Below are 144,179 nucleotides of genomic sequence, written 5' to 3'. Positions count from 1 at the left end.
ATATTGAGTAAATAAGACAAACTTACATTTAGATACACGTTTTTGCGTTTTAAATTTCATTAAAACTAAGTTAAAGTTGTGTTTTCCTCAAGCACTTGAAAAAAAACATTCCTAATCCACGTATCTTTATTTACCTTATTGTTATCTTGACTTCCCGTTCACCACCAGGGATCATTTAGTTCTTAGTGTTCCAGGAAAACTCTAGAATGTAAACAATTATTTTCAATTAGTCGAAGTACCTTTGCATTTATAGAGTTTATGTAAGTTCCTCTTCATGTACGGAGAAAGATATGTGCCATGATCCAATATAGCTACACATGCTCATGTGTTTTTTCAATGATTTTCATGCTCATTTTGATTTTAATAACATGTCAAACAAACTGAAACATATCATACAACAATTTGCTGTTACACTATCATTTTGTTTGATTTTTTTTTGTGTCGCTTTCATATTTTCCCTGATGCTTTTAAAACTTCTAAAATATGTTAGTTAGTCTAAGATTTGTACGTAAAAAGACACATTTTTTTTGACATATTAATTATTATACCCTATTACCTGTACCGCCCCTATAGTCCTAAAGAAATGATAAATTTATTAGATTCATACCCCTTGAGACAATATTTTCGCTGCAAAAATATCTGAATAAATAAGACACACTTACATTAAGAAACTAAGTATTTTGCATTTTAATCTTATTAAAACTCAGTAAAAGCAACGCTGTAGAAGGCATGCTTTCCATATGCACTTGAAGAAAAATTTACTTTAGTTTATTTTTCTAATTGTTGTTGTCTTTCTGTTTACGTACCGAGTTCATGCAGTTCGAATTCTTAATATTCTAGGAAAACTCTTTAATGTAAATAACTACTTTCCATTAGCTGAAGTACCTTTATGTTTAAAAAGAACTTATATAAGTTACTCTTCATGTACTGAAAAATATGTTTGCCATGCTTCCATCCTGTTGCAATTATACATGTGATTTTTTTAATGTTTAAAAACAACTTTTAAAATATCAAGTTAGCCTATAAGAGTTGCTGGACGAACATATTAATTATAATTTAATTAGATTGATATCCATGGAGTCCCCAGGAGAGGTCTTTGACATGTATATGTGTTACAGAACAGTCAATCAAACAGTAATGTTCAATCGAATTTATTTTACAAAATTGTACAATTTCTTTATAATGCATGTTTTAACAGACAAATGTTTTCACTACGATATATAGCACCTTTTTCTTTCGTTTTAGTTTCCCTTGCATTCAACATGACAGTATCAGCTTAATCTTGTATCAGTTTGAAGAATTTTTTTGATTATTGGAAAAGTACATCATGAAGGTAAATGTAAATCTACAATAATAATAATAAAACAGAAAAACATATATAGTTGGATTTTGAGGTCAGCAATGTTTTTGTACTTTTGATAATGGAACGGTCCGGTATTTAGGTAATTTTATTCAGTATGATAATGGTTCTAACCTTCAAAAGGCAAAGTAAATCATGCAGACGAGTCTATAAATGAACTCTCAAATGTTAGAATCAAACTATATAGACAGCAGCAACAAAACAAAACAAATGGAAGGAACACAATGGAATACCTCCTCCTTAAAACGGTCAATGGCAAAAAAATCCCATTTGTGTCATAAACGTGTGAATAGTGCAACAAACCTTAAATCCAAAGACCGGTTCGGTTTCAATGACTGGTCTGTTCATGGAAATACTTGTTAAGTGTTAAAGAAAAAATTCATTTAAATGTCTCGAAAAAAAACCCACATACTTTGTCTTGTAGTTTAAGTGTCAAAGGGTATAATTTCTTAGAAAAAGAATAATAATGTACGAGCTGACATCGTCTATGGTTGGCCATCCTCCCAAAAATATCATTTTTACTGCATTGAAAATATTTTCACAGCAGAATATTTGAATAAATAAGACAAATATGTATTAAGAAACTTTTTTTTATTTTCAATGTTATTAAAACTAGACAAAACCACGCTGAGAAATTATGTTTTCCTCAAGCCCGTGAAAAAAAAAAAACACTTTAACTACGCATCTTCTTTTACCTTATTGTTATTTTGTAACAATCACCATCAGAGTTCAAGCAGTTCTTAATGTTCCAGGAAAACACTAATGTAAAAAAATACTTTCAATTAGTTGAAGTACCTTTACGTTTTTAAAAGAGCTTATATAAGTTCCTCTTCATGTACGGAGAAAGATGTTTGCCATGCTCCCATATAGTTACAAATATATATCAGATTGTCCGACTACATGATGTGCGGTTTCCAGTGATTTTCATGCTCATTGTTTAATTACAACAACTTGTTGTTACATTACAATTTCGTTTAATGACACTCTTGTATCATTTTAATTAGCTCCTTATATAAACGCATTGTTTTGTAAAATAATTAATGTCATGAACCGGTCAGAAAATGACTAATGGGAAGAAAGAACTTCAAATGAGCCGCATCATGAGAAAACAAACATAGTGCATTTGCTACCAGCATGGATCCCGACCAGCCTGCGCATCCGCGCAGTCTGTTGAGGATCCATGCTGCCCGCTAACGGTTTCTCTAATTGCAGTAGGGTTTGAAAGCAAACAGTATGGATCCTGACCAGAGATGCGCAGGCTGGTCTGGATCCATGCTGATCGCAAATGCACTATGTTGGTTTTCTCATGGTGCGGCTCAAATAATCTTTACAGTATCATATCACCTTGATTCTTTCAAACATCTGTGTTGTCTTATATTGATAAACGGCCGATTTCGATGAAGTAGTTTTCATTTTGATTTTAGGCATTATACTATTTTGGACAAGAAATTGCATATTTTTTCCGAATGTTTATAAAACTTTTGAGAAGAACTTAGTTAGGTTAAGAGGTGTTCGTGAAAAGCATTTTTGACGTATCAACTATAATAGCTCTTACAAACACCGCCCCTAAAGTCCTAAATAAATGATAACTTACTTAGATTCATGTCCTTGGAGTCTCCAAGAGAGGTGTCAAAAGTAAAAATGTGCTTGCAAAATGTTTAGATTAACACAAAACTGTTCCTGACACTGTAAATTCGCACCATGTATTCGTGCGTAATGCATGTTTAAACAATTATTATGATATTTGACAAATGATTCTATTATGGTTTAACACTTTTTTTTTTTTCTTTTTTTTTTTTTTTTTTTTTGTTCCTTTTGTATTCTATTCTTTTTGCAACATGGCAATAGTCATGTACACGGAAACCAAAGGGAACGATTATGTTACATGGCGCGTTTCAGCCTCCGTAGAATATAATTATACAGAACATCCTTCTGTGAATCATGCATAAAGTAAACAAAAACAAGACCCCATTCATTTACAGCTAGGTAGAGCTGGTACCATTTTGTTATATAACACGCTTCATGGTGCTTTGCTCTATCTACACTTGTGCTGAACGTTACACTTCTGAACAAGTGGTTTAGTCCACTCAACATATTAGCACGTGAGACTGAAATGCGCATTCCCGTTTGTGCCTTGGTACTGTTCACATCATGGGAAAATATATTATCATACTGATAGTGTTGGCTGTGCTATTAGATGTCTGTCTGTCAGGACCCCGCTGGTCTAGGGGTCGGGGACGGGGCCGAGGTAGGGATCGTGAAGAAAGGCGCAGGATGAGGAATGGCAGACGGGGAGGCGGCTGGGGTATGGGAGACCATGGGATGTTCAGGTAAGATTTTTTCCACGTATTTACTAATAAATAAGGATCTTTTCTTAACCTAACATATTTTCAGTTACCTCAGATTTATTAATGTGAAAAAAACTGTATTAAATTTGAGATATTTGCATACAAATAACAGATATATTTTAATCTTTTTCTAAGGAAAAAAGTCACGCTTGTAGTTCATGTCAAAATGCTAATTTCAAAGAAAATGTGATTTCTTGAAGATTTATTTGCCTAAATAAAAGTACTTGATCCCTGGTTTGAACCCCACTGCGTACGCAACTTAATACAGTATGTTTTTTTCCTGCAGTTAGCTTTGGGTCCGAGATTGATTCAGTTAATTTCTAAACTTTTATGACAACCGACTTACAATAAATTTGTATTAATTGAAATAAACTTTATTGTACTAAATGGTTAAAATTAAAAATGTCTGTGAATGAAGTCATTAAGTTCAGATAGTTGAACAAACAAAAAACTACACTTACAATTCATGTTTTCGAAAGAAATAACAAATAGGGAACAGTTATTACAGATATTACAATATCGCTAAATGAAAATATATGTAACTCTAGTTAATAACAGTTTTAAACGAGACATGTAAAAAGACGTTACAAGAAGTTGTCATTATGTATACCGTTTAATCTTCAAACAATCATCTGATTGATTATTTATTTATTTATTTATTTAGATGTAGGGGAAATATTGTGGAGCACTATAGTTTTATATGTTTGATAACTGATTTAAAACTCACAAAACGCTAATAAACGTGTATAAAACTGAGTTTAGAAGTCAATATGGAGAAAATGGTAGGTATAATTATTGTGATAAAGCCATTGTTTTGCCAATTAAAACAGCTGTGAAAATAAAACATCTTTGATGAATTGGTCCATATTCTACTGAAGTGGAGAAAATTAAATTGTAAAATGTGTACATTAATTGCACGAAAGAGTTTGTAAGCATATAGAACAGAAGTACAGGTCGGTCTGGAGAAAACGAGAACTTACGATTATTTGTGATATAAAAAGAAGTTTAATATGAAAATATTTTAATGTTTATCAATGTAGATAATGCAAAAATGTAAAATTTAGGAAACAAAATAGTTTTGTTTTTCTTTTTTGGCAGGAATAGTTACTTTACTCTGGAATTACATTTACTTTCGTGAGGTTATTGTTTTACGCTGCGTGTTGTGTACATAATCTGGATTGTAAAAAAGACAAAAACTTTCCGGTTTCCTAGAAACAGTAATCCGTTTATCAATTTACTCCAGTTCCTGTCATAAACAAATAGTATGCACTTGTTGCCGCTTCTTCAACGTGCATTCTTAATTCAGGTAGTTCAACCCCTTGCTTTTGTAGAACGTAAAACCACAATTTTCGTATTTCTTAAAAGGGTGAGGCAAGAACCAGACCCTAAGAGGAAAGACCTTCTAACTTAAATAATTTGAAATTTTAACGACGACTACGTTTGGGGTAATTTTTAATAAATCTATGCTTTTTTTTTGTGAATACCATTTACGTAAAGAATGTAAAATATTACACGCACATATACTTTAAAGACATATGTGACACGCTATGTTATTATTTGCAGGGGATTCGAAGGATTTCATGGAGGCCGATTTAATTTTGGTTTAGGACCTAGGCGAGACCCCTGGTTTGGAATGGACTTTAGTTGGGGCGGCGAACCGAGAGATGAACCTTGGTGGAAAGGGTAGGTATAGTGACGCTAAATTGTCCATATTCCCCTGACTACTCAGAGTATTTAGAGTATTTAGAGTATTCATCTAAATGTTTTAGAAAGAAACAAAATAGTGCATTGTTCTGCTGTGGTGCCCAGCACTATTGAATGCATCCTTAGTTGATTGGAACAAAGGCCTGCTTTCCATAGTCGTAAAATTTATCACGTGACTTTTCTATCTTGAGCAGTTTTTATTTAGAACAGCCTGTACCTGTTTAAACATTCCGGAATACTATCCTTTTTAGCTCGACTATTCATAGAATAGTGAGCTATTGCACTCGCCCATGCGTCGGCGTCGGCGTCGGCGTCCGCGTCCGCGTCCCGATTTTGGTTAAGGTTTTGTATGTAAGCTGGTATCTCAGTAACCACTTGTGGGAATGGATTGAAACTTCACACACTTATTCACTGTGACAAACTGACTTACATTGCACAGGTTCCATAACTCTATTTTGCTTTTTTACAAAATTATGCCCCTTTTTCGACTTAGAAATTTTTGGTTAAGGTTTTGTATGTAAGCTGGTAACTGAGTAACCACTTGTGGGAATGGATTGAAACTTCACACACTTATTCACTGTGATGAACTGATCTACATTGCACAGGTTCCATAACTCTATTTTGCTTTTTTACAAAATTATGCCCCTTTTTCGACTTAGAAATTTTTGGTTAAGGTTTTGTATGTAAGCTGGTATCTCAGTACTTACTAATGGGAATGGATTGAAACTTCACATACTTGTTCACTATCATGATCTGACATGCACTAAGCAAGTCCCATAACTCTACTCTCTTTTTTTTCAAAATTATGCCCCTTTTCCGACTTAGCAGTTTTTGGTTAAATTTTTGTATGTAATCTGATATCTCAGTATCCATTAATTGGAATGGATTGAAACTTCACACACTTGTTCACTGTCATGATCTAACATGCACTGTGAAGGTCCCATAACTCTACTTGGCATTTTTACAAAATTATGCCCCTTTGACTTAGCAGTTTTTTGTTAAGTTTTTGTATGTAAGCTGGTATCTCAGTATCCACAAATTGGAAAGGATTGAAACTTCACACACTTGTTCACTGTCATGATATGACATGCAGTACAGAGGTTCAATACCTCTACTTTGCATTTTACAAAATTATGCCCCTTTTTCAACTTTTGTATTCATTCAATTGACAAGGCTGTTGAATAGTCGAGCGTTGCTGTCCTCCGACAGCTCTTGTTTTCTCTCCATTGACTTAGAGTGTGTTCAGATTGTTCGGAATAGTCAAAGGACTATGGTCTCACATAACATAATTTAGGTATCTACGTTGGTATATAACCGTTGCAACAATACTCATTCTAAGAATACGTTTGTGCTGAAATGGGGGTTACTGTAGTTATATCTTGAAACAAATCTTGACCTGCAATGGCTTTTGTAAACATTTTCAGGTTTTTCATTTATCTTTTAAGATTTTGTTTTATGCAAAACTCATAGCTTTTGGTTTGATATAAGCTTTTATTACACGATTCTGTCTGACGTGAGGATAGAAATAGCTCAAAACGTGAGAAAAAATCAGGTGAAACGATTGCTTATTTATTTAAATAGGTATCCTGCTTTCTTACTAAGATCGTATGTGAAATTATATAAAACCAATCTCACGAACTTCTTTATGGCATCGTTCTTAAACAAAAGGAGATAACAACCTTTTTGTTCCCTTTGAATTCTTTATATAAGAAGGAAATTAAAGCAATAACAATAGTTTAAGAAGAACAAAGATGTGACCTACTCATTATTTCTGTATGATAAGTGTACCAATTGGCTTTAACCTCATCGTCTGATTCAGATAAGAATCCCGTCTGTTTGCTGATATACACGGTTGGTCCGAAAAGGTGTAAAGAGTCATGTTTTCCCACAAGTTAGTTGATTTTTTCTTTGCTAATGCAAACAATCGGTCATAAAAACAGTTCAGGATCCTCGTGCAATTCCTAAACAAGCTTATGCTATTCCCTAGATTCGACTCTCCGTTTTATATGGATCATTTCTGCCATCGACTTCGGCAACCCTATATGAGCCGTGCCATGAGAAAACCAACATAGTGGGTTTGCGACCAGCATGGATCCAGACCAGCCTGCGCATCTGCGCAGTCTGGTCAGGCTCCATGCTGTTCGCTTTTAAAGCCTATTGGAATTGGAGAAACTGTTAGCGAACAGCATGGATCCTGACCAGACTGCGCGGATGGTCTGGATCCATGCTGGTCGCAAACCCACTATGTTGATTTTCTCATGGCACGGCTCACATATTGTTAATATCAAAGCAGTACTAACATACCATAATCACGCGTATTAAGGTCACTTCAAAGGAGTTTCTTTGCATTTTGCTATGCTTCTACGTGTATATTTTGCCCCAGACATTCGGATAACATTTCGGCGTATATATGGAAGCCATAGCCGATTCCGAAACGGAAAGGAAAGGTTAAGGAAAGGTTTTCGGTTCTAGTTCGTCGTACTGGTGAAATTGCATTTACACCGCGAATATTGATTTTGAGTTTCCGTCAGCTTGTGAATAACTTGTTATATGGAGCACTCCCTATATTAGCAGATTCTGGAAGAGTCTGAGAGAATTGATCATAATTTAAGTCATATATCCTGGTAATCGTACGATATATACTGCAATATCTATGAGATATAATATGTATTCTAATATTCAGACCAAACGTGTGTTTCTCGATGACGGAAGGTGTTGTAAATGATACAGATGAGATACGCACCCACTTCAGCTACGAGTCTGTGATCTGTGATGGTTCTGACTCCACCTTCAAGTGTACGAAAACGTAAGTTGTATTTGTATATGTCCTAGTTTGTACCAACATTGATAACAGGGCTGACGAACAAATTTGTTATGCAAATGAATTTGAATAACGACAGTAAAAACACATTAAACACCTACATTTTGTTGGTTAATGTTGCCATAGCACGTAGGTAAAAATACACATATACAAACAAACACGCGTGCGCGCGCACAAACGCACACACGCACGCCCACACACGCGCGCACTTCAATAGCTCAATGATAATGTCCACTTTAATTGCGCAAGGTCGGGGGTTCGATCACTGGCTGCGTCATATCAGTGATTTGAAAAATGATACTGCCTCCCTTGCTTGACACTTTAAAGGTTTGTACCAGAAGGTAAAATAATTCCAGGTAAGTATTTGTCATTGGATACCAAGTTTGATGCACAAGAGATGTGACGTTAAATAAACATTACCTTTACCTTTACTCTTTCACGCACATATGCACACGCACGCAGGCGAACCTGGTATGTGCTGGAAACGCTTGAATGCTTATTCATCCTTTGACATATGCCTGAAAATAGTTTGTTCTTTAATTAAACAGTTTTCATTAATTTCTGTTGTCACGCAGTTTCTGTTTTGTTGCCAGGGAGACGACACCACGTGGACAGGAGACCACGGTTGAACTGTATGAATGTTGCCCTGGCTTCACCCGGGCACAGGACGACTTTGGCTGTATGCAAGGTAATGATGAGTCGTTGTTTTACCGTAGAACAAGCATTAATAATTCTTTGTAGAAATATACAGACACAGCGAAAACGTGCACTCGGCTTGGGAGAAATATAGAGAAGCTGTCCCGAATGCCAACATTTATTTCAGTTAAAATAAATTTTACTCTTCACGTTGATTTATGTTTTTATGGTCAATTAAAGAAGAAACAGCGACAATATCGCACATACTGTTTCGATTTGCATGCTTCTTACATACTGAAGACGTTAACGATATATATATGTAAGAACTCTCTCAATCTATCTTTTTGCCATAGACAGTTTGATTCCTCAAGATCATTTGACTTTGAAATGAAAATGTCTTAGTTTAGTTTCAAGAAAAAATGGTACCACTGGTAAATGATTAATGTAAATTATGTTTTTGCGGCTGCAAAATACTAAAGTTGATAAAGTTAGGGTCGTTTATAGGTACCACTTAAAGAACGCACTTACACCACAGTCACACATACGGCGCAAATAGCTACGTCGAGCTACGGATAGAAACGTAGTAACCCGTATCGATCCGTACCTGAGCCGTACGAATTGGTACGAACTGATACGGCTTACTACATTAAGGTACGTCTCAGGTACGTTTCAATACGGGTCGAAACGGATTACTACGTTTTTATCCGTGGCTAGACGTAGCTTTCCGCGCCGTATGTGTGACTGGGGTATTAAATACGAGTAATGCCACAAATGAAATACTAACAATGCCCTATGCAATTTGATGTTGTACTTATTTAACAAAGTAACGATCATTAGAGGGTGTGTATTTGACTTGCCTGATCTCTTAACTGATTTTAATTTGGATTCTGATTCCACAGAGGTGCCTTTATACGACATCCCAACATTATTGGAGAGTTTGAATCTTGGTGAACTAATCAAGGTCCTGGAAAGTTCGGGCCTCACTTCAGAAATTCTCTCCTCAAACACCAACAACTTTACAATATTTGCACCAACTGACGAGGCTGTGAAGTTGTTCTTGCCCCTCGTGTCTGAGATGGAGCCCAGTATTAACCTCACGGTAAAGTTTATACCATTCGTCATTAGATGTTTTATGTACGGCTAATTACAAGACTTATATACAAAATATTAGATACAGGATTACACATAGAAACAGTTTCTGAGTTAAAGAAGTTACTTACAAAGAAATTGCAGAAGGGGCATTAATTAGTTGTTTGTTTGCATGGTAGTATCTTTTAAACTTATCCTCTGACAAATTAATATCAAGAGATAATCATGGTCACAGAAAGGCCCGATGATTTTGCAACGTCACTATGCAAAATCCGCATTGCATTGAACAAAACAAACTGTAAATATACGAGATGTTGAACGCACCAGAGGTTACCGATGCAGAAATTATTGTGTTAGGGGAGACGCGTGTGAATATCTAAAAACACATGTTTTTTTATTATAAAGGTTATATGCTTAATGTTATTGCTTTATTTTCAATTTTCTCATCAGGATTTAGGCTATGTCGTCATGGTTTCTGAGCGGATTAAGGATTCTGTTGTCGACAACACGAGAAATCTTCTCCTTGGTCACGTGGCAGTAGGAAGTCTGACGTCATCACACATTTCAGACAACCAGATTATCGAGACTGCTAGTCCATTAAAGTCGACAATTAGGATGAACGTGTACCAGCGCCCAGTTGAAGTAAATAAAGTTTCATCTGTATCGCGTATCATGTTGAAATGCAAAAATAACCACTTTATCAAGCTAAGATATGCAGTGTATTTTGTCCATCGGAAAAACTAACCTATTCGTCTATTTAGAATATGTCGTTAATGCTGTTTTCATGCTCTGAAATTTAAACAGAACAGAACGAAATTGTTCTGGTCTAATTTGTTATGTTCTGTTCTGAAATTTAAAATTACTACGAAGTCATTAGTTTTCATCCCATTGTATTCCATTTAAATGTATCAACCGATATTTGTGTCGGAAATATACACACAACAGCTTCTGTCTTCAGTATAGCACATACAGTACGGGAATACGTGTAAAAATATATGCACATGCACACCAGCTTAGCACATGTATACATTAACACAAATAAATGAAATAATAGAAGCATTAAACTTAGTGAATATACATATTTATCTATTTATGTTAAAATTTATAACTTTTTGTTGCCAGTTGTTGACTGCCAACTGTAAAAAGGTGACAAAAGCTGACAACCTCGCCAGTAATGGTGTAGTTCACGTGTTGGACGATGTCCTAAAACCTGTATCTGAAACGTTACTCGATCTTGTACAGAAAAATCCAGAGCTTAGTACACTTAAAACGGGCAAGTTCATATATTCTTTGTTTTCCTTTTTATGAACCTAAGTTAGTACATTGTTGAATTGCAATGTACTTTTTTTATAAGGATGAATCAGTGTCTTTGTTACTTTCAAGTTCATTCTTAAATGTAAAGTGTTTCAAAGTGTTTCCGCAACGATTTTTTAATACTCTCTACCAATGGTTATACGGCGCAAAGTGGAGTGGTATCTTATGCCTTCTTCCTGAATACTTGTGAATCACTTTCTTAAGCATGATTATTATGCAAAATATAGACAAATGATAACACTTTCAAATATGAACTTATGACTAAGCTTTGGGGTCATGAAATTTATTCAATGTACTTGTATCTGTATAAAATAATTCCAGTTAAACCGATGGTGTTGCAGCGCATTGGGTGTTGAATATAACATTACCTCTCATGAAAGGACTCGACCGAAGCCTGCTAATAATTGCTTCGTTACTGAATTTGTTATACATTTGTATATGGTATTTAAAGTAATACAACCAAACAGACTTCTGTCATTTTATAATAGTAATAACATAATCGGCATTATATCTTAACAGCTTTGGGCTCCTCAGCACTGGCAGCCTCGCTTAGAGAGGACGGACAGTTTACATTATTCGCACCAACAGATACTGCTTTCAAAAATCACAAGGACCTCTTGTTGAAGATTATGACAAACCCGGATTGTATGGAAAGTAGGTTATATATATTTATGAACATAAGATGATAATTTAATGACTCTTTTCAGTTTTTCATACTTCCTTATTAATCATAATAATTGAGCCGTGCCATGAGAAAACCAACATAATGGTTTTGCGACCAGCATGGATCCAGACCAGCCTGCGCATCCGCGCAGTCTGGTCAGGATCCATGCTGTTCGCTTTCAAAGCCTATTGGAAATAGAGAAACTGTTAAACCCACTATGTTGGTTTTCTCATGGCGCGGCTCATATGATGTTATATAGTATTAACAATGAGACAAAAACCTAAGGAAGAGAAATTATTGGAATTACATCTTGTTCAGCGCCATGGCTTTAAATTTTCTTTAAAAAGTCCGTGAGGACTTCAACTTCACCAGTATTATGGTCAAATTACTGGTCCCTACACGCCGAAAAATTCAAGAAAAGATTTTAATTCTACAGAAAAGCCCAACTACTAGGAAATTTACACCGTGTCGCAATGCTTGAATGTTACATCACCAGTTATATAATGTATGTAGAAAGGAATATATTTGTATTTCAGACGTGTTGAAGAACCATTTGTTGCCAAATGTGATATGCTCAGCTATAATCCAAGGCGAAACTCGAACGTCTAACGTTCTCAAGAAACGCACTAACTTGTCGAGAGACGCAGACGACAAATTGTATGTAGATGGCGCTCAAATTGTTACATCCGATATCATGGCCACAAATGGTGTACTATACATCATAGATGATGTACTTATACCAGAAGAAGGTAACGAAACAGTCATAGCAGTAGTACACCCTCCAAACATGTCTTACAGTTCATAAATATTTCGGATCATAAAGCAAAATGGCGTATGTTTCTTGTACAACAGTAGCACAGTTATGAAAAAAATGTTCTAACATCTACACTACTTTAAGTACATCTAGTATTATAATTTTTTTTAGTATACGCTAAAACAATGAATACGTTCTATATAAAACTTAGTACAAAGATCTAATAAACTTCTAAGAGTCTCTTGTGTATTACCCAATACGTGGTTTGCTTTGTATCCTGTATTACAGCATTAAACATGCTTCAACTGGCTGAGAAGAAAGACCTTGTAGAGTTCGGAAAACTTGTCGACCTTGCTGGTCTAAAGAAAGAACTAAGACACACAGAGAATGTAACAATCTTTGTACCAAGCAACGAGGCTATAAAAGTACGTCAAACATAAGTTCTGTTAAACAGAAAACCTTATCAATTTTGCAAATATTTCTAGTACATGTATATTGTATACTTGCCTTCTTGAAAAATATATAATTTACTCGTTTATTAGAGCAATAAAGCCGTAATCAAACTCAAATTTTGTTAAAGACAAGAGAGGTATAGACTTCACTTCACACCATTTTATTTTACACCGGTAATAAAGCTGTATTTTTAGGGATAATTGACACTACCCATCTGACAAATTTCAGGCATTACCAGCAAGCGTTGTGGCTAACCTTGGAAAGGACCAGCAAGCACTCCAAGAACTGCTCCAGTATCACATAGTCCCAGACGTTCTCTCGTGCAGCAAGTTCTATAATAATCTTCAGCTTGATACACTTCAAGGGACACAACTCAGAATCAACGAATACTCTTCAGTAAGTGAAGGTTCCTTTTTAATTTATACTGATTTGTTTTAGCTCGATTGTGATGAAAGCTTCAAGCTTATTGGAACCACTCTCGAGTCCGCTTCCTGGAAAAACCAGTACTGGTGTCACATGAGAAGTTATGGTCTTAACCCAAGTGGGGCTCGAACCTACCACCCCTGGATTGAGCGGCTGATACCTTATCCACTAGGCCACCGCTCCTTTAAGACAAGTGACGTAGCATAAACAGTTTACATGTAAAAAAAACACCCTATTTTCGAAATATATTATCAAAAACTTGTTTAACGTACGTCTTATTGACCAACAACATTTAATTAACAATTGTCAAATGTATGTTTTAATACAATCTTGTTTTTGTTCAAAGTTTCCATTCGGTCGTCACTGGACACAGACAGTTCAATGCGCGAATATAGACAGTTCTTCCATCAAAGGTTGTAATGGTGCTGTATACGTTATCGACAAGGTAAAATGTTTCGTGCTCTATAGATGTATATTAGTACAACAAGATAATATTATGTGTCAGACAGTATTTTTTTTTCAATTCAACCATGACAAAGACTGGTGCGTCATTGTTCTTACGTTATCCACGACATTTTGACGTGTCTTTATTAAATACTTACTGATAAACCATTGTAAATATAAGCCATTTGAGTCAACTTTGTCTGGGTTTCTTGATTGATTCTATTAAACGTTTAAATTATATTCATTTGCTTAAACTCATTTATGAATGATTTAGTGGATCATATAGTGAAAGTACATACAGCTTAGATAATAAAAGACATCCTCTCAAAATTCGCTCAATTGTAAGGTGTTATCTTGTATTTGGTGCTTGACAAATTTCGAAAATAGACACAAACACAAGCTACCGTTTAATCAAATTGACGTTTTATACGTTTCTTTAGGTTCTGTTGCCACCCTCTGGTAACGTGTTGGATGTGTTAGCTCAGAATAAAAAGTTTTCCACGCTGACAGAGCTTGTCAAAATAGCCGGAATTGCAGACGTACTCCAAGAGGATGGCCCCTACACAATGTTTGCTCCAACAGATGAGGTAAGTACTCAAAAGGTTTGCTAAATTCAGGTTAATTTTTATATCATGTCTAAAATGGTATATTCCAAGACCAATCTGTTACTGGTTATTCATGTAATGTATTTGAAGACTCACATCCTTTCATATTTCTACAAACTCTTAATATTTCTTCACTTCCAATATACTGATAAAGATAGACTGTTTGTGCATAAAACAAAAATCATCTACCTGTTAAAGTCGGCTTTCAATTTTAGTTTCGTGTGTTTTTATTTTGTGCTACAAGTCCTTGTGAATAACTTTTGAGCAAAGTGTGTTTGGTTTAAATTTGATATTTAAGCTATACATGTTAAGTGTATATATATACGTACATGTACGTTTTTATGATGACACAAATTCACACATTCCTCAAATGACTTCAGATTAACTGTGCTCCCGATGTGCTTTTAGAATTTAAATGTTAAACTTTAATGATATGTTTTGTGATGTTTAAACGTAAGCTGAAAACCACTAGTGGGCAGTAGAGGAACACTTAATTGAAGGAAAACAATAGAATGTAGATCTAGTATCTTTTTTCCGTACCGATTGTTTGTAAATATAATTGCATTCTTTTAATAAAGGCATTTAAAGCCCTTGGTAGTGACGCCGTGGAAGAACTCAAACAGAATCCAGAAACTCTCAAGTCTGTGCTTCTGAATCACGTGACCAGAGGTAAAACATTAGTGAACCAACACATGCATGTATTACAAAATATTTTGTAAGAAAAACGGTGTTTAAATAATATTTAACCGTAGGCCTATTACCTGGTAATTCAGATTAAAGAGAAACTATAGGTCAGCACTTTACAACATATTTCTTCTAAGATCTGTAGCTAGTATGTATAAGAAAAATACAACAACAACAATAACTACAACAAAATTTACTAAAATCGACTATCTTAAAGTAATCGAAATTCTGGTCTTTTTTCAGATACAATTTGTTGTGCTGGTGTGATCCGTGCTAACTGGTTCGATTCCCAAAAGGTCCGAACCCTATCCGGAGAGGTGTTTCGTATTGGCAAGACACGAGGTGGTGAAACCTACATTGACAACTCAGATGTTATTCAGTGCGATCTGACTGCAACTAATGGCGTTGTACATGTCATTGATGACGTCATCACCACTCCTAGACGCAGACGCCCATGGGAGTGGATTTGGGAGTTCAAATAATCGAGAGAATTTTGAGAACGTTTTTGATAAGAACGGTCTCTCAAATAAGCATGATGATCATTCATAACATGATCTGATCTAAGCCTTTGTATTTTAAAATTTAAAGCAAAACCTAGACTTTTCTTAATTGTCTCTGTACACCTAGATCTATGTTCAAATCAAATTCAGCAAACAAGATCAAGTTCTGTAAAGAAATATGTGACATATTGTTTTATTTATGGTGGATACTTTTTATCCCCGGTGAGCTTCACTTAAATAAACCTAGCAATTCTGTCACAACTTCGTCATTTTTTTATTTAGGCCTACACTTCGTCATTTTTTTATTTACATCTTTATAAATAACAGTTTCATTCATACCAAACTATATCACAAGAGGAATGATTTTAATTTTGCATTGTAAATTTACGATTTAAATGGAAATGTATTCCGAGCGACATATTATGGGATATATATTTCTCAGTTCATTCGGTTTACAAGAGCCGGTAGTCATGTTGAACGTAATCAATATAATTTATAACAAATAAACTTCTTCAGCAGGTCTACCGTTCTTTTAAATGTGTAAAATGTTTGCTACATTTTGCCTGTAATCCAGATTTGATCTAGACATCAAATAGTAATGTAGAGGCACTTCTGTGAGAAGGTATGTGAGACCTGAACTTTACTGCAATTTTCCAACTCTATTTGTGTGAAGTTATACAACGTTTTATCAAAATCAATTATGACATGGCTGTTTTAAGACATACAGCATGTTTAGTGTTCAACTCGCTACGGATTCCTCTTTGAGTGTGTCTGAGGAACAAGTAGAGGACGCCATGATCTGCAGTTTATAAATCCCACTTGGATTGAACTGTCTACGCTCTGTATCCTATAAATACATTGCATGATTATACATGCGTTTTTGTTCTTACGGTTTGCTTTTTATAAATTTACAAGAGCATTGTTTTGCACTTTATATGTCATTTCTTCTATGTTGCCATTACCGGACGTAGGGACTTAACTGGTAATTATTTTTATTTACACTATTCTGTGACGTCAGAACATGGTGGGGGTTAAGAATGGGGATAGCTGTGCAACTTAAAGCGGTTTAAGCTACCGAGTCGTGTTTTTGCCACTGGTCTGTCCAAGGCGGTGCCCTAATGGCGGTTCTTGTTTGTTCGTTTCCTCCTCATTATCTGTATATCTTGTGTTCTTGCATGCGTGCGTGCGTATGTGTGTTGGTTGTAAGTCCAAACGTCAACTGCTTTAAAGATGTGGCATTGATTTCCGTGTCTTTTTGAAGTATTCGACTTTCAGTTATGCTTTGTCTGCTTCTGTGAACCCAGTAAACCATATGCATACCTTATCAAAACACATTTGTACTTAATTTTATGAAACACAAAAAGCCACTTTCTTTGACATTTGAAGATCATGTGGAAAGTAAGATGGTCATCATTGCCCCTTATCATTTACCTTAACACAGTAGAATTTATCTTACAAAAGTTTACAATGTATGAAAAAGAAAGCTCTTAGGTATTAGGGTAAACTGTTAATGTCCAATGTAAAATAATGTCAAGCCCGTTATTTGTTGACAACCAACTTAGATATTGCCCGTTTGAGCTACAGCCACGGCCAATGTAGTGTGAAAATTGCTATTAATACTCTCCAGTTTAGATGCCTTGTCACTCCGGTACCTCAGTCTATAGTTAAATCTGTTTATCTAACGTTATTATAGCTTACAGATTCAGAGAAAATACTGTATACCTTTAAAATGCAATGAAACGTTAATCATTAACTGTCGTTAATTCAGGTGGCACTTTTTACAAATGACACAATTTATCATGTGCTATTTTTTATATAATTTATGATTACAAATCAAATAATATCCAGCAAAACCAGTTAGATTTTGTCAACTTTTAAACATATATATCAAAGTGACCCGGAACAGGAAAAAAAGCTTTCAAAATCGCCTACACTGGAACAGATAATTGAGCCGTGCCATGAGAAAACCAACATAGTGGGTTTGCGACCAGCATGGATCCAGACAAGCCTGCGGATCCGCGCAGTCTGATCAGGATCCATGCTGTTCGGTTTTAAAGCCTATTGGAATTGGAGAAACTGTTAGCGAACAGCATGGATCCTGACCAGACTGCGCGGATGCGCAGGCTGGTCTGGATCCATGCTAGTCGCAAACCCACTATGTTGGTTTTCTCATGGCACGGCTCATATATTTATAAAAGTCCTTATGTATTTTTCTGTGCATATCAATCTCCAAACAATATCTGACCAAACTTTTGATCCCCTGATTTGACCTTGTCCCAAAATAATGACCGCGGTCTTGGTCGCGACACAATCTTGTTCGGACATGACTCTCTTGTAATTAAAGGAAGGTTCTCCATATATGTCCAAGTTCTTGTCCGGACAAGATCCTATGGACACACTAAGGAGCAAACAATATTATATATGCTGAACAGCCATTTTGACAACTATGACGAGTTCACCGCAAGTTGGCTGGACAAGAACTCGGCAAAAACTGTGTATATTGTACGTTTGTATTTCCGAAGCTTTAAACCAGGGCCAAGATACCAAGACCAAGTTCAAAAAAGGTTGACACTTAAAAGCAGTCACAACATTTGTAGATTAAGTTGGAAAAAGTAAAATTCTTTTCAAAAGGTACTTTAAACTCTGCCTTTTTACTTCTTAAGGTCAATAGCTTGTCAACTGTGAGCAGTTACCAAACAGGTTTTAAGTTTCATCATGTTGACATAAATATTCTATTGAACTTTTATTAACATTGCTTCTACATGTCACACATGGCCATTCTGGCTAATATATAAATACCTTCTAACATAATACCTTGTGCAAGTATATAACATATATACTGCGTCAGTTTCATGATGATTGGTTAAGTATTTTGCTTGAGTTAAACGATAAGAAAATGGCAATGAAGTCTCATGAAAGAATCAAAATATACTGTTAATTATTTTCCTATTTAGATCCTTTCCATCTAAATGAGTTTTTTTATGCCCGTCCGCTTAGCCCAGTAGGGGGAGCGCCGAACGTGAGCCACCAGTTCGATCCCTGGGCGGGGCGTAAGCTCTCCGTGACAAATTGACAAAAGACAATGTGTCTGAAATCATTCGTCCTCCACCTCTGCTTCATGTGGGGAAGTTGGCGGTTAATTGTGGCGAACAGGTTTGTACTGGTACAGAATCCAGGAATGCTGGTTAGATCAACATAACGGACATACTGTTGAAAAACGGCGTTAAACCCAAAACAAACAAAACAAATACGTTTTAGACATAAATTTGAGAAACAGTTTTTTTGTTTACATTTTTCTCTATCCAACTAGTTTCAAGAGAATCTTTGAAATTCATTTCTGATGTCATGGTATGAAACACTTTTTTAATTACTTTCTTGTTAAAAGTCTGAACACCTATTCATCTTTTCTTTGGACAAGTAGTCTTGAATTATTCAATAAATACGGTGATGAAAGACGAACTTTTGATGGTGAAAACTTGAAAATACGACGATGAAAGTCGAAATTACGAAACTGCGATGATGAAAACGCACAAAATATAAATACATATATATATTATCAATCATGAGAAGACAATTAATTAAACGGTTAATTGATAAAGTCTATCCAGCATAATATCAAAATAAATACTTAAATGGACTATCGGGTATTTCAATGAAACAGTCCTGGTCATATGACGAAAAAAGTCATTTTATTGAATAAAGTTGTTTGTAAAACCGCTGACTGACAATATGTGAAGTTGCAACACTACGTGACAAATCGTCGTTCAATAAAACACCTCAATTATTACCTATTTGGCGGCGAAAATAAGTAATACAGTAGGATATCAAATAGATGGTGGATTTTTATACTTTTACTAGTCTTTACCTTCATAGCTTGTGTTATTTGTATTTATTTTATTCCCTTCAGTTAAATACTGAAATTTATCTCATTTTTATTTTTCACTAGTACGGAACTACACTTGAATGCGAAAAAATATGAATTATAAATAATAGAAAATTCTTTGCAAAATATACTTCAGTAACGATATAAGATGTACAGAAATACTAACAGGATTATAAATATATACATTCTATCATAATAAAATGTAACAGAAATCAGGAAACGTAAAAGAACTATTTACAGTTTTTCTACAAAGACATCCTGACGTCACGACAAAATGACGTCATGATGCCATGCATGTGACGTTGCGCGGACAAACTTGATATAATTTGGTTATTAAAACCATTAGAGGAAATTTATATAAACGCATTTAAAATAAATAGATTTTTTTTTATTTCAGTGTAAGATCGAAATAGAATCTATATTTCACTCGTGAACACCACAATTTTCATTTTTACTCGTGGCTGCGCCACTCATGAAAATATTGCATTATAGTGTTCACTCAGCAAAATATATTTCGATCTTGCACTGAAACAATTATCCTCTATATGTCATGCCGACACACAAAAAATCTTTTGTATTCTTAAACGTCACATACTGACGTCATCACAGTTAAATACTATAGCATCCATTCTAACACGACCAGTAAATAACCTACATACATGTAGAGCAAAATCTACCACTCGCGTGCAACATTTGACGTCATCCGATCCAGGCGCGTAGCACGGTCGTAAAAAGTAATTACCATTTTTCTAACACTTTTGATAATAGTTTGTCGTGTTAGAATCGAAATAATAAGTTCCCAAGTGTGATTTATTGTAGAATAACCCGAATTTTTCGTTTTTATGCGAAACAATATATCACTCAGGCCTACGGCCTTCGTGATATATTCTTACGCATAAGAACTCAAAACTCGGGTTATTCTACGATAAACCATGTTTGGGAACTAATTATTTCTTAAATAACTGTGGAAATAAGATTACCATGATTGTTTAAAAGTAGTTTGTAATGAAACAGAATCAAAATTTATTATATTATTTTTCACAGTCAATTAAAAGCAACAGAAAGAGTTCGTTTTAACATATTGAATCTTGCTATAATCACTGGCTTATGACTATATGTGAAGTCGCGAAATAATGTGACGTATCGCTAAATTAATAAATGACGCTTTTATTTTGTTAATGGTAAAAATAGGTCATCTGAAAAAAATGTAGAGGATTGCTCTTTTATAGCAATGCTCAAGTGTTATTCAAACCTGTCATACATAGGTCAGAATTAGCAAACACACGTTCGAGGTCAACACAACGGAAGAACCAATAGTTCTTTTTTAACTACTTATATCAATGCCATTCATCTTTCTATCACTTGAAGGATTCTATTTTTCGTCCAGTGTTTTGCATGTGCATCCCTTTAAATGAGTTTAATTTTCGACCACTACAAGAATGATGATGATGATGATAGTTATAACAATTACTGAAATAAAAGTATCAAAAATACATATAAAAAGGGCTTGATTATAGAAAGTTAATATCATTTCAGAGATTTCGAAAATTTGCAATACATGCATCACCTGAAGTTTTTCTCATGTCTTGAAACAAGATGTATCCTGTAGACTCTATATGTAAAACTCACAAGCAAAGTACATTTTTGCTTTTTTGCACTTTTTCCCTGTATGTATTTACTGAAAAGTATGTAATATAAATCCTGCTATGGACTGAATTTATCCTGTTATGTAGTTGTCGTCTACGAGCGTTTAGGCCTAGAGCTGGAAGGTGAAACCCTCCCCCCTCTTGGGATTTTTGTAGACCCCATTATTTTTGAAGCCCCTTGTATGTAGATCATATTTCTGAATTCTGCCATCTGGCAAGCGGGTTCTGTATGAGTTACAGCCTGTTATTGACGTTACCTTAAAAATTAATTTATAAATGATAAAACTGGAATGTGGTGATTTATATGGTAGAAACAACCAAAATCATTAGCAAGTGGGTTCAGTGATATGCAGAATATGCTGTTGTCAATGTTCACGCTTAGTGTTGTTCTCTAAATCGATCAATTCATTTTGTAATTTACGTTACCATTATAGTTTGTAAAAATACTCGTATCAATTAATTCAATAGGTTTAATTGTCAGAAAATATCAGATATGTCTAAAGTATAGTATTTTCAGATACACAATACATTTGCATTGAAGAATTTATTGTTAAACAGTTTTAAGAACAAGTACGTTACCATTATTATATGCGTTACTAAAATTTACGATATAATATTTTCATTTCTCAGTCAATAGATTGTTTATGTAATCCTTATAATTATGTTCAAGCTTAGATAATGCAAGTGTCTTATCAAGTTCGAACTATTTTGATATAAAAATGCTTATAGCACAGCACTGACATTGTTACCTACGTTATGATACGTTACTAAATTGTACCAACATTGAGAAACAACTAAGTTGCGGGGTTTAGTCATCTAAGTCGTCCTAACCACTGTCTGTTATATTGGTCATCTCTACTTCTTCATAGTCATCATCAGAAGCATCAGTCACATATGCCGATGTGTCACAATTTCAGCTAGACTCATGTCCATACCATTATATGAACTCGGGACATTGCCAGCACGTACTTGATACTTTGCAAGAAACATTTCATATATAAGTTTGTTGATGCTATTGTATTCTTCAATCCATCTGATCAGTGATGTGTATGAACTACTTCTGCTAATGTTGCAACATACACCTGTTGTTTTTTTCTAATAATTTGATGGGGTGTTACTTTCCCTGTGCGAACAAAAGCACAAAAGCACAAAAGCACTGGTTGTGTCAACCAGTCAGACAAGAGTATTGCAGGCAAAATTGAGCGGATTCTTTCTCCTTTGCTTATAAAGATGTTGTGAGCATTTAAATGGCGTCTCTCTTATTGCCTGTTTCAGTGTAAAATAAAACAGTCTCTCGTGTTTTTGAAGATATTGTTTTCACTATTTGACATGAATGCTTTTCAGTCACATGGTACTTTGGTTTTCACTCCTGACAAGTAAGAATTTTGGAGCAGATCCACGTCTTCCACGCTGATATGATTTGATCGACTGAGGGCTGTGAGTGTCAGTTACAAAATCGACACGAGCGGTCTTAGGTAGTTGAATGAACACAGCTTCGGCTACGTCTTGGAATGTTGCAGGGATGGTTACTAAGCTTTGAAGCAGGGCGTTACTGTCAATCAAAAAACAATGCCATCTTCTTTTGTTTTGATGGCTGCAGCCTCTACAGAGTGAAGTAGTTTTGACTTTTCTGTTTTCATTGGCATTCCAGTGGCAGTAGCTATAACGGTCAGGTGACAGGTCCTAGAGGAAAAGAAAGTGTCAATTCTAGATCTATGTTGTACTGAACAGATAAAAGTACCAACTGTCATACACGTTACCTTCTGCTCTTATCTGTAGTATTTTGTTTTGGGAATTGGTTACTTTCCTTTTAACTTCAGCTGTTTCAAATATATTAAGTTTTCTTCTCTTAATGGGGTCTTGGAAAGGAACTGGTTTTTCAATCAATCTTCTTTTGATAATCCATCCGTTGTCTCTTCACCTATTTCAGTTGCCTTAAGGTCATGAGCGATTTCTGCTTTCGCATGAATACCAGACGACACAGAGTAAATTTTATCTTTGTTGTTTTATTTTTTAGCCTGGAATAGGTTCGTGAAGGATTCTATGCCATCATAAACCATGTTAACTTCTTCTTCACTCAAGCCTATCTGAGCAGGTTATACTTCGGACAGGTTTTCTCTATGTATGTCTGCATTCTGAAGTGTTGCTTCAACATACCTGGCTCTGTAATGACGGGTCATGCACCAATGGAAATATGCAGCATAGTTTCTACTGAAACCAAGTATGCCAACCTCAGACTTTGCATATCTGTTAATTGTCTGCTCTGTAGTAATATCTACAGCATTTCTCAATGCCGGTACAGAAGACCTAGAAACACTAAAATCATTACTTCAGAGTAGCTCTTCTGCTCCTGGATCAATATTTATCAATGTTAACAGGTAAACGAGGAGGTAGCGGGCATAATTATTGCGGTCAAATGCGAAGAACAAAGAGCACAGTTTGAAAGACATGCAGCTTGTAAAGTAGATAAAACGTTTTTATAGTGTTAGTCCACAATAATAGAATTAAGATGTAAAATAGAACGGATTATGATATACCGACTTATGTTATATTTGAATTTGATGTACGTTACCATGTTTTCGATGCATATATATAAAAATGGTTTAATTTTACTCTACTGTTCACTGTTTTCGCTTGCCGCGACGGAAAAGAAAACGAATCAGCTAACACATTTCCCCTTGAAATGTACAGAGATGACATATGTAAATCAAAAGCATAAAACTGTGTTGCTTTGATGAGCAACAGTATCATATGAATTATGTCTACATACACTAACCAAAATTGAGCAGTTTTGCCACTTTCACCCTTTCTGATTTCTGATTTGAACTGCTCATGTGTTTTGAAATACTCTCAGGAGAGTTATTATTTCAAAGACCTTTTCTTTGCATGGGCTTTCAGTCCGTTTCTGTAATATTACTGTCTTCTTAAATGCTTTCCTTGATGGGGGGTTCTGTCTCTTCAAACTTGCATAGAAGCAAACGCTCAAGAACTTCCATTGCAGTCCTGTTTACATTTAGGGTATGATTGTAACGTTTACGTGGTAATTCTTCATCAAGTGAACCACTAGAACAAATTCATTATTCTGTTGCAAGTTCTGCAAGACCATTGCCCTTCTTTAATTTTCCTAAAGGCCCAAATATAGAGTAGATTATGTGAAACACACCCATTCTAACAATAATGTTACCAAGTCCATCTCTAGACTGCAGAAATAAAGAATATGCCTTCTTAGCAACAGCCGAGTCACATGTCACTATAGTATATTTCTGGCTAACTTGATTACTTGCATCTACTGACGTTTTTATCATCTGCTGGACTGTAACATTATCATTGATTGAATAATTCGAAGGTGCCATATATATGAAGCAAGTTTGAGCACGCACTCTCTGCAAATCATTTCAAACATTTGTAATTTATTTACTTATTTATTTCATTTTATTTCAATTCATTTCATTTTCCACTCAATGAAATCAGTTTCATTTCACATGAAAATTTATTTTTTGTTAATCTTGTTAGAAAACTGTATATAATTTATATAATTAGTAATTTTCGTTACATAGATTTACAATTTGTTCATGTTACATATCTGTTTAAACAAAATAGTTAACCATATCCCAAATATTTCTCGACTTTTTAAAACAACAAAAAACAATTGTTATAAATTTGAAACTCATATTGTCAACAGTATATTATTTTATCTTCTTTACTATACATTATCGCTTATTTTTTCGTAATAATCAGAAATATTTCACAATCGATAAAATTATGTCAAGCTCTTATCTGTTATAACCACAACCTCTTTTTAAAACACTTTTGACATAGACACTTCTAATAAAATATAAAATCACATAGTTATATTTTCCATTTTCGTTACAATTTTTGGTAACGTACATTTGATAACGTAAAGCGCATGCCTATAAGTGTCAATTTTATCTGCAAAATATAAATCTGTATATTCTATCTTCATATATTGACATATGGTGTAGCTAGTAAACCATTTATGGGTAACTGTAGTGCCAGTCAGTATTTTCTAGAAATTATTAATGGTAACGTATACAGTAGGCTGCAACGTAAAAAGAACCCGACTGCCAGATGGCAGAATTTCTTGAATGATAGCTCATATTATATTCTTTAAGAAAATCATAGCGTAGAAATATCACTAGACGGAAGGATAGATGGTTGTTGTCAGCTCAAGGTCTAGTTCTGCTTGTCTATTAGTGCTTGTGGCGCTGCAACAGAAATAACATATTATAAATATATTCTGGCAACGTATAACTGATTTTGAGTGTATTAATTTAAGTTATGCACGTGCTATGTTCTATCTAATAATTATGTTTTTTTACAAATATAAGTACTAAAAAGTGTATTGAAAACATGAAGTTGATTCAACTGAAAAAAATCCTTTATTTTGTGGCTATTTCTAGAAAATATTTTGCTAGCAAGCATTTCGTTAGTTTCTTTCTTTTCTTTAAGGTAATGGGCCTATATGACGATCGGCAATTTCCGTGAGATTTCGTATCTTCCGAATGCGATTTCGGCATCCTTCGGCCAGAGCAGAAAATTATTTTTCCGGGTATGCCGAAATCGCATACATAGAATGCATAAACGGTCCATTACCTTAATTCACAATCAGCTTAAACCAAAGTTTACTAGGTCTTACCTTATAATTTTCTAAAATGTTCTAGTAACAAATATCATAGCGCGAACAGTTCATGGTTACGCAGCACTTAAGAGAAACTTTCCTGACTTGTTTTGACAATGTGTTCATAACCAGTAAATATGGTCTGTTTCAAACTTAATGGTACTGGTAACTTTTTTTATATTTTGATGTGTTTTAAGTCGTTATTTATAGGAAACTTTCAATTGATTATGGTGGAGGAAAAATCTGTGATCACGTGTTACTTACTAGCAACTGGAAACTAGTCTGTAAACGTATAACTCAGTGGCCATACTCTCAGTACAGGCTCAAATTACTTTAGCGTGTATCGTCAAATCTGTGAACTGTGCAGTTTTACTGTTCACAGATTTTACAATGCACGCTGAAAATTTTATATTTCAAAGATTATTTGACGATGCAAGCTAGTAATTGTACAGTTCGCAGATTTGTCAATACCGTATACGTGCTGGTAATTTCACAGTTCACAGATTTGACGATGCAAGCTAGTAATTGTACAATTTAAAGATTTGAATATACAAACTGGTAATTTTACAGTTAACAGTTTTTACGATGCAAGCTTGTAATTGCTCAGTTTACAGATTTGACGATGCAAACTAGTAATGTTAAAGTCTACATATTTGACGATACAAGTTGCACTGAAATTTTCGCAATGAAACCTGGCTTTAAGAACTATAATCGAGACATGAGCCGTGCCATGGGAAAACCAACATAGTGGCTTTGCGACCAGCATGCTGTTCGCTAACAGTTTCTCTAATAGCAACTGGTTATGAAAGCAAACAGCATGGATCCTGACCAGACTGCGCGGATGCGCAGGCTGGTCTGGATCCGTGCTGGTCGCAAAGCCACTATGTTGGTTTTCTCATGGCGCGGCTCACATGTAACTTATTTATTCAAAGATTAATCTATGCAATTAACTTTGTTCACAGACGGATTTACTGAGATTCATAACTTACATTTGATATCAAAAAATAGAAAAAGTGGAAACTTCTTCTTCAGTACAACTTACATGAAAATGCCGCAGGCTCAGTTTGACTAATCCTGTTCAATGACAAAAGTGCAAAATTAACTGACCACGCCCTCATTTTCAGAGCATTTTCAGAGATTGAAATATACAGATACAGTAAATTACGACATTAAGGTAGTGGAGCCGTAATTACACTCGGCAATTTCCGTGTGATTACGTATTCTCGTTAGGCATTCGGCATTCTTCGGACATATAGTAGGTCAACACGCACGTGGCTTTCCGCAACAACCGGAAAATGCCGAAATTGCATATAGATAATACGTAATTTGCCACTAGTCATTATGAAACCTCTGCCTTATATTCATTATACAGTCTGTTATAAACTTACTCCTGTTCACAAATTGGATGAAACAGAGAGGTACACCATTCATCAACCCATTTATAATCGAACATCCTCCAAATTGCTCCGCAATTCGAAATAACACCATTATTTGGTTGTGTTGGTTCCCAGCCAAGATAAGAAGCTTGTATACCAGTGCTGGTCCATACCCACACCCCCTCCGTGTCAAGATCATTCAGACCAATCCAGTACTTTGAATCTAAATACAATACTGATATATTAAGACGAGGGTGAAGTATATGCAGTAAAATAAAATTTCATATTTATAGTCCTGTTCAGGAAACATCGAACGATTTGTAAACCCTGTTAAGAGCCACTCGTGTTCGTTTAATTACATACTACATTTTAATTTTTCATCAAACTAAATGACTATTTACAAATGAGTACAATTTGGCTACGCAGTATTACATGTTCACATTGTGTTCAAATAATTTCTCACAAATGTTGGAGACCTAATACCAAGAACGTTAAAAAAAGTCCAATTTTTAGAATAAACGTGGCCACCAGAGCTTCGACAGGTGGTCGGAAAGTATCCCGCCTTTTCATACTCCTGCCTTTCCACGTGCAGCTACCTACACATACTGTACATGCGCGAAAACTTTTTTCGCCTATAAATCGGCCAGTCTATTTTTATTGAGAAGTGTGTTGGACGTTTTGAGCATTTAAACGAGGTAGGTGTTAGGGTTACCATCGATTCTTAGCTCAAGGAACAGAGATCTGTAATAAAATTCTTGCTTTCAGAGGATAAAAAACCTTGCTACGTTTTTCAATAGTTGCAGAAAAGTTTTTTTTAAGTTTGTGTATCCCGTTCAACCTTTTATAGCTGAGTATCACAGTTGAGGGAGGAGGACAGGACAAGCGTGGGGGACAAGCCTAGGCCAGTGAGGCACGCTGAGGCTGTGACACCTATAATGGCATGAATGGTGGCGAATGTTTGGGTGTTTGTCGACAAAGAGCGCAGAGTGAATTGCAGGAGGTAGCTTATCCTGTATGGCTTTATGGAGATGTGGAGAACTTCAAATATCTCCTTTGAAAATATATGCCATCCCATGTTCAGTTCTTGTGTGTGTGTGAAAATAAGTGGAATAACTAACTTACCACTGCATGAACGTAAGAGGGATCACAAGGGTCTAGAATCTCTTTGATTCTAGTAGGTAAAAAAGTTTTATTTCCATACCTCATTTTGTGTTAAGTAAAACTAAGTTTTGTAGTCTTGTTTGGCGCCATTTAACCTGTACCGTTTTGGTGCGCCGTAAAACCAAGATCAACTAGAACTGTCACAGGAGTGACTCATACCCCCACCATACGGTCTTGTCACAGAAGAATGGCAACCATAAGGAATCTTAAAAATACTTTAGAGTACTTCATCCTGGGCTTCCACATATAAGTAATACTAGTATAATACTAGTATAGTTATACTAGTAAATATATTAAATCTCTAATATTAGAGATACACTAAAAGTGAATACAAAAAAGTGTCTTACCGACCCATGTTACCACGGAAAAATGTTTTTACTTTTTACATAGGACTTATAATAAAAAAGGTAGAAAAATACCTAAAATATTGAAAATCTAAAAATAGGATTTCTAAAAATAGACTAATTCCTGGAATTTAAGGGGAAGAAACTCAGTACAAAGGTTAAAAAAAGGTTACTTCCCTTTGGCTCTAAGCCAATCAGAATGAGATATAGTGAAAATACATCAAAATTAACCTTAAATTCTAGGTAAAAGGGGACACAATTCAAGAAAAATAGTGTCAGAGTTATGCACCTTGTGTCACATGATGTGGGTGATGAGGTGGAACATCTATTTTAAGTCTGAATCAAATCCATTCAGTAGTAATTGAGATATAGTGAAAATACATCAAAATTAACCTTAAATTCTAAGTAAAAAGGGGCATAATTCATGAAAAATTGGTGTCAGTGTTATGCACCTTGTGTCACATGATGTGGGTGATGAGGTGGAACATCTATTTTAAGTTTGAATCAAATCAATTTTGTAATAATTGAGATATAGTGAAAATACATCAAAATCAACCTTAAATTTAAAGTAAAAGTGCACATAATTCATAAAAAATTTATGTCAGAGTTAAGCATCTTATGTCACATCATCTGGGTGATGAGGTGGAACAACTATTTTAAGTTTGAATCAAATCCATTTAGTAATAACTGAGATATAGTGAAAATACAACAAAATTAACCTTAAATTCTAAGTAAAAAGGGGACATAATTCATGAAAACTTGGTGTCAGAGTTATGCACCTTGTGTCACATGATGTGGGCACATGATGTGGGTGATGAGGTGGAACATCTATTTTAAGTTTGAATCAAATCCATTCAGTAGTAACTGAGATAAAGTGAAAATACATCAAAATCAACCTTAAATTCTAAGTAAAAAGGGGCATAATTCATAAAAAAATGGTGTCAGAGTTATGCACCTTATGTCACATGATGTGGGTGATGAGGTGGAACATCTATTTTAAGTTTGAATCAAATTCATTTAGTAATAACCGAGATATAGTGAAAATATAACAAAATTAACCTTAAATTCTAAGTAAAAGGGGACATAATTCATGAAAACTTGGTGTCAAGAGTTATGCACCTTGTGTCACATGATGTGGGTGATAAGGTGGAACATGTATTTTAAGTTTGAATCAAATCCATTTGGTAATAACTGAGATAATAGATTTCGGGACGCAACGGGACGGGACGGGACGCGACGGGACGCGACAAAACTGACTCCTATATACCCCCCTCAAACATGTTTGGTGGGGGTATATTCAATTCGTTTGCCAGTTTTCAAAGTAATTTGGTAAAGGTATTTCGTGGATGCCTCTCTACTAAAACTATACTTAGGATAAGCGGCATTTTTTATCCAAAAAAAATCTTGAATGTAATATAAAACAGTAATTTAAGTCAACAGCATGAAAAAATAAAATCCGCACAGCTTCAACAGCGTCAAATCAAAGGCAACTCTCCATTATCTAAAGATTGCAAAAATAATTCATTATTGAGCGAACTTTATTTTGTTGGGTTTAACGTCGCACCGACACAATTACAGGTTATATGGCGACTTTCCAGCTTTGATGGTGGAGGTAAACCCCAGGTGCCCCTCTGCATTATTTCATCACGAGGGGATACCCTGGGTAGAACCGCCGAATTTCCGTAAGCCAGCTGGATGACTTCCTCACATGAAGAATTCAACGCTTCGGGTGAGGCTCGAACCCACGTCGGTGAGGTTCAAATGACCTTTACCACTCGGCCACGGTGGCCCCTGAGCGAACTTCATATGCAAAATGTTTCTGAGTTAGGTAAATATGAGATTTTAAGTGATCAAGAATTATTATTTCATTCGGTGAATATGTAACTCGCCGATGATAAACATGTACATTACATACGTCCAATGGATTCCAATGTCTCTCGCACGAACACATTTTCTGATGACGTCTCGATCTCAACGAGTTCAGCCCCGAAATTATTACAGTACACCTGAAAATATAGACAAAACCGTTCTGAAGCGAATTGTTTTAGGACTCAAAATAATTTAACAGTGGTTTAGAATTAAAATTAAGAAACGTTTATTTATTTATTTATTATTTTATTCTTTTTGTCTCAATAATATGTTAACTTGCTGTTGCAACATAAATCAGTATATACTTAGGAAAATTCTGTTCATACTATCGCATATGATCATGATCAAATTGTGGGTTTTGAATGATACCAAGGAGTTCAAAGTCCAAAGTTTATTATGTTATCATGTGTGGCATGAAAGATTAATATCTAGCAGACAGTCTTTTACGTAACGTAATAGTAACATATTTGTTCAAGTATTGAGTACAGTCATTGGTGCAGTGTGCCGAAAATAGTACATGCAGTTGAGATTTCGCTGAATTATCAGGGTATGCGGATTCTACGCTATACAGTTCCAGTACTGTGTACAATCATTATTTGGCGCAGTGTGCCGAAAGTGGTACATGCAGTTCAGATTTGGCTAAATTATCCAGGTATGCGGATTCTACACTATAGTTCTTAATTTTCATAAATATGAGCAGTGCCAACAGATTTAACACGATTTTAATTAACAATACAGAAAAAAGGCCTTACTCTTGCATCAGTCCATGAATATGTGTCATAACTAAATAGATAACAAGAGCCTCCATATTCTACCCAACCATCCATGCATCCACCTGTAATGAAAAATGCATTGTTACACGATTTATGATAATAATGATGATGATGATGATGATGATGATGATGATGATGATAATAATAATTATTATAATAATAAAAAGAATAGTAGTATGAAAAAAACTCGTTTGAAAAACACGTCAATCTTTCATGCGGCCCTAAACAACAACAACAACAGAAAGATAATTAAAGCAATAGACAAACAATTAGAAATGCCAAAAACGAAATGAAAGTCCCTGCTGGACTAAACGAAGTATATGGACAGCTATCCTACTCACTCTAGCGTCAGCGTCGGCGTCGGAGTCCACGTCCGTATGCAAAGCTTAGTTAAAGATTTGATGCACTAGGTCCTTGGACACGTTTTGCAATTGATTAATTCAAAGTCCATTTGTCAATGGTAACTGATCCAAATGTATGGACAAACAAATGTTGGGTCAGCAATTTGGCGAGACTACAGAATTATACTCTCAGCAGATTTATAAAATGAGATTGTAATGTTAACACGGAAAAGAGAACAGTGTTTTCTTCATATCTTCATTTCTTCCGATGGTCCTTGATATTGGCAGCATTCCGGAGAAAGTCATTCGGAATTATGGATAGAAATTCCTGTCTTCGAGAATTAGATTATGTTTAGAATGTAGACCTATAGAGTTAATTATTTGGTTCGCAAAAGTAAATACAACATAAAGAGAAGTAGTCGCCATAGATACAAGCTGTTACGTGACTCTACCTATCGCTACGAAAAAGCATTTGCGCACAGGATACACACATTTTCATGAATAGTGACTTTAAAAAAAATCTCAAGACACTTCTACGACAAGATATATCATGACCTCATCTTTACTGAAATTTATATTTAATCTTCGAAAAAAAAAAACCCGCGGGCATAGCCATTTTCGACCGTTATTTATTAAAATCGTTAAGCGTTCTGTCGGAAGAGCTCGAGGCTATAGGACAGTCACTACGTTTTCCTGTTCGATTGTGCGATACTGGGCCAGATGGTGGACATTGTGACAATAAAGCCCATCTTTGATAATTGCTCTCTGTCCTAGTGTTTCACCAAGACTAATATTTTATTTTTAAATGCTTTATGACATGAAATAAAATGCTTTACGAAGAAAAAAAATACATAATACCTCCAACATATATATATGTGCATCCTAGATCGTTTGTTTGTACCAGAGATCCAGTTGAGCTCAGTAAGTAACAGTTTTGACTGGTACTGTGATGAACAACTGCTATACATGTCTTCTCTTGTAGGCATTGTGATATACACTGTGCTGTAGTGACTGCTCCTGACTGTGGTGCCATTCCATTGACAGTTTTGCCAGGAACGATTTTGAAATGTTTAGAAAACATTTCCGAAAAACCTGGTCTAATAAATATAAATAAGCACATAACATAAACAAAACGTGACATTTTTTTGAAGCTGAAGACAGAAACTGTTCGATAGGAATATTATGACGGGCACCTGTAAAGACAAACTACCATTAGTTATACAATTAAGGGTCGATAAATATGTTCACACAGCCCAATATCAAGACATATCTAGTGATAGAATTATTGATAGTTTAATATCCGTAGTGCTTACTGATTTGCCAAAGCTGCGATGTGCGGGATAGAAATGGGCTAGGATATAGTTATCATGATATAAATAGGGGTAAAGAATGACATGAATCGTGACATTTTTATTCTGGTCTGGTGCTAGTGGTATATCCCGTAGTTTGTCACAAATAAACATTATAACAGTTGTATCTGGCCGACTTTTAGATGATCTGACGACAGTCATTTCGTTTAAATATTACGGATGTTTACTAACCCAGAATGAATATTTCGAATCAGCACGTGACGTCTCTTGACCAACAGAAATACCGGAAACGTGTAGATGGTCAAACATGATGATTTATAGAGTTGGCATTTTCATTTGTTTTTGAATACGCTTAACCACAAATGTTATGTCTAAATAATTTTCAAACATCATTTATATATTCAACTTTTTTTTTTTAATGAAAACAGTTATTTCTATCCCAAACAAATCGATATTACCCGTCGTATGTCATGTATTTTGTAATATTTTTACCATCCCTCTTTTGTGCAAGTGTTCCATTAAAACTTAAACATTACTTGATTCAATGGCGATATATTTGCTTTTCATTAAGAATAAATATCATCAGTAGTAATTGTATGTTTTTATGGTCAATTTTTAAGTCTGTTTGCCCTCAAATCAAGAAGGTATTTGTTTTGCTTAATGGACGGATAGAAAGCATGGTTTTATCAGTATGGTACGTATTTCCTCTCCTTTATGAATATGTATACATGAACGATAGCTTTCACTATTATCAGAACTTCCGTGAAAGCAGGTCCAATGTACGCCATTTTACGCCTGACAACAAGACGGAACTGGACAACATTATCTGTCTTTCGAACATTGTTAACAGTATTATTTGCTGAAATAGGTCAGTGAGAATATGATATATGTACGAGCAGTTTAAAGTTGGTTCTGTTCACGTCAGCTCAGTATTAGTGAGTCCATTCTATAACATTATTTTAAATGAAAAGGAAAGTTTGCATTCATCCATAAAATCCAACTTGATAACTGCCATATTCTAACAGGACTGTTTATCTAATTGTTTACATAGCAGATATGTTCAAAAACCTTTTTCCTAACAACCCGAATTCGAAAGACAGAAAACAAAGAGGCGCAAAAATAAATATTCGGTCCTGACACAGACTTTCAAAAATAAAAAAATATCATGTATTAACAACAGGTAAAGTGCCATGTTAATACGCAGTTTTTCTCTTGTTAAAACATGCCAGGAAAAAAAAGTGAAAAAAAATCGAAAGAAAATACTGGTTATTGACTTTTCTTTGTACTGTTTGAAATTTTTGTTGAGGATTTGTCACCAATAGCTTGTTCAAGTTGAAAAAAATCTGTGAATAAACACTGCACGATGGAAAATCACGTTTTTATTTATTTTTTCCTGAAAATAAAATGACATGCTGTATTGCATGTATTGATTTGCCGGAAAGATTTTAAATTTCATCTTCACGTACCCGTTATTATTCACAATTATAAGATTTAACTATGTCCATCTAATGCGTGAAAACTGAGCTCATCAAACCGCTTTTCCATATAAGTTCATTTTGAAATCTACGATATTAAAGTTTCAAACATTCTTTGGTTTCAGCTTTCAACAATCATCTGAAGCAGGAATAAATGGATCCCATTACGTGTTTTATTTTTTATTTCAGTTATTCTAGTTCACTAGCTCAAATGTTCTGTTTTAGCTTTCGAAACCATGGTAAAGGTAGAGTTTCTTGTTTAACGTGATTAGTCCCCACATGGAATGGATGGAGCAATCTATTTCCAGCCAAGCCCACGGCTGGTGTCATATTTACCTCCCCAGCATCCAGTCTTTGCCGATACCCCTGGAAACAGTTCCAATTTAGGTAAAACACCCAGTACGGAACACTTGTCAGGATATACGATGCGACTGGGAATCGAACCCGGATCGCTGGCCTTGTAGTTCGAATTGTTAACCACTGTCTGCGCCACTGACCCGATGTCTATAACACTTTGTATTCATCCCCAAAGTCTATCTTGATTTATGACCAATTCGCATCAAATGCTAGGAATTACTACCTGCTACCTTAGCAGTAATCGAAAACCATTTAAGAATACTTTTGATTGAACTTGTTATATGTCCATTATTTTAGTAATACGATTCGCTTGTAAAATAATATTTTCATCGTTTAAACTTAAATGATTACGTGACAAAGCGGAAAGACTTGAACGAGGGCAAGAGGTTAACAATCGAGGTTATTATCTCCCTTTGTAGAGATAATTATTGTTTACAAATGGCCGAAACGTTTCCATGTTGAAAGATATTAAGAGGATTCATTAACTGTTTAGGCTTAAACAAGGTATTAAGGTAAGACCTTCATTTTGCATTCATTTTACTGCAAGTATTAATTTCAAAAGTTTTACAATATATGGACGTAACAATTTAAACTAAAATATGCTTTTAAAATCAAATTTGTGAAATTCGTTTATTAATCATTTCTATATTTCTCTGACAGTATACGCGGAACAAAAGTTAAATATGTTTGACTGATGACGAAATTAACAAATGATCTTTTGCCGAAAAAAAATGAAAAAAAAATATTATGCTTTATGTTTGAAATTTATTGATCATACAGATAGTAGTGGTTGTGTATTGTGATTTATCAATATGATCCTTGATGTATACAACCATTAAATCTATTGACAAAGGTATTACTTTGCTATCAAATTGAATAGAGTTTAAATCAACCGAACTCAAAATTTTAAATGACTTTAAATATTTCAATTCAACTTTTACAAACAGGAAAATAACATAGTATAAAGTGACAGGACACACATTTTACAGAGGTTTGTTTAGATCAATTTATTGTTTCATCTCATATTTTAGTTTACCAGTGTTTGTTGCTGTTATCTGTTTGAATCATCAGTACGTATATTTAGATTATTGTTCATCGTTAAACATGTTTTTTCTTAATAAGCAAACCTCATTTATTTAGTAGGAAATAAAGTTTTTGCTAGATATGTCTTTTCATCCAATCCACCAATAGATTATAATAAAGTTTCTGCTAGGGTCCGGCGTACCTAAGGTAAAGGTTCCTAAGAAAACTGTAAAACTTTCTGTTGCAGATGTCATACCATACCTCGTATCAGCTGGTACGTCAGCCATTGTCTCGTTTCCGGTCTTTTGACTTTAAACCTGACCGGATGTCGGTAATCACCACTCTACACAGAATAGCTTCTGTAGCGATCGAGAGGATCATGCTGATGATGAACAATACAGAGCTATGTAAAATACGTCGTCTGGAAAATATTGATCAGGCGCTTGTTTTTCTGGCAGGAAAACATGACGATGATGGAATGTCGGGAGATCGTGGCGACTTCTATCGGAGAAAACTGGCAGATCAAATGCACGTTACATTCGCGGTGGAAGGAGTTACTCACAACAATGTGCAGTCGGTAGTTGAAGCTGCTATTGTTTTGGAAAGGGAAACAAGAAAAGCATTAGGTGATAGTGCCAAGTCACGTGATTTTGCCCCTTCTGTGGAAATCGACGAGACAATATTAGACATCCTGGCGAGATTGGCAGACATTTTCTAGAGAGTGTAAGATACAGTATTAAACCAGTATCTGTGATATATTTGTTTGGAGTTGTGTGACACTTTGTACTTCTGGAATGGAATTATTTCCTTGTCGGATGGTCTGTAACTACAGCAAAAATGATTCTTGAATTTTTATGCATTTAAACAAAATATGTCAGTAAAATTTATTTTACCAACACTTTTTATGTTTTAGTTTATATGATTTTTCGTTCAGTATTAAAAATTTAGTATTAAAACAAGAATATAAATAAAAAGAAAAAATGGGGGGAAAATTGACTTTGAACAACTCAAGTTTTCATGACAGGTTTTCAAGTGTGAACTTAATTGTTTTCCGTTTGAGATCAATACACTCTAGACAAGGAAGACAGCGCGAGTATGTATGACTTCAAATTAGTGGTTATAAAGTCCAGTTTAAATAATCAGCGGTTGTGTTGTCCGGCTATTTATTACGAATTAATGACTAATTTCCTACTCGGTTATAGTTTTAATGTATATGTAATATTAGCTGAGATCATTATGATAACGTGCACTTGGATAAATATCAATATGTCAGTCCCTCTGAACCAGGAAATGGTTACACGTTCAAAGTCCCAGAAATTCACTGGGAATGCTGCTTGTTCGCAGTTCAAAACATTTTTTGAACATAAGTTTAAACAGAACAAAACAGAACAGATATTTTATTATAGACTTGTACGAAGTACATCGTCTCAACCCATAAATACAAGTATATAACATCACGTACGTTTTTTGTTTGTTTTGGGTTTAACGCCGTTTTTCAACAGTATTTCAGTCTATCACGTACGTGAAATACATACAATAAATAGACAATAAGACAAAAAGAGAAAAATAACTGAACTAAGGGTGCTGAAACAGAGAGTATTAATCAAATATGTAAAGGCCAAACACATTTAGAATTCAGCCATGTCAATTTAAGGAACACTACAGACATATACTTAACATAACATAATCTTAACATGTTAATACCAAAACGTTAATACATAATAATCAGGAAATAATAAATCATCTACTTTGAAGTGAGAAAAAAAGAAACAATCTAATAACAAATGATAGGATCGATCAAGAGTAATCAAAAACATATATCACTCTTTAAGACTATTGGCGATTACACTCTTTAACCCAGATCTTTTAATTACCCGCACAGAAGCTATGAGTAAATCTATGATTATCAAATTTCATTTATCTGGCCTACTGATATGGTGAAAACGTAAAACGCAGGATAAATATTGTGTGAAGGTGGCAACGAATATAGCGGAGTAATAGTCAGCATTTGAAAAGTCCTCGTCTCTGAATAAGGCGTATGTACTTGATCAAGTTGATGTGTGGTCTACAATGCGAGTAAAAATCGAATTCAAATCTTTCGATAATGTCAAATTATATATATATATATATATCGATGTCAGTATATATATATCTGTCAACGATTCTATTTTGAACGTGATAGGCAAGAAAAATGATCTAACATGTCTACCTGTGTAAGACAGCTTTTTTCCCAACCCCCGGGACAGCTTGGTTTTTCGTTCCACACTGTCCCTCGGGTAAGGAAAACCTGTCTTACACAGGCAGGCATGTAAGATACTTATAGTCTTGGAAATTGTCAGCATATATTACGCCATAAAGTTAATTCTTATAATCAAATTTATCGGTAAAATTTGAAAAAGAACTAGCCAAAGCACTTGTGGTCAACTTTTGTTTCTCTATACTTCTTTGCGTACTAAAACCAACATATTCAATATGAAATACCGTCAATCAGAACGTGTAAAATCATTAAAGACCCACCACAACCTATAGTGACCTACTTTTTCCTCCCACCTTCGTGCAAATCATTAAAGACCCACCACAACCTTTTCCCTCCCACCTTCGTGCAAATCATTCTGATGATACACTATACATGATGTATAATGTAGCTATTCTACAAGATGACAGGTGGACAATTTAGGCCCTCACTGAATAAACGTGTCATCTGCAAACTTATTCAGTCATTTTCTTTTCAGTAAAACTTTAAAAAGGTATAAACTCATCTTAATCCTTCAAGAAATATTCATACTACTACATTAATTAAGTAATATGTTTAGACGTTAAATACATTGTCTTGGCATTATATACATATGTCACTGTCAGTTTGCAACTAGATACTTGTTATTTCTCATTTTCTTCGTGCAAAGCATGTATAATTACCATCATGGAAATACAAAAGAATACCTCGAACCACTGAACTGAACAAAACACGGAATTTACATGCAAAATTAAACTATAACAGCAGTAAATAGCAAGAACAATATGCAGATACTTTCAATAGATATTAAACATTAAACTATGTATTCTAAACCCTATACTCTGTTCAACTTCTATTCGAACACACTACAAGCATTCTATATGCATGTTCAATGACCTGATCTATATTTATTTAGACTAAAGTTCAGTCTGGTATCTGTCACGTTAATAAATCTTAGTCAGCAGCGATAAAATCAAGACGGAAAAGTTGTATTAATAGTTCTTCAATAGATCAATTTCATGTCATTTTAGGGAACTTTTAGAGCGCTTCTGCTGTCATCTTTTCCGAATTTCCCATTTATCATAGGCTGTTGGGGCTTCGCACGGAAATTTTGCAATCCGTTCCATGGGAGTTCAGAAATCGACTTTCCTATTTTTAAAGACACACCTGACAGTTTCCTATATGCATATAGGCAAAAATTTTCCTAAGGACAGAAATTCTTTAAACTTTGTGTACTGACTGAAATTCAAGTTTAAAACGGAAATATGTATTAATCAAAGCACTGAGAGGACTGATGTGGGCAGCGATTGACAGCTTCTGGTAATGGGCATGAACAGTTTGCTTAAGTTTGGTGATTCTAGTTAAACTACTTTTGATTAATAAGCATTTTCAACCTTTCTTTTACCAAATCAAGGGATAAAACTCTGCTTTTACTCTGTAAAAGGGGATAAGATAATATATGAGCAAAGCTCCCGTGCTTAATGAAAATTTTGTGAGTATTGGTTAATTTTGCTCAAAACCTTTTTTGAATTATATGCATTTTTTCAACAAATCAATGGGAAACACCCTGCTTTTACTGGAACAAGGGGAATAACAGTAAATGTGAGCAAAGGTCAAGGACTAACTGATAATTATGTGTTGTTTGGAGATTCTAGTTATAACAAGAGCTTGTAGAACACTTGCATGAATTAACTGACAAGGAACAGAAATTATTTGGTCAATGCCTTCTGGACATTTAACGTATTGATCTTAAATCAATAATCATGGGTGGGTCATTTACCAGTCTTATATGACCTCTGTATCAAATGTGATCTTAGACCAAAGCATAATCTAGTTTTCTGGCAAAAAAGATTCATTTGTCAATGTGACATTGATCTTTGACGTACTGAACTCAAAACCAATAAGGGTCATTTGCTGGTCATGACAAATCTCCCGGTCTCATGATCCTAGGCCCAAGCGTTCTCCAGTTATCATTCGGAAACTGATTTGTCTACAGACCGACCAAAATCCATCATCAAACATTAATATCTAAAATATACCCGGGCCCCTTTCTTCGAATGAGGGCAATTAAATTGCCCATGTCTCCCTAGTACCCAATGCATAGTCGTAATAGGCAAGAAGTCAACAGAGGATAGGAGCGAAAGACAAGGAGACACTAATATATGAAATAGATATCATCTACTTGGCATGTCCAGTTCAAAATTCTGGGTCAGATGGTTCTCAAGTAAACCGTGTTCCATGTTCAGGTCTCTGTGACCTTGATCTTTGATCGGGTGAGTCCAGAATCAATAGGGGTCATCTACTCTGCATGTCCAATCATCCTATGAAGTTTCAACATTCTGGGTCAAGTGATTCTCAAGTTATTGATCCAAAAAGAGTTTTCCCATCTTCATGCCTCTATGACTTTTTCCTTAAGCCAAGTGACCCCAGAACATTAAGGATCATCGACTTTGTAACTCCTATCATCGTGATTGAAGGTTCTGGGTCAAATGATTCTAAAGTTACTGGTTGGAAACTGTTTTTAAAGTTCTGGTTCCTGTGACCTTAACTTTTGAACAAGTGATTCAAAAATCAATAGGGGTCATCTACTCAACATGTCCAATCATCCTATGAAATTTCTGGTCAAGTGGTTCTCATGTTATTGATCAGAAACGGGTTTCCATGTTCAGGCCCCTGTGACATTGACAGGTGATTATTTTTTTTTTCAAATGAGATCTCATCTCGGTAATACCAGGCTATGAATATATTATACATAAATTACATAGATAAAAGCCCCTTCAAAATAGTTCTTAAACTAAAAGCAACCATAAAAGAATATTTACAATGACATTAAATGTTTCATTCAATTTTAAAACAACCAAAACAACGACTACTATCTCCAATATCAGCACACATCATGATCTTTGGGTCGCATTCAGTCATTTTTTCAGCTGTAGATTAATATAATACGCTTCATAATCATGACAATATGCATCTTTTAGTGTTGTTAAATTTCTGGTCCTTCGGGTTCATGGAGTCCATTCAACATATGTCTAATAGAGTTCTGCTTAAGCCGGCCCACTATTGTATAATTATCCGAGAAGAAATCGTACGCAAGAACGTGAAATATTTGGGGACGAAAACACCGCAAATCTACCGGCGTTTGAAAGGCGAATTTGTTAAAAATAATGTTTCTTTCGAATTAATTATACCCTTTAATGATATATCAATCAAAAACACCAGCTGGAACGTATTTTTTTTATTTATTAAATCTAATTGAAGTGTAAACGTTCGTATTTTTGGGAAACAGGTACGAATTTTCCGCCCCCTCCGTTACGGCTGCAATTATTTTCCTTTTTAAGTCGTACAAATTAAAGATTATTTACGTAAATATTATGAAATGATCGTATCTTTCTCTTTAGAAAATAAATAGGATAATACCTCATCTGTTGATTTCATGTAATATATCTTTCCATAAACCTATTTCTATGCTACGCAGTTCAGCGGATACATGGGCGCAATTTCATTGATCGCGGCCGATGATATTGGATAGGACAAGTATTTGCACGCTGGGGAAAATATTTCATGATGGACCTGTCATTTCTTTACTTATGGGTGAAACAGGTCTCATAAGCGTAAATACGGCCAGCTTCTACTGATTATAAAAACATACCGTACGATTTGTTGTGAATTAACTGTTGTACTTTTAGTAGTTCAACCGCCACCCTTGTTTAAGAGCAACATTTAAAAAAAGCACGTTTTTTTCATCCTCAAGTAATAAGTAAGTAGATTCGCCCAGTTTAATCAATCTAGACGCATAATCTAACTATACGAGCGTCTATTTCACCCGATTTACATTCGACTGTGACTCAATGCAGACTTGGAGCGCCGGTATAAATTACAGACTCCGGTACATACCGGATTAACTAAATTTGAACGAAAATATCTTAAATGTATATATTTTGTAACCATGGTGATACTAACCCTAACCTTAGTCAGTATTTTATGCATATTGTACACTAAATGCATGCGGACATGCAAAAATATGCGTATTTTTGCCGTGCGCTACAATTGATAATCACTTTCGGGCATGCGCAGAAGACCGCTCCAAGTCTGCAATGAGTTACATCGTTTACATTCGGAACATTTTCACGCGTTTCGGGCTTTGTCGTATGTTTAACATGGGATTTTTGAACCGTCCAAAGATGTTGGAAATGTTTGTCTCATTGTTTATTCTTTTTAATAAAACTGTTACTGCTTTCATTGTTTACCACTTTTTTTCCACCCTTGACCGAAAAAAACAGTAATGAGTTTGTACACTGTTCAGACAACTGTGCTCTGTTGAAATTTAACCAAACACAAGTTTACCTGCATAAACAGAAAGCATGATATGTCGCCATGCGCGGCTCCAGATGGGGGGTGGGGGGGGGGTACCGGGGGTCCGGAACCACGCTGGAAAATCTTTAAAAAAGGAAAGAAGACAAGAAGGAAAGAAAATATTTTTCGAAAAAGGCAACATTAGGACTGCATGTAAAGTATATGCGGCTGCTGCTACATACGACCCCGACATAATTCATATTATTTATCTAAAAGAAACTAAGAATTTTACCTTCAAGAAAGCTAGATTTTATCATTTTCCCAAATTTAACAAGTTAGTCCATAAAACTGTCCCAGAATGCAAAAAATGAAGTGCTAAATTTCAAAATGTCCAGGGTGTGGGGGGTGGGGGGCAGGGGATCGGCCCCCCTCTGGGAAAATTGGCTGTGTCCGTGCATGGTCACTATACCTGTCCAGTACTGGACATTACGGTAAACGCTTCTTTCCTGCACAAATGACAATTTTGCAACTTCTGTCCGGTTTGTACAAATTTCTGGCCGCGATAAACTATTTGACTTGTTCGAAAATAGAACGCACGCCGCGCTAGTTAGATGTTTTCTGATCATGTGACCAAAACAAGCTCTTTGGTGTTGTTATAATAATAAAATTTCGATTAATGTTTCTAGCAGGAACTGTTTTAATCTAAAACGTTTACAAAAGACGCAACTTGATTTTAATACCAATTATAGATCAACGTGGATAGTGCTGAAAAGAAGTATTATACTATACTATTTTTGTAGATTATTTATAGTTTATTTTGGTCACGTGATAAAAAATTGTTTTGGTCATGTGATCAAAGCAAGCATGCTCATTTTCATGCGCGTTGTTTTTGTTATAAAATATAGATTTCGACAAATTTGTACTTAAGCAGTGCATTTTTCGATAAAGTTGAATCTCAGAAGCTTTCTGAAAGTTAAACAGACTTGAATTACGTAAAATATATGGAGGACATGGAACTACTTGTTCTTCGGTTTCGGATAAGAATTTTGACCGTAAATTTGTGGTATGGTAAATCTGTGGTCACGCTTCGCTGCCCACAAAAATCATAGGCACCGGCACTGGCACCAGATCAGAAAGAAAATGCCTCCGTACGTGTTATACCCTACCCCTAGGTATTCTATAAGAACCATGGTCATGAACGGTAAAATATACTAACCCGTTTCAATCGCGCATTTCATACCTAAAACACGCAGTGCGGTAAATGTGCACTATGGATACCAAACAAGTGGTAATTTATCTTCCATTGTGTACCGGTCACATTTTTTCAATAGAAAAACAACGCGTAGTTTATAGTTGTTTCAACGTTACACAAAAAACTTGCTTGAACTTCCAAGGTTAAGTTCCGTTCTAGATTACAAAACCATTCTGATTGGCTGTTGTAAAAATGTATGTCAATCGTCATTTTACTACACGTGTTCGCTAAAATGTGAAAATGCAGCATAAATGTGCAAAATGAATAAAATAAACAGAACAGATGCAGACCAATGTACGATTTCAAATTAAAGATCATATACAAGTTAAAGCATAGCAAAAGTTCCTTCTAGGGCACATCTATATAAATATAAAATGATCGTCTTGTAAAATTTTGGTTGCAATGTCTGTTTTATACTGCCAAAAAAATAGCAGGTAAGTATTTACGCTAGTTATTTAACATAAATTGTTAAATCCAACACAAATTAAATTTGTTACCACTTTCAGTAGAGTAAATACGGCAATAAGACATTGACCCGGTCAGTCTATTATGATTCGATGAGTGAATTCTTTGCGCATAATTAGAGGGTCACAGTGGGGTTTGTTTTCACATATTAACCATGCATTTGAAGGTAACGATAATATTTGGTTGTTTACATTTAAATTTGCTGAAATATGTCTATCTGGTCGACTAAATGTACATATGATAAATGTTCTTCAAGAATGGAGGAAATAAAAGAATCAATCAATCATCCTCGGGTTTAGTATTGTGTTATCCATGGAACGGTACAGTCAGAGTCGCCTCAATTGAGAAAGAATAGTTTAACATCAAAGGTTATTTCTAAGGTCACGGAGTTTAATTGGCCAGCTTGTAATTAAGATATTCCTAGAAGGAGTGATCGCCGTGACGTCACGCGCTAACATCATTCTGTTTATCTGGTGGTTGGCAAAACAAATGTTTTTATACCGTTTGCGTATGGAATCAGAATTTTTAATTTTTAATAACTTTTTGCTCATTTATGGATTTTCAAAATTCAAAAAGATTTGAAATACTTACCATTTTTCATATTTTTGTAACCAAATATCTTTTTTCAATGAACAACCGTTTTAAATGACATACAATTTTTAAAGCGGCGTAGTGATGTTCAAAACTTTTAGAAAAACAGTGTAAGTTAAGCGTTCATAATTAATCCATTTTATTTCGAAATAACAATTAAAAGTAATCAATAAATTGCTTGTTTTATAACCTTTGCATTGATCAAAAAATTATTGATGTAATTTGTGTTTTAATAAAGTGTAGACCGTTAGAAAAACATCACCGTTTACAAAAAACATGGACGATCGGCTTCTGCCCACCCGATCGCTGTCTTATTAGTTCTAAAAGTAGCAAATACACCGGATTTGTATACAAACACGATCTCTCCTTATCAATCTGACTAAAGTACTTGATCTTCTAAACGAAGATCTGAGAACGGCCTATTCACATTCGTCTTCTGTATATTTTGGATTTCCATTATTGCTATTTTTATGTTATCCAATCAGACGACTTGTTCGATTGTCAAAGGATAAGAAAAATATGCGGTTATTCCAGGACTCGAACCCGGGACCCCTCGCTTACATAGCAAGTGGCCTACCGACTGAGCTAACCGGCTATCTGAAACATTACGACATAAGAATTGTAAATATCAAAAGTCAATGCTACATGTAGATTTGCAAGATGTTGTAAGCTAGGCTCTGATTGGCTAGAGAAAGAGCCGTCAGAACGAGGCAATGAATAGGTCGTTTTCAGATCCTATGCGTAGCGTAATAGGATATGTACTTTAGTCAGATTGTCTCCTTATAGATCTCCATTATTTCGAGTTTTATGTAAAATTGTGATTTTTATTAATTCTGTTTTTGTTCGTTTACGTTTCGCCAAACATGTGCACACTACCGTGATCTCTAGACCGGATGTTCATTAGGGAAGGTCAAGCAATATACTAGATACCCATTCACCGAAGGCTGTGCATTAAAGTTGAGAAATGTACGATTGAAACGGGTTAGTACACTTTCCCGTTCATGACCATGGTTCTTACAGAATACCTAGGGGTAGGGTATAACACGTACGGAGGCATTTTTTTCTGATCTGGTGCCAGTGGGCACCTGTGCTTGATCTTGTATTATCTGCCCTTGAAAATTGGCAATTCATGACCAAGGCTGGGTACCTATGATTTCCTTTATTTTATATTTCTGTTTTTGATTTGATTCCCTGTCAGTAAACACAGTTTAAAGAAGAAATTCTATCCGTAAGAAAAGTTTGTCCCATGTCAATATAGACACTGTGGCAACTGTCCTTGACTATGAACATGACAAAATGATACCACAAAGTCCTGGTCTTTCCTATGGACCGAATTTCTTTAAACTTTGTAAAATATGACTAAAACAGAAATATAAATTAAAATGCACAGCTTCCTTGCCTTAATTTTGAATTATCTGCCCTTGAAAATTGGATTTTTAGTATTTTCTGATTTTCAAGGGCAGATAATCAAGATCAAGCACCAGTACCTATGATATTTAATACATATTTGAGCCGCGCCATGAGAAAACCAAAATAATGCGTTTACGACCAGCATGAATCCAGAACAACCTGCGCATCCGCGCACTCTGGTCAGGATCCATGCTGTTCGCTAACGGTTTCTCTAATTGCAATAGGCTTTGAAAGTGAACAGCATGGATCCTGACTAGACTGCGCGGATGCGCAGGCTGGTCTGGATCCATGCTGGTCTCAAACGCACTATGTTGGTTTTCTCATGGCGCGGCTCATTTCTGTTTTAAACTTGATTCTCAGTCAGTACACATAGTTTAAAGAAATTCTGTCCGTAGGAAAATGTTTGCCTATATACATATAGGAAACTGTCAGATGTGTCTTTAAGATTAAAGATGGTACATTGTCCGTTTAGATGTATGGCCAGATGCACTTTTACTTGAACGCGTACCAATTACTATAGCGAACTATATAATGGAAACAAATTATGTGTCATTTTGGTCCACAACTTGTCTAAGGTGCATAAAACCTTTTCTTATATGAAAATTGAAAATTTATTTGTGGAGAGAATTGCTGTAAGCTCTAGCAGCTTTCAATTCAATCCACTTATCTTGATATTTGTATTGTATGGATATTATATGTATGTATGTTATATGTAATGTATCTCTTGATAAATAAGTATGTTTAAATCAAACTTCACTTCAGTATAATTGTTAAGTCTGTTGAAACAAGACTACTTCACTAGTAACAAATTCTGCAGCAAAGGAACCTTAGCAATCTGCTGTTACTCATGATCACAATTTCTTACGTTGCACAACCGCCTATACCTATTAGAACATAGTAATATAAGAAGTAACATTTTTTTTCCAAATCTGATTGAACAATTTCTTATACAACCCGCAGAAACCTGCGCTGTGTTGAACTGATGAACCTTGTATTTTCCGTAATATTTCTTCCAAATTTTAGAAAAAAGAACACAGTTAAAGGTTCCGAGAGAACCTCCTACTTTTAAGTATATTATTAAAAAAATCATATGGATTTATTCCTGGAATTTGTTGATTTCGGTTCTACAAAATGGTTTACATTGTTACAAACGGTCATGAGCATTCACAAGGTCGTATGTAATGAGTTTAATAGTTTTAGCTCTTTTCAAAATGGCCGGCATATTAAAAAAGTCGAAATATATGGCATAGTCTGGCTTGCCGACTACGCGAATAATACCTAAACCTTTTTACTTTAAATGTACTTATTGAATAAACTGATAAAAAAATCAAGGAAAGGGTATAGAACATAGTTATGGAAAATTATGTTACTACATTGAATTTATCTAAACATGGCCGCCATAAAATTCATGAGATAGCATTATATGCGTAATCCATTAGGTTACAACAATCTCAAATGTTTAAATCAGTAAAAAAGAGAAACATTTGCTATTTCGTATTAAACATTTAATTGATTAAGTAGTGTGAAACAGATATATTCAAGTATTAACCCTAATATAACAATTAGTACATGTACAAGCTTTGGCAGCCTCAGCACCAATTTGCGAACATGTTTATTTATGTTCACGACGGGTAAAGATAACTAAATAGAAGACGAATTGTGCCTTTCTTCCAACATTTTACCGTGCATCCTCTAGCCTCGGAATCCAGTCTGACAATTTCAAACCTTTTTCTACCTGCAATTTACACTAATTAGCGCAAATTAAGTGGGATCTTTAATGCATAGATATTAGGTATGGTTGCTTCTGGCAAAGTACAAATATTGTCAACGGCTATGCATCTTCATACATTCTAGAAATACAAATGGTAACAACCATAGATAACCAACTAAGAATGACCCTTAAACGGAGTGAACACAGTATATTACTGCATGACAATAATGAACCTCCATCTATTTATCAAAAGGTCAAAATTCAAACCCAAGATAAAAGCACGTTAAGAACGCGGCCATTTCGATATAAATCTAAATTCTGGCCAACACTTGTTTCCATAAAGCGGTGGAGAGGGGCCAAGGGGCTTTAGCGTGCAATAACTGTATAGGGCAGTGCAATATATCTTCCATGGCTATATCAACAGCAGATTATAACTTAATCTCAAACATACAATATTTGTAGCACACTGAACCCCATACAATTTTTGACCCAGTGTCTGCATTATCGTCTTACTTCATAAAATCCATCTAAGCTTGCAGTCCTAGCTCTCCCATAGGGAACCCATCTGCCACATTATCCCTAGCATACCTCGGACATCTCTCAAGGAAATCACTCTATAGGTAGCATGTGGCATAACAATCAGCTTTCAAAAGCATCAATAAGAAGGTTCCTGACATTTGATTATGTGTCTAGCACCTGTGCATCTATGTAGTAATTTTGTGCATTGATTATCATTTATTACGTAAAACCGGATAAAATCAAATACCTTGATATTTCCTCTTTGTTCTTTATTGCATATCTCTTGATTAAAAACTTTATTTAACGTTACGTTTCACTGCAGATGATAAAACAAACCCGGAACTTTTATGTTGATTTTGTTATTTGTTACGTCATGACTTACTTCCCGTTTTTGTACGTAAAGTTCCGGCGCTCTGTTGATACCTTACTGAAAGAAAATAACTGCTATAAGAAATTCATTTGTTTGATTCTATTTTTACTAATTTCTTTATTGAATATTGCATACAAGAAAAAAAATTCTATCCCTGGTTGTAGGCGCAGATGGAAATATCAGGCTCTAGGTGTTTCTGCAGGAACTCTGCAGAGCCTCGTTACTTCGTAAACTGTTTCCGGATATTCCCCTCTACACCAACCAGTGAAAGAATCGTATGTTGTAACGAGAAAATGCATGAAATTTACAATTACGGCCAATATAAACGCCATGAAATGAATCCTCAGTATCAATTACCATTTCATCACAATTTCTAAACATTTTGCTACGCTTTAACGGTACAAACATTACCAGTTTCATTGAATATCTCAAATTCTATACTTTCCAATTAGTAATGATTGTTTTATGAAAACTGATAGCGAACGAAGTTGACTTGAGTATTTGGCTTCATTTATCTTTTCTAGTATCATTCTCATTTCCCAGAACTTTGAAAGATCATACTGCCCTTAAGACAACATAAGCTAGAGTAACGAGTTATGGATCCCGATCAAACCGGTTGCTGAAAGGCCTTCATGGTAACGTTACAATTCTTGCCAAGAATGCTGTTGCACACGTAATGATTTCTCATGGACACTTCTTGTACAAACCTGTTTTAGTATGTTTAAACGGAGTAAAGCTATTTCAATTTTATACATGTTTGTTTTCATTTGGATTAATGAAAGATGTATGTTTTAACACTGATATTGTTTAATTTATGAGTTATTAACAATAGAATTAAAAATGCATCTATATCTTACATAATTCTGATAAATGAGTTAAGTTATTACATTTGTTCATTCGACTTTATATAGAAAGTTACATTTTTACAAGTTTAGATTTTCATGTACTCTGATTGTGATGTTATGTAAATTTGATAGGTATGTGTTTCAGGTCTGAGTGGTGTACAAAGAAATTTAGATAACACATTTACCCCACTCAACTGCGATATCAACACATCGATCAACATCTGCAAGACAATATGATCCTCGAATATTTGTACATGTGAATGCTGTAATCTAAGACTTACTATAATTGTGTTTGTTGTTTAATTGGAACATGAAATTAGGAATATTTTATTTACTCCGACAAATGTGAGTGTAATATATTTAAATAGATGTTACTATCGTCCATCAAATTTTGAAACAATTTTTCAGCATTTGATTTGCTTTCATGATCTAATGTTCAAATCTTAAAATATAGAAAATAAAAGCTTTCCAATCTTCGTTATTTTAACAAATTTTGTATTAGTGTTATAAACGTGACCGTTTATATGATAAAGTAGCTGTGTATGCTTTAGATCTTTGATTAGAGCCTGTGCGGCAGAAAATTAAGTATCCTGATAGTAATTTTATAAATATAATTATAGAAAGCATGATTGTGTGTGCGAATATATAGATTAATTGAGCTATGAATAGTGTATATTTGTATTAATTTTGTACACTAAATATGTAAGTTATAATTGATGTAACCTTCAGAAAATAAAGTTAGTATTATTATTACTTTTAATTTTATAATGCTATACCGTGTATACACATACATCAACTTTACATGCGAATGCTTAAATAAACCTGATTCGCCTATAATCCATTACTCACTTGAGTAAGACTTGAAATTTTCATGCGCAACCCATTTGACTCCGGGATAATCTGGAGATTATAGGTAGAGAACTCAACCCGCCGCTCAGCGTTGATCAGCGAGTTATCGGACGATCTGTCCTGCAACCGGCCAACAGTGTGCTGTTGTTGTTTTTTTTTTCGTATTTCAGTCAGCACGTGTCTAACGGATGCTTTAATTTCCGGTTACCTTATGCTATTTATTCTTATTGTTTAATGTGATGATATGTGTACATTATAGAGCGTTGTGTTGTTGACAAATATCGGGGTATCCCTATCGGAATACCATTTGTTAAGGCTATTGTCCATAGAATTAGTCAGATATAGCATAAACTCAAAGATACAGATTTGTGCAAAAGCATTTTTTTTTCTGTTGTTAAGAGAATTTCTCAAATATTTTTCGATATTATTCTTGAACGTTACCATTATGATACTTTCCTTCTTAACATGTAAAATCAACATCCAATTTATCTTAAGGAAAATCGGGTTTTAACTTTAAATTGCTATTGTTTTATTAATCGGACACAACACAGCAAGTTGGAGTACATACTACTTGCTTGCGCTATATATCTCTATTTGCTTGTATTGTTGTCACACCCGCACGAGTGACAGTCGCCGTTACTGGATACGGCACAACAGTATTCCAGTTTCTCTTCAAAATAGCCCTGATAGCTTTTCGCCCTTTTGTTGAAAAAGCTAAAAATATAATTGGATCCGATGCTATTGGAAGATACATTATTGACATTGTTAGTATCCTAACTTCGGCGTAATGAGAGCTGTTTTCAATCTCATCGTAAACCGTGAATGCGTAGACAATTATCCACGGAAATGACGTCATGATGTTACTTATGACTATACAGAACATTGGTTTCAATATGGCGGTTGTCATTTTTCTCCGTATAGATGGAAGCACAGCTATTTCAGCCGGTTCACTTTTTGCGCCGTTTGTCAATGTGCCAGCCGATGCACCTGAAAATATATTCAGTGTTTAGAACTAAATATTTAAAAAAAAATATTAATGTCCCTTGACAATAAGGAAAAAACAAATCGGTATCACACCCAATGCCATTTATTATAACTTATAAGCATTTCAGAGAGAAAACTGAATCTTAAGAAACGTGACTTTTATCAACTTAAACCAGTGCTAAGGGGCGTTACAGGTACCATAACCTCTACTGAACTCGAACCAAGTCAGCTCTTAACCTACATCGGAACTCAGTGTTATAATTATTTCCTATCAATTCGAATTGTGGAGTCCAGTCTATAGGCACCTAATTTCTAAGATATAATTCTGTTTAAATTGGCATTGTGGACAAGTATTGTTGCACATTCCATTACAACTCGGGAAGATTAAAGAGCTATTTAACTGCTTGGCTGTGTTCTCTTTTCCCAAAGGCTTCATCTTCAGAGTCACTCTGCTTTCAATTATAATCATTAGATAATACTGCTATGACATTCAGCAAAATGGCCAGGCAAGTCATGAAAAGAGAACGAGGCACATTTATTCTTTACATTGCGGTTATAGTTGCGCTTAATCTAGTCTCTGTGCAAATGTTGCTTGGTTGCATTTTATGCTTCCAAAGAATCTTAAGTGCCATGCGGCGACTGTAAAATGTCTCCTCGTAGATCTACTAGGATTAGGTGTTGTTATATTTTCTGGTATTTTTTATCACGGAGAACATTCATTATATATTTTTACGTTTAATGTAATTACACTTAAGCCGGTGCATTTCACATTTCATAACCTCTCATGAACAAACATATTTTTCGATACAGATCTAATAATTTATAAGTTTGCTATTCTGTTGCTTGGCTGTGTGGATCCTTTCATGTACAGATTTTTCTGATTGAATATATTGGTATTAATCTCGTTCCATCGTCTGTTGATATGGTTATCCTCATAAAACTGAGATATATTTTATAGCAGTCATAACATTGAAACGGATTTGTTTGTTTAGACGGTAATCTGTTTCGATGAAAATTTCCTGCCTTTTTTATTATCGATATTGATGTTCTTACAACCGTATCGTTTGATGAATTAGTTTTGTTCATCGGCAATATTTTTATTAATTCCTAGATAACTATCTCTTAATTGCCATTAAGAGATCATATATGGGCAGTCTGTGACGAGCCACCTTTGTATTGTTAGCATAAATTTTATTTGGAAACGTGAAGTACCGTATTTATATTGTATAAAAATATCATAGAATGTCAGATAGGAAAATTAAGATCATTTATCCGATCAAAAGTATTTTAGATATTCATGAGTTTTCATTTTTCCCGAAAAGTACATCAATACGTTAGTATCATTATAACCTATGAATGCAACAGTTAACAACAGAGACAAATAAGCATTTTTTTTTTTGCTACTTAATCATCATTTTGCATTATGGTTAGTTTAAAAGTAGTTTTTTTTATGTATCAAGGGTCCAACATGTAACATCAGGACCCAGTTGTTCGAAACTTTAACAGGCGATTAAGCTAACTGTCGATTAACGTTTAGGGTTATATTTCAACATTTTAGAAGACGTTATGAGTTAAGGGTTATGAGCACTTAAACATCTTTGCAGTAAAATCAAAACACCGTACTAGTATTTCCCACAAAAACTAATACTTTTAATAAAACATTAACCGGCAGTTAGTTTAACAGCCTGTTAAAGTTTCGAACAACTGGGCCCAGGTTACAAGCAGAAATGCTATACAAATGGATATAAACCTAGTTCCTGTTCACGCCCATCGGGTACCTACTTAATTTTTGGCTCACCTGATTGCAATAAGGGGCCGTCAGTCACGGCTAAAATTGTTGATTTTTTCGCACAAACCGTTTTCAAGTATGTTCATATGGTTGTGCTGCAACCAAATTTGGTACCGTCGCATGGGTCAGCCTTTATCGGGAAAACAATTAAACATATTTTCTTCGAAAAGTGCAAGGCTTAGATGTATGATATTTTACGACATACAGTACTGAGTTTGTTCAAATTTGGGGTCACCATCAGAAATTACTATTTTACTAAGAATAACGTCTGGAAAACATGTCAAAAATCTGCTTTAAAAAGAAATACTGCTTTAAGATAAAAAAATAACCTTGCCCTAATTATATATTCATTGGTACAACGATATTTTGCCATTATGCTAAGAAAGCGAAGTTTGTCTTTTCTTCGCTAAAAAAATATTCATCTTTGCTACTAGAAATTTTGTCCTCTATAATTATTTGAGCTTTTTTAAAAAATCATTCTATTCAGAACATGTCACTGAAAATAGTTCCAATAACACATTTTTAGAAACTATGCTGTTTGCCACATTTAGGTCAAACGGGATTGTTTAAGTAGCGCCCACAGTCAAGGACTACTAAAATATTTTGACCATAGGTCTAACTTCTGCACAGAATTCGTGGTCAGTTTTTGCTGTGGTCGACAACTGTGCCTATGGTTCAAAATTAAAGCTACCCCTTACGTGTAATGCTAAAAATGATTTATCAAATATTTTCTTCAATACTGAATAAATTGCAAAAATCTGCATGCAGTTAGATAATACATGTACAATTGTTCTTGATAAAAGAAAACTTGAAATTTACTCCAATAAGAGACTTTCAGTTTAGGCCATTTTTTACGAAGAGTGAACCTCATTTTTTTACAATTTACATAGCTTACCTTCGACGGCGTTTCCGGTTTGCAGTATCGAAGCTTGCACAGCTGCTTGGCGAGCACGTGCTTGATAATATATCATCACGTAAGAGGTCACCATTGTGGCGAGTGTAAATAACACTATTAACGCGATTGAATAAATGTAAGTCAGAACTACTTCATCTGTGATTATTGACCACAGATGGCATCCGTGTTCATCCCTGGAAAGTTTGGACTGAATACCCATCAGTACAGATACCGCCGAAACAAAACTTAACACGTAAATGATCCTGTTTCCGCCTATAAGATGTTTTTGTGGTCTGGTTATATGGTCACACTGCACCACGCTCAGCAAGGCGGGAAATAAAAATCCCGCAAAAAGAATTATAAATGTTATATTTTCTTGAATGTCACATGATAACCTTAAAATTGTCGACGGAAAATTAAGCATGACAATGGCAAGAGGTACACACGTCGATATGGCGATGATGTTTTTGAATGAGATAGCCAGTAGCACGGGATTCACGTATTTTGTCCCAATTCTCTTCTTGTATATGCAGTAAGAGACGAACACATTGGCAACACTCCCAAGAAGCATGACTACAATCAGTAATAAAGTCGAAGAAAGTTGATTCCACAACTGGAACTTTCTGAAATTATACGCAATAATCAAATTATTACTTTGTGCAACAGATAATCATAAAGGTCGATATACATAAGCACGCCAAATATATTTTCGTAGGTATGACACATGCGCACTAAATCGTTTTTAAAGCGGCTTGCCTCAAGATCGTTCGACAACAAAAAAATATTTTTTTAGATATCTTGAAATAAATGCTATATTTCTTAAGAAGGCTTTAAAACTTAATTACTGACAAACTTTATGTTACGGAAACACATGAGAATTTGCGGTTTTTACTACTTTTTACGATGAAAATCGAAAAGCGGCGGTCCGGGGTCCGATTCCCGACGCGGTCATCTTTTTTTCTTGATTTAGAACTTTTAAAATATTTTAGAAACAAAAATTCATATTCAAGGCTCATGTTCATAATATGACCAAACTTCAATTTGAAAGAAAGATTATTTTTAGTCAAATCTGGAGGCATGCTGCTTTAAAACGATTTCACTAATAATCATAGAAAGGAAAACTTTATTAAATCTTTGCACTATTTCCGTGTTTTTCGCGTTTCTTTTTTTTTTCTCAAAGCAATTTGAAACCATTTTAAGAGTTGTGAAAGGGTTTCGTCCAAGGATAAGACATTTCCAAGTGAAAAGTCTGGTCAAATCAAGTAACACCTGCACACAAAAGCCATCTGAGCATTCCTATCGATCTTTGAAAACCTTTTTCACGGTCTATGGGCTATATTCATAGACAAAACTCCAACACCACTCATTGAGTACACTCAAATAAATTGCCTAACGGTCACGTCTTCACTCAGGAAAGATTCCATTTGTATTCATAAAGGTGAGTGACAGTCGAGTCAACTCCCAAGAGTGAGTGAATGTTAAGGGAGGTCCTGGGGACCCTTGAGTGTTTCTCAAGGTCTCATAATGTAAGTTTAGATGATAAATTTACAATATTTAATTAATTTGAAGGTAAGATAACAGTGTCATTTAAAAGCGAAAGTTCATATTTGTGCAAGGTATTTTGAAAAAAATATATTTAGTTCTTATTTTAAATACATGTTGCTGAGGACGACGAAAACGTAAAAATACCCAACAAATTAAAAGAATGTTGAATTAATAAAAACGGTTAAAGATAGATACAGGAAATCAAATATACATCTACTAAACCTAATCTGACGGGGATCATCAGTCACTCTCAGAAACACACGTCTTAGTAACTAATATTTACATTTCACAACCCTAGATATCGGTTATTTTTTCTTCTTCAATAATTCTGTATGTCATGAAGAACCCATCATTACGGAAACATTTATTTTATAAAAGATATGAGCCGCGCCATGAGAAAACCAGCATAGTACGTTTGCTGTCTGGTCAGGATCTATGCTGAGAATGGAGAAACTATTAGCGAACCGTATGGATCATGACCTGACTGCGCCGATGCGTAGGCTGGTCTGGATCCATGCTGGTGGCAAATTCATCAGTCAATCCCAAAAACACACGTCCAAGTAACAAATATTTACAAGCCTAGATATCTGAAAATTCATACTGAAAAATATAAATATTTCCCTCCGACTTAATGTGTCATTAAAAAAACAATATTCACCAAATCTCATTCGAAAACATTTATTTCACAAATGATATATATGTAATGATTGGAATTTACGTGGACTGGCTTTCGGAAACACCAACAGTTAAAGGCACGAGTATTATTCAGATGTTATAAAATCTCAATACAGCGGAAAAAAAAACTCATGTATGTTTAAGTATAAATTTTGTTTTACTAACATGACTAATAATACTAATATTAATACGTTATATAAAACAAATGGACGGACGGGCAAACATTCAGACAGGCAATAAAACGACAACTTCCGACTTGGCAAATTGATCTGCAAAAATAACGATTAACACTTTTGTATACCTTTGATGTTATTGTCATATATACCGTTATAATCCTATAAATATATTGTGTACAATGAAACCAATACTTGAGTTACCCTTCCGAAAGTTAAGATTGAGTGGGATTTATGAATATGACATTCGACTTCCACTCACACTCCCGCAAGGTCTACTCGAGGCCTACTTGAGTGATACTTACCCAAGTTTGAGTCAAGTGTGAGTTTGAGTGGCGACTATGAATATGGCCCTATGTAGAGATGGTACCTAAAAAAATCAAATTCATCTTTATAGGGTTTTTTCAGAGTGAAATGATAGCTAAAGGCACCAATTTCCTAAATATATTTATGGTTTTCCTCTTCTCTATGTCAAAAATAGAAATATTTGATATCTAAACAATGACTTTCTCAAAATATCTGAAGCAAAATGGACAACTCTTGTTTTGACCGTTTATCAAAGATTTTAGGACTTCCCCAATTATAGTCTATATCAAAAGCTCCCACAGCTAAATAAATTCAATAGAGTATAAGGTAAATTTACTCTACTTTCAACATTTTGAAAGAGCATATACTGAATTTCCTTTTGTCTTTTAATAAAGTCAAATTCCAAGACTAGCCAAGAGTCTAAAACGCTTGAAAAAATTCTGAGTGAAAGAGAATGGCATGCTCTTTATTATAAGCTTACCAAAACCATACCAAAAATGTACCTTAAAGAAATTATTAAAGATTTTATATTGTAAACAAACCCCTACACCATTTTACCATCAATATTTTCCACTCATGAATGCACTCAATTCAGGTGATAATTGTTGATATATTTGTAAATTAGAGGCCCCAATAAAAACCTTTTTTCAAGTTGTGTAAACAGTATATGTTTTAATTTAATGTTGATATCTGAAATTATCCGATTTCTTTGTTTTCAACAATAAATAAAACACCTTTTAGTTTGTTTAACTACGACTTCTAACGAAAATCATCAAATAGAGTAATCTCCATATGCTTTTTCAGCATTTATTCATTTTTCAAGGAAAGCAAATGATCGTGCTAGTTCCCTCCAGAGAATGTTTAAATTGAGAATTGCTTAAAATACATTACATAGAGTAATTACCTGTCAGCTACCTTAACATATAGTAATTACAATCACTACCTTAAAACATTGCAATTATTATATTTGACGACAATGAATTTTTGTGATACCAATTTAACTTTTTTTATTATTTCTCATTGTTAGATATATACATTTTACATTTTGATATTTAAATGTTGTGTAAACCAATGTATCACCATTGAGAACAATAAATAAAAAACTTTGGCTAAAAGATCAAAACTTAATAACGTTTCTTAATGTCGTTAATTTTCTTCAAAGGAATGTATGCATTATTCTATATAATCTTCATGCATTACTAAACTTTCTATCAGGGCCTCACTACAACTTACAAAATAACTGTCAATGTAAGTCATGAGAAAAGCGTGCATATTGTGTATGAATACAAACGGATTTAAACAAATGTAGGTCATATTTTGTCTACCTGATAAGTTGTTTGAAAAAGGACCTATCTGATTTTTCTTTCACTTTTGATCAATGTTTAATGTTGGCTTCAGTCTATTGATCAATTCAGAGTTGCCCCCCTTTGATTTATTTGGGTAGGTACCATCTCTACCCTATGTTTCGTAAATGTTTAAATCTGAGTTTAGTTTATGTTTTGTTCTTATTAACGGTCCGGGATTCCTTTCAAGTATTGCCACATAGTTAAAGATTACGACAGTATGAATTATAAATACGATAGATTATTAGGTCCAGGCGCTTGTCAAATTATTAACTCGAAATTATGAAATATGTAACTCGAAATTTTGGAAAAATTCGACGTCGTAATTCAAAACTTAGTGTTCTAATTACCTAACTATTTGTATAGGCCCTAAAAATTAACTGGGTGGCTTGTGTCGCCCTCAGGTAGATATCAGACATCCGGGCGGCTGTGTCAGTAATTAAAGTGTGAAATGTTTTCAAACCAGTGTGTGCTCATATAGCACGGAAAACAGCCAAAACCAAAGATCTGGTACTTAGGTACCTTTGGATTTTGAGAACCGGATAGTGTTTTTTGAACTTCATATCTTTCACCGTTTTTGACCACACCTGGAAGTTCGAGCACCTACCACACCGAAACATACTAAAATGTAAATGTAGGTAAACAGTTTGGTTACAGTTTGAAATCAGGTGTAGCTATATAGACTAGGGTAGGTCATACATTGGTGTATGGTATCATATGTTCAAGTCCCTACATGCTGGGTACAATATACTGGTATTTCTTGTATGTAATGTTTCCACTTCGCATTTTGACCATCTAACAGTCAATTAAAATAGCCAATTTACATTTTTGATCTTTGACATTGACAGACGGACAGACCATCAGGGTTTTCAGACAAAATGACAAGTTTTGACATATGTTTGACTTATTAACTAGAAACTGCGAAATATCAATTGAAATTTCCAGTTAATATCTCGAAATTCGGAGTTAATAAAGAAAACGCAATTTCACTAACGCTCCTCCGTCGTAATTTCAACTAATTGGCCGTTTGTAGTTTTGACTTTCGTTCAGTTTATATATATGGATAATATACGTACTAAAAAGAGGGTATAAATGAAGTTAATTACAGCTTCGTAAAAATAGTCAGTCACACTTCTCCTTTGATGTTTCAGAACTGTATTTTGTCATGCACCTAGTCATATCAATATCATTTGAGTTCGGATTGCCGATTTAGTGACAGTTCGCGCATAATTATTTTTTCCGGAATGGATCATAACGCAAAAGTTCATGCATAATTACTATTTCCGGAACAGATCTTAACGTAGAAACTGTATACGTGTAAGGTCGCAGAAAGGAAAAGAAACAAACAAAACAAACAAAAAAACAATCGCTTGTGAATTTTGTCAACAATAATCCATTTTTGCTGAAGTATTTGTCCGTTGTAAAACTTTTCTCTAACGGTTTCAATTTTGACTTAATAGCGCCGTATACACGTGTAGAATATTGACCAGTTATATAGCTAAAACTTACTGACCGGCGATAGTGATGTAGTTAGTGTAATTCATGTGCAGCAGCTTACTGGAGTATACACACAAAAAATGGAAAGCAAACAAAACCTGACCACTGCAGTCGTGTTCAGTCAAAGTGAAACTTGTCCTTAATGTTACTAAAATCACAAAGAACATATTCACTTTGGACTACAACTTCCACATTTTTTTCTATTACACTGTACTATAGAATGTGATCCCATATATAGCATAGCATGATGCACATTTTTTTTTCGGAAAACGTGTTACAGAATTTTTAACAGTATTCAAACCGACTGAACTTAGGATATGCTTCGTTTTAAGTTACATATTTTCCCACAAGCAAAAGAACAATATGCTTCCAGCATTTCTATAACGATGTATACTTCCAATAAAAAACACTAGATTACTAGATATCTAATTGAACTAAATATTCAAAAATTTAACAAGTAAATGAGAAAAACAAAAATCAAAAGTAAGACTCAACGAAAAATATGTATTTAATATTCGTAACAAGAACATGCAACAGCCGCCTGAACAAATTCATTATGAGCCTAAAACGGTTATTTTAAAGTGGAAACTTACGTGAATATAAGGTGTTCATGATCACCATGATGGTCTTCAGCGTCTCCCTCATTGTCGTGCTCCTGTTCGTGCGAGTGTTCACTCGTATTCATTTTAATAGGGAAGTTTTTTTTTTACAAATTTTCTAACATTATGATACAGTTTTCCGTTTGCAGAACAATCGAATACAAAATACACTTTTTTTTAAATTCCTCATTATATTGTTTTAGCTTTCACTATTCACTGATAAAGATAACATTTCCTCAATTTAGCAGCGAAATGACGTTCGTTACAGAGCCTTTCACAGAATACGAAAGAGCGCTGACCGCTGGCATATTCCAATAAAAGCGCGTGTAAATTTATTTAAGCTTAACAATTTATTAGCATAACTTTGTTGTTAAAGACACTTCATATTAATGTGTAAAATATGAGAATAATAATGATAATAATAATAACAACAATAAAAGTAATGACAATAACTAATAATGCATATTTACATTCATTATACATTTTGTATGGTAAGAACATTGGCGGTAATATTATCAAGGACGGCTCTTTAATCGAGACTGCACGCGCAATCTGACGTCATTCACAAAAAAACATAAACAAAATGGCGTCGTTCGAAAAAAAAAATCTTTCAAAATTGGTTTAAACTTTATTTCAGCAAGTTTGACATACATGGTATACAACAATAAATACATGAAATTAATGGATCGGAAAACAAGTTATTTAAAACTTATATAAATTCCTCTCCATATATGAAATAACTACAAATCATCAAATACCATATTGTCAGGAATCATGGCTAGTGATAACTAATTTTATATGACAAATAAGAATTATATAACATGGTTGTAATGCTATCTGTTTCTACTGAATTTTGTAAAATAAAAAGGAGTGTTGCTTGAATCAAGTATATACTCACGGTACCGGGGTGCAAATCGACAGAGCAGGGCCGAATTAGGTAGTAAACCTTTTTGTTGCGAGAATGTAACGCTGAACATCAACGATTAGAGATTTATTCTGCTCGAAAGAAAGCCTATCGTTGCCATTGAGAAGATTGTTTACTGACAATGGACATGGAGTATTTAAGAAAAACCTTTCACGAATTGTTTGATATTTACGACAACGAAGCAGGTAGTGATCGACAGTCTCAGTGTTTCCACAGGTGCAAAGAGCGGATTCAGTTAAAGATCTTCTTTGGATGTCATAATTCAGAGAACTGCACCCAAGACGCAATCGAGTATGTAGAATTTGTCCCTTTCTAGAGCCACAGTTAAACAGAGGAGAAGATTTAGATAAGTTTTTGTTTAGTGCTGATTTGAAAGCTGTTAGGGTAGCTGCTTCTTTTGTCGTTTGTGGTAATCCATTCCAGTCACGGATTGTTTTGGGCAGAAATGAAGAATTGTAAGGCTGTGTCCTGGCGTTTACACTTCTTATGTTTCTTAGATTGTAGCCTTCATCGTTAATTTGATCACGACCTGGAATGAGATCAGACATGTAAGATGGAGATAGACCATAAAGCATTTTGTAGAATAAGATGAGACGATGTTTTTTCCTCCGCTCTGCGAGGGTCTCCCATTTCAAATCATGTAATAGTTTCTGGATATTGCATAATTTTGTTGCACCGGTTACTATACGAGCTGCTTCATTATGGACTGCCTCAATATCATTTTTCAGAGCTTCACTACAGTTGTCCCAGATTACATCTGAGTATTCAAGAAGAGGGCGAATGAATGAAAAATACATTCGTTCAAGGCTAGAGCGGTTAAGCACAAATTTCAGCGACCTCATTATTCCAATCCTCTGCCATGCTTTTTTCAGTTTGGAGTGTTTGCGTGAGAAGACCATTGATTCAGTCTTTGATGGATTGAAAGATACTAACCAGGACTCAGACCAAGAATGAATACTTTGGAGATCTGAATTTAAGGCAGTTGATGCTTAATTGGGATTTTCGACTATTATGTACAGACTGGTGTCGTCAGCAAAAAGACGAATGTTAGAGTTGGTAATAGAGACAATGTCGTTGATATAGGTCAAAAACAGAAGAGGTCCGAGTATGGACCCTTGAGGAACGCCAGCATTAATCTGAGACCAACTAGAAGAGGCGTTTGCATAGACGACAGAAAAATTGGACGCCAAAATTTAAAAAAAAGAACTTTTAATTATAGCTTAAACTATTTTTTCTGACCATAAGAATCAAAATTGAATCGATACGTCTGTATGATCTTTCACTGGATTTAACGGTATTTTAAATAAAAACCAGGAACTGTATTTTTATCGGAAGGCGAATTACAATCGAAAGTGGGCGGGTCTGTTTGGCTGTTCTATTAGGATGTTGAAAAGATCGATATCGATTTTTTTATTATGATACTCATGGAAAGCAAACCACTTATTTTGTAGTAAGCTCCCGTAAAAATGTAAATATAAGAACTGAATGCATTCTTATGCGTGTATACGGGTATAAACCACTGATTCATAGATTTGCAAGAAGTCCCCGTGTGGTTTATACACGTAAATACGCACACAAAAATTGCATTTAAATCGTAATTGAAACCTTGATCTTTGCGTTACAGCCTTTTTTTCTTATACAGATATTGATCTTAAGATATAAACGAGGAAGCAAATTAAATAAGTAGGGTGCGGGGGCGGGGATTGAGGACAACCTTTCGACAACAACTTAATTTCTCCTTTCAATTTGCAACGAACTTTTATAACAAACTGCTTAATACCATTATATCTGTATGCAGTTGTGTTTACCCGTAATTGCTGCTGTTTCTGTGGAAATGAAATTTGCTTGGAGACCAAATTTTTTTTTTTTTTTGGAGGGATGGGGGGGTCAAAGTATATATTGTTCCCCACTCGCCTGCTCCTATCCTACCTAGAAATCTAAGCCAATTTGCTGGCTTATTGGCGAAATTGTCTCCCTTGAAATCAGCTTATCGAGTGTATCGGTTAGAAATAAAGAGAGGGAAAATGTTTATGGTCACAATAGCCTAAATAGTTTTCCCTATATATTCTATATAAAACTGACCTTTTTCAAAGAGCTACCAAACATAGCTAGACCGATTTCAGAGAACAAATTCTTACCTCATTTTAAAGAGTTATGATAAAACTGATATAAAATGAAGAGAAAAGTAGGGTTCATGTATCTTCTAAGAGAGATTTCTCTGGTCACATTTGCTTACTGTAAACTGACATCAAAATCACACTGCTGTGACCTGGAAGTACTACTCATACTAAAATTGAGCTTGACTTCACCAAATACAACCTGCTCTCCCATTTTTCCTACCAAAATGTCAACAATACATCCACAATGAAATTTAAACAGAAACTAGCCTCAATTTAGACCTCTGTTGCCATGCCAAGTGAAAAATTAGTGTTCAAATACCTGGCAGCCATTACGCGACTAGACCAGATGGCTCCCACGCTAGTTCCTTTAGTTTAGTTAGGCCTTATTACATCAAATAACATCAAAAGCATTATCTGACAATATTTATTAAGCTATTAAAGTAATCTACAATATTTTGTACTTTCTTTCAATAAAATTTTTATTAAAATAAAATATGATCTTCTTGCTTCCCTAAGCGTTTGAAATAAGTGACTGGTTTTGATCCCGAGTCCCATTGATTTCTATAGGAAATAACAAATTTTAATCTTTACATGGTCTTTTTTAAATGAAATATTCTCATATTTATACTGACCTCACAACATTTATTAAGTTATTGAAATAAACTAGAAAAGATAATCTTTCTTTCAATGAGTTGTACAAAATATTCTGACAACAACCAAATATTTGAGAACTAAATACAGACAATGTATGGTGACTTGAATGAATTGTTCAAAGTAAAAAGGTTGTCTCTAGACGTACAACACTCAATCTGTAATGTATGTTTCACATAGATTCCTCTTTTATTTATGTGTTAACTCTTATTCTAACATGTCTGAGTTTGATTGCCAGCTGTACAAAGAAGAAGTTCAAGCTCTTTATATTCTGCGATAAGCAACGGTTGACATGCGGACCGGTGAGAGAGCATTATGACGTCCATTATGACGTCAAATTGCCGAATGACGTCCGGTTCATTACTACTCAAGTAAATGAAGCCCGGCATAGGTTTTATACATGTAATAATGAAAACACTCAAGGCTTTTTGTGTTCTTGTGGTTTGTCGTCTAATATATCACGGTTCATCGTTCAGAAGCTAAGATATTTAACTACTCGAGCTAATGCCCTCGTGGTTCAATTCATGCGCATCTGAACTTTTAATCGCGGTAAATTAGACGGCAAACCATTCTCGAATATAGCAAAATATTGTATATACATCATTGACATATATCAGATCAGTATGTTATAGTATTGTTGAGGTAATCAGTCACCTTCCAGTAGGGGACTTTGTCTTACATGGCAATAATTCAATAATCCTATGTAAATTAGGAAATTAATAGCATCTGTATAATAGCATAGTAATTTGTGTTCAAGGGAGCGCCACTCGTGTCTTTCTTGTACGGCTGTTACACTTGAAACATGTTACCCACCATACTGCATGTAGCGTTTAACCATTTCTATTGTGTTTATTAACATACTAGTATTGTATATCGATGCCAAATTTTCAGCTGAGTATGGACAAGGGTTTTCTTGCATACTAGACTGGGATTTCTAGTTATTTCATCGGTACTGGTACACCACGAGGTGTAAGATGACTCTCGAGCTCTAAATGACGTAAAACGAATTACATCTTTGTAGCAGTTTCGTGTAGTAGTTATAATGATTTTACGTGAAACCGGATCAAATATCTTCATAGTTCCTCTTTGTTCATTACAATATATTTTCCGCTTCAGAAACATTATTTTACGGGAAAAAACGTAACGTTTCACTGCAAATGATAAAACAAAACTGGAACTATTACGTTGCGTTTGTCTTTGTAACGTCATGACGTACTTTAGTGGACGCATTGGTCGAGAGGGCTAAGACGCTTTCCTACGGAGGTGAAGGCCCCTGGTTCGAATCCTGGCTACTCCCATTGCGGTGTGTCCTTGGGCAAGGCACTTTATCACGATTGCCTCAGTCGACCCAGCTGTAAATGGGTACCAGCAAATTGCTGGGGGTAATGTATAAATGGTTTTAACTGTTCTTAAAATAAGGTCTCTCAAAAGCTCTGCAGAGCTTATGTTAATTGTTTCACAAGGCGACGGTAAATAAAATTTACCTTTACCTTTACTTCCTCTTTACGGACGTATAGTTCCCGCGCTTTGTTAATGCGCTATTGTAAGAAAAAATGCTATAAGAAAGTCATTTGTTTGAACTTATTTTTACTATATTTCGTTGCATATGGCATGCAAGAAAAACATTCAAGTGCAAATTGAAATATCCGGCTTTTGGGTAACTGTTTACGCGGTAACTCGGCTTAGCCTCGATACCGCCAAAACAGTTACCCTCGAGCCGAATACTCCCATCTGCAGTGAAAGAATCTTATATTCTGTGAAAGGGTTTTGGCTTATTCGTTACTTGTAATAGTGTTTCCTTTATGAAACCAATACTTTAATTTGCATTTTAGGATATTCTAGTGATATGCGTGTTTCCAGTTGAGATCTGTTGCTGCAACAAAGCCAAGATATTTACAGCGGAAACAAATATAGGATTTGATCGTGGATAAGATATAGGGGTTTAAATAACGTTTCTACTTTTTGTGATGTGTAGTACTTGACATTTTGGGGGTGTTACTCCATGTCCCGTTCACTTTCTCATATTTCAGAATTACTTATAAATCATCTTGGATGAATTAAATTGCTGAAAAAAAAAAAAAAAAAACTTAATGATAAGTTTTAAAAGAAGTTGACGGTGAAACTTTCCTGAAGTCAAGCAGAATAAAATCAGCTTGTTTGTGATTACTAAAGTAGAAATGCTGTTGATCATTATCATTCGTTAATTGAATGAGGAGAACTTATGTCATGAAAGTCAAGTCGAAAGTCATAAAGAATATTACATTTCGTAAGGTCACACTGGCCATAGCTTTATCAGATCAAGTGGTTCCAACGTTGTTTGAGCGGTGAATTTTACGCCGATCAGATTGAGAAATATGGCCGATACTACAAATTTCCGGAATTGTAAGTATGAGTTAAAGGAATTTCTACCCGTTAGATAACGAATCAAATGAAACCGATGGGTGCACCTGGAGCGCAAATGTGTCTATATTTTAGCACATGTGTCTATTTAGCTGAGATTTGTGCCGTTTATTTAAACACTTCTGTACAGTCCGGCGGGGGAAGGAGATTTTTGACAGTTTTTTGACAATATCGCCTCAAATTTAGTGTTTTTCGGGAGCAAGTAACTGTTAAAACACTTTTTATGTAAAGGGCTACCTCTTAAAACAAAGCATGTGTATTTTCATAGAATTATTCAGGGTTGTTTCTGAACAATCGGCTGAAAACCTAATACAACGCCGTCTCGAGTGGGTCGCTATGCAACGCAATCAAGTGGATACCGGTCTGTGTCTTACTTGCGAAGTCTTATTCGTCTTAAAAACAGTCATTATTTTCAAAGCCTAACAATGAATAAATCAATTTGGAGAGTTTTATATCATTATAATGATCCCGCCATTTCTAATATATTGTACTTTTACAATTTTATGCTCACTTAACATTTCACATATTTTTGCGGACATTGTCAAAAAACATCAACACATTTATAAACATAAAGCAAGGATAAACATCGAACAATATCATTAAGTAAATAATAGTATTAGTTCGTTAAAACAAGAACCAGTTCACAGATATTTTTCTCCTCCACGAATGGCACTGAACAGCATGCCGAAATCGGGTTGACTCTTTAAATCAGTATAGTTACAGTTGGTCGCTTTTAATCCCTTAAAACCAATACATTGTGATTTCATTACTGATTTGTTGTGCATTTAAGCTGTTCATACAAAATAAATAAAGTTTGGTCCATGATAAAAGTATTGATCAGTTGTTTGTATATATTTTCATTCATATTCCTGGTGAAACGTTCATTTATTTTCAGAGAGATAAATCACAGAGACCATTAAAATTGGCCAGGGAAAAGGCAAGGTTTTATTTGTCCTCCATAAAACAGAAACGATGTAATAAAACTCTATGGCCGCCGTTTAAAAATGAAAATACAAATGAAATACAGACACCAATGAAAAAAAAAGTTTTGTTGGAGACAGTTAAATAGTACAACTGTAACACGTCTCTCTTAGTATTGCTAGTCCGTTTATTTTCTTTCATTGGTGTCTGTATTTCATTTGTACATTTATACATTGATACCACACCCATTAAATCCGTTCACTTTAGCTGTGTCTATCCCTCGCTAACATTGCCTACTCGTGTATACTAATACAAAAATGGTTGGAAGAAGGTCAGCGTATGCCGTTGAAATACGGTCCTATATTAAGAATCGTTGTACTCTTGGCATAGGGTGTAAAGACATTTTTGATGATATATGTTCTGTTTATGGGCATAATGAAATATCTTTTTCGACAGTTATCCGTTGGTTTAAGAAATTCAAATGTGGGTTAGTTTCAACAGAAGATGAACCACATGGCCGTCGGCCGTAAACAGCAACGTTTGCCAAGATGGTTGCTAGAGTGAGAGAAATAGTTGCTACTGATGCAAGATACTCCGCTAGGCAAATAGCTAGTATGATTGGCATCTCATAAGAGCAGCTCATACAATTCTGAAACGTAATTTGAAAATGAGAAAGATTCCCCATCTGTTGACAGATGAGCAGAAAAAGGCACGCGTGCAATGCGCAAACTTGTTGCTTAAATAGTTTCCAAATTACAATGCACGATCTTTCGCAAATGTCGTCACTGGTGACGAGACATGAGTTCACTTTTTCGAGCCCAACCGAAAGATTCAGAACAAAAAATATGGGCAACAAAGTCTGGCAAAAGACCATGCATTGCAAAGCGGACCATGAGTGTCAAGAATGTAGTGTATGCCATATTCTTCACAACTCTGGGTCCTGCCATTCAGGTTGCTGTTCCTAAAGGCAAATCCGTAAATTCGAAGTTTAACAAGACTAAAGTTTTTCGACAACTGAAGAAATATTTCAAAACTCGAAGACCCGCAACTGGTTTGGCCAATGTCAGATTGCTACATGAAAATGCGTCATCGCACAAGGCGTCTATTGTACAAGACTTTTTGAAGCAGGAAAAGGTTGTTGTGCTCGCTTCATCACCCTCCTTATTCGCCTGACCTTGCCCCGTGTGGCTTTTTTTTGTTCCTTAGGCTCAAGAATACCTTTCTGGTCGAAACTTTGTGCAGCGCAAACACCTCGGTTCTGCAATATTCCAGTGTCTTCATAGTATACCTAGAAAATACTACGAGAAAGGCTTCAAGGATTGGATTAGAAGACTGAAATTTTGCAAATCTGTTGGAGGTGAATACTTCGAGGGGACCAAATAAAATTTTCATTTAAATCTATCAAGGATACATTTTTATGTGCTCAGATGCATTCATATTTGAACAATCCTCATAAAGAGTCAACCCGCTTTTGGCATGCTGTTCAGTATACCATTCGTGAAGGAGATAAATGTCCTTGAACTGGTTCTTGTTTTTACAAACTATTACTATCATTTACTTAATGATATTGTTCGATGTTCATCCTTGCTTTATGTTTTTGTGTTGATGTTTTTGACAATGTCCGCAAAAATATGTTAAATGTTAAGCGAGCATAAAATTGTATTATATATATTTAGTACAAGATATTAGAAATGGCGGGATCATTATAATGATATAAAACTCACTAAATTTATTCATTGTTAGGCTTTAATGACTGTTTTTAAGACGGATAAGACTTCACAAGTAAGACACAGACCGGTATCCACTTGATTGCGTTGCATAGCGACCCACTCGAGACGGCGTTGCATTAGGTTTTCGGCCAATTGTTCAGAAACAACCCTGAAAAATTCTATGAAAATACACACGCTTTGTTTTAAGAGGTAGCCCTTTACATAAAAAGTGTTTTAACAGTTACTTGCTCCCGATAAACACTATATTTGAGGCGATATTGTCAAAAACTGTCAAAAATCTCCTTCCCCCGCCGGACTGTACAGAAGTGTTTAAATAAACGGCACAAATCTCAGCTAAATAGACACATGTGCTAAAATATAGACACATTTGCGCTCCAGGTGCACCCATCGGTTTCATTTGATTCGTTATTTAACGTGAAGAAATTCCTTTAAATCATACTTACAATGCCGGAAATTTGTAGTATCGGCCATATTTCTCCATCTGATCGGCGTAAAATTCACCGCTCAAACAACGTTGGAACCACTTGATCTGATAAAGCTATGGCCAGTGTGAAGGTGAGAAGCAGCAGAATCAGTGTTCTTGGGTTTTGTTTAATTACGTGTGGTGTTTCATGTGTGACAACAACAACACTCGCGTTTATTACTGTCAGGATCGTGTAGACTAAGGAAAAGTTCTTGTTAATACAATCATCTGTTAATATACATGTAATATTATTGACCTCGCTACATGCTTGTGTTGCACGTAAGGCATGAATTCCTTCAACAGTTATAAACTTCGATTTGATACGAAAAACCTGTGTTTACACGTATAACAGCTTTCTCAACTTTTTCTGAATTCATATCTAGTAATTGAAACTTATGCAAAAATGGTAGGAAAAGAAGTGTGGAAGCGAATGCAATTATGGGTTATATAAACGCTGGTTGTCTGCTTGGCGTAGTTGCCGGAGATACACCAGGTATCATGCAATACGTCATATACGAAAATATCAAGGTGGGCAAAGAAATTTAAATGTAAAAGATGTCCCCAAATCAAGGTGGTCCTAACACTATCATCAAGAAAGTTGTTGATGTAGTAAAATCAGATGCATGGCATACTGCTCGTCCAATAGCAAGGATCGTTTGTATATCACCCGATTTTGAGGTGTAAATTTAAACAAACAAACATTAGGTATCTTAAATTTGAAAAAAGACAGTGTTCTAATCTCGTTTCTGTGCTAATGCATTGTAGGGCTATTTTTATACCTAACCTTATGTATTAGTAGGTTAGCAGGAATATATTTCGAAATGCAGCTTTCGATTGACTGAGTGAACTTTGTCTGCACCCTTCATATTATCATGGTAAGGCGACCTGTGGTTTTCCACTTTTTCTATTTTATTATTACAGCAGCGTTGTTTGTGGCGCGTGGTCGTAATAAAAGTCTCCGCGTACCTTCAATGAGGGTTGTTATATTTCGATCTCTTCAGATCATTCAACTTGACATTTATGGTGCGTTAGTGTACTGTTTATTTTTTCAGCTTAAACATTTCAGCTTGGGTGGTTCCAATACTCCCATTTTTAAATAGCTTTGTTTATTCACCCTTTTGATATGGTGCCTGCATTTTAATTTTGTCTTTTGGCAGTTTCCGTGATATGCAGGCTCCATAAGCTCAGATCCCCTCTCCGATTTCCAGATTGTTTAGTTTTGTCCATTGCTTTCTCGATTAGGGCAACACCATTCTTTTAACTAGGGATCATGGATACATCTGCGGGTGTCCCTTATGGCATGTCAAACGTTGCTAAATTATATATGTATGTTATTATTATTGTATGTTTGTTATTGTTATTCAATGTCTTGTCATTCATATTCTAAAAGTCATTATTGTTATTCTATATTTCGTTATTCTTATTGTATCTTTGATGTTGTTATTCAATATCGTGTCATTCATATTCTAAGTCTTACCATTGTTATTGTATATGTCGTTATTCTTATTGTATGTTCGATATTCTTACGGTAAAAGTCATTATTGTTATTCTATATTTCGTAATTCTTATTGTATCTTTGATATTGTTATCCAATGTCGTGTCATTCATATTCTAAGTATTACCACTGTTATTGTGTATGTCGTTATTCTTATTGTATGTTCGATATTCTTATGGTAAAAGTCATCATTGTTGTTCAATATCTGACGATTCTATTTACAATACGTGTCATTCTTATTCTATGTTATGTGATTGTATTTGTATAGCGTCGGCGACACAGTATTAATAAGATTAGAGGGGAAAACGAAGCTTTTATGTACGGTATGATACGGGAAATATTTCGTAGTCTGAAACCTAACATGAATAGCGGCGCGCAACCAATCAAAGGGAAGACACTCTGGATGAACTGAAAATTACTTCCTTGATTTGCGCAACAAGGAAGTTTGGAAAGTTTGATAAAAGTTTTCATGATATTTAAGTGAGGAACAAGTAGATTTTATTGGCTTTATTCAAGAGGTAATTGGTATTCTTATTTCTTATGTCAAGCATGTGCATGAAAAATTCTTTCATAGACTAAAAGCATTGTGTACAAAATGAATTAATTGCTATTTTGATTGACAGCTAACAAGTGACAGCTATTGATGCTTGACTTGCTGATTTATGATGGACAGTTAATGGTCAGACTATTTAAGGATTATTAGCATAAACATGTATGAAGACGTAAGTACATAAATAATGTGTGTATTGAGTGTGGTGGTGATTATTTGTATGAGAATGTAAACATAATTGTCAAAACTTAACTGTCTTCTAGTAGTAGTACTTTAGCTTAGCCTCGGCCCAGAATTTAGAAACTGTGAGGGCAGTTCTTACACATAGAATTTAGCAGCTGGTCCCTATGTAAATGTCCTTGACATGCAGTAGTTCTCATGCAAAACATTTTTTTTTTTAGAAATTATTGGCAAAAGGAAGTGCCTGATAGATCATAGATGCATAGCAGTATTTAGTACGTAACTTATGACGGCTCTTTTCATGTTTATTTTTGAGTTACTAAAAAGAGCCATTTAGATGCGATATAGTCATGGCAGCGATTTTTTTCCTTCTTTATAAAGTACCCCTAAAAGGACCTTTTCCCAATTGAAAAATGCAATCTTTTTTCCCCAATTATCATCCAAAAATTCCCCAAATGATCAAATTAAGTTTGCATTTTGATGATTGCAGAAGGAAAACTTAGTTACATTGATATTCAACATGATTTAACCATTTAAACAGTTTGTTTTATGCTATTTACATGGAATCAAAGAAGAAGCATTCTAAATGATGTTATTAATTTAATTAACTATAAAAAATCCCAATCTGAGTAAAACCCCCGCTATTTTTCCCAATTTATCTGGTACCGGACCTTTTCCCAAAAGGAAAAAAAAAATCACTGCAGGGTCATGGTAACAGTTACTAAAATCAGAAAAAGAAATAGCTTTGGTCATCAAAAAAGTAATTTCAGTTTATAATTTAATAAGGATTAAATTTGACATACTGTCACCATGCAAAGCTTATAAAGTTTATGTAGAACTAAGAATGTATGGTTGTCACCCATCAGTTCAAGATATAGGGCTAATTCTGCAGATGTCGTGCTCAGCTTAACTGCTGTGAAAGCACATTTGATTGCACAGGATGTAACACCCTTTTCAACAGCAGTTTTGTTATCAACATGCCAATAATTTACATTCTAACACTGTTGACCAGACAACCCTGGAAAGCTTCAAGTGGGTCTTGGCCAGCCAGTACAACAACTAAACTCAAACTACCTTTTTACCAGTTTTTAACTCTATGTACATAGGGAACTCTTACTACACGGACCAAGCTAGAAACTTGACTGTATACTATAAGGATTCACCATCATACCAAACTACAGCGTTGTGTATGCATTGAATGTTGGTCAAGTAATGCGCGTGTGGACAGGCCGTACAGCTTACAAGGCCGGCATCTTAATGTACTTTACATGCGGCATCCTTTCCAATGTAAATACTTACCGATAGCTTTATGCCAGTCCAGCTGTACATAGTGACACTTTTACTCTGGGCCAAGTCAGTCCCGCCTGCTACGCATGTGTACAAAGTTTTAACCAAATTGCGAGTATGCTCTTGTAGAGTGAGGCAATTACTTAAGATGATGAGATGATGATGACCACGACCCGATTTCATTTTCCTATTGTTTGCATTTTCAAATATAAAATTTGCATCTATTGTACCTTTAATCTATAAGTAAATGTGGCTTGTCTCTGTCAAAACATGTTAAATAAACAAAAACAAAAAATAGACATGCTGTTAGTAAATATTGTTTTTGGATCATATGTGAAAGAAAAATATAACATGTTAGGACTTGGGGTAACAACAAATAAATCTATACTACTGGACAGTTAAGTTATATAATTCTGTGTGTCTTAATTAAACTGCTTGATTATGTATGCATTAGATTAGACTAGCCACTAGACTGATAAGAAAGAATTAATAACAAAATTTCTGATTTTCATGTAGTTTTTCTTCTATTGTATATAATAGTGACAAATGTCAACTACTGGTCTATTTTACAGATATTCTCGGAGAACTGATTCTAATATTATGATAATGATAATAAATGGAATTAGGATATAGGCTGACAGTTTTCAAAACTTTAAAAGTTAAAGGTGAAAACTGTATATACATTGTAGTCTAGGAGCTAGTCTACAAGTAGATTATAGTTCTATTTGAATGTATAGTGCAGACTGGGCAGAAGGTGCTCAGTCTGTTTGTGTGTCTTGCATCTTCTGTTGAATTTTATCCACAATTTTACTGCTGTTAAAGACTAAATAGGTCACAACTTTGGTCCAATCTTAATGAAACTTGGCAGAGCTCCAGATAAGCTGCGTATTTGCGTATTTATGCAATTTAAATTGCAGAAAACCCAATTGAATTCATACAGTGTGCGTACTGAAACGCAATTGAATTTCCTAATACCCAATCCATAAAAAATTGCTTGCGTATCGCATTTTCCTTATTACTAGAACGGTTACGAGACTTTAACGCTAGACAACTGACTGGTTATAGGTTATAACGCACTAAATAGTTGTTCTTCTTTATTCTATGTAAAATTGACCTATTTCCAATGGCCGCAGCACACATAGTCATAGAAAGCTTTGTTAACCCTTAGCCTGCTGCAGGCGAATTTAACAGCCTTTGCAAACAGCTTGGAACCAGATCAGACGCCGATTAAATCGGCGTCTGATCAGGTTCCAAGCTGTTTGCTACCCTGACAATATTTCTTCCAATTTTGGAGCAAATTGAATGAACTTTACAATTTTAGCAGACGACATTTCCAGCAGACGACAATTTACCTTTTCTACAGATAAACCCAGATAAAATCTTACTATACTGTATGATCTAAGGCATTGTAGACACTTGGCCATCTGGTGTTAAAAACTAGGTCACTAGGTCAAATCACAGTAAAAATTATTAACTGTCTATCAAGAAACTTGCTCAGAATTATTGTCTCCATGAAACCTATACTAACATTCATGTAAGTGATGTAGTATGTACTCTCTCTTGTTTATCCTTCCACAGAAAGCTTCCTCTGTATATCTTTGTGTGCTATATGTAATATTTTGCCAGTATGATGAAGAAAATTTATATAAATGCATGTTTGTGTGCCTGTGTGCATGTATTTAGAAAAATAATTTATTTTATAATGTATTAAAGGTTTGAAAGAAGTTGAGAAGTGGCAGATTCCTCTTTTGAAATCTCTTAAGAATATTTTTTCATTAAAAACTGGCACAAGGTAGAATAATTGTGGACACACTGTATAGGCATACAATGTACTTCTTCCATAATATTTTTTATGCCCCCGGCATCTTCTGATGCGGGAGGCATATAGTGATTGTCCTGTCCGGCCGTTCGTCCATCCGTACGAGGTTAACCAAATGGGACCGTTTTGTCTAGCATCAATACCCCTTGCTAGAATGACTTGATACTAATGCAGATGTAACCTGTGAACATTCCTCATCTTCAGACATCCCCTGACGTCAGTTTGACCTTGACCTCATTTTTGACTTAGGTTGCTTTATATGGGCCATCTCTTGGTTAACCAATGGGACCGTTACGTCTAGCATCAATACCCCTTGCTAGAATGACTTGATACTAATGCAGATGTAACCTGTGAACATTCCTCATCTTCAAACATCACCTGACCTCAGTTTGACCTTGACCTCGTTTTGGACTTAGGTTGCTTCGTATCGACAAGGATGCCACCGGGGGCATCAAGCATTTGTGACCGTCGGTTCGGCAGCTCCAAATAGTTGCGGGGAAATTATGCTCAAGTGGTAACTGACCACCGAACACCGATCAGTCAACAGATATTTTGGAGTGGGGTCATTGCCCCTGTATGGATGCACAAATGATGAACTCCATGTTTAGTTCAATTATTTAGTCCTTTTATTTTAAGTAGAGTTATTTCAATATATTTTCATATCATCCAGTGTTCAAACTGTAAGTAAGATAAACACATCTGAAGACAAACACCAAAGTTCTAATGTTGAATTATTGTAGATGTTTCTTATTCGAAGTTTCAAAGAAGACTCATTTTAAGTTCTAAAACAAAATTATAAGTTTCCAAGGACAATCTCTAGGGTAACCATATTAGCCAATAAAAATTTAAAAGTAATTTTATATCTAAACCAATGAAAATTATTGTAACAAAAAGGTGAAATCATTTACTTAAGAATTTAGAAGTTTACTTAAGAACATGCCTGGGCTTCACACTTAATCAGCCAAGGAAGCCAAGGTGTTTGTTAACAATAGCACCTAATGCAAAGTGCTAAAAGCAAAATCTGTTTTATAATCAAAATTGTTTAGAAAGTGATAAAATAAAAATTTCTGACATGTTTAAGCAGGAAAAAATAATAAGTTAAGTAACACTTGTCCAAGCAAAGAATGTTACAAAATAGAAAAATCAATTTTGAATATTGAAATTAAAATTTATCATTAAAATTTTATGAAAGAATTTGGCTAATTTTATAGCCTGGTTACACATTTATTGAATGCAGCTCCTTGTTTATATTCTGATTTTGTAAAATTAATTAGAAGTGCATTCAGGTGAGTGACCCAGCATCTTTATGAACCTTCTTTATACGTATATAGTTGTTTGTTTTTACCAAAGTATATTACAAAATTTAATACTTACAAAATCTTTTCATGTCTTTTTTTTTTTATTTAAACAAACTAAGCATGTAATACTGCCAGAATTTGCATATATTATTGTTCAAAGAATTGTTCAGATAAGCAAGTTTGTTATTCGGTATAGTGATTTTAAATTTGCTTGATCATGATTGTTAACCTTTACCCTGCTAAATTTCTATAATGAACTTGTCCATCTTTCAATTTGGACAGTACCATTAACTGGTAAAAGGGGTGCTTACCGAAAAAGATACTGACTGAATGGCGAACAGTGCAGACCATGATCAGACTGCATGGATGTGCAGGCTGATCATGGTCTGCACTGTTTAGTATTTAGTCAGTAAATTTTCAGTGAACATCCCTTTGAATAATAAATGGCCAGGGCTTTCGGTAGGTTCTGAAACTCAAGAGTCATTGACTCTTCAGCCTAAATTTTCAAGAGTCAAAATCAGATTTTCAAGAGTCAGAGTCAGATTTTCAAGAGTCAAGATTCAAGATCAGCTTTTCAGGGGTCAAGCTATACTTTTATTAATGCAACTCTCATAGACATTATCTAAAACAAGTACATTAGTCATTACAGATTTTCTTCAGCAAATTCATATGTTAGTTGTCTTATTTTGCACATTGCCTAGAAATGCGTGGGTTTGGTGTTTTACTTTATTCTTGGCAAATTCTTCTAAATTAGAACTAAGAGTGATCATATTTTTCTTAAATGCAGATTTTTTATTGTCTTTTTATTTAGATTGTACTGGAAAAATCTTAAGAAATGATAAAAATGTCCGAAAATGGCGGTCGCGAAAACGAGTGACAAATACGGAAAACGAAAGTAAACATTAAAAATTCTTGCTAAAATACCTGTTTTAAATTTCATTTTTTTCACCATACCACTATAATTTCTGCTTATTTAAAGCATTTATTTTTTACCAATTAACATTTACACATTTACACATTGATCAATAAACACCTTTGATAATGACGGGTCATTATTGTACTCGATACAAACCGCGAGATGATTACGTGTCAGCCGGCGCGTGGCGTGATTGACATCTGTCAGTAGCTAATTAACATACCGCCTCCGCCTATTGCCATACTTCCGTTTGTGCCGTCAACAGTATTGAAATTCACTGAGATTTTGATTGATACGGGGCAGAACTTTCTAACTCGAGACGCATCAAAGTAAATTTCCGCGAGTCAAGCCGACGCACGGGGCATATTTTATGCGGGTCAAATACAAGTTTTTCTCTATTTTCGCGGGTCAAAACCCGGGACCTCGGGTCAACCGAACGCCCTGAATTATGGCATTGCCTTAATTGAATGATGGACCAGTCCATTTTTAGAAAATTTGCAGGTGAAAGGTTAACATAGTTAGATGTCTAGGGATAGGTTTAATATTTACATTTTGAGAAACATCTTAGTTTTTTATAACCAGGATGTTTTCAGGCCTGAAGCTTCCAGATAATCATATTTAAACAACATAACCATGATTTATACATTGACTTGCATTAAAAAAAACAGATTGTAGATCGCACAATCAAAATCAAATGTTTGACAGTGTTTATTTTATTAGTCCTATGAAATCTGACAGTATTTAAAATTACTCTCGTATTTTTATTTGAAGCTGTAAAACCCTTATCATGCTGTACATGATTGAATCTTCCTTTGCAACCAGTGTAGATCATGATCAGTCTGCACATCCGTGCAGTCTGATCAAGATCTGCACTGTTTACCATTCAGTCAGTATCTTTTTGGTATGCACCCCTTTTAACAGTTATTGGTACTGTCCAAATTGAAAGTTGGATAAGTTCATTACAGAAATTTAGCAGGGTAAGAGCTAATATATTTGTATATTGATACCCTCAGTTCACAAAGCTCATATAAATGAAATTGGAGAATTTTTTGGCTTAAACCAGCTTCACCTTTGATGATAAAATTTCTCAGTTTCTTATCTTTATAACATGCTTGATCTTTATACTCCAGCTGCTGTACTCACTGTAAAGGCATTGAACAAAATATGGAATGGACTAGAACCTTGAATTGTTAGTACAAAATGTGTGTGTGCATAAACACTGAAAAATATAGTTTGCTCAACTTATCAAGACCCAACTCTTCAGTGTCGAGAAGTTCTCCCATTTATCTTTCATTAGGAAAAGTTCAGTGTAACAAGTAGTCTGGATTACCTGCCCCTTTACTATCGTTATCGGGACGTACTGTTTGCAGTAAGACGGGAACCAGAATATGTAACAAGCTGAGAGACAGTTAGAACCATATTGCTGAGAAAGCCAGGAACACTGTTACTTATCCCTGTGCATTCTACACTGCTGTGGAAAAAACATTATCTAAGATTTGGTAGTTTCCATTTAGATATAGAACACCCTGGCAACATCCAGTGAAGTGCATATATCTCTTTTGAGTAATGTTATTACAAGTGAGCATTGTGACCTCATGAATGTTCTGCTTTTGGGGTCTGTAGATTTCATATTAATTTAAATTCTATAGTTAATAGTTATATTTCTTTTCATTGAAGTAAATGCATTAATTTTGGGCTGTAATTTTTTTTGAGTGGGGGAGGAGGGGAGGGTGGTGGGGGAGATCATCTGAAAAAGAGTAAGGTAATTTGGTTTTTCAGTTTATGATAATATAATCCATTTCTATTTTATTATCTCAGTGGAGTCTCAGTTTTGCATCCTTTGAAGTTCTTCGTTCGATGATTTGTTTTGCTTGTAAAAAAGTTTAGCATTCTGCTTGTTTTAACACTAACAGTGGCACACTTTCTTCTTAACCCTTAACCTGCTAAATTTCTATAATGAACTTGTCCATCTTTCAATTTGGACAGTACCATTAATTGTTAAAAGGGGTGCTTACCAAAAAGATACTGACTGAATGGCGACCAGTGCAGATCTTGATCAGTTTGCATGGATGTCTGAAGAATCAATTGTGTCCATCATTATAAGGGTTAAGTTAAATATACAGGATTATCTGTTATGCTGGCTTAACAGAGGCCGAAAAATACGGGCATTCAAAATTGTCTTGAGCAAATCCATTCCGTGTTTTAGATTATGCTACTGAAAATGTAGTTCTAATAGATGTTCAATGTGTCTAACCAGATAAACTGCCTTGTTCCAGTTTAAGTATACTGTACCTATAAGTGATAATTGGTAATTATCATTTAGCTTGATAATTAAAATTGGCTTTTAGATAGAACCGAGGGTAAGTAATTTTGTTGATATTTTTCATTTGTTAACAGTGATCGAACTGTGATTAACTTTTTATTTGTACAAATATTTCATTGGTAGAGCTGTGGATTAAATTGATAAATGATTAAAAGTTAAATATTTATTTTGGAAGCTTAACTAGTGGTTCCGGTATATAAACAGATTTGAATAGCTGATAAATTTCACACGTTGCACATATTTTAGTTATGGTGGGGGTTGGGGTATAGGGTTGAGAAAAAGTGTGTGTGTTAAACTCATTTGCTGACCCTTTATTTCTGAGTATATGGGAACCTGTATGTTATAGACATTATAATCAGACATTTTTTGGTACTACAATTTACACTGCTTTCTGTTGATAAATATCTTTGAAATAAAGATAATGTTGCAAGTTGGTGTGAAAAGGTCATCTGTCTGTTGAAGTACTTTTAGTAGAGATTTCATTTAGATGAACAGATTCCAGACACTGATCAACAACCAAGTTTAACTTCTGGTTATAAGTAATGCATATTAGACAATAATATTTAGAAAGAAATTGAAAAAAGTTAAGTACTATGCAGTGTACAGGGTTCGAGCTTAAGGGTATTTTCTAACAAAAAAGGGAACGATTTATTGAAAAGGAAATTCGGTGAAGAATTGTGATTTTCTTGAATGTTGTATACTAACTGAAATACTGAGATTTAAGCATGGTTATTTCATTATCTTGGTATGAAATTGAGTCTAAGCTTTTATCTTTAAAAGTGTTGAACAGTCTTTCATTATTGATAATATATATAATATATATTAATGTTTTTAGGACGAGGAAATATATGATGATGCAGGGGATACGGGAGAAGATATGAGTGAACCGAGCGGGCTCAGTGCCATTAAGGCCCGGTTTGAGGGCGCTCAGAACAAATTTGAAAGTAATCCTGCCCCGGGGCTAAAACCGGGCATCACCCCAAAACCCAAAGTCCTCCCAAAATATGGAGGTGGGGGTGGTCTCAACATTTGCGGAGCTGTCGATAAAAAGGAAGGAAGTATACCAAATGCATTAAGACCTAAAAATGCAGAAACAGATAAACCTCAGGATAAACCTTCTGAAACAAGTTCCAATGGACCACTTAAGAAGAGGGATAGTAAGGTAAACATTCCAGAGGCCTTTCGGCAAAAAACAGATGCCCCACCTGTTGAAACTAAACCTAAACCTGGTGTAAAGCCTTCCAAATGGGGAAGTGATTCTAACAATAATGCAAAAGTAAATGGCATTCCACCTGCAAAAAACAAAGACATTATAGAAAATGCAATATCTCAGAGGAAGTTTGGTGTGGGAGGCGCAGTGAAGACTTCTAACTGGTCACAGTCCCCATCAGGAAATGTTTCCCCAAGGGAGAAAACTGCCGATACAAACATTCCAAAGACTGAGTCTGATTCTCCAAAACAAAAGTCACCTAGGGGTGTTGGAACAGCAAATGATGTTTTAGCTAAAGTCGTTGCAATGTCTGGGAGTCCAGCTGCTGATTTTAAGGCAAAACTCAGACATGTAGAACCAACTAAGAACAGTCCAAGTGCTGTGTCAGTGTCCCCAATAAAACCAGTTCTTCGTAAGAATTCCAGTGATTCTAATGATGTCCCTTGGAGGAGAAATTTGAAAAGTGCAAAACTTCGAGAAAGGACGAAATCAGTCCGAACTGTGATACGAGTTATAGACGGGAAAAAATTCCTCAAAAATGATGATAGCTGTTTACAAGATGACAGTCCACCTGACAAGCCAGATAAATTGGATTGTGATATAGACATTGATGCTTTGGGAGTGGAGTACAAAGAAGCTATGGAAAGTCTAGGTAAGTCATACAGAAAAGTCTCTCTAATTCATTATAATTCAGTTTATACCTATTTCTTTTAGCTTTGTTTAAAGCTCATATGTATGTTCTTGTGTCTGTTTTCTCTGAAATATGTACCACTACCAGTCATACAAGCTAGGACAAAATGCAGAGTTTTTGTTATAAAACTAAACCCTGATTACATTGGAATCATGAATATTCATGGAGTCCAATTGTCATGGACTTTGTAGTTGTGTCAAGCCACAAAATTCAATACCACAAAGCAAACAATGCAAGATCCTCATTCATGGGATTACCCACTAATTTGTATCCTTACAAATAGCCATTTTGGACAAAACCACAAAATTTGGTATGCACGAAATTAAATTATTTCACAGCTTTTCAGAGAATGATCGAAAGTCATTTTATGCCTAGGACTAGAATAGACTTTAATATAAGCTCTGGTAAAAGCAGTAAAAGTTGTAACTTTCAGATGGTCAGCTGATTCAGTCTACATGTACATCATAGGGTTGCCTCTTTCCAGTAAAAAAGAACAAAGGCAGCTTTGTTTTTGGCACCTATTTTGTTATTTCTCATCAGTTGATTCAGTATTTTTTCAGACCTACCTAGATAGATCTGTTCTTGTGGTTATCATTCAGATCATGAGTTCAGACAGTATCTGAGTGAGCACTGTGTTTTATAGAAATGAAAAATTCATAAACCTATTAACTAGTATATACAGTTTACGAACATAAACAAATTTTATTTATACATTGTATATACACTGTAATAATTTTTTAAAAAAATCATTGATTTCATCATTTGTTTTAACAGAAGCATGTGTGAAATAATTACCAATTTCTGTATTTTTTTTATTTTCTTATTATTTAACTGAACTTAGAACCAGTTCACCTTGGGTCTGTGGGTATTATTAGTTTAATACAGGACTGGAATTTTTCCATATTGCCTGTCTGGTTTTATGACAGTTTTATTACACATCAATTCACATTTTATATTGAGAATGTATGAGAAAAGGTAGTTGTGAAGTTGGAACATTTTCAGTATTGAAATAACCTTTGGCTTTATAACTCACTCTTCAGAGAGATTCTTCCAATATTTTTCTTGTTGTGTTAATAAGAAAACAATTTTTATCAGATGTACAGATGTCTCTATTTCATCTTCCTGTTATTCTATCATTAACATACTTCAGTTACTGTAAAACATTTTATATTTGTCTGACAAATGTTTTAGTTTTCTGATATATAAATCATTTATATTTAATATTGAACTTGTTCATACTGTGGTTTGTATATTGCTTATGTTCCTTTTATTAGCTCATCTGATTTTTTGAAGAAAAAAAAAGATGAGTTATTGTCATCACTTGATCGGCGTCTGTGTCAGCATCGGCGTTACCTGGTTAAGTTTTATATTTAGGTCAGCTTTTCTCTAATTATCAAAGCTATTGCTTTGAAATTTGCAACACTTGTTCACCATCATTAGCTGACTCTGTACAGCAAGAAGCATAACTCTATCCGGTTTTTATGCCCCCAAAGGGAGGCATATAGTTTTTGAACCGTCTGTGGGTCTGTCAGTCTGTCGGTCTGTCAGTCTGTCCGCAATTTTCGTGTCCGGTCCATATCTTTGTCATCGATGGATAGATTTTCAAATAACTTGGCATGAATGTGTACCACAGTAAGACGACGTGTCGCGCGCAAGACCCAGGTCCATAGCTCAAAGGTCAAGGTCACACTTAGACATTAAAGGATAGTGCATTGATGGGCGTGTCCGGTCCATATCTTTGTCATCCATGGATGGATTTTCAAATAACTTGGCATGAATGTGTACGACAGTAAGACGACGTGTCGCGCACAAGACCCAGGTCCGTAGCTCAAAGGTCAAGGTCACACTTAGACTTTAAAGGATAGTGCATTGATGGGCGTGTCCGGTCCATATCTTTGTCATCCATGGATGGATTTTCAAATAACTTGGCATGAATGTGTACCACAGTAAGACAATGTGTCCTGCGCAAGACCCAGGTCCGTAGCTCAAAGGTCAAGGTCACACTTAGACGTTAAAGGATAGTGCATTGATGGGCGTGTCCGGTCCATATCTTTGTCATCCATGGATGGATTTTCAAATTACTTGGCATGAATGTGTACCACAGTAAGACGACGTGTCGTGCGCAAGACCCGGGTCCGTAGCTCAAAGGTCAAGGTCACACTTAGACGTTAAAGGTCATTTTTCATGATAGTGCATTGATGGGCGTATCCGGTCCATATCTTTGTCATTCATGCATGGATTTTAAAATAACTACGCATGAATGTGTGACACAGTAAGACAACGTGTCACGCGCAAGACCCAGCTCCGTAGGTCAAAGGTCCTAAACTCTAACATCCGCCATAACTATTCATTCAAAGTGCCATCGGGGGCATGTGTCATCCTATGGAGACAGCTCTTGTTTTTTTTCAAAAATTATGGCCCCTTTTGAACTTAGAAAATATCAGATTTCTTGGTTAAGTTTTGTGTTTAGGTCAACTTTTCTCCTAAACTATTAAAGCTATTGCTTTGAAACATGCAACACTTGTTAACCATCAAAAGCTGACTCTGTTCAGCAAGAAACACAACTACATCCTACTTTTTGCAAGAATTCTGGCCCCTTTTAGAGAATTTAAATCTTTCTTCAGGTAATAATTTCTTGGTTGCTTGTGACCATAACAAAAGGAAAAGATAAATTTCAGAAACAATGTGCAAAGTTAAGTCAGGATTGACAGTGAGGGAAAAGTTCTCAAAATTTCTAGACTGAACATTGGCCAAATTTCTTTACACATTTAATACAAAAAGAGAAAATGTTTAAGAAATGATAATTATGTTTTCAGCAATATACGAATTGAAAATGTTATAAAAAAGTATAATGATTATAATTTTATTCAAATTTTTGGCTAGGATGAAAACATACAGTATTCAGGTCCTATGTAGTATGTTGTAAGATTGGGCAATTTGAGGCAGGGAGAGTTGGATAGTGGGGGCTGGAGTTTATGTCTGGGGCAAAAATGAAAAAGATCTAGACTGTGTTTCTTTAATTATTCACATGAACCCTATCCCCTCTCCTCCAACCCTGTACCCTCCAAACACACACATAGTTTAAATCCTTTATATTGGATGCAGGACCTGACATGTGAAATATATAAATGTACCATTTTCCAGAAGTAATTAAGAAATTCAGTCTCTAACAATGTTCCTTTGTGTCAGGTAAGTCAGTCTGCTAGATAGATTAAGGATAGGTTTACCAGACAGTTCTTATCATAGATATGAATGTTGATCATTTATACTGGAATGATTTCAATGATAGATGACTGGATCTTATCAACCCACAATGGTTCCAGGCTTGGTGGGAACACCTGAATGCACATTTTGATCAGTGCAAAGTCATGCATCATGTTCAGTAGGTTGTATGACATAATTGAAAATAGAACCATTGTTAGCTCACATTATCCGTAACGTTGTTATTAGTCTTGTGGTTCAGATTTTGATTATTAAACAGTTCAAAATTTGTCTCATCTTAGGCAAAAAATTAAGAATATGAACAGTGATGGCCTTACTTTCACTTTGTACCACTATCAGGTTAATGTGTACAAAAAGCCAGTGAGTATATGAATTTTTTTGGGGGAATTTTATAAAAATAATAACATATTTTTTATTGGCAAGATATGAAATATATGTAAAGTAAAATTTAATGAAGTAGTATTACTTTTTTTAAGAAATGCATGCAAATTTCTTCAAAACAGTTGGTTCAACCATAGTAATATTAAATATAACAGGAAATATTAAAAAAGAGATAATTTTATACATGTGTCCACTTTATGCATTTTTCCACTTATCATTCTACACTTTGTGTTCCTTTAATCAGTTAATGGACCTCAATTATTGTGAAATGACTTCCTCCTGTTGTCAATTGTCCAGCGGAAATTTGTCATAGCTCTACTCACCATGATACAATGACTAATATATATTAATGAAACTGGCAAGCCAGGTTCTTCTAACAGACTTATAATGCCTTTTTATAAGTTTGTCAGATTTTTGAAAAAAATCTACGGGATATTGTTGTCACTTGATTGTTTAAATTTTTTGTTTAGGTCCACCTTTACTCAAAAACGATAAGAGCTACAGCTTTGAAACTTTGCACATTTGTTTGTCATCATTAGATGACTTGCTAGGCCAAGAACCATAACTCTGATATGCATTTTCTCAGTCATGGCCCTTTTTATACTTAGAAAATTTGAGTTTCTTAGTTAAGATTTTTGTTTAGGTCCACTTTTGCTTAAAAACTATAAGAGCTACAGCTTTGTAACTTTGTACACTTGTTTATCATCATTAGATGACTAAGTAGGTCAAGAACCATAACTCTAACCTGCATTTTGTCAGAATTATGGCCCTTTTTGTACTTTGAATTTCTGAATTATAACACTTTGCTTACATGTACTGACCAGCAGATTGCACCCGTAGGTGGTGCTCTGGTTTATAATGTAGCTGACACATATTTTGATATGAATAGAAAATGTCTATTTCTTGTTAAATTCTATTGCAATTATTGGTTTCTCATGTACATTTTGTATTTACGAAATGTTTGAATACTGCTTAATAATTTGCACAAAATATTTTTGAATCCATTGTTTATGCTTACCCCCTTTATTGTTCTGCTGTTTTAAGTTAATGTATATGTTGAAAGCACCATGAAATTGTGCATAATTCTATTTGGATCGTTGCTTTTAATCTGTTTTTAAAATAAAATTAAAAGCTTTATGGTACTAATGGACAAATCTTTAATATATATTAGGATACTGTCCTTTTCCCACAATAGGCATTGTAAGACAATTTTGAACTTAAAAATTTGATAGCCTATACCCAATGGTTGGATGACAAAGCCTTGGGGAAGATGATGGAGTTATATGAGCCAACCAAAAACCATAACATTTCAGTCTTACATTAAACACCAAATAGTGAACATGTATCACACATGAAGCTGTTACTTGGTAATCTTGATAAGTAATATTTTCATAAGGAGGAGTTTTTTTGTATGTTAGGCAATTTTCTGATAAGCACAGAAAAATCTTTTTTACATTTTGTACATGATAGATAGGGTAAAGATTACTAAATCATTTTGACATACCAGTTTCACTGCCCTACAAAAATATTTTAAATACTAAGGAAGTTAAAAATTTGAGTACAGTGTACATGAATTGACGTCTGCCTTTGTTTATCAACAAACTGAATCACAATTTTTGAAGCTTGTTAAATGATTAGATACTGAACATTTTGTAAACAATAGGAACAATATGCAATTTTCAATGAGTGATATGAAGTATCGATTTCCTTCAATACCAGTAATTCAAACTTTGTGTCTTAATGTTGGGTCATTTTGTACCACATTCCGCAGATGGTTTTCTAGAAGTTTTAGGAAGACCAACAGAAATAGTTTTTACAAACTTAAATGGCGCAAAATTTATCCGCAACCAGTGCAGTTCTAGGGCGATCTGATCAGAGGCACTGAGAATCCCACAGAACATGGAGAGAGAGAAATTTTAGATACACTGGCATTTCCAGATCACTTTCTATAAGTCTTTATGAATAAACAGCTTGGTTCTTTATCATGCCTGTTGTAGGGTGCCAGTACACACAGTGCGCTCTTTCCTGGAAAGAACTTTTGCTGGCCTCTTAGTTCGGTGGAAGACACTCGAGAGCATCTCAGAATTTTCCAGGTGCTAGATTGGGATTCGAACCGCAGACATTTGGATTGACAGTCAAGCATGTTACCACTAGACCACCAGGCATTTAAACTTTGTTCTTTGTCAAGTCGAAACATATACACTTTATACAATGTATGTATATGAAACACCCCGAGATTTAGAAATGTGATAGATATAATCAGACAGGATGGGAAATTCCCAGATCATTAAAATGTATTTTTGAATGATTAAGTTTCATTTCAATGTTTAGTTGTACCTTAAAAGTTTAGACATAATGACAAGTTGCATTGAAGAAGTTTAGACTGTGATCTTAAATGTTTTATTTAGATGATATGGTAAATGTAATACTGTGAAACCATTTAATTTTGTGGGCACGAGATTTCGTGATTTTGACAAAAAAGGCTATTTCATGGGGATATGAATTTGTGGATTTTAGCCCTTACCCTGCTAAATTTCTATAATGAACTTGTCCATCTTTCAATTTGAACAGTACCATTAACTGTTAAAAGGAGTGCATACCAAAAAGATACTAACTGAATGGCGAACAGTGCAGATCTTGATCAGACTGCATGGATGATCTACACAAAGGCAGAATCAGGCATGAGAAGGGTTTTGTAACAGAAAATGAGTTGAAATTTTATTTCTTTATTTAAATTTCTCATGCAATTTAAGTAAGAAATTTATTGATACAAAATCCATTATTTTTGTATTAATGGTACTTTGCCTATCATTAGTTTTTACCAGTACATTTCCTTGTAAACTTGTATTTTGGTACCACCAACCTAAAAAAAAATGCCTAACTGAATGTCAACAGTGAAATTATTTGTAGTAATTTGTATGATGTACTATATTAATGACATGTGGTTTGTTTTTATGCAGGTTCATACATTCCTGTAATGTCGCTCTGTCCTATAAATGACAAATTATTAATTGTGACTTCTAATAATGTAGTGGTCAGTTATTGGTTAGTCTGTCAATCACATGTAATGATTATATACAACAAGTTGCAAGGGAGTCTTGCCTTTGTGACCAGTGCAGATCATGATCAGCCTGCACATCTATGCAGTCTGATCAAGATCTGCACTGTTCGCCATGCACTCAGTATCTTTATGGTAAGCACCTTTTAATAGCTAATGGTACTGTCCAAATTGAAAGATGGACAAGTTCATTATAGAAATTCAGCAGGATAAGGGCTAACTTAAGGCAATGGACCCGTAACGATAATCGATGATTTCTATTCGGTTACCTTTCCTCCATATGTGATTTCATTATTCTCCGGTTGTGATGAATATTGCTTCTACAAGCTACAATTATGGCTCAAGAATGCCAAAATAATAGATGAGAATACAAAATCTCACTGAAACTACATATTGTCATTATAGATTTGGCCTAAAAAAAAATCCTTTGTTTCCGGTAACATGCTAAAAAAAATTAGGGTAGGTAGGTCGGAAATGTTTTTTTTTTTTTTGGACTTTTTTTTTATTAGGGGAGACTTTTTGGAAATTATTTTTTTGTCAAAAAATGATTACAACTAAGGGGGTTATGCCTTTAATGCACCAGTAAGTTGATTTCTAACATCACTGGCCATGTTTAAAGCATAAAAAGTGCAGTTTTGCATCTTTTTGTTAAAAAGTTGAAAAAAATATTCTCCAAGGCCATAAAAAAATTTTGGGTTGGGCCATAAATTTAGGGTAGGTCGGGATACCGGAAACAAACAATTTTTTTTTTTACGCCTTTACTGTCTTAACTGCATTTTACGTGTAATCTGTAATAAGACATTAGAGAGGTAGTGGAATCAGTCTGTTTGGTACTCAAAATAGAGCATCTAATATTACCTCCCCTGACGGTCAGTGCACAAAGGCATTTCTGTAAGACTGGAATGATACAGAAGTGTAAGCAACAAGATAACTATGTTAAAATTGGCACTAGCAACATCTAAAAAATTGATATTTTATATACTTCCATCTTAGTTTGTGTTCAGACCCTACATTTTGTTCACACTCCTGAGGCTATTAAAATTTTGTATAGTTCTGTCCCTTTTCTTCTCAAAACATTAGATAATCAAGGCCAAGAAAGGATGGTCAGAATTTACAAGAGAGATGATTTAAAAAAGAAGATAAAAAAGATTATCTAGTCGGTAGGTAGACTAACTACCATCTGAATGATGAAAAAAATTTAATGGCAGTCATTTAAGCTTGTTACGCTTTGTTAAGGTTGGTTTCTCATATGTCTTACACTGACTTACTGTCCATTTACAGATACAACAGAGAAGGTGCAGCATGGCTGGACGGAGATGGAAGAAACCTACGATGACTGCGGAAATCTACAGTCTACAAGAGCAGTGTCTCTAATGTAAGTACACATGGCACAGTTCTTTCATACTAGTTTACTCTTAAAGGCTTTTGTTTCATAAAGTCCAGACTTTTGGTCCACTGTCCATCACATTCTGTCAGCTCACTTGTTTGAACGAAATTCAACAATTTCTTCAAATAGTATCTTTTCTGGAAGTCTGCTTCATTTCATGCATGATTTTTGTATGAATCTTTATCAAAATAGCTAAAAAAGAGTAAATCCTTGCAGGAAGCAATAGTGGAAACATTTCTAATATAGAACCATCGTGTTCTTGAGGGGTCCCTTTGCTTTCAGTGGTACTAGAGCAATGTAAAACTGATTGCCTTTCTTTGTAAGAAATAACTGGTCATCAAAACTGTACTGCTTGTGTCATGTATATGTTACCTAGCTGCCCATTAAAGTGATTGTAAAAAGGTCTTGCAGAATGTTTGAGTGGGAAAAAGTCCTCATTCCAAAAACATCTCAAAGTGAAGCAGTGACAGTTTTATAAGTGGGGCCTAATAAACCTAGATATTGGATGAAAGAAAATCTTATTATTTAAAAACTTTTACAAGGGAACAAAATCCTTTGTGGACAATATTCCCCCTGCTCAGTTTGACCAAGGTGGACAAAACCCCATTTGATTTTGTTGAATAAAAACTTAAAAAAAGGTTAAAAGAAATAAAAAATATTACAGTTTATCACATGATAAATATGAATATTTAGATATAATTGAAAAAAAAATCAATTGGGGATTAGCGGGTGGGGGAGGCAGGATTTTGTCTGCCTTGGTCAAATTCAAATGGAGCAATGATTTTGTCACGAGGTGGTAGTGAGGTGTGGATTTTGTCTGTATTCCTGTAGAAACCAATGAGATAATTGTTACATGTAAATGAGCTTGATGATATAATCATGCAGTGTTTGCTTTGAAGTGTTGCCTCTTTTGAGCTTCTGCCAGTTCTAGTCTTAAACCTGTATCAATGAATAATGCTCCTTAATATTCCACAGTATCAAAACTCTCACTATTTCTTCATGATTGTGTGTTTTATTGTGCATTGACAGGTGTGTAACAATGAGAAATTCCTTCCTGGTCTTTTTATATCTTTTTTGCAGGAATTCTTATTGTACTCGAACCTAAATATTTTCCCTTCTGATTATGATCTTTGGCATAAACACTGCATTGCATTGATTAATAAAAAAGTCTTTTAATTCTTAAATATTGCTTTAATGAATTTATAAACACTTCTGCTCCATCTGCTATGTGGTTTCATTAAGGGCCGAAGGGTGGGGGTGAGGGTGGGTATTTCACCCTGTTTTACCTGTAGCAAGTTGTAAATGGGAGGACCCCACCAGAAGTCCTCTGCTTTGCAACTTTACCTCCGACTTTAATAATTAATGAAATCCCTGTCTAATGCACAAATGTGAATTTCAGTATTAAATATATCATATTAATTAATTAATTAATTCATAGACATTAATGCATAGAATCGACTTTTCTGATATATACATTGATATACCACATGTAGAGGGGAAGAAGTGTTACTAACTATAGAGAATGAAATTTCTTCTCTTTGTATGCACAAATGCTATGTTGAATATGCAATTAATGTTCAATATGCAATTAATGTTTGCAAACCTTTTCAGGGGCAAGCGCCCCAAACCTAAGCCACGAAAAAGTAAAAAAGTGCCACTTATGTGAGTATCATGGCAACAAATCCCCTTCCCCCTGTAGTCCCTGTACATGTTAAAGCCAGATCCTGATGTAATAAATGTGAGATCTAATTAGATAGCCTGTGATTTCATAAATTGAGCTGTGCCATGGGAAAACCAACATAGTGGGTGTGCGACCAGCATGGATCCAGACCAGCCTGCGCATCCGCGCAGTCTGGTCAGGATTCATGCTGTTCGCTAACAGTTTCTCCAATTCCAATAGGCTTTAAAAGCGAACAGCATGGAGCCTGACCAGACTGCGCGGATGCGCAGGCTGGTCTGGATCCATGCTGGTCGCACACCCACTATGTTGGTTTTCCCATGGCACGGCTCAATTGCATGAAGGTATGATTTCTTGAAATTACTGCAGGTGTACAAAGTTGCTTCAAAATGTACCGGTACAGCTGTATTTGATAACTGTTCTGAAATTTGTCACATCTGACGCTTACTGAAATAAGAAGGCAAATTTTACAGAATACAATCCTGCCATATGAAATTTTTGGGAAGTTTCAACCTATCTATTAATTTTGTCTGATACAATTTATAATGGGTGGTCCAAATTTTTGAAAAAAGTAAATTTCAATATCGCAGATTCTATACATCATAGAGATTATTTTTTAAATAAAATTCATAGAAATGATGTTAGATGATATTTTTTTATGATATTTACCACTGATCTCTGACTGCAGCAGTATAACTTATTGTTTATTATATTCATAAAAACTGATAATAAAAAGTACACACTGCTGTTACAGATGACAGCCAGATTGCCTAACTGTATTTGAAATAAATATTTTTACTGTAATTTAAAAGATAAAGACTCTCAGAGTTGGCAATATATTATGTAATTTTTGGAGAAGATATTTTTAACTTGAAAGAAACAGAATTAATAAGTTAAGACATGCAGACCATGGCTCTTGAGTCTGTCTTACTGACCTGTGACCTTGACATCAGGATCTGGTTTAAACATGTTAAAATGCATTATAGCACTCCATTTTCATTATGATAATGTATTATATGCAATGAGCATGATTCTAGAGAAATTTCTTGTAATTGAGTAATTTGTGTACCTGCTAGAACCACTGCTAGATATAAACAATTATTTCAGGCATATGTTTATTTTAATTTAGACACATGTCTTATTTTCACAAAATTGTATGCATTTTGCATGGCCGTTTGCATCTATTATTTTTCATCCACCTATCGTTAAACAAGAATTTTCTTGTGTTGCAGCTTTATTCTGCGAGATTCAGATAGAAACTAGACCTCATTCTAAAGGCCTGAAGGGGTTTTTCAATTTTTGAATTGTTTTTAATAATGTCAATGTATAGCCACAAATCTGTTTAAAAAGGTATTATCCTGTTGTGAAAATCAGGCAAAATAAAAATTTTGAAAAAAAAATGTTTACAACATTTTTGTACTGTTTTTGCGCTTGCTGAGCTATCCTAAAATGTTTATAACAGTACATTATCAAATAAAGTCGAAATTGAATTTTAAAAAAAAATTGATGTCAAAAATGGCTGAAATTCCAATGGAAAATATGCTCATCAAAATCAATTTTTATGATGCATTCAAAACTTAACAAGCTACTTTGAAAATTTAAATATTTCCTATTTGATACCACTGTCAGAGTTCTTTAGAATGATTAATATAAATGGTGTTGTCTTATTTTAGAAAACCCTTGTTACAGAAAAAGGTGGTTCAAATATTAGATACTAGTATTATTATTCACCAAAAATGCTATATATATTTTGCATTGCCAGAATTTCTTCTTTTACTTTGTTTTAATTGCAGCTTTACATCACTGTCATAAAATCTGTCACAATTTTATCTGAATGGTGACATTACACTATTACTAATTCAAAAAGCCGGTAATTATATTAGACTGTTACAATGACCATGTAGTCTTGAAGATTAATGTGTAAATGCTTTATTTCGTTTCTTGAATGAATGCAAATTTTTGCAATGTTTCTATTTTGTTCTCATAAACAGAAAATTTGAAAGCATTTTTATACCCCCGAAGGGAGGCATATAGTTTTTGAACCGTCTGTCGGTCTGTCAGTCTGTCTACAATTTTCATGTCCGGTCCATATCTTTGTCATCGATGGATGGATTTTCAAATAACTTGGCATGAATGTGTACCACAATAAGACGACGTGTCGCGCGCAAGACCCAGGCCCGTAGCTCAAAGGTCAAGGTCACACTTAGACATTAAAGGATAGTGCAGTGATGGGCGTGTCTGGTCCATATCTTTGTTATTGATGGATGGATTTTCAAATAACTTGACATGAATGTGTACCACAGTAAGACGACATGTCGTGCGCAATACCCAGGTCCGTAGCTCAAAGGTCAAGGTCACACTTATACGTTAAAGGATAGTGCATTGATGGGCGTGCCCGGTCCATATCTTTGTCATCGATGGATGGATTTTCAAATAACTTGGCATGAATGTGTACCACAGTAAGACGACGTGTCGTACGCAAGACCCAGGCCCGTAGCTCAAAGGTCAAGGTCACACTTAGACATTAAAGGATAGTGCTTTGATGGGCGTGTCCGGTCCATATCTTTGTCATCGATGGATGGATTTTCAAATAACTTGGCATGAATGTGTACCACAGTAAGACGACGTGTCGCGCGCAACACCCAGGTCCGTAGCTCAAAGGTCAAGGTCACACCTATACGTTAAAGGATAGTGCATTGATGGGCGTGTCCACTCCATATCTTTGTCATCGATGGATGGATTTTCAAATAACTTGGCATGAATGTGTACCACAGTAAGACGACGTGTCGCGCGCAAGACCCAGGTCTGTAGCTCATAGGTCAAGGTCACACTTAGACGTTAAAGGATAGTGCATTGATGGGCGTGTCCGGTCCATATCTTTGTCATTGATGGATGGATTTTCAAATAACTTGGCATGAATGTGTACCACAGTAAGACGACGTGTCGCACGCAAGACCCAGGTCTGTAGCTCAAAGGTCAAGGTCACACTTAGACATTAAAGGTCATTTTTTCATGATAGTGCATTGATGGGCGTGGTGGTCCATATCATTGTCATTCATGCATGGATTTTAAAATAACTACGCATGAATGTGTGACACAGTAAGACAACGTGTCGCGCGCATGACCCAGCTCTGTAGGTCAAAGGTCCTAAACTCTAACATCGGCCATAACTATTCATTCAAAGTGCCATTGGGGGCATGTGTCATCCTATGGAGACAGCTCTTGTTTTTTTTGTTTTTTTTTTTTGTCTGAAGGCAGAAGTTCATGTTTGATCATTCATACAGGACAGAGAAAATGTGATTTAGTTCCATTCTTATACAATCATCTTAAACAGTCATTATATACAGATCTTAAAGATACCAAGCAAGAATTTCATAATTATAAAAAAGAATTGATTTTTCCCCCCTATTTTGTGCAATGCACCTAGGTTAGACAATACATTTTGTATTTTAGAGCTCTGTAAAATGTCAATTGAAATGTAACTAAATGTCAGGGACATACAGGTGATCAGCTTGTTGACATTTATGAAGAAATGTGCTTTGTTACAAAAAAAGAAATGTATTTAAAAGAACAAATTTAATTAAAAAATGCAAAATGTAAAACATACTTTAAAAAAACAAGTTTGTATGAGACCATTCAAGAATAATGCTCAGTCTTATTGTTCTGTACATAAATTTGTCTTGCCAGTTGAAATACCCAAAGGACGTTGATAAAAATAAGCCTACATGTGTCTTTGGAAGGTCCTCTTCCAAATTTTTAATAAGGGTTACCAGAGCTAAAAAGAGAATACTTTACTAGAACATTTAGGACGACTATTTTTACCCTCCCGAATTTTGAAGTTTGACATGTACAGTGCCTGGTACTTGCATGTAATATATATTATGGTTAATTATTTCAGCGAACCAATGACGGAGGATGAAGAGCTCAGTGCAAGGAGTTGGGAGGAAGCTGGCTTTAATGGGCTACCAGGCTCAGTGGACGAGCTGCCTGCTCCACCTCCAGGTAAGGTTCTGGTCAGTGGCAGGTTAGCCAACAAGAACAAATAGTTAAATTTGTTCAGTGGTTACAGCGTGGTACCTGGTCACTCAACAAGGCAACTAGTATTCCATGGTCCAGTCTGAAAAGTTTCAATGTGGAAATGATCAGCTGGAGATTCTTAATATATTTATGTCTCCCCTGACCAGGGGAGATAATTTGTTTAAAGCTCACCTGAACAGGTGCTATTGGTATAAGTGGATAATCCAGCTTTTGTTGTTCATTTTGCAGTGTCAATATTTCTACTTAACCCTTAGCCTGCTGCAGGCGAATTTAACAGCCTTTGCAAACAGCTTGGAACCAGATCAGACGCCGATTAAATCGGCGTCTGATCAGGTTCCAAGCTGTTTGCTACTCTGACAATATTTCTTCCAATTTTGGAGCAAATTGAATGAACTTTACAATTTTCCAGCAGACGACAATTTATCTAGCATGCTAAAGGTTAAACACATTCTCTCCTTTGAAACTACTGGTCAGAATTACACAAAACTTTTTTCAGAGTTTTTCAGCTGATTTAGCTTGGGCCTTTTTAGAGGCTGCCTGGGCTAAAAATAGAAAAAAAACAACTTTAAACAACTTCTCGTGAACTTCTTAATGGATCCTCAATAAACTTGGTTTATAACAGCCTTGTAAGGTCATCTCTCACTTAATATATTCAAATAATTGTGCTTGTTCCATTGTAGAGGCTACCAGAGCTAAAAATAAAAAAAACACTTTAACATCTTGTTCCCATGAACCACTTGATGGAACGTCATAAAACTGCACACTTGTTTGTCATCATTAGCTGACTTAGTGGGCCAAGAACCATAACTGTGATGTCTATTTTGTCAAAATTATGGCCCTTTTTGTATTTAGAAAATTTGAGTTTCTTGATTAAAATTTTTGTTTTCTCAAAAACTAAGAACTACAGTTTTGAAACTTTGCACACTTGTTTATGTTCATTAGTTGACTGTGTAGGCCAAGAATCATAACTCTGATACGTATTTTGTCAGAATTATGGCCCTTTTTGTACTTAGAAATTCTGAACTATAACGCTTTTCTTACATACTGACCAGCACTTGCAGATGAGCCTTGGCACCCATAGTGGGTGCTCTTGTTACTGAGTTATGGCCCTTTGATTAAAACTAAATGCACGGGGAGACATGGTCTTTTTTTCAGAAACAACTTTCTACTTGTATTCCATTAATGTCTTTTCAAATTTGAGGATGGGGGTTTTCCATTGTTGATACAGCTGTCTCATTTACAGGGGTTGGGTTTGGGTAATGTATACACATGAACATACATCTGAAAAGTATGTGTGTGTCAAAATTCTAGATTGAGTGAAGTTGAATGAAAATTATACACTGAACTATGTGAAATCTCTACTGAAGGGGTATTTATTCCTATTATTTGAAGCATTACACTGTTAAATTAAGCTCTCATTTTAAGGCTGAAATTCAATGCAAATTTACTTTATAGACATTTTGCACACACTTAAAGGTTGCGTATTTACTTGTGTCAAACATTGTTTTGTACGAATGACCTACTTAAGAGTAAATATTTGTTAACTGATTCAGTAATTTAGTGACATTTTTTTTATTGAGAATTTCCTTTTTATTTTGCCTACCAACCCCTCCCCACCCCCCAAAAAGCTTGATCTAAAAACTTGATCTTTTCCAATTTTGAGACTATTATGATTTGTTTTCAGTCTGTGACCCAGCCACATTTATTATAGACTGCTGGTTGTTGTTTTTTAAGCCATATATGGTTTGTTTCTATTTCTTTGTTTACATATAGAGGATTTGTTTATCTTCCACTGAGTGAACGCCAGATGCAGTGTTTGCATGAGTGTCCTATACAACATCTGCTATTCTCAAGTGGAAAATTATTCTGATCAAACAAATTTGAGCCGTGCCATGAGAAAACCAACATAGTGGCTTTGCGACCAGCAAGGATCCAGACCAGCCTGCGCATTGGCGCAGTCTGGTCAGGATCCATGCTGTTCGCTAATGGTTTCTCTAATTGCCTTAGGCTTTAAAAGCGAACAGCATGGATCCTGACCAGACTGCACGAATGCGCAGGCTGGTCTGGATCCATGCTGGTCGCACACACACTATGTTGGTTTTCTCATGGCCCGGCTCATTTTCTCTTTATTTCATGTCTTTTCAACAGTTGTAAGTAAATTTTACCTATTTTGTATATTCTGTTACATTGAAAGCTATGTTTGAAATCTTTCTCCATGAAATCATCAGATTTCTTTACTGAAAAAAATGTAATAAATGTAAATACAGTGTTCCGTTTATTCTTACACAGGTATTCTCAAAGATAAAAAAGAGATTATGATGGACGAGTCACTTAACCGTTGTACTAATCTCAGCTTGATTATGAAGAAACTTTAATACACTTCTGACAGTCAATTTTTTAGAAAAACCACTTTTGGTATCATTTAAGGGTATACGGTCATGACCCATATGGGACTCAAACCCGCTACCTTTGGGTTGAGTGGCTGATAATCTATCTTTAAGACCATGGCTCCCCTTTTAACATTATAACAGAATGACACAAGCAGAGGTATGATGAGACTATGTGTGTAAAATAATGATAGACAACCATATTGTTTCCTTATATCTTTTCTACTTGGTGTACTGTTAATGTATTCAAGTACCGAATTTGAGCAAACAAAGTGAGACGGTATTATATAATTGAAGTTGCTCTTAAAATTTGTAGCCCATAGCCAGTATGACTAAGCTTTTACTATACTGCAACTTTAATTTCTTTTTGTGTTAAGGTTGTAGGCAAGTGCAAGTAAGTGATATCTCAGGTCTTTATGTTCCTGATATATGTCTGAGGTTTTAGCTTTTCTGATTTTTGAAAAAAATCTACGAGGTATTGTCGTCACTTAATAGTCGGCGTTGGCGTTGGTTAAAATTTTTGTTTAGGTCCACCTTTTTCTCAAAAACTATAAGAGCTACAATTTTGAAACTCTGCCGCTTGTTTATCATCATTTGTTGACTTATGATGTAGGCCAAGAACCATAACTCTAATATGCATTTTGTCAGAATTATGGCCCTTTCTGTACTTAGAAAATTTGAGTTTCTTAGTTAAAATATTTGTGTAGGTCCGCCTTTTCTCAAAAACGTTAAGAGCTACAGCTTTGAAACTTTGCACACTTGTTTATCATCAGTAGGTGACTATGTAGGCCAAGAACCATAACTAACCTGCATTTTGTCAGAATTACGGCCCTTTTTGTACTTAGAAAATCTGAACTATAACTCTTTTCTTACATATTGTCCAGCACTTGCAGACAAGCGATGGCACCTGCAGGCGGTGCTCTTCTTACTACTTCATGTGCATTTGGTTGGGAAAGACTTGCTGCAGTTCTGAAGGTTGCAATTTTTTTTTCTAAACACAGAAGAACCTTGAAAAAGTTTCTTTGTTAGTAAGTTTATACCTAAGGCTACATCTGAAAAAATTAATTTCTGATTTGTTTATCAAAACATGGTTAGCCAGTCCAGGGTTTCTCTTAGACAATATATTTTATATTATATTTCAACTGACCAATAATACATGTCAGTAATGCAGACAAAATTCCGCAACATCCCTCCCCGACAAAAAAAAAACCCTGCTCAATTTGATAAAATGCGGACAAAGACCCTCTTTGATTTTTTTTTCAGTTATATCCAAATTTTCTCTTCATTTCATTCATAAATTGATAGTTATCAAATCAAAAATTATATTTTTTTCATTTCTTGGATGTTTTAAGAGTTTTTGTTCAATAAAATCATTTGCCAGATCTTGTCCTACATTTTACTCATTAGATGGTATAAATTTATGTATTGATGGTGTCATGTTTGAGAAACTGTCAAGAGTACTTGAGATGATAATGTATGTAGAGGAAGTATTTCCAACCAGGAAGACTGTTAAACACAATTATATGCTTACATTATTTTCCTTAAGGAGGACATAAACACTACACATATAAGCAGTACGGTTCTTGTGTTTGATATGTAGGACATCAACCCCCACTTCCCTCCCCAGTATTGACATTATAGAATTAGCTGGTTGCACCAGAGTATTTATTGATTTTTTGCTGGGTTTAATATCACATGGGACACAATTTAAAGGTCATGTGGTGACATTCCAGCTTTGATGGTGGAGGAAGACCTGAGGTACCCCTACGTGCAGTATTTCAACACGGGTGGGCACCTGGGTAGAAACACCGACCTTCCGTAAGCCAGAAGAATTCAAATATGCCCTAAGTGAGGCTCGAACCTACATTTGTTAGGGGCAAGTGAATCGAAGTCAGCAACCTTAACCACATGGCCACAGAGATCCCGAACATTGATTGAACTTGATTACTTTAGATTGGGTAATTTTCATAAAGGTTTTTTTAGCGATTTCTTTGTTGACAATCTTACTTGTGGGGTTAAAAATTTGTGAAATAATATATCTCATAAATCATTGGGACATTCAGATGAATATTATCCCTTGGCAACTGAACACCAAACAACGAATTTATTCATCAACAAATCACTAATAATGAAATATATTGTTTCTTATATATTATCGAAAATCAAACCTTCACGCATATTTGTTGATTTACATACTCGATACACCTAAGGAGCAGATTTAAATCTTCAAGGTTATATGGTACACCTAGTAAATCAGACAAGGAAGTTTTTTTTAAGTGGTACTGCTAGGTGTGTCAGTAAAAAGGTAGATAATGAGCCAGAAATATAAAGGAAATTTATCTATATTTTATGATTGATATATTGTACAAATAAATTGTTAAGTTTTGGATTGGTGAATGTATATTTCTCAATCTGACTAAAGTACATCTCCTATTACGCTACGCATAGGATCTGAAAACGACCTATTCATTGCCTCGTTCTGACGGCCCTTTCACTAGCCAATCAGAGCCTAGCTTACAACATCTTGCAAATCTACCTCTAGCATTGACTTTTGATATTTACAATTCTTATGTCGTAATGTATCAGATAGCCGGTTAGCTCAGTCGGTAGGCCACTTGCTTTGTAAGCGAGGGGTCCCGGGTTCGAGTCCTGGAATAACTGCATATTTTTCTTACTCTTTGACAATCGAACAAGTCGCCTGATTGGATAACATAAAAATAGCAATAATGGAAATCCAAAATATACAGAAGACGAATGTGAATGGGTCGTTCTCAGATCTTCGTTTAGAAGATCAAGTACTTTAGTCAGATTGTATATTTCTTAACCATTATCATGCTGGACAGGATTGATTCTGCCTTTGCGACCAGTGTAGATCTTGATCAGCCTGTACATCCATGCAGTCTAATCATGACCTGCACTGTTCACCATTCGGTCAGTATCTTTTTGGTAAGCACCCCTTTTAACAGTTAATGGTACTGCCCAAATTGAAAGGGACAAGTTCATTATAGAAATTTAGCAGGGTAAGGGTTAAGGGAGAGCTTGTGACTTCATATTTAATAGTAATCTGTACTATATCCAGTATGCCTACTTCCATTAATATGTTAAGTTATTTCCAGTGTAATATCATAAATAAATAGTAACAGAAAAAGGCAATTTAAATTAATGTTAATGTTCAGGATTCCTAACATCAGTGTAGCTGCCACAGTTTATAATTGTGAGTGCATTTCCATACATAGGCGTACCCCCACCCCCCAGCCCCCCAATTTTGAGATTGCTCCAACACCATTGCAATAACAGACAACTTTAAGTAGCTTAAATTTTGCGTATTTAAACCTTGGTTTAGTCTGCTGATGGCAGGTGTGCAACTACAAACAAATGCTCCTGTGTCTTGTGTTATGGCCCCACATTCACACAACATTTTTTGGTCTCAGCTGAGTTTTAGATTGAAATTTACCAGTTGAGACTTACCATCAGTACTGAATAGTTACTTGCAAGATACAGGTAGTCATTAACTTAACATAAAAAATTATGCAGACAAATAAAGTTTCATTATTACTCAGCTGAGACAGAAAATGTTTTGTAACCATGAGGCCTTTACATTATAGTAACAGAACTTAAAGTAAAATATGTAAATTATGTGATTTCAGAATTGTTAGATGAACAAGAAACCTATGATGATGTTGGTGTAGCTGAGGTAAGGAAGTCATCTTTTTCTGTGAAACCATTTAATTTTGTGGTTTGGGATAAAAACAGCTATTTCAATGAGTCCCTAACTTTGTAGATTTTTCAACTTTGGGGAATATTTGTTGGGGTTTAATTTCATGGATTCACTCAGCCATAAAATCCATGAAAATTAGTCCCCAACTATTATTAATTTTAATTTAACAGTATGCTGTATTCAAACCCTGTTTTGTTCACAGGAGAGAACTCTTGAGGCAATTCAAATTTTGTAATAGTTATGCCCCTAAAATTTTTCTTAAAACGGGTAATGAGATCTATGCTAGAGTTTGCTGAGGTAGTTAAAGTGAAAAAAATAGAAAAAATAGTTTTAGAAAATTAAGGGCTGTTTATTCCTGTTGTAACAAGTCAAAAAGAGTGATGCTAATAAGTGTTGGAACAAATTAAAAGATGAAAGTTAGTGTTGTAACAAGGTAATGATCGAGTCTTGATTATTGCTGTAACAAGTTAAGAGAGGTTCATTTTCATTGTAATAAGCTACAAGATGTTGATACTGTTTTGACACAAGATATTGGTAAATGTTGTAAGAAGTTATATGAAGAGACTTTGGTTACTTCCTTATCTGAGGCATGTACTGACACTTTTAAAAAGCATCAAAAAGGGCCTTTTGAGTGATTTGACCATTAAATTTCCAGAAATCTCAGTTTACCCTTGCTCCATACCCGTGGGATAATATTAAAGGCCAGCTATTTTTTAACAGTTTATCTTTATTATGCCAAGGCAAGTCTGACATAATAACAGTCAGTTTTGCAGATGAAGCCAAAAAATGACTGAAAACCAAACTTGTTTCTATTTTTAGCAGCATGGCAAATGTTTGTGAGGTAAAACAAATCAACAAATAGATTTGCTTGCATAGTGCCATTATTATTGATGTAAGAAGAGATTTTAAATGAGTTGTAATAAGTTATGAGATTTTCATCTTCACTGTTACAAATCAGAAGCTGTTGGTAAGTGTTGTGAGCAGTTAATAGATACAGACTACCATCCTGTGTTACAATAGTATCAACATCTTGCAGCTTGTTACAATGATAATCAACCTCTCTTTTTCTTCGCATGTTGATGTGTGCTTTACCAAGATTTCTGTGTACTATTTCAGGTACCACCAGAGGAAGAAGAATTACAAGAAGATGAGATGTACGAGGAACTGCCAGAGTAAGTTATCTTCCATTGCAGTTCTAATATGTGCTGTTGTCATTACATGTATTTAGCAAAACAAAGGAACTAATTCACCAATTCAACTCAATGCAATAATATAATGATGATTAATTTTTATCAGCTTAGGGTAACTGCTTCTTTATTTCTTTACTTGAGAAAGCAGATGACAGCTTAAAATTTTACTGTAAAATGAGATAAACAGTTTAGTTTAAAGTTTGCTGCTTTTAGGAAACTGATAGTTTAATGGCTTCTGCTTTTTAGGAAACTGCCCGCACACTTTTGAGGGCATTTTTTTGAATAGACAGACATTAAATTAATATCCATATTTAAAGTTTGAGTCTGTAATATGTTGTTAGGAAGTTTTGGCCAGTTATGTAGTGATAGGCAATTTTGTCCAATAATATGTTGATATTTAGTTTTAGCCAATAGTATGTTGGTGGGCAGTTTTTGCCAGTAATCTGATGATATACATTTGGCCAGTAACATGTCATTATGCTATTTGGGCGAATAAAGTGTTGATAGGCAGTTTTGCCTGGTAATGTATTATTGTTAGGTAGTTTTGGCAAATAGTGTTGGAAGGCAGTTTGGCCAATAATATAATGATAGGCAGTTTTGGCCAGAAGTATCATGATAGAAAGTTTTGGCCAGTAATGATGGGCAGTTTTGGCCAATAATGTGTTGGTAGGTAGTTTGGGCCAGTAATACATTGATAGGCAGCTTTTGCTAATAATATGATGATAGCCAGTTTTTGGCCAATAATGTTTATGTAGTCATTTTTTGTCATTAATGTGTTCGGCCAATAATATGATTACAGGCAGTTTTGGCAAATAATGTGCTGTAGGCAGTTTTTTAGTTGTTTTTTATTTTGCCAATAATGTGATGAAATGCAGTTTTTTTGCTAATAATGTGACTATTTTCTCTGTATATTTGTTCAGGGAGCCAATACCAGAGTCATCTGAACCACCACCACCACCAGTAGGTCCTAAACCACCTGAGCTGCCATCAACACCTTTACCAAAAACTCCAAACATAGAAAGATCTGAAAGTGAAAGTGACAATAAACAAACTGCTCAACAAATTGTAGACGCCAAGGAACAAAAAAGAATAGAAAAGGAACGTAAAAAGAAAGAAAAGGAAGAAAAAGTAAGTATACAGGCATTTTATGTGCTTAAAGACAGTGGTTGTCCATTTGTCTCTGTCCATCTGCCTGTCTGTTACCAGTGTCATCTCCACTTAATAACTAAAGGATGCTTTAATCTTTGATTCTCAATCTTGCTTTGCACATTGCTCTTGGGCAATTGATTTTGAGGTCAGTGGGTCAAAGGTCAAGGTCACTTATAGTCAGTACAAAAACAACTCGATATCTTCAGAATGTTTAAACATATGATCTTCAGACTTAATCAGGCACATTACTCATGTGCAGTAGATGACCAAAGTTTACTTTAAGGTCAAAGGTCAAGGTCACAGTGGTTGTCAGTTAAAAGACATTTCTGCTCAGTGTTTTGAGAGTGGCTTTACATGTGACCCTCAGACTTGGAAGGCACATTGCTCATGGACTATGTATGACCCACATTAATTTTGAGGTCAGTGGGTCACAATTTAAGACCACATTGACATTAGTAAAAAAAACAGTCATCACAAACTTCTTAAATTTGAAGTTTCTTAGTCAGTAGTAATGTTTGCTATCAAAACAAAGTGTTCAGATGAACATATTATGTGATTGTGCTGTTGGTCAGTCTGTCTGTTTGTAATTTAGTTTCTACTCTTTAACTTCAGAATGCTTTGACCTACGAATTGCAAAAACTAGATACTGTGAAATCATTAATATTCATGGGGGACTAATTTTCGTGGATTTTGTGGTTGAGTCAATCCACGAAATTTAATCCCAACGAACAAGTAAAATTCCCATTCATTTTATGTTCAAAAGTTGAAATCCACAAATTCATATCCGTAACGAAATTGCCGTTTTGACTAAAACCACGAAATTTCATGTCCACGAAATTAAATGATTTTACAGTAGGCGCATTGCTTGGGTATTATTTTGAACCACTCAGTTTGATGTAAAAAAAAATGAAATTCTAGTTTGATTTGCAATTCAGTCAAAATGAAATAACACTATGGTAAAAGAGATCTGTATGAAAGTTTTTCATTACAGATGCAAAATGTTTTAGAAAAAGAAAACATGAGCTGTAGTGATCTAGTTATTTTGACAGATTTTACCTTGCTTTTCTAATGCTGGACAGATGATCAAAGTGAATTGTGCATGCTTTTAGACTAAGCATACCATCTATAGGTAGAAGTATGCATAAGGTCAATGACATTTCCTATAAGAGTTACAAATGCTGCATTTGTTTCAGAGTAAGGGTTTTAAAATGCTCTGTTTAATATCGATTTAATGTCATTTTTCAACAGTATTATGTAATGATGGTTGGTTAATTTGACCAGTAATCCTGGACTTCGTACCAGTAGTGACATTTCTTGCCTACTAAGCATGGATAATATAAATTTGTGCGATCACATGACAGGGATAGCTATTACTGATTTTCTGTTGGGGAAAAAACTTCTTTAAAATAGCACGCACATAGGTGATATCATGTAGTACTAACACTATGACATCATAAAATATATACATAATGTCAGGAAATACCCAGATCTATTTCTCATTGTGATGTATTTTGAATGTGATAGGCAAGAAAAATTATCTAACATGTCTGCATGCGAATGACAACTGTTTTTCAAACACACTGTCTTTTTGGTAGGGCAAACCCTGTCTAACACAGGCAGGCATATAAGATCCTTTGAATCACCAACAACTACAGTAAAAACATCTCCTTTAAATGAAGGGCATTAGTCAATTGTCGTCTGGTACAAGGGAAACTTTGTTGTCTACTACCAGTGAAATATTGTATTCTGCTACAAGAGAAATATTGTCCTCTGCTACCAGAAAAATATTTTCTTTACTTGAGGATCTATCAATAGACAATCTTTATGCTCTACCTACAGACATGATGAAATTTGTTGGCTGTACATGGCTGTATGTTTTTTTTCTTTCTTTGCAGAAAATGTTAGAAAACAAAGAAAAGGAACTGAAGAAATTACTGAAAGTGCTAGGTCATAAGGTAATCCTTGAAATAAAAATAAGTTTTAACAAATAAAAGCTTGTACAAATAAATTTTCTAATTATCAGCCTTTCAGATTTTTAAATGTTCATATATTGCTGTTATGTAACACAGTTGGTGTTGCTCAAGAGCAATTAAGACATTTATTAGCTCAAATGTCAGCTAATGATCCAAATAAAAAGAACTTTATCCCAATCAAAAGCAATGGAAAACAGGAAAATAGCTAGACATACAGTGCAGTGCAGCACTGTAGCGACTCGTGCTTTGTTTTAGGCTTGCACTGTTTTTCAACAGTATTTCAGTTAATCAACAGCAGGCAGTTCACTTAACCAGCATTCCTTGATTCTGTTCCAGTCCTTGTTCTCCTTGAATAACAGTCGACTTTCCCTCATGAATCAGAGGTGGAGGTCAAATGATTGCATAAAGTCTTTTACCAGTCGTCATGGAGAATTTACACTTCACCTGGGGATGAAACTCATAAAATATATTAAAAGTTTGAAGTGTAATTGATTCAATTCTGTGAGCACAAGACAAAGAACAGCAAAATCAGTTGTATAAATTGTAAATTTTTAAGGTAACAGCAGAAATACTGACTACCTCAGTGGGAAAAGGGAAAGTAAAAAGTAATGCAAAGGGCAAGGAAAAGACAGGGGAGTTAACTGTTACCGAGGGAGAGGAAGTGGATATTATACGTATGATAGACAATCCACAAGGGAAATGGCTTGTAAGGATTCTCAGCTCACAAAAAGGTAGTATGGTACATATAGCTTGTAAAATGATGTTGGTACACTAGTGTTGAAGTATGCAATCTTTCAAAAATAATGTTTCATGATGTTTTAAAATTGTTAGTAATATATCAACTTGTTTATATAAAATTGACTGGTAGCCTAGTGCAGGAGCTTCTGCTTTGTATAAGGGTTCACTCCCTGAATGCATATCAAGGACTGGAAAACAGGTACCAGTAACTCCAATGCTTGGTGCTTGGCATTAAAAGTGAAGCTAATTTCTCTTCCTCTGTACCCATATGGCATTAGACACTGAAAGTAGCACAAAATCTCCCATGCTTAAATTTGACCAAGGCAGACAAATTCTCGCTTTTGATTTTGTTGAATAAAAACTTTTCAATAAAAAAAAAGATTAGCATTAATTAAAAATTGCTATCTGTAAGGCAATAATATCGTCAATTTTTGAACAGGATGAAATAAAAATTTGGATATACATGTAATTAAAAAGAAGGGATTTTGTCCATTTAGGTCAAATTGGGCAAAGGGATTTTGTCAGCATTCTCTAAATAAAATCAGGAATGAAGAATCAAGAGTAATTGATTTGGGTTACAGAACTTTTGTCAAAGTCAACATAATCAGATTAGTATAAACCACAGATGAGAGCACTGGTCCTAATTAACATAATAATGTCTGTTTCTTGGTTTGGTATTGTTCATATGGAGAATATATAATAGTTCTACAGTAACATGTATTGAAATATTTATGTATGAAATGATATTGAGGTTATACATGTATACTGGAAACTAGGGTTATTTTATATGTGTGATGGACTGTTTCAGACAAGGAGCGTGGACCTTACAATCCTTTGGAACTGAGTAAATATTTCCTTTCATTGCAAGATTACACAAAACTTACACATTACACCATTATTATAATCTCTCAAGTTGTATCATGTAGAACAGTCTAGTTTCCTAGTATTAGGGTTGGTTAAAAAATATGAAGACTTTTTCTGTTGACTTCAAAAATTTAAAAGTGTTCATTGTGTTAACAGACCACACAGGGGACTGTCAAAAAGTGGTCTATTTTTAGTGTGGTCTCTTAATAGCTTTTTGTAAGTTCAGAATGACAAGTAATATGCTGAATTGCTGATATACCATGAGCACAAAACAATAGATATTTTCAAAATTAGTTTTAAGATTCTAAACATCCCTCCCAGTCCACTGACTGTGGAAATTGTTTGTTTGCTCAACTATGAGAAAGGATGATTAACCTTTAGCCTGTTGGGGGCAAGTGATTCTTCCTTTGCGACCAGTGCAGGCCAAGATCAGTTTGCACTGTTCGCTATTCAGTCTGTAAATTTTCAGTGAACACCCATTTGAATCATATGTAGTACTGCCCAAATTAAATGATGGACCAGTCCATGTTAGAAATTTAGCAGGCTAAAGGTTAATATACTTGTGCTAACCTAATCCCTCATTAGACAGATGGATAAAGACCCCTTGGACAGTTTTGTACATGGTCATTTGATATGTCAGGTACATTTGCAGATAATAGTACCTGCTGCTGATAGTTCTGTTTAGTCACTGGTCATGTAATGAAAACTTTATTTAATTGGATGTATTTTTTGTTAACATGTTTGGGTGGGATTTTAATCTATCATCTAATAGAAAAAGTGCGTAATACAGGTGGTCACATAATTATATGTTGTTGATTGTACATGTAAAAGTCTTCATATTTGATAAGCCTTTTTGTTTCCAAAAGATACCAGTACTTCATGTTTATCTTGTACCTTTTCATGAAATACGTACCACTATAAAATTAAGGTTGAAACTCATTAAAAAAACACAAAAAAACAATATTATTATCATTCATAATTGAAAATGCTGATGTGGCTGTGCATAGATTTAGAATGGTGCTGTTTTCCCTTTGCTGTGAAATGTTAAAAACTGCTTGAAGTGCCTAATTTCAAATAGAAACTTGTTTTGCCTGTTGATGAAACATTTCCAAACGTTTCTTTTTAGCTCACCTGAGCAATGCTGAGTTTTTGTGATCGCTCGATGTCTGGCATCTGTCTGTCTGTCTGTCGTCTGTCAACATTTAAGCTTGTGTATGTGATAGAGGCTGTATTTTTCAACTGATCTTCATGAAATTTAGTCAGAATGATAACCTTGATAAAATCTAGGCCGAGTTCGAAAATGGGTCATCTGGGGTCAAAAACTAGGTCACTAGGTCATATAGAAGAAAAACCTTGTGTATGCAATAGAGGCTGTATTTTTCAATTGATCTTCATGAATTTCAGTCAGAATGATTACCTTGATGAAATCTAGGCCGAGTTTGAAAATGGGTCATCTGGGTCAAAAACTAGATCACTAGGTCAAATCAAAGAAAAGCCTTGTGTATGCGATAGAGGCTGTATTTTTCATCTGATCTTCATGAAATTTTGACAGAATAGTAACCTTGATGAAATCTAGGCCGAGTTCGAAATTGGGTCATTCAGGGTCAAAAACTAGGTCACTAGGTCATATAGAAGAAAAACCTTGTGTATGCAATAGAGGCTGTATTTTTCAATTGATCTTCATGAATTTCAGTCAGAATGATTACCTTGATGAAATCTAGGCCGAGTTTGAAAATGGGTCATCTGGGTCAAAAACTAGATCACTAGGTCAAATAAAAGAAAAACCTTGTGTATGCGGTAGAGGCTGTATTTTTCATCTGATCTTCATGAAATTTTGACAGAATAGTAACCTTGTTTTGCCTGTTGATGAAACATTTCCAAACGTTTCTTTTTAGCTCACCTGAGCAATGCTGAGTTTTTGTGATCGCTCGATGTCTGGCATCTGTCTGTCTGTCTGTCGTCTGTCAACATTTAGCTTGTGTATGTGATAGAGGCTGTATTTTTCAACTGATCTTCATGAAATTTAGTCAGAATGATAACCTTGATAAAATCTAGGCCGAGTTCGAAAATGGGTCATCTGGGGTCAAAAACTAGGTCACTAGGTCATATAGAAGAAAAACCTTGTGTATGCAATAGAGGCTGTATTTTTCAATTGATCTTCATGAATTTCAGTCAGAATGATTACCTTGATGAAATCTAGGCCGAGTTTGAAAATGGGTCATCTGGGTCAAAAACTAGATCACTAGGTCAAATAAAAGAAAAACCTTGTGTATGCGGTAGAGGCTGTATTTTTCATCTGATCTTCATGAAATTTTGACAGAATAGTAACCTTGTTTTGCCTGTTGATGAAACATTTCCAAACGTTTCTTTTTAGCTCACCTGAGCAATGCTGAGTTTTTGTGATCGCTCGATGTCTGGCATCTGTCTGTCTGTCTGTCGTCTGTCAACATTTAGCTTGTGTATGTGATAGAGGCTGTATTTTTCAACTGATCTTCATGAAATTTAGTCAGAATGATAACCTTGATAAAATCTAGGCCGAGTTCGAAAATGGGTCATCTGGGGTCAAAAACTAGGTCACTAGGTCATATAGAAGAAAAACCTTGTGTATGCAATAGAGGCTGTATTTTTCAATTGATCTTCATGAATTTCAGTCAGAATGATTACCTTGATGAAATCTAGGCTGAGTTTGAAAATGGGTCATCTGGGTCAAAAACTAGATCACTAGGTCAAATCAAAGAAAAGCCTTGTGTATGCGATAGAGGCTGTATTTTTCATCTGATCTTCATGAAATTTTGACAGAATAGTAACCTTGATGAAATCTAGGCCGAGTTCGAAATTGGGTCATTCAGGGTCAAAAACTAGGTCACTAGGTCAAATAAAAGAAAAACCTTGTGTATGCAATAGAGGCTGTATTTTTCAATTGATCTTCATGAATTTCAGTCAGAATGATTACCTTGATGAAATCTAGGCCGAGTTTGAAAATGGGTCATCTGGGTCAAAAACTAGATCACTAGGTCAAATAAAAGAAAAACCTTGTGTATGCGGTAGAGGCTGTATTTTTCAATTGATGTTCATGAATTTTGGTCAGAATAATTGCCTTGATAAAATCTAGGTCAAGTATATGAATCGAATATGGGTCATCCAGGGTCAAAAAATAGGTCACTATGTCAAATCAAAGAGAAACCTTGTGTATGCAATAGGGGCTGCATTTTATATCGGACGTTCATGAAATTTAAGCAGAATGTTTGTCTGTATGAAATCTAGGTGGAGTTTGAAAATGGGTCATCAAGGATCAATAACTAGGTCACCCAGTCAAATTAAAGATAAACCTTGTGTACGCAATAGGGGCTGCATTTTACACTGGATATTCATAAAATTTAGTCAGAATGATTGCCTTGATGAAATCTAGGTCAAGTTAGAATATGTGTCATCTTTGGTAAAAAATTAGGTCACTAGGTCAAAGCGAAGGAAAACCTTGTGTTTGCAATAGAGTCTGTATTTTTCAACTAATCTTCTTGAAATTTGATCAGAATGATAGCCTTGATGAAATTAAGGTCAAGTTTGAATATGGTTTATCTGGGGTCAATAACTAGGTCGCTAGGACAAATCAAAGAAAAACCTTTTGTATGCAATAGAGGCTGCATTTTTCAATTGAGGTTGATGAAATTTAGTCAGAATGACTGCCTTGATCAAATCTAGGTCAGATTCGAATATAGGTCATCTTGGCTCAAAAACTAGGTCACTAGGTCAAATTGAAGAAAATACTTGTTTACACTTGAGACCACATTTTTGGTCCAATTTTAATGAAAATTGGTCAGAATATTTGTTACCATGAAATCACTAGGTCAAACATGTTTACACTTTTATAGTATGTTTCTCAGGTGAGTGACCTAGGGCCATCTTGGCCCTCTTGTTTATTTTCTATTGTATTTATTTCTCAATTCATTATATGCTGCTAGGTTCAGTACAAATACTTTTACCACAAACAAAACACTCAGATAGGATATTTAGTGTTTTTTCTTAGACAGCACAAAATTTAATGTAAAGTTAGTAAGTGGAACTGGTATATAAAACACCTTTTGGATTACAGATTCCACTTAGTGTTAACAATAGAGTTCTGGTAAAGGGCTGTTGCTTATTTTATTACCTTTCATGAACAGACTCAATAAAACAGAGTCAGCTGTTGTTTTGCCTGGATGTGACCTTTCCATGTTTCCAAAGGATATACTTAGGTTTGACCCACATAATTTTCTTGGTTAATAGGTCATGTTTTTAGTAGAGTATGTCTTAATTTTACGCAAAATGTTATTTGACCAATTTTCCTCATTTTGTATTGAAGTAATGTATGTTCTGTTAAAAGGGTCCTTAACCCTTAGCCTGCTAAATTTCTAAAATGGACTGGTCTTTCATTCAATTTGGGCAATACCATTTATCATTTGAAGGGTTGTTCACTGAAAATTTACTGACTGAATAGCGAACAGTGCAGACCATGATCAGACTGCATGGATGTGCAGGCTGATCATGGTCTGCACTGGTCGCAAAGGCAGAATCACTTGCCGCCAGCAGGCTAAAGGTTAATGGGGGAAATGTTTGGTTTGCTGAAGTGTTGATGATACTTTGGTAGTTTTGGTGTGGGATTGACCATAATTTATATCTCATTATCACTTATAAAGAAATTTTAAAGTGATTGTACATATATTAGAAAATTGTCAGAAACGGAAACTGGAAGGAAGTATATGTAAAGTTGCTGAAATACTTCCTCTTTTTTTTTCAAGTCAAAAATGAATTTTAAAGATACTGTGGTCAGAGTATAATTTATGCAGCATTGTACTGCTTGAAATTTAAGTTCATTTAAATTGGTACAAAATTGTTCCTTTCGTTTTCCTTATTTAGAAAGTGTTACAAAGTGTATAATGTCTATTATCTTACCAATACACTTTCGACTTCACATTTCAAACCTCGATAAAATATTTAATTTTTTTCTTTTGCAATTTTATCCTGTCTAATTAACTCACTAGGTTACAGAATAAGACTATGGATAGAGAGATCCATGGAATGGCATTTCTTCTCTGTGATGAATTGACAGGAGACAATATGTTTAGATAGGGTTTATATAAACTGACCACTATTCCGTGACTGGAATTCTTTCTGAAAAACAGTGCATTTTGTACTAAATGACATTTTGTAGGCAGTGTTGTACACTAAAAGTGATAGTATTCTGAGATATGAGGTGTTTTGATGATATCAGAAGCAACAGTATGGCATTACAGACTAGGCAAAATATAAACTATTTGATTCCACAGATCCTTTTTTACATAATGTAACATTATCAGATCTTTCTCATACTTCCATGCTTTCTTTATCAAAGACGTATACAGGTAAGCATTATCAATTGTTACAGTTTTTTTCATTATACCCCCACAAAACGAAGTTTGGGGGTGTATATAGGTGAGCTTGTCGGTCAGTCGGTCCGTCTGTCAGTCCGTTCCGGACAATAACTTGTGTAACATCAGAAAATACAGGTCATGTTCAAATTTGAGGTCAGTAGGTCAAAGGTCAAGGTCACAATGACCCTGAACAGTTAAACGGTTTCCAGATGATAACTTCATGATGCTTGGGCCTAGGATCATAAATTTTGGTACACTGGTGTAACATTATGAAATACAGGTTAAGTTTGACTTTCAGGTCAGTAGATCAAAGGTCAAGGTCACAGTGACCCTGAACAGTTAAACGGTTTCCGGACAATAACTTGAGAACGCTTTGGCCTAGGATCATGAAAATTGACAGAGAGGTTGGTCATGACCAGCAGATGACCCCTAATGATTTTGAGGTCAGTAGGTCACAGGTCAAGGTCACAGTGACCCAGAACATTTAAACGGTTTTCGGACAATAACTTCAGAACGCTTGGGCCTGGGATCACGAAACTTAAAAGGGAGGTTGGATGATAACTTGATAATGCTTGGGCCTAGGATCATAAATTTTTGTACAAGGTGTAACGTCCCTGAATGGCAGTGCCAAGTTTGACTTTGGGTCAGTAGGATCAAAGGTCAAGGTCACAATGACCCTGAACAGTTCAATGGTTTCCGGATGATAATTTGAGAACACTTGGGCCTAGGATCATAAATTTTGGTACACAGGTGTAACATCATGAATTACAGGTTAAGTTTGACTTTGAGGTCAGTAGATCAAAGGTCAAGGTCACAATGACCCTGAACAGTTAAACGGTTTCTGGATGATAACTTGAGAACGCTTGGGCTTAGGATCATAAATTATGGTACACAGGTGTAACGTCATGAAATACGGGTCAAGTTCAACTTTGAGGTCAGTAGGTCAAAGGTCAAGGTCACAGTGACCCGGAACAGTTAAACGGTTTCTGGATGATAACTTGAGAACGCTTGGGCTTAGGATCATAAATTTTGGTACACAGGTGTAACGTCATGAAATACGGGTCAAGTTCAACTTTGAGGTCAGTAGGTCAAAGGTCAAGGTCACAGTGACCCGGAACAGTTAAACGATTTCTGGATGATAACTTGAGAACGCTTGGGCCTAGGATCATGAAAATTGACATGGAGGTTGGTCATGTAGTCATGACCAGCAGATGACCCCTAATAATTTTGAGGTCAGTTGGTCACAGGTCAAGGTCACAGTGACCCGGAACATTTAAACGGTTTTCGGACAATAACTTCAGAATGCTTGGGCCTGGGATCACGAAACTTAAAAGGGAGGTTGGTCATGACCAGCAGATGACCCCTATTGATTTTGAATTCAAAAGATCAAAGGTCAGAGTGACCTAAAACATTTAAACTGTTTTGGACAATAACGTGAGAACGCTTGGGCCGAGGATCATGAAATTTCATAGGGAGGTTGATAATGACCAGCAGAACCCCTATTGATTTTGATGTCAAAGGTAAGCAAGTTTGGCTTTGACATTGGCTTAGTTCTGTGACAAGGCCGTATTATTATCACTCCTGTGACAACTGTAGTTCTGTCTTTTTTTTATGCCCCCAAAGGGAGGCATATAGTTTTTGAACCGTCTGTCAGTCTGTCGGTCTGTCCGCAATTTTCGTGTCCGGTCCATATCTTTGTCATCGATGGATGGATTTTCAAATAACTTGGCATGAATGTGTACCTTAGTAAGACGACATGTCGCGCGCAAGACCCAGGTGCGTAGCTCAAAGGTCAAGGTCACACTTAGACGTTAAAGGTCATTTTTTATGATAGTGCATCTGTCCGGTCCTTCTTTGTATCCGGATGATTTTCAAATACTGGCATGTGTACAGTAGACGAGTTCGCCCAAACCAGTCGTGGTCAAAGTCTAAATCTAATGATAACATTCATTCAAAGTGCCATCGGGGGCATGTGTCATCCTATGGAGACAGCTCTTGTTTGGTTTGTTTTAGGACCAGTGTGGGAATGAAATTCAACCCCAAACCTCTTCCGTAAAAGGATATATTTTTCCTCAATTTTGATAAAAATTTCCTTCAAATTGTGGAACAAAATTGTGGGATTTATTTCAATAAGTGTTGACCAGAAGTGTCATTAGAGAGTAATTTTACATCGATGAAAGCTTTATAGAAGCCTTTCTGACAAGTATTTGAAACCCTGGATGTGAAATCTTCTGCGGAAAATTGCAGAGTTTTTGTTTGTCGTCTATTTTCATGACCCCATTTTTTATTTACTTTTAGTAAGAACAGAGATTGGAAGGCTCAGAGCTGGAAAATATAACATGTTTTGAGTTAGAAATAGCAGAATAATAGTTCCTTAATGTACTGACATCAAATAAAAGATGTATTTAGATGAAAGTTCTTGTTTTGCTTATGGTTACTAAGCACCTGAGTTGTTCGTTTTTTACTTCAAAATATTGTTTTAAATTTTCTTCTCTGTATAATTATCAGGATAACTGTTGTGAATTTATAAATAAGCTTGAGAATTTATGATTATATCAAATAGCATTTATATACTTTGTAAAAAACACCCTTTTTCTGGTAAAACAATGCAAAATATCACTCCTAAAAGACCCCACCACCCTTCCCCCTCAAACTGAACAACAATCACTGCATTCATACAGTAACAGTGTATTTGATTAAACTGTTGATTTTTGCTACTATTTGTTGAATATTTTTTTGTTAGTATCAGTTTGATGTTACACTCATACAAGTAAAATAGTGCTTCCTGTACAATGAGTTAGTAATGTTTCAAATATAATGAATTACAATAGTGTTTTACATATGAATTGATGGACTGGAAAAGAAGTGAGATATCATTAAGTTGATTGTTCTATCACCAGAGGTATCTTTTCACCAGAATTTAATTAAAAAATGTTCGAATCCTGAGTTTTAAATTGACAAATGTTTATGTTGACCTATGTTTAATGTTGATCTATGTTTAATGTTGACCTATGTTTAATGTTGTAATAATGTTGTAATTTAGTGTTGTATATATTTTTCAGTTGGTTATTGTGATGAGAAGAACATCGAGGTAGACACCAGTAGTATACTGAACGTAAGCTGCTTCTTGTCTGATATGCTCATGTTTCTGCCCTCCTCCATCAATATTCATTGATAATGCCACCCCCTTAAATTAAGAGAATGCCCCTTTCTTTAATTAAAAAACAACTTTTTTTCTGAAAACATTTTTGTTTGCTGCCAGCTTTTTCATAGGGTTTGTTTGTTAAGGTTGTGCTTTTAGCCAAAAATGCCTGCTAAAGTGTTCAGCTTTCTTGAATGAGGACCTAGTTTATTTAATATTTTTACTTTTCACATAAGCAGCATTTTCAGATCTACCTTTTCAGTTCATGTTCTGTCTTATTTCCTTCTGATGGATAAGTCTCAGCCACCAGGGATTCCTTTATTCAATTGCTAAAGGGCAGCCTTTGAGAAAGTCAAATATACGTACAGTGTTATACAGTTTAACCCTTATCATGCTGGACACGATTGATTCTGACTTTGCGTCCAATGTAGATCATGATCAGCCTGCACAGCCATGCAGTCTGATCATGATCTGCATTGTTTGCCATTTAGTCAGTTTCTTTTTGGTAAGCACCCCTTTTAACAGTTAATGGTACTGTCCAAATTGAAAGATGGACAAGTTCATTATAGAAATTTAGCAGGGTAAGGGCTAAAGTAGAGAGGTTGAGATTTTGATATACGTAAGTGTACATGTAGTTTGAATGCATTTAAAATGAATGTTAATAATTGTAAACTTTACCCATTTGGCTTGCCGGGATGTATTATTTTATTATTAGATTTTTGATGGCTCCTAGGTTATTATTGCAATATTTCAAAGCCAGTGACCAGTACAAAAGTTATCATTCAGGCTTCTACTTCTTGCTTTTGTTTGAATGAAATTAGGGTTGACCGAGCATTTGATCATTTTACTACAAACAACACAGTTTTAACAGAGGAATAAGGTTTTACAAGTGTTTTTTAAGGTGTACCATAATTATACCTTCAAAAAATGCCACCATGAGTGTTAAATTTTAGGCATTTATTTAAGAGCGCATTTCCATACTTATTATTTATATACATATATGTTTATATTCCTTAAGGGTTGTACTGTATGTGAAGATATTCATCCTAATGAATGAATTTTAATATTTGAGCCATGCCATGAGAAAACCAACATAGTGGGTTTGCGACCAGCATGGATCCAGACCAGCCTGCGCATCCGCGCAGTCTGGTCAGGATCCATACTGTTCGCTAACAGTTTCTCCCATTCCAATAGGCTTTAAAAGCAAACAGCATGGATCCTGACCAGACTGCGCGGATGCGCAGGCTGGTCTGGATCCATGCTGGTCGCAACCCACTATGTTGGTTTTCTCATGGCACGGTTCATTTTAGTTACCAAATAATGCTTAAATTTCCTTTTGACCACTATAAAAAATATTGCTTTTTTTCGTAGAAAAAGTTGGTGGGGTTGGAGGGGTGGGGACATTTGTATGGGGGAATAGGTTGTATATAACAGGTGCTGTTTGATAATGAATAATAAGATTTTTTAAATGTATGTATACATGTACAAAATCTCAGCCTCTTTATTAAATACATTTACATTTACACAATGTACATGCACTTAAATTATATATAAGAGACCATTCTCACACAATGTACGCACAGTTATCATTTACAAGAAACACACATGCATGTTTTATCTAGCCAGGACAGTTGTATACCATGTTACGTAGTTTTAGATGGTGGAGGTGTTAAGACTTGTGTTGTTGGATACCTGTATATAAAATTATTGTAAAATGGAAGATTGCTGCCTCTCAGTAGTGAATATCTTTATATCTAAGAATATTCATTGTGTATATTGTTTTTCCTGTGTAATAAGTGCTCATTATTTGGCAGATATAGATAAATGAAAGAGTCATACAGGTATGCTGATATTCCTTGGTAGTTGTATTTGTCAGTATGTGGCCACATTACATTGCTTTTGTCAGTATGTGGCAACATTTCAGGGTATTTCTCAGTATGTTGCCATATTTCATGGTATTTGTCAGCATGTGGCTACATTTTAGGGTATTTGGCAGTATCTGGCCACATTTCAGAGTATTTGGCAGTATCTGGCCACATTTCAGGGTATTTGTCAGTATCTGGCCACATAACAGGGTATTTGTCAGTATGTGGCTACATTTCAGGGTATTGTCAGTATGTGGCAACATTTCAGGGTATTTGTCAGTATGTGGCCACATTAGAGTATTTGTCAGTATGTGGCCACATTTCATTTAGGGTATTTCTCAGTATGTGGCATGATTTCAGGGTATTTGTCAGTATGTGGCCACATTTCAGGGTATTTCTCAGTCTCCAGCCCCATTTAAGGGTATTTGTCAGTAAGTGGCCACATTACAGGTATTTGTCAGTATGTGGCCACATTATAGGGTCTTTGTCAGTATGTTGTCTCTTTCAGAGTTTTTGTCAGATTGCTGCCTGCCAGCAATGAATATCTTTATATCAACGAAGTTTGGGGGGGTATATAGGTGTCGGTCTGTTGGTTGGTCTGTCTGTCTGTCAGTCTGTTGGTTTTCATGGTTTCCGGACAATAACTCATGAAAGGCTTGACAGATTTAAATAATTTTTGGTACACAGGTGTAACATCATAAAATACAGGTCAAGTTCGACTTTGAGGTCAGTAGGTCAAGGTCACAATGACCCTGAACAGTTAAACAGTTTCCAGATGATAATTTGAGAACCCTTGGGCCTAGGATCACGAAAGTTGATAGGGAGGTTGGTCATGACCAGCAGATGACTCTTATTCATTTTGAGGTCAGTAGGTCAAAGTCACAATGACCCAGAACAGTAAAACTGTTTTCGGACGATAACTTAAGAACGCTTGGGCCTAGGATCATGAAACTTAATAAGGAAGTTGATCATGACCAGCAGATGACCCCTATTGATTTTGAGGTTTGACTTTAACATTGGCTTACTTCTGTGACGAGGCCGTGTTGTGGGGGTATAATTCATCACTTCTGTGGCAGCTCTTAGTTTTTCCTGTGTAATAAGTGCTCACTTTTTGGCACATATAGATAAAGGAAAAAGTCATACAGGTATGCTGATATTCCTTGGTAGTTGTTCTTTGTCAGTATGTGGCCACATTTCGTGGCCTCAACGCGAAACTAGTCTATCTGCTTCTATTTCTATATACACATAGACTAGTTTCGCGTTGAGGCGACGATTTCAGTTTCAGGGTATTTGTCAGTATGTGGCCACATTTCATGGTATTTGTCAGTATGTGGCCACATTACAGGTATTTGTTAGTATGTGCCCACGTTATAGGGTATTTGTCAGTTTGTGGCCACATTTCAGGGTATTTGTCAGCATGTGGCCATATTTCAGGGTATTTTTCAATATGTGGCTACATTTCAGGGTATTTGTCAGTATGTGGCCACATTTAAGGGTATTTGTCAGTAAGTGTCCACATTTAAGGGTATTTGTCAGTATGTGGCCACATTATAGGGTATTTGTCAGTATGTTGCCATATTTCAGGGTATTTGTCAGATTGCTGCCTGTCAGCAGTGAATATCTTTTTATTCATTGTGTGTTCTGTTTTTCCTGTGTAATAAGTGTTCACTTTTTGGCAGATACAGATAAAGGAAACAGTCATACAGGTATGCTGATATTCCTTGGTAGTTGTTATTTGTCAGTATGTGACTACATTGCATTGTTTTTGTCAGTATGTGGCTACATTTCATGGTATTTGTCAGTATATGGCCACATTTCAGGGTATTTGTCAGTATGTGGCAACATTTCAGCATATTTGTCAGTATGTGGCTACATTTCAGGGTATTTGTCTGTATGTGATCACATTTCAGGGTATTTGTCAGTATGTTGCAACATTACAGGGTATTTGTCAGTATGTTGCATACTAGCATTAGCCACTTGTAAGTTGTTTAATTCCAACCACAAGGGAATGAACATAACCAGGTGAGTGACTTAGGGCCAACTTAACACTCTTATTTCATAGCCTATTTAAGAAAATACTGTTACACTTACCATTTATGTTACAAGTTGTTTGTAGTCAGTGTAGGATTTTTAGGTTTGTTGGATGTCTTTTACACATCTATCCATTGGTCGTCCATTATTTCTTTAAAGAACATTTCATCCTTACCACAAATTTCAACTGACCCGCCTGCTTAGCTCAGTAGGTAAGAGCGTTGGTCTACGGATCGCGGGGTCGCGAGTTCGATCCTCGGGCGGGGTGCATGTTCTCCGTGACTATTTGATAAACAACATTGTGTCTGAAATCATTAGTCCTCCACCTCTGATTCATGTGGGGAAGTTGGCAGTTACTTGCAGAGAACAGGTTTGTACTGGTACAGAATCCAGGAACACTGGTTAGGTTAACTGCCCGCCGTTACGTGACTGAAATACTGTTAAAAAACGGCGTTAAACCCAAAACAAACAAACAAACAAATTTCAACTAAACTTCACAAGAATGTTCCTTGGGTTGTCACCTTTTGAAACTGCTTGCTCATATTGCTGTTTTGAAAACTTAAATGTCTTCTTCTTTCAAACCTCTTGTTTAATTTCAAAGTGATTTGGCAGCAATGTTCCTTGAGTAACCCTCTACCAAGTTCCTTCAAATCATTCTTGGGAGGTTTAAATCTAAAGTCAAGAGTGTGTATGTGTAGGGAGGGGGAAGGTCCTAAGTTGATCCAAGTTTCTTTACCTACAAAACTACCGCCTCGGTAGCCTAGTGGTAGAGCGTCCGCTTCGAGTGCGGGAGGTCGTGGGTTCGATCCCCGGCCGCGTCATACCAAAGACATAAAAAATGGTACTAGTAGCTTCCTCGCTTGGCGCCCTTCAGCATAAGAGGCGTTGGTAAGGCTGGACTGGTCAGCCGTGTCAGTATAATGTGACTGGGTGGGGTATCATATACGTGTCTACGGCGTGATATTCCAGTGAGGCAGCACTATAAAGTTGGGCATTGTGCTCACTACTACAGGTAGACACCGTCGTTTATATGACTGAAAACTGTTGAAAAAGACGTTAAACCTAAACACACACACACACACACACACACACACGCACACACACACACACACATTACCTACAAAACTACATAGACTACTTGGTAACAAGGGCAGATCACTCACCTGAGTTTCACAGCTTGCTTGAACAGTTTGGTAAAGGGTCAGGCAATAAAAATATCTGTGAAATTATTTTGAAACTGGGCCTGTGCTTTCTGACAAGAGGATAGGTCTGCTTCATATCAGGAAGCCATCCTGCTGTCTTGTTCAATGTTTGTGATTCTGCCCAACTGCCTGCATGTGCCAGATATGTTGCTTGGAGGGATATCTGGGACCTTCCTTCACTAATACAAGCTGAAAAATAAATCTTTTGGTACAGTTGATAAATTTGCAACCTACGTGTAATTGAATTTGATCCCAAAAACAAAGCCTTGGTTCTTAAAGAAAAACACGGTAGATCAGTGGGTACAGCTTAATTCCAGCATTTAGATGTATGAAGTGTTTGCAGGCTGAAATTATGAAATAATTATAGAGACTGTTTTGTAATTTGGAAAGATTTTCTTTAAATTTGCATTCAGGACATATATAACAGAACTGTTTTTCATTTGAGTGAAATATTCGGGCTCGCTTTCTCTGTACTCTTTCTATGCCTGTACTGTGGTATGATTTATTTTGCAAAAATTATCTTTTTTGTTTATATTCTTGAACTTTACTTCATACTTGTAATATTTTTATGTTTTGATATGACTTTGATTCTTTCCCTTAAGCTTCCAGCTGTTTACAGTCTTCAGTTGTTACTGTCAGGCTGACCTGTATGAAATGACCTATTTGACCTTCTGGGTGCCCTATATATAAAGTGGCAATGGTGCAGAGGCATGAACTTATTTAGATATACAGCGGCTCTACTTCCTGCATGTAGCTTATTGGATAGTTTCACCTATAGCAGCTAGAGTTCTCTTTCCTTTGTCTGGTGATAGGAATATAATGTTTTACCAGACTATTTTATAAAGTAACCACTCCTTATGGTTCTTTAGTTTGCCATCACTTCTTTCCTTAAGCACAACTAAATACTTAGTTTGCATGTTAAACATATAACAAAAAAACATAACATTTTAGCTGAAAAACAGTTACATATATTGAATGTAAATATATAGTTTTCTGTATAGTATGAAGACTTTCTCATTGCTTCTGTCTATATTCAAACAGGAATTGTAAAAGGGAAGCAGTAATACTTGCAATGCATTGGTATGCTAAAAGCACCAGATTTTAACTTTTACATAGTGTTGCAGTTGTTGTAACATAGTAATTATGTTTTGAGATTCTTCTTTTACTAGTTGGTAGTTTGTTGTGAGGTGGCACAATGGCAAGGTCTTTGCATTACTTACATGTATTTCTGGTATTAAATATGTCTCCCACCACACAGTGGTGTGGGAGACATATTGATTTACTCCAGTCTGTCTGCGTGTCCGTGTGTCTGTCTGTCACAAAGCTTTTCCGCACTCTAAGTCGAACATTTCTCATCCGATTTTCACCAAACTTGAACAAAATGTTTTTGACCATAAGACCTCGGCCAAGTTCGATAACTAGCCAAATCGGTACAGGCGTCTTGGAGTTATGGCCCTTGAATTACCAAAAATCGGTCTTTTTACTCTTGTCCGCACTCAAATTCGAATATTTCTCATCCGATCTTCACCAAACTTGAACAAAATGTGTTTGACCATGAGACCTCGGCCAAGTTCGATAACTAGCCAAATCGGTCCAGGCATTTTGGAGTAACGACCCTTGAATTATCGAAAAATCGGCCTTTTTACTCTTGTCCGCACTCTAAGTCGAACATTTCTCATCCGATCTTCACCAAACTTGAACAAAATGTGTTTGACCATGAGACCTCGGCCAAGTTCGATAACTAGTCCAAATCGGTCCATTGGCATTTTTAGAGTTCGGCCCTTTGAATTACCGGAAAATAACCGTCATGTTTTACTCTTGTCCGCTCTCTAAGTCGAACATTTCTCATCCGATCTTCACCAAACTTGAACAAATGTGTTTGGCCATAAGACCTTACCCAAGTTCGATAACTAGCCAAATCCGCCCAGGCACTTTTGATTTATGGCCCTTGAATTACTGATTGGATCCACTCATCCAGATCATCTAAATGGATCTACTCGTCTTAAACATCTAGAGAAACTAACATTTTTCATAGGGGCAGTTGTGGGAAACATGCGCTTTTCTCAAAAGCATCTCTAGTTCAATAATATTTTTTCATAAATTTTTCATATCCAGTATTAAGGGTTTTGTCTTGGTGACAACTTTGATATGAACACAGGAAAGCTATGTCATAGTAAGCTTTGGTGAGAAAATTATTATCTCCCCTAGAACTACACATGTAGAGCCATATTAATCTTTGTTCAGAAAGTGATTACCTCCCCTAATGGTTCACAAGCTGAGCTACAGAAACCATGGTTCTAATATGATTATACCTCTGAAGTGCAGGAAGCTGTATTCATAAATTGGTTACTTCCCTTTAAAATACAGTAAATCATTGTCAGAAATGGTTACCGCCCATGAAGTTTTTTATTCTTATTAAATTGAAGTATTTCATTGTTAGACATTGGTTACCTCCCCTTAGGTCCTTACACTAATAAGCCACAGTAAATCATTGTCAGAAATGGTTACCTCAACTAAAGTTTTTTATGCTAATCAAATTAAAGTAATTCATTGTCAGACATTGGTTACCTCCCCTTAGGACCTTATGCTATTTAAGCCACAGAAAATCATTGTCAAAAATTGAGTGCACCCCCTTAATCATCACACAAGAAAGCCAGTATAAAGCAGGGTCAGAAATTGATTACCTCCCCTGTATTATTCATGTGCAAACTCATTGTAAGTCAGCGTTAGAAAATTCCTTTATTCATTATCAGGAATGATAAAACTTAATATATGGACAATGAAATTTTTAGACAGTAAAATTATCTTTTTATTAAAGGAAATCTTACAATTAAATGTTAAAAAAACGTTAAAATAACTTTTTTGTTGAGGCATTATTAATGTCATCAGCAAATTCTGCAATGTTAAAAAAGTACAACCCCACATATGGATTCAGTTTAAGAGATACATGTAGCTCAAAAGTATTAAGTAAAAAAAAAATTCTGCAAATAAAAGCATGAAACAAAATACCCTTTTATGCCTAATCAGATTTTGATAAGAAAGGATTTTCTAGACTGATATGTTTTCTGACTATGTGATCATGGAGAACACTGTCTTTACAATGTTGCCTTTCCCAGCAGTATTCTAATCAGCAGCTTGCTTGTTTATAGAATTTACCTAATAGTAACATTCAATTACTATTCAATTGTTGTTGACTGCAAAATGTATAGTTTAACTTTATAAAAAAAGAAATCGGAATTATTTCATTAAATTGGTTACTTTCGGCATTTTGTTAATTTTATGATGAAGAAATATTTGATACAGTAACTGTAAAAGAAAAATGAAGTAATATTTCATATCATAGTGTTTGACCTGACCTGTTTTGAATTGGAATATTGGAATATTTGTTTGGAATAAACCAGTAATTATGTTATTCAGTTTTAAAAATTATTTAATTTTGTGGATTTTAAATTTTGCATTTTGGTGATATAGCCTTTAGCCTGCTGGCGGCAAGTGATTTGGCCTTTGCGACCAGTGCAGACCAAGATCAGCCTGCACAGTCGTGCCTGCACTGTTCGCCATTCAGTCTATAAATTTTCAGTGAACACCCCTTCAGTCCATTTTAGAAATTTAGCAGGCTAAAGGATAAAATTGTAGATTTCAGATTTTGAAGACTGAATAAAAGGGAAAGTTATTCATTTGTAAGAATTTAATTACATGGATTCATACAATGGCGAAATCAATGAAAATGAGTCAGACTGACGGTCCCCCAGGAATATTATATAAATATCATATGGCAGCGTGTGTGACATTGATATTGTCAACACGAGGGCAGAATGTCACCCGAGGCGAAAGCTGAGTGGTGACATTCTGTTTTGAGGGTTGACAATATCAATGTCACACATGCTGCCATATGATATTTATTTTATTATACCGCCTGTGTACACATTGAATAGTGACGTCACTACTATATGTGTACAAGGGAGGCAATCATTTGGCTGAAAAATTGAAGTAGTTAATTGCCCTTTTATGGCATTCAAAATATCAGCGCGGTCACATGACCTGACAGTCACTTTCGCTTGGTCTCGTGTCAAAAAGGTTGAAAATGTTTTTGATAGTCAAAATATCTCTTTCTCGGGTAATAGGATTTTATCATTGTAGAAAAAATAGAGGTATAATAATAACGATTTCATAGTATCTTTGATCATATATGAAAAATTCTGCTCTTTATGATCAGAAAAGCTGTTAAAAGATGAGAGATCCTCAATTTGAACATAAAATTTTGTTTATGTAGTTTATAAATAGTTGTATTCTAATGAACTGATTCATTTCCAAATTTCAGTATATGAAAGGACAGAAGTCTAGCACGTCTGTAGCACCAGCGGAAGAGTAAGTCGGTTTTATCATTTATTAGATTTGCTTGCAAACAATGGTTAAGGTGTTGAGTTATTGCCCAGCATAGATCCATAACTAGTAAATTACCCAGATCTTGATAAATGTTTAAAACCTTTAATATGAATTTTCTTTGGAGTAATAGAAAATATGTCCCGAGTCCATAGAAGTAATTATACCTGCATTAAACATGTTTTTGGTTGGGGTGGTATTGAAATCATTTTGTCCATTCATGTGTCCCCTCCTCAGTCTGTTTCAAAACATTTAATGTAATTAGTTACATTTTAGTGTAACTAGAAACAATGGAACGTCCCTAAAATAGCACTGTCTCCATCGATTGCCTTATAACTGCACCAAGTAGCTACACCTAAGGCATTTCTTTGTGATTTTCTTAAAATCAATAAGACACAAAACAGTTTGCAGAAGCATGTCCCCTGGTCCGTGCGTGCGTGCGTCCGTAAACTTTTGCTTGTGACCACTCTAGAGGCCACATTTTTCATGGGATCTTTATGAAAATTGTTCAGAATGTTCACCTTGATGATATCTAGGTCAGGTTCGAAACTGGGTCACGTGCCGTCAAAAACTAGGTCAGTAGGTCTAAAAATAGAAAAACCTTGGGACCTCTCTAGAGGCCATATATTTCACAAGATCTTCATGAAAATTGGTCAGAATGTTCACCTTAATGATATCTAGGTCAAGTTCGAAACTGGGTCACAGGGGGTCAAAAACTAGGTCAGTAGGTCTAAAAATAGAAAAACCTTGTGACCTCTCTAGAGGCCATATTTTTCATGAGATCTTCATGAATATTGGTTAGAATGTTCACCTTGATGATATCTAGGTCAAGTTCGATACTGGGTCATGTTGGATCAAAAACTAGGTCAGTAGGTCTAAAAATAGAAAAACCTTGTGACCTCTCTAGAGGCCATATTTCTCAATGGATCTTCATGAAAATTGGTCAGAATGTTCACCTTGATGATATCTAGGTCAAGTTCGAAACTGGGTCACGTGCCATCAAAAACTAGGTCAGTAGGTCTAAAAATAGAAAAACCTTGTGACCTCTCTAGAGGCCATATTTTTCAATGGATCTTCAGGAAAATTGGTCAGAATGTTTACCTTGATGATATCTAGATCAGGTTCGAAACTTGGTCACGTGGGGTTAAAAACTAGGTCAGTAGATCTAAACATAGAAAAACCTTGTGACCTCTCTAGAGGCCATATTTTTCATGAGATCTTCATGAAAATTGGTCAGAATGTTCACCTTGATGATATCTAGGTCAGGTTCGAAACTGGGTCACGTGGGGTCAAAAACTAAGTCAGTAGGTCTAAAAATAGAAAAACCTTGTGATCTCTCTAGAGGCCATATTTCTCAATGGATCTTCATGAAAACTGGTGAGAATGTTCAGCTTGATGATATCTAGGTCAGGTTCGTAACTGGGTCATGTGCAGTCAAAAACTAGGTCAGTAGGTCGAAAATAGAAAAACCTTGTGACCTCTCTAGAGGCCATATTTTTCACGAGATCTTCATGAAAATTGGTGAGAATGTTCACCTTGATGATATCTAGGTCAAGTTTAAAAGTGGGTCACGTGCCTTCAAAAACTAGGTCATTAGGTCAAATAATAGAAAAAGCTTGTGACCTCTCTAGAGGCCATATTTTTCAATGGATCTTCATGAAAATTGGTCAGAATTTTTTATCTTGATATTATCTAGGTCACATGTGCTCAAAAACTAGGTCACTATGTCAAATAATAGAAATAACGACGTCATACTCAGTTCAACACTGGGTCATGTGGGGATAGGTGAGCGATTCAGGACCATCATGGTCCTCTTGTTCTTTCTGGCTATGCGGTATGATAAACATGCCTCATTGTACAGAAGGAATGAAGAAATCTTTAAGAGCAAGATTTTGTTTTAAGGTAGGTGCTTTATTAACAGTACACTGAAAGGGGAAGTCTTCAACATTCAGTATCTTTATACACAGATTTCTAATGGAGCATTATGTCTGCCCTTTGAAATTAAGGATAAACTCATCAAGTAGGATAATTGTGGTGTCAGATTTCTTTAATGATTTTCCTTTTGGACCCAGTGTCATCCGATTTCACAATATCGTGTAAACTTCTATTTTTTCACAAAATGTTTCCTTCTTCCTCATCCTTTTGTATAACTGTAGTTGATATCAAATACGTAAACCTCAATATACAGTACATAATTTACAAATATATCTGATTACAGGGAACAAGAAACTTACGAAGATGTCGATGGAGCCGAGGATCTGGAACAAGATGGTCAGTTTTAGCTTTCACAGATATAATAACATTTATTGCATACCCTAAAAAATACTGTAAAAAATTCAGTATCGGCTTGCATTGCTTGTGTGATGACGACTGGAAAAATCATGCTAGCCATATATATCATTGCATATCAAACTTTATACTATCATGGTTATCATATTTTACTATTATGATCACAGTGTGTCACTTGAAAACAGTAAATAGTCAATAACTAGAGAATGGTTTGGCCTGGTACATTCAAAGTTTAGTAGGATGATTGTCTTCTGTCTTTATTGAGCCGTGCCATGAGAAAACCAACATAGTGGGTGTGCGACCAGCATGGATCCAGACCAGCCTGCGCATCCGCGCAGTCTGGTCAGGATCCATGCTGTTCGCTAACAGTTTCTCTAATTACTATAGGCTTCGAAAGCGAACAGCATGGATCCTGGCCAGACTGCGCGGATATGCAGGCTGGTCTGGATCCATGCTGGTCGCAAAGCCACTATGTTGGTTTTCTCATGGCACAGCTCATATTATGACTTCTAAGGGGCAAGAACTTGAAGGTGAAGGTTACAATGACCTTGAGACTAGGAAATGGTTTCCTGTCAAAAACTGGAGACTGCTAAAGCAAATAGCCATCAAACTTTATAACATTGTTATCTGTGGTCAGTAGATGATTTATGGGTCAAATGGTTCTGATATGCCTGGTATGTGGCCTATGAAGATGATAAGGTCTGCGTATTGGCGATAAGGGCCAATACACAAGTCAGGACCATTGGTAGACTTGCTTCTGTTTATCATAATAAGCTACTGTATAGCTACTGTGCAGTAATTAAATTGCAGGTGATATTTCTCACCTTTATAGCAAATCAGTTCTCACCTTTATAACGAGTTTAGACAGCTTGATTGAATTAGGGCTAAATAAACAAAGTGATAAGATACAACAGTGTTTTATCATATTTTTAATAAAGTAAGTTTTTTAACAATTACATCTCATTATTGCTGTTTTTTATTATCAAAAATATAAAAAAAATGCATTCAGGCACATAGCTTTTAGAAGTAATAAATTATTGTGTATTTTGAACAATGATATATCTTTATTGCTGGATTTTATTATACATAAAAGAAAGTTAACATTATTTAGACAACACAAGAGGAATTAAGCATTTTTAATATATAACATCCTTCTGTCTATATACCTTCTTTATCTGTTAAAAATGCAACTGAACGCTTCTTTAATTTCTAATAAAATCCAGCAATTATCTTTTTTTTTTTTCGTTTTTATTTTGTTACTTTTGATAAAAAGATCATAATCATTGAATAAACAAACTTGTAATTTCTCTTATTAAGTTTTGAATAATTATTTTATAGTGAGAAATGCTTTGCTATAAGAGTTATAATTTAATTGGCCAGGACATTACTCAACATGACTGAGCAGTCAAATTTAGTATCTTATCAATTAAAATAATTTTGTGTACATGCTGAAAAAAGACAACAGCATTTCAATTAATAAAATACAAAACACAGGAAATAACCAATTTACCTGTAGGCAATAAAATTTATGATTCTCTGACAATAGTTAGGCTACATGTCAAGTCTACAGGGGTTTTATGGACCCTTATCAGACTGGACCAGACAGGATCTTGTATATTGGGGATTAAAAAGTCTGGTATTTTGGGGGGGGGGGGGGGGTCACTTATATAGGAGATTTTCTTTGTCTTTAAGACTAACAATGGTTTAGGATGTACATCTGTTGAACACTATGGCCAAACTTCATTGCATGATTGTCTATGGTCAGAGGATGACCCATATTGTTTTAGGATCATTAGGTTAAAGGTCAAGGTTACAACATACCCGACACTCGATATTGCATTCCCAGACCTCAGACAAGACTTAATAATCTCTGCGGGCGTATTTATTTCAGAAATGGTTCATGTTTTACAGCTAATGTTTACCTAATGTCAGTGATAAATGAAGGGAAAGGCAACTTTGCTCCAAAGTTACTCCATTAACATTAATTCTGTCTGAAAGGTCTTCAGAAATCAGTTAATTAAGACTTTTTAAAATGAACTAAGAAATAAGGAAGTTCTGAAAATCTCAATATTTGATCAAAATTGCAGCCATCTCTTTCCATGGCAACATACAAATGTACTAGTAAATCAAAATGTTGAATTTCAGTTATTTCTGCATATTTGTTTGAACATCATTTCCTTAATTCTGTAAAATCATTTCATTAGTTTTTCCAACAAGAACAAAAGAAATGACCGTGCTGTCTATCTTGAACTCAAGGACCATAAGTAATTGTGACATTTCTTATTACATGAATGGCTATAAAAATTGCTGGTCAGTAGTTTATGCTATTGACCAGTCTGCAGATCTCCACTAAGTCTTGTTGAGCTAAAGACAGTATTAGAAAAAATTATTTCATGTCTTGAAAAGTATAAAACGCTTTTTGAAAGGTTTGCCAGTGAATAGTAATTACTATTTACCATCGGTCTTTTGGACCTCATGCAATAATTTTGACTATTGACTGTCAAGTCATTTAGTAAGTGTAAACTAATATATACATTATTCTTTATTTCAGAAATCTATGAAGAATGTAACTGACATATTCCAGTACAAATGTCTGTACCAGTGTGTGTTCATATAGCTATATCAGTCAGCTCTATATGTATCCGAGGAGTCAAAGACTTTTTGAAACAGTGCTTCCTTTTGTCATACTTGTTCTAGATCCATGCAAGGGGTGTTTGAAAAAAATTGTGGCATTTTAACGGTCGAATATTGATTTATTGCATTCTTAACAAATTAAGCAATATTGTCAATAGATACATTGTAGCATCTGTGTGGAAAATATATTGTTTGAATACTGTGAAGTCATTTAATTTTGTGGGCATGAAATTTCGTGGTTTTTACAAAAAAAGGCTATTTCATTGTGATATGATTTAGTGGATTTAAACTTCTTAACAAAATGAATGGGAGATTTACTTGTTCACTGGGATTTAATTTCATAGTTCGGCCATGAAAATAAGCATACATGTGATAAGTTCAGAATCCCAAAACTGGAGGATTGCCATTTTTCAGCTGGAGTTGGGGTCTCAAAACTGGAGGTTTTTATCGACATATATTAAGCGCGTGGACACATAACTTAGAGGCAAAATCCAACATTTTTGGCCACTCAATAATGTATATAAGTCTACACCAGAAGAAACAATCCTCATAACTCTTGATTTGAATTTTGACAGAGTTATGCCACTTTTTAATTTCAGTTTTTTTGTTAAAGTTTTATATAATGTCTAATATCTCCGTTACATACAAAGCTATTGCCTATTATGCCCCTTTAACTGGCAAAACTTTAATTCAGAGTCAATCACTGAGGAAAGTCGAGCATGCTATCTTACAGAAGCTCCCTCTTGTTCTAACATTAAACTTTCTTAACAGATTAAATTTGTAGAAACAAAGTCTCAATTTAGGTCTGAAATGAAGGTGAACATGCATTAACATTATTCTACTCGAGGACTTAAAAAAACGAAGCTCTAAATTGGTCTGAACACAACTCATAAATTATGTAAATTCCTTACCCCACCCACTCTCGTATAAAAATACTGATGAATTTCACATGAAAAATAGAAATGCATCAACATGTATTTACCCATACCAAAATAATGTAGATTGATGTTATCAAATAAATGAGTGTGTGTTTTCATCCAATTTTCAATGAAATAAGTCCAGTTTATTAGCAAATTAATTTGGTAAACATTGGAAGAAAATGGCCGTAACTCCGTAAAGGGGAAATAACACTCCTGTTCTAAAAATAGTAATGGGTTGGTTTTTCCAACAATTATTTATGTGATTTTATTACCGAGCAAAATTTTTCTTTGAATAATCAAATTCATTTCAGTTGAGAATTATTTCTTATGACTGGGAGTTTTTTTGCTTCAAATTGGTAAAAATGGAGCTTAATTGGCATTGAGAATGGGCAGATATTCGGCCCCGTGAGACAGGTGGAAAAGGCCCTGCTTGTCTAATCCCTTATCAAAACAAACAATTAATAATTCACCTGTGAAAAACAACTCTTTCCTCCAGGAACATGTGTGGCAAACATGTATAATACACAACAGTCGGTGACACTTTGATTTACTGTGTAAACATGTTTGGCACTCCTCGGTAATTATCAACCCAGTCATAATACTGATTTTTATTTTTTGAAAAGCGGGAGAAATATGGTTTTGGTCGGGAGACGGGAGGCAAGGTGAAAAAATCGGGATTTTGACCCTCCCGCGCGGGAGATCACATGTATGAAATAAGCCCTTCATAAATATTAATGATTTTATGGCATATCAGTTAATAAAGTGATGGTACAGAGGAACTAACAGCTTAGTCGGGTAGGGGATGGAGTGTGGTTTAGAATTAAATTTTATTACATGTTATATATTAAATACAGATTGAACACCCCTTACGTTTTGAGATGGAAATTGAATCTCCGATGTATTTTTAGCTCACCTGTCACAAAGTGACAAGGTGAGCTTTTGTGATTGCGCGGTGTCTGTCGTCCGTGCGTGCGTTCGTCCGTAAACTTTTGCTTGTGACCACTCTAGAGGTCACATTTTTTATGGGATCTTTATGAAAGTTGGTCAGAATGTTCATCTTGATGATATCTAGGTCAAGTTTGAAACTGGGTCACGTGCCTTCAAAAACTAGGACAGTAGGTCTAAAAATAGAAAAACCTTTTGACCTCTCTAGAGGCCATATATTTCACAAGATCTTCATGAAAATTGATCAGAATGTTCACCTTGATGATATCTAGGTCAAGATTGAAACTGGGTCACGTGCCGTCCAAAACTAGGTCAGTAGGTCTAAAAATAGAAAAACCTTGTGACCTCTCTAGAGGCCATATATTTCACAAGATCTTCATGAAAATTGGTCAGAACGTTCACCTTGATGATATCTAGGTCAAGTTCGAAACTGGGTCACATGCCGTCAAAATCTAGGTCAGAAGGTCAAATAATAGAAAAACCTTGTGACCTCTCTAGAAGCCATATTTTTCATGGGATCTGTATGAAAGTTGGTCTGAATGTTCATCTTGATTATATCTAGGTCAAGTTCGAAACTGGGTCATGTGCGGTCAAAAACTAGGTCAGTAGGTCTAAAAATAGATAAACCTTGTGACCTCTCTAGAGGCCATATATTTCACAAGATCTTCATGAAAATTGGTCAGAACGTTCACCTTGATGATATCTAGGTCAAGTTCGAAACTGGGTCACGTGCCTTCAAAATCTAGGTCAGTAGGTCAAATAATAGAAAAACCTTGTGACCTCTCTAGAGGCCATATTTTTCATGGGATCTGTATGAAAGTTGGTCTGAATGTTCATCTTGATGATATCTAGGTCAAGTTCGAAAGTGGGTCACGTGCAGTCAAAAACTAGGTCAGTAGGTCAAATAATAGAAAAACCTTGTGACCTCTCTAAAGGCCATATTTTTCATGGGATCTGTATGAAAGTTGGTCTGAGTGTTCATCTTGATGATATCTAGGTCATGTTCGAAACAGGGTCATGTGTGGTCAAAAACTAGGTCAGTAGGTCTAAAAATAGAAAAACCTTGTGACCTCTCTAGAGCCCATACTTGTGAATGGATCTCCATAAAAATTGGTCAGAATGTTCACCTTGATGATATCTAGGTCAGGTTTGAAACTGGATCACGTGCTGTCAAAAACTAGGTCAGTAGGGCAAATAATAAAAAACCTTGTGACCTCTCTAGAGGCCATACTTTTCATTGGATCTGTATGAAAGTTGGTCTGAATGTTCATCTTGATGATATCTAGGTCAAGTTTGAAACTGGGTCAACTGCGGTCAAAAACTAGGTCAGTAGGTCTAAAATTATTAAAATCTTTTGACCTCTCTAGAGGCCATATTTTTCAATGGATCTTCATGAAAATTGATCTGAATGTTCACCTTGATGATATCTAGGTCGTTTTCGAAACTGGGTCACGTGCGGTCAAAAACTAGGTCAGTAGGTCTTGAAATAGAAAAACCTTGTGACCTCTCCATATTTTTCATGAGATCTTCATGAAAATTAGTGAGAATGTTCACCTTGATGATATCTAGGTAAAGTTCAAAACAGGGTCACGTACCTTCGAAAACTAGGTCAATAGGTCAAATAATAGAATAACCTTGTGACCTCTGTAGAGGCCATATTTTTCAATGAAAATTGGTCAGAATTTTATCTTGATAATATCTAGGTCAAGTTCAAAACTGGGTCACATGAGCTCAAAAACTAGGTCACTATGTCAAATAATAGAAAAAACGACGACGTACTCAAAACTGGGTCATGTGGGAAGAGGTGAGCGATTCAGGACCATCATGGTCCTCTTGTTTATAAAGACACCTGAGTGTAAAAATAGAAAGATGAATAACCCTTTGTAAATGATACTTTCTGTGAGCATTTTATTGACTTGAAGATAATATATGTGATTCTTTTATGTGTTAAAAGAAGATTTCTTCGTATACATGTGCATAATTATTAATTCAGTCTCATAGTCTCTGTGTAGAAAGATGAAAAATATCTCTGTTCTTCGAACAAAGTTTGTATCAAGAAAACAAATATCCCCTTGATATCGTTCATTTTTACCTACGCTTTGCTAAGATCTAAAACACCATGAAGTCATACAAAATAAGGCCTGGTCAGTCTGTATCAACTAACTGGCATAATTTTAATAATTTACTATGTCTCAGCCCATAAAAAGTGCATAATTTTCTGCCTTATTGCTCAGCATGCCCAGACTTTCACATTGTCATTGTATATGCCATTCAAGTCCATTCTGTAAGTTTAAGGATGATAAATAGAGGCAAATTCTGTGTTCCTCATTGAAAGTAAACTTTATGCCAGGAAGTTTCATAGTTTTTTATTGCATAATTAAGTTTTAAATCTGTTTTTAATTTGTAGTAAGAATATTTTATCATTGTATGGTTGAAAGAGGAAGTAAACTTTAAATTTAGAGATGAAGAGGCTGTATAATATTGTTTAAGTTTTCTGTAGGTAAGTTTTTCATGCCATTTTAATTTATACTTTTAACATGTCCAAAACAATACAAAAGGGTATTTATTTCACTTGGATTATCATAAAATTTTACGCAGATTTTATCATAGACTATCTAAAACCTCAAACGTCAGATCAAAACTAAAGCATTTTATCAAAATATAATATTTATTTGAAACTTTAAAGTTCTGTAATTTGTAGTATACCCTTAGACATGCATGGTTAAAAACTAATTTGATTTCTGAATTACTGTGATATTTACTAATAAATTCACTACATGTTGATTTTGAAGGTGCTTTCTATAACCTAAGTGATAAAAGGGCAAGCACTTGAAAATGCAGCTCTCTGACTGGTCAGTTAGAATTCCAGATGTCATGTTAAAAGTAAGAAAATTAGGCAAATGTGAAATGTTTTGGAAGAAGGGTATCTCATATTCATTTGATTAACTGATGTTAGGGTAGTACTGTTATAATAGTGGTTTTTGGACATCATTAGTTCATTAGCTATCCTGTGTTGTAATTTATGTAATATCTGTAACAGAATAGTCACTGACATGTAGGATATATCAGATGAGCAATTTAATCAAAAAGGAAAGATAAATTAGTGTAATTATATTCTACATGACCTTTAATTAATGTTTGTGTACATTTTAAGGGACAAATTCTACAGAAACTGTTTCTAAATGACCTTATCCCATGAAATCAGCATTATATGTCCTTGTTATTTGATGTAGATATAGTTCTGTTACACTGTAAAGTAAAGCCCAATGAAAATATTTGTTTGTCCTTTATACACTCAAAAAGAAAGAAAACAGAAATGTTTCTATAATTGTCATTTTGCTTGCCCTTTCGCTGCCATATGTGATATAAAAAAAAGTTACCAGGTACACTCTGTATTCTAATTTTCAAAATCAGAATGGTCATGGGGTCCTCTATGGCTGCATGGTTAAGGCCACTGACTTGGAATCACTTGCCTCCCACTGATGTTGGTTCAAAACCTTTATTAGGGTGTCAAATTCTTCATGTGATGAAATAAAAGTAAATGCTCCTTTTTTAACATGATGATTCAACAATGTTTTTACCAGAATGACTTGCGTCTCTTTAAGGAATTGAATATTTTGTATAGAATTCCGGTTTGTCTTGCTCATGTTCAACTTGCATAAGAATGTGCTCAATGTTTTGAGTATGGATTATTTAGAGTATGAGTTATTTATAGATATTTTTGTTAATTATATTATCTCAAAGTATTTTATGAAATTTACAATTTTTTCAGATGTATCTTTTACTTGTTTGTTAATAATTTCCATGTTTTTTTTATACTCTTAAATTGTTTTTATTGATTCTTATCATAAAACAATCATGTATATCTAATTTTAAAAATTGAGTATTAGATTTATTCCAGTGAATTCTCCTACAGATTCCATTATGGTGAATGTATGCCAGTGCTCAAGATGAATGCAAGTTTAAGGTTTAGCAGTATATCACAAAACAACAGATTTTTTTAACGAATGAACAGCATCTTCACACACAACTTATCTGTCCAATACATGTTTTACTGTTCTGTCCCACAGAGTTGGATACTTAAAATATTCTTAATGAGTTGTCCCCCTTTAAATAAGAATGCCATTTGTAAAGAAAAAATGTAAACAATTGTCAAAAACGATGTTTTACCTATTTATGTAAAGTTTAAACACTCGCACCATGTTGCAAATGCATCAAAACGAAGACGTGAAACAGCTTTTAAAAAATGGTGAGTTTTTAAAGGCGCTGAACTGTCCAGAAGTGTGGCCCCTTCATGCAGTCCCTTTCCGGAATTCAATACATATATCAGTAAATTGACAATGGCTTTGTAGAATAATGTAAATGTTTTATACGCTGTTAAATTTTCAAGTAAAACAATGCTTTCTTTCTATGATTTGATGACGTTCGAACTTTTTTCTCTGAAACCTGGACCTATACCTTAATGCCTATGTTTTTGGTATTTAATTTTTTATACACTTAAATGGACCTATTATGTGTTGACTTTGGTGTCGGTCTGCCTGTCTGTCTGTTAGCAATTTGGTCTCTTCTCTGTAAGTCTGCTTTAACCTGTGATCCTCGGATTTGATATGCAAATTGCTCATGGGCTGTTAGAAGAAAATACCTTCCCACTTAGTATTTTAAAAATGCTTTGACTAGCGACCCTCAAACTTGGCAGATATATTGCCACCTCAAAGAAAATGATCCCTTATGAATTTGATGTATGTAGGTCAAAGGTCAAGGTCATATTAACTGATAATACTAAAATCATGATGGACCCTCTTTATTTCAAGGTTTCCTAGGCAAAGGTCATGGTTACTGTCCTGCAAAGTGTTCAGAAAGATGTATTATGTGATAGTGCTAGTTATATGTTCTGTTTGCAATTTAGTATCTGCTAAAAAACTGGGAAGGCACATTGATTTTTGCAAAATTGGACTCTTGTTTTTTTATGCCCCCGAAGGGAGGCATATAGTTTTTGAACCGTCTGTCGGTCTGTCCGCATTTTTCGTGTCCGGTTCATATCTTTGTCATCGATGGATGGATTTTCAAATAACTTGGCATGAATGTGTACCACAGTAAGACGACCTGTCATGCGCAAGACCCAGGTCCGTAGCTCAAAGGTCAAGGTCACACTTAGACATTAAAGGATAGTGCATTGATGGGCGTGTCCGGTCCATATCTTTGTCATCGATGGATGGATTTTCAAATAACTTGGCATGAATGTGTACCACAGTAAGACGACGTGTGGTGCGCAAGACCCAGGTCCGTAGCTCAAAGGTCAAGGTCACACTTAGACATTAAAGGATAGTGCATTGATGGGCGTGTCCGGTCCATATCTTTGTCATCGATGGATGGATTTTCAAATAACTTGGCATGAATGTGTACCACAGTAAGACGACCTGTCATGCGCAAGACCCAGGTCCGTAGCTCAAAGGTCAAGGTCACACTTAGACATTAAAGGATAGTGCATTGATGGGCGTGTCCGGTCCATATCTTTGTCATCGATGGATGGATTTTCAAATAACTTGGCATGAATGTGTACCACAGTAAGACGATGTGTCGTGCGCAAGACCCAGGTCCATAGCTCAAAGGTCAAGGTCACACTTAGACATTAAAGGATAGTGCATTGATGGGCATGTCCGGTCCATATCTTTGTCATCGATGGATGGATTTTCAAATAACTTGGCATGAATGTGTACCACAGTAAGACGACGTGTCTCGCGCAAGACCCAGGTCCGTAGCTCAAAGGTCAAGGTCAAACTTAGACGTTAAAGGTCATTTTTCATGATAGTGCATTGATGGGCGTGTCCGGTCCATATCTTTGTCATTCATGCATGGATTTTAAAATAACTACGCATGAATGTGTGACACAGTAAGACGATGTGTCGCGCGCAAGACCCAGCTCCGTAGGTCAAAGGTCCTAAACTCTAACATCGGCCATAACTATTCATTTAAAGTGCCATCGGGGGCATGTGTCATCCTAGGGAGACAGCTCTTGTTTTTTTAGTCCCCTACTGGTTGAAAACCAGTTTCGGGAACTATAGGGATGCACTTTTCCGTCATTCCGTCCGTCCGTCCGTCCGTCCGTCCGTCCGCAATTTCGTGTCCGGTCCATAACTCTGCCATCCATGAAGGGATTTTAATATTACTTGGCACAAATGTTCCCCATGATGAGACGACGTGTCGTGCGCAAAACCCGGACCTCTAGCTCAAAGGTCAAGGTCACAATTGGAGGTCAAAGGTCAACAGGGCTTTTTTCCTGTCCGGTCCACAACTCTCCCATCCTTGAAGGGATTTTAGTAATACTTGGCACAAATGTTCCCCATGATGAGATGATGTGTCATGCGCAAATCCCGGACCCCTAGCTCAAAGGTCAAGGTCACAATTGGAGGTCAAAGGTCAACAGGGCTTTTTTCCTGTCCGGTCCATAACTCTCCCATCCATGAAGAGATTTTAATATTACTTTGCACAAATGTTCCCCATGAGGAGACGACGTGTCATGCGCAAAACCTGGACCCCTAGCTTAAAGGTCAAGGTCACAATTGGAGGTCAAAGGTCAACAAGGCTTTTTTCCTGTCCGGTCCATAACTTTCCCATCTATGAAGGGATTTTAATATTACTTGGCACAAATGTACCTCATAATAAGACGATGTGTCATGCACAACTTTCAGACCCCTAGCTCAAAGGTCAAGGTCACACTTAGCAGTCAAATGTTAACATAGCATGAACAGGGTCTGTTTCGTGTCCGGTCCATAACTCTGACATTCATTAAGGAATTTTAATATCACTTAGCACAAGTGTTCCCCATGATGAGACGACGTGTCATGCGCAAATCCCAGACCCCTAGCTCAAAGGTCAAGGTCACAATTGGGGGTCAAAGGTCAACAGAGTTTTTTTTCCTGTCCCGTCCATAACTCTGCCATCCATGAAGGGATTTTAATATTACTTGGCACAAATGTTCCCCATGATGAGACAACATGTCATGCGCAAAGCCCAGACCCTTAGCTCAAAGGTCAAGGTCACAATTGGAGGTCAAAGGTCAATAAGGTTTTTGCCCTGTCCGATCCAGAACTATGTCATCCATCAAGGGATTACAATATTACTTGGCATAAATGTTTCCCATGATGAGACGACGTGTCATGCGCAACACCCAATACCCTAGCTTAAATGTCAAGGTCACACTTTGAGATCAAAGGTCAAGAGGATTTTTTCCTGTCCGGTCTATAACTTTGTCATGCAAAGCAGGATTTAGATATCAGTTGGCACAAATATTCCCCTGGATGAGACAACATGTCATGCGCAAGAACCAGGTCCCTAGGTCTAAGGTCAAGGTCATATTTAGAGGTCAAAGGTCAAATTCAAGAATGACTTTGTACGGGACATTTCTTCTTCATGCATGGAGGGATTTTGATGTAACTTGGACCAAATGTTCACCACCATGAGGCACCCTTGTTTTTAGAATTACGTCCCTTTGTTGTTACTATAAATAGATTTTATTGTAACTTTTTTATTACTGGCGGTAGAGAAAAATCGAGACCACTTTTCTGTGGTACAGCATGCATGTTACATCCAATTTTTAGGTGTCTTTTGACCTATCTCTACCTGGTAAAGAGTTTCTTGTGGACTTGTATTATATAGATTTTTTTTTTTTTTTTTTTTTTTTAAAGATTAATTTCCCTTTGTTGTTACTATAAATAATTTACATGATAACATTTTTATAATCAGCCAAAAAAATTCAATATGAAAACAACTGTAGGTTTTTATATATATAAATTTTAATCCAAGTGTTTTGTTATAACATATTGTATATATAGTACAATATTGTTTATACATCATTGACAGATATCAGTTCATTATGTTATACTGCAGTAGAGAAAATTAGGTGCCTTCCAGTAGGGGACTTTGTATTGCATGGCAATACTTCATTCACTTGTTTTTTTGTGTAGTATATCTGTCATCTGGAGCATTTTCCAGTTTAATTTGAACATGATAGGTGCATATTTACTTTTGATGAAACTAAGATAATGATAGAGTTGTGGTCCTTTGCTTGATACACTAAGTGAATTTACTGGAATAAATTTAGTATTTATATGTGTCATTGTTAAATCTATATGTTTTAAGAACAAATAATGTACAGAATTTTAATATGCCATGTTACTCTTTAACTTTTTGTTTTTAATAAGGAAATTACATGTACAGTCGTAGTGATAGAATTGTATAAAAGGCCTTAAAGTAATACAGCAGAATGTGCCATAGGTCGGGTAACGTTCAAATGGTGATAGATCTATTTAGGAAATGTATTTATACAATATGAACAACAGAATATGATTTGAAATTCCATGCACTGTGCTGGCAATCCATGGTTGATTTGCCACTCATGTTCTATCATTATTTGAGCCGTGCCATGAGAAAACCAACATAGTGGGTGTGCGACCAGCATGGATCCAGACCAGCCTGCGCATCCGCGCAGTCTGGTCAGGATCCATGCTGTTCACTAACAGTTTCTCCAATTCCAATAGGCTTTAAAAGCGAACAGCATGGAGCCTGACCAGACTGCGCGGATGCGCAGGCTGGTCTGGATCCATGCTGGTCGCATACCCACTATGTTGGTTTTCCCATGGCACGGCTCATTTGACTTTAACTCCGAAAAAAAAAAAATGATTTCAATTCTTACATTTACATTATAGTTCCATTCAAGTTGTTAAGAAGTATTTTAAAAAAAAGAAAAATGCACATATTTTATTGTATTTAACATTAAAATCCGTTTCCCGATCATTCTGTTCACTAGACCTTACAACTGCAACATCATCTCTGGAACGTTCTGCCTGACTAACTCTGTGATTCCAGCAGGTATGCAAATTTTGATTCCATACCTCATGTTTTTATTTCAATGTAAATGAGATGTGGAACCAAAATTTGTAGTCCTGTTTGGTGCCATATAACCTATACTGTGTTGGTGCGCCGTAAAACCCAAATAAATAAATAAATAAACACGCGGGCGTCATATAAACAGCGACATGTTATCACTACTGGTAATAGGTGTTGTCAAAACTTTTCCTTTTATGGTTTATACAGAACGAATGTCAAAATTTTCAAAGGAACAAGTGGGAAGAATGTAAATAATTTATTCATAACAAGAACAGTACACAAGTTCAAATAAATCTTGAGTATTAAACAGCATTATCTCTGAATTTGAAGCATGTACTTGTAACAGCTCGAACATGGAGCAGAAACAATGTGAAAGTTACCCAGTCTATGGTATGTTCAAATGAAATGGTGCAGTTTGACTTTTAAAATGATTGCTTTATGTTTTTAACTATTTGACAATCTTTTGTACAAGAACTGGTGATAAATAGTAAATTAATTGTGTAGCTTCATTTAGGAAAACACTATTTTCATGTTCTTGTGTTTTTTAAGACACTAAGTGCAATAAAAAATCCTGAAAGTGCCTATATAAAATAATATATTACTTTTTTATAGAGAGATATGTATGAGTTGTAAAACTTTCTGCCAAATTATTTTATGATTTTGCAAGTTATAATTGTAATTTATTTTAAAGAAGTTTGGAATTCCTTCACATCTAGATAGATCATACAGATTGAGAAAAACATGCTTTTGCATTGTTTGATATGATAATTGAGCTTCTGTGTTTACATCTATGAAGGTAGTTTCCAACTTAACATTTAGCCTGCTGGTGGTAAGTGATTTTGCCTCTGCGACCAGTGCAGACCAAGACAGACTGCACGGATCTTGGTCTGCACTGTTCGCTATTTGGCCAGTAAATTTTCAGTGAACACAGGTGGTACTGCCCAAACTGAATGACAGGCCAGTCCATTTTAGAAATGTAGCAGGGTAAAGGTTAAGAAAGATGTTTTTTAAGTGTTTTATGAACATACACATCAAATTATTGAAATTTCAGTGCCTTCACAGAATTTTTTGAAACATAATTGCACCCATATATCTGAATGTTAAGCTGTATATTGTTAAATGTTACATGCCCTTCAACAAGGAGCCTAATAATTTTGAATTATGACCTCCTTTATTATGTCCCTACCAATATTTTATGGAAAGGGAGGGATCCTGTGACATAAACAGTACAAGATGTTTTTCATGGAACTTGGTAGATATGGAAAATATACACATGAGCTGTGGCAAAAATTGTAGTTTCTAGGGCAACAAATACTAACGTAATTTTTTTCTGAAAACCTGACTTACAGATGAAAGATTGTTTGGAGAAAATACAGGTTTTTCAATTAAGTTCCAATACAAAAAATGTTATTTCAGTGGCAGGAAATATGACAAAAGCTCCTTCTGGGAAGGGACCTCTGCTGCGAGGAAATAGCCTTGTTTATTATTAAACATATAAAATTCCATTAAAAAAGAAAACTCATTTTTGGTTTTGTAATGGAGTTGTTGAAAAAAATGTTGAAGCTTTATGATTATATTTTTTGAAAAAATAATGGAGCCGAAATATGAAAATTTGTCCGTCTACTGGTTCCCAGCCAATAAATAAAGTTGTACAGTAGTTTTACGATAAAGACTAATTATCTCAGCAGTTATATGTGTTCTTACTTGAGCCGCGCCATGAGAAAACCAACATAGTGCCTTTGCAATGAGCATGGATCCAGACCAACCTGCGCATCCATGCAGTCTGGTCAGGATCCATGCTGTTCGCTTTCAAACCTCTTGCAACTAGAGAAACCAATAGTGAACAGCATGGATCCTGACCAGACTGCGCGGATGCGCAGGCTGGTCTGGATCCATGCTGGTCACAAACACACTATGTTGGTTTTCTCATGGTGTGGCTCATTTTTTGTTTTCTGTAAGTGTCCTCAGACTCTGCAGAGAAAGAAGAAACGAAGCTTTCTACCGTGTTTGGGTCTGAGAGTACGTTTGTAATATGTCTGGATATACTGAATCTGTCTAAAGCATTTATATATTTGTGTTACACAATTGTGTGCCATGCATGTTACTAATTTTTTTTCTAAAATAATGATGTGTTTCAGCTGCCTTGCAGAAATCATACAACATGGAGGGCAGGATTGTTACCATAGCATTTTGTTTCCTCATTGAAATAACATAAATTGTTCTTGATGTAATGGAAGTAAAGTATATTTGCTATACTAACTGGGTTTGTTAAATCATTTTTGTTACAAAACTGCTGCTATGATTAACTGTACTAAAATAAAAGCTTTCCAAAAATTCTGGTCTTGTCTTGTTTTATACACTTTGTGATCATTGGTCATCAAGGTAAACTGAAGATTGAATTACAAAACTATCATAGGTCTACCATGTATTAAATAATGGAGTTATGAACAATTTCGACTAGCCCCTGACACAGACAGGTGTAGTGCTCAAGGAGTTGGCTACTTAAACAGGTCATGGGTCCACACTCTACCAGGATCACAACAAAGTCTCCACAACATAAAGACCAGTCTCAAAATGTTAACCTGCCATTGGCCAATATTCAAGATTATTCTCGGAAAAATTCAGTTCGATGCTGAAGTTTCAATATTTGTCACCTCACTCGCATAAGTAGCCTGGTCAAGAATACGCATCATATTATTCAACGTTTTGTTTACAGCAGAGCACAAAAAACAACAGTATGGTAGTGATGTTACTTTTTAGCTCACCTGAGCGAAAGGCTCATGGTGAGCTTTTGTGACCGCTCAATGTCTGTTGTGTGTCGTCTGTCGTCCGTCTGTCAACATTTTCTAAAAAAATCTTGAAAACCACTGGGTAGAATTTACACCAAACAATCCGTGGATGGTCTCCTTTAAAAATTGTTCAAAGAATTTAATTTTATGCAGAACTCTGGTTGCCATGGCAACCGAAAGGAAAACCTTTAAAAATCTTCTTGTCCAAAACCGCAAGGCATAGAGCCTTGATATTTGGCGTGTGACATCATCTTATGGTCCTCTATCAAGATTGTTCAAATTGTGCTTCTGGGGTGAAAAGAGGCCCCGCCCCGGGGGTCACTAGTGTTACATAGACTTATATAGTAAAAAACTTTAAAAGTCTTCTTGTCTAAAACCACATGACCTAGGCCTTTGATATTTTATATGTAGCATTGCCTTGTGGTCCTCTACCAAAATTTTTCAAATTATGCCCCTGAGGTGAAAAGAGGCCCTGCCCCGGGGGGTCTCAAGTTTAACATAGACATATAGGAAAAAAACTAAAAATCTTCTTGCTTAAAAATGCAAGGCCTAGGCTTTTGATATTAAGTATGTTGCCTTTCCTCGTGTTTCTCTACCGAAA

The 144,179-nt window shown here is 35.3% G+C and overlaps 5 protein-coding genes across 14 annotated transcripts; 3 read left to right on the top strand and 2 right to left on the bottom strand.

The window, feature by feature from the left end:
* Positions 1 to 3,467: 3,467 nt before the first annotated feature.
* On the top strand, positions 3,468 to 16,054 carry LOC123524005 (transforming growth factor-beta-induced protein ig-h3-like). Its single transcript, XM_045301862.2, has 15 exons — positions 3,468 to 3,690; positions 5,272 to 5,391; positions 8,096 to 8,218; positions 8,827 to 8,921; positions 9,769 to 9,968; positions 10,409 to 10,600; positions 11,081 to 11,231; positions 11,792 to 11,926; positions 12,473 to 12,685; positions 12,979 to 13,115; positions 13,372 to 13,539; positions 13,913 to 14,011; positions 14,451 to 14,597; positions 15,194 to 15,284; positions 15,543 to 16,054. The coding sequence occupies exons 1-15, from the start codon at positions 3,512 to 3,514 to the stop codon at positions 15,779 to 15,781; spliced, it is 2,289 nt and encodes a 762-aa protein (XP_045157797.1). The 5' UTR covers positions 3,468 to 3,511; the 3' UTR covers positions 15,782 to 16,054.
* A 9,394-nt stretch (positions 16,055 to 25,448) lies between these two features.
* LOC123524007 (perlucin-like) lies at positions 25,449 to 32,981 on the bottom strand. The gene is made up of 5 exons (XM_045301863.2): positions 32,690 to 32,981; positions 31,470 to 31,552; positions 30,764 to 30,854; positions 27,356 to 27,566; positions 25,449 to 25,554 (listed from the first exon to the last, which is right to left on the bottom strand). Exons 1-5 carry the CDS (start codon positions 32,970 to 32,972, stop codon positions 25,485 to 25,487), a joined length of 738 nt encoding a protein of 245 aa, XP_045157798.2. The 5' UTR covers positions 32,973 to 32,981; the 3' UTR covers positions 25,449 to 25,484.
* A 2,346-nt stretch (positions 32,982 to 35,327) lies between these two features.
* Positions 35,328 to 36,894, top strand: LOC123524009 (uncharacterized). Of its 2 annotated transcripts, none has more exons than XM_045301868.2 (2): positions 35,328 to 35,485; positions 36,244 to 36,894. In XM_045301868.2, the coding sequence occupies exon 2, from the start codon at positions 36,244 to 36,246 to the stop codon at positions 36,712 to 36,714; it is 471 nt and encodes a 156-aa protein (XP_045157803.1). In that variant the 5' UTR covers positions 35,328 to 35,485; the 3' UTR covers positions 36,715 to 36,894. The 2 variants fall into 2 exon arrangements, with proteins under 2 accessions (XP_045157803.1, XP_045157804.1); XM_045301869.2 differs by lacking the exon at positions 35,328 to 35,485 and adding an exon at positions 35,806 to 35,964.
* Positions 36,895 to 50,719: 13,825 nt separating this feature from the next.
* LOC123523348 (uncharacterized) lies at positions 50,720 to 60,742 on the bottom strand. Of its 2 annotated transcripts, none has more exons than XM_045301033.2 (3): positions 60,338 to 60,742; positions 54,197 to 54,828; positions 50,720 to 51,524 (listed from the first exon to the last, which is right to left on the bottom strand). In XM_045301033.2, the coding sequence occupies exons 1-3, from the start codon at positions 60,427 to 60,429 to the stop codon at positions 51,118 to 51,120; spliced, it is 1,131 nt and encodes a 376-aa protein (XP_045156968.2). In that variant the 5' UTR covers positions 60,430 to 60,742; the 3' UTR covers positions 50,720 to 51,117. The 2 variants fall into 2 exon arrangements, with proteins under 2 accessions (XP_045156968.2, XP_045156969.2); XM_045301034.2 differs by having other exon boundaries at positions 54,206 to 54,828; positions 60,338 to 60,738.
* A 10,681-nt stretch (positions 60,743 to 71,423) lies between these two features.
* LOC123524010 (FYN-binding protein 1-like) lies at positions 71,424 to 130,238 on the top strand. 8 transcript variants are annotated; one of them, XR_008370356.1, is made up of 17 exons: positions 71,451 to 71,566; positions 71,672 to 71,770; positions 80,257 to 81,283; positions 89,265 to 89,358; positions 90,982 to 91,032; positions 94,947 to 95,050; positions 101,121 to 101,167; positions 102,308 to 102,363; positions 103,302 to 103,509; positions 105,426 to 105,485; positions 106,060 to 106,234; positions 107,050 to 107,085; positions 115,555 to 115,607; positions 121,774 to 121,812; positions 125,054 to 125,100; positions 127,334 to 127,386; positions 129,956 to 130,238. XR_008370356.1 is itself a non-coding variant. In XM_053539337.1 (16 exons), the coding sequence occupies exons 2-16, from the start codon at positions 71,759 to 71,761 to the stop codon at positions 129,976 to 129,978; spliced, it is 2,022 nt and encodes a 673-aa protein (XP_053395312.1). In that variant the 5' UTR covers positions 71,451 to 71,566; positions 71,672 to 71,758; the 3' UTR covers positions 129,979 to 130,238. The 8 variants fall into 8 exon arrangements, 6 of the variants coding, with proteins under 6 accessions (XP_053395315.1, XP_053395312.1, XP_053395311.1 ...); XM_053539337.1 differs by lacking the exon at positions 121,774 to 121,812 and having other exon boundaries at positions 115,555 to 115,583; XM_053539336.1 differs by lacking the exon at positions 121,774 to 121,812.
* Positions 130,239 to 144,179: the final 13,941 nt, after the last annotated feature.

Source organism: Mercenaria mercenaria, chromosome 3 (assembly GCF_021730395.1).
Source record: "Mercenaria mercenaria strain notata chromosome 3, MADL_Memer_1, whole genome shotgun sequence".
Lineage (NCBI taxonomy): Eukaryota > Metazoa > Mollusca > Bivalvia > Venerida > Veneridae > Mercenaria > Mercenaria mercenaria.
Note: the sequence above shows the minus strand (reverse complement) of the source record. Positions and strands in the feature narration are given on the sequence as shown.

What these genes read in the sequence shown, in the direction of transcription:
- LOC123524005 (XM_045301862.2), top strand. Translation starts at nt 3,512, where the DNA reads ATGGGAAAATATATTATCATACTGATAGTGTTGGCTGTGCTATTAGAT. An exon ending in AGCCCAGTATTAACCTCACG is followed by an intron (nt 9,969 to 10,408) that starts GTAAAGTTTATA and finishes TTTTCTCATCAG; the next exon opens with GATTTAGGCTATGTCGTCAT. An exon ending in CTGTATACGTTATCGACAAG is followed by an intron (nt 14,012 to 14,450) that starts GTAAAATGTTTC and finishes ACGTTTCTTTAG; the next exon opens with GTTCTGTTGCCACCCTCTGG.
- LOC123524007 (XM_045301863.2), bottom strand. Translation starts at nt 32,972, where the DNA reads ATGTCACGTTTTGTTTATGTTATGTGCTTATTTATATTTATTAGACCA. An exon ending in CACATATATATATGTTGGAG is followed by an intron (nt 31,553 to 32,689) that starts GTATTATGTATT and finishes TTTTCATTACAG; the next exon opens with GTGGATGCATGGATGGTTGG. An exon ending in ATTCATGGACTGATGCAAGA is followed by an intron (nt 30,855 to 31,469) that starts GTAAGGCCTTTT and finishes CTATATTTTCAG; the next exon opens with GTGTACTGTAATAATTTCGG.
- LOC123524009 (XM_045301868.2), top strand. Translation starts at nt 36,244, where the DNA reads ATGTCATACCATACCTCGTATCAGCTGGTACGTCAGCCATTGTCTCGT.
- LOC123523348 (XM_045301033.2), bottom strand. Translation starts at nt 60,429, where the DNA reads ATGAATACGAGTGAACACTCGCACGAACAGGAGCACGACAATGAGGGA. An exon ending in CATGAACACCTTATATTCAC is followed by an intron (nt 54,829 to 60,337) that starts GTAAGTTTCCAC and finishes GTATAATTTCAG; the next exon opens with AAAGTTCCAGTTGTGGAATC. An exon ending in CGCCGTCGAAGGTAAGCTAT is followed by an intron (nt 51,525 to 54,196) that starts GTAAATTGTAAA and finishes ATATATTTTCAG; the next exon opens with GTGCATCGGCTGGCACATTG.
- LOC123524010 (XM_053539336.1), top strand. An exon ending in AGAAGCTATGGAAAGTCTAG is followed by an intron (nt 81,284 to 89,264) that starts GTAAGTCATACA and finishes GTCCATTTACAG; the next exon opens with ATACAACAGAGAAGGTGCAG. An exon ending in ACACCAGTAGTATACTGAAC is followed by an intron (nt 115,608 to 125,053) that starts GTAAGCTGCTTC and finishes TCCAAATTTCAG; the next exon opens with TATATGAAAGGACAGAAGTC.